This window comes from Coptis chinensis, chromosome 1, assembly GCF_015680905.1.
Source record: "Coptis chinensis isolate HL-2020 chromosome 1, ASM1568090v1, whole genome shotgun sequence".
NCBI lineage: Eukaryota > Viridiplantae > Streptophyta > Magnoliopsida > Ranunculales > Ranunculaceae > Coptis > Coptis chinensis.
Genome location: NC_141456.1, coordinates 83,784,339 through 83,928,517, shown reverse-complemented (window position 1 = coordinate 83,928,517; position 144,179 = coordinate 83,784,339). Strand labels below are relative to the sequence as shown.

The 144,179-nt window shown below is 38.1% G+C and overlaps 3 protein-coding genes and 2 pseudogenes across 7 annotated transcripts; 2 read left to right on the top strand and 3 right to left on the bottom strand.

The window, feature by feature from the left end:
* Positions 1 to 13, top strand: part of LOC147525520 (uncharacterized) — a 1,614-nt pseudogene extending 1,601 nt beyond the window's left edge.
* A 19,663-nt stretch (positions 14 to 19,676) lies between these two features.
* On the bottom strand, positions 19,677 to 20,039 carry LOC147525519 (uncharacterized). Its single transcript, XM_086579604.1, has one exon. It carries the CDS (start codon positions 20,037 to 20,039, stop codon positions 19,677 to 19,679), a length of 363 nt encoding a protein of 120 aa, XP_086435730.1.
* A 7,747-nt stretch (positions 20,040 to 27,786) lies between these two features.
* LOC147525518 (Major facilitator superfamily protein) lies at positions 27,787 to 34,792 on the bottom strand. Its single transcript, XM_086607821.1, has 2 exons — positions 34,100 to 34,792; positions 27,787 to 29,197 (listed from the first exon to the last, which is right to left on the bottom strand). Exons 1-2 carry the CDS (start codon positions 34,353 to 34,355, stop codon positions 28,146 to 28,148), a joined length of 1,308 nt encoding a protein of 435 aa, XP_086463947.1. The 5' UTR covers positions 34,356 to 34,792; the 3' UTR covers positions 27,787 to 28,145.
* A 50,121-nt stretch (positions 34,793 to 84,913) lies between these two features.
* Positions 84,914 to 86,363, top strand: LOC147525517 (CBL-interacting protein kinase 23-like; annotated as a pseudogene). Its single transcript, XR_015205523.1, has 5 exons — positions 84,914 to 85,000; positions 85,631 to 85,684; positions 85,782 to 85,907; positions 85,996 to 86,085; positions 86,250 to 86,363. The product of XR_015205523.1 is annotated as a CBL-interacting protein kinase 23-like (transcript).
* A 4,183-nt stretch (positions 86,364 to 90,546) lies between these two features.
* On the bottom strand, positions 90,547 to 135,036 carry LOC147525516 (uncharacterized). Of its 4 annotated transcripts, none has more exons than XR_015221873.1 (26): positions 134,831 to 135,036; positions 134,560 to 134,640; positions 133,600 to 133,737; positions 129,947 to 130,057; positions 129,807 to 129,857; positions 129,626 to 129,726; positions 126,809 to 126,899; positions 125,682 to 125,819; positions 125,323 to 125,586; positions 125,135 to 125,213; positions 123,360 to 123,448; positions 123,195 to 123,278; positions 113,841 to 113,915; positions 113,712 to 113,759; positions 112,872 to 112,967; positions 111,176 to 111,405; positions 105,437 to 108,981; positions 105,166 to 105,237; positions 104,342 to 104,425; positions 99,962 to 100,033; positions 99,763 to 99,877; positions 99,589 to 99,643; positions 97,058 to 97,186; positions 96,838 to 96,955; positions 93,802 to 93,884; positions 90,547 to 91,566 (listed from the first exon to the last, which is right to left on the bottom strand). XR_015221873.1 is itself a non-coding variant. In XM_086607779.1 (26 exons), exons 1-26 carry the CDS (start codon positions 134,999 to 135,001, stop codon positions 91,125 to 91,127), a joined length of 6,567 nt encoding a protein of 2,188 aa, XP_086463905.1. In that variant the 5' UTR covers positions 135,002 to 135,035; the 3' UTR covers positions 90,547 to 91,124. The 4 variants fall into 4 exon arrangements, 3 of the variants coding, with proteins under 3 accessions (XP_086463905.1, XP_086463926.1, XP_086463915.1); XM_086607779.1 differs by having other exon boundaries at positions 105,166 to 105,242; positions 134,831 to 135,035; XM_086607800.1 differs by having other exon boundaries at positions 105,166 to 105,242; positions 129,807 to 129,864; positions 134,831 to 135,025.
* Between the last annotated feature and the right edge of the window lie 9,143 nt (positions 135,037 to 144,179).

Below are 144,179 nucleotides of genomic sequence, written 5' to 3'. Positions count from 1 at the left end.
TTTTATGTTGCAACACTATTGGAGAGGTTTCAGGTTGGCTTTATAAACATTAGATTTGTTGTTTGTTTAGTTGCCGCTCTAAAAGGTGACTGAAAATTCAAGTCCAATATACCGTTAGACAATTACAGTTGCAAATTGGACAGTTCAATTGCAAAAAGTTCACTAAATTTCACAGCACCCAGTCTTATTATTACCTGATCGTCCTATATAATAGTTCGAAATGATTCTTCTTACAGCGCAACGAGAAAAAAAAAATACATCCAACAAGATGAAGCATGATTTCTGTCATTAAAATTCCCTTTTCCCAAAACTTATGAAACTATTTGTCTATTTCAGTGCCTTTGATCATGCATGTCCACGCTTCCCATTGTATGATCTGTGTAATGATGCAGAACCACCACGTCTGTGATGCCTGTGATGCCATGAAGTATGACCGTGCTTATCAAGATTTGGTCTGCAAATTGATGAATGACCATGGTGACTTTTAGTAACTTTGCTTGTCCGGGGATGATGTTGATGAACTTGTGGTCTGCTTAACAAATGAGTTAGTGCAGTCATCTTGTTAGATTGGGCAGTAATGATGCCAGATATTGTATGGTTTTGAGAAAAAACAATTTCATAACCATCGTAATATGATTCCCATCCCCTCTGCCACTACCTCCCATACCATGCCACCTCCAAATATTCCCCCACTTCTAGCCTCATTGTAAATGTTGTTATAAGTTGTGGACTATGAACAATCAATTTTTTTTTTTTTTTTTTTTGGTGCAATTATGAACAATCATTAGGGGTATGAACAATGATTGTTCATAGTCGATCCACTAGGGGTATGAACAATGATTGTTCAGTGTGAACAATGATTGTTCATAGTCCAATAGGTATGAACAATCATTGTTCATAGTCCACTAGGGGTATGAACAATTATTGTTCAGTGAGAACAATGATTGTTCATAGTCCGCTAGGCGTATGAACAATAATTTTTTATAGTCCACTACGGGTATGAAATAATGATTGTTCACTGTAAACAATGATTGCTCATAGTCCACTAGGCTTATGAACAATGATTGTTCAGTGTCCATTAAGGGTATGAACAATAATTGTTCAGTGTCCACTAGCGGTATGAACAATGATTGTTCAGTGTCCACTAGCGGTGTGAACAATCATTGTTCATAGTCCAAATAGATGGTGAGCATATTACAAGGTTTTTAGAAATGTATTATGTTCAAATTGAAGTAAACAATGTGTATTCTTTTTTTTTCCCGCCTTAAGCGAGGAAACGCCACTAACTCCCTCCTCTATAGAAAAGAAAACATTTGCTCACACTATAAGATCATCTATACAACTGTAAAAAAAGCCTCCACTCAAATATAGAATTTTGGTTCCCCTAAAGCTGTGATGGTTGTGCTTGCAAATTGCAAATACGGCTCTAGCGAGTGATATAATAACGAAAAATCAACAAAAATTCTCAATTTTAGGAATTAATTGAATTCCTAGTGGTTAGCACAGCCACATGTGGCGATTTATTTGAATACTTTAGAATGATTAGTTGATTGTGCCTCAGTTTCTTTGGGGTTCTCAATATTTTGGGTTGTGTGCACGATTTTGGGGAGTTTCCAGTTTTTAGGGGTTTTGAAGAACAGACGAAGGATGGTGGGTGGTTAAGTTGGCTTTTTAAGTTTTAGTGGTAGACTGGAGATTTCATCTACCCCGTCCTTCTGGCTTATTATGAAAAAAAAAGTGGTTCTGCCCTGGTGATTATTTTGTCGGTTTTGTCCTTGAGACTCACTCACTGTTATTTTATTTGCATGTTCACGGTCGTTGTGTTTTATGTAAGAGAAATCACCATCGGGCCCTGCCATGCATTGTCAATGACAAAGTTTACTCGAAAAACACATTATGCAGGGTTCATTTAATAAGATTGCAAATTTCTATTGTTTTGCTATTCTGCTTAACTTGTATGTTACTGAAGATGTGGGGGGCGAATCGAGGAGGCAGAGCCAGGATTCTAAGCAGGGGGTGCGTCCCACCCCACCAAAAAAAAAAAAAAAAAAACTTATCCAATTTTTTTTTATTTGTTTTGGCAGAACGTCTAAATAATAAAGATCAACAAAATTATACATTTATTCCAATTCACAAAACTAAAGTGCATTGACTACTAAGAATTTATTATTGATTGATGAAGTTAAGTACTTAAACCATTAGTTGATACTACTATGTCTATATATCTATCTATATACTAAAGCAGAGACCTCTAAAAGAGATTTTTCTCTCTCCTATCTGACACTTTAATATGAAAGACAGTCTTTTCTAATAGCCTACAATCTCACGTACATGGAATCTCTTTGGAGACTTTGAGTATATTTCTAATTCTTATATTTGGAGAGTTTGAGTGTATTTCCAATTCTTATATATTTGTATTCTTATATATATCAAATAAAAAAATTGCTTAAAAATAGGTGATTTGTAGAAGGTAATTTCCTATTATGAAACAAACATTTTTAGTGTTCCAATTCTTATATATTTGATCAAATAAAAAAAATTGCTAAAAAATAGGTGATTTGTTGAAGCTAATTCTCTATTACAAATCATACACTTTTAATGTCTATGATAAAACACCGACTTATTTCGAATATATATATCCTTAACGCGGCTTCAAAAACATTACATATTCTTCAGTTAATAACTTATTATAGAGTGTAAAATCAGCTTCCGACGTTCCCCACATTCTCTAAGGATTATGTGAGATATACCGAATCAGAACACTCAAAATGTTATTCGTATAACCTTTTCATATACCTAGAATTTGCATTTGTTGTTGGTTATTAACTTCTTAAGAAATAGACCAATATACTTCCTGAGTAAGTGCTCGAATACCCATCACACGCTCTCACATTTTTAACATATGCACTTTTCTTCCTTTTCGTGTTTCTTTCTTGGATCTCATTCTGATTTTCAAATACATGCAGGCTACAATATGATAATACATATTGAAAGTCTAGACCTATAAAAAGAACATCGACTTATTATGAAGGGGTACTTTTATTTGCACATTTGATTTATGCTTCTTTGTATAGCATTGTTTCTTTAGACAATCTAATGATATATCTAATAATCATCCAAACACAACCTCTCACATACATACACTCGAACACTCGATTCAAAAAATGCCAAAGTTAACACAAGATCAAATGCCAAGGTGCAAACTCTCCCAAGTTCTTTCTCATTAATGTAGAGAACTGTGCTTCTATCAGTTTAAGAACACTAAGAAAGGATCGGATGATCATTGATAGTCATATTTGGAAGACAGGTAGATGTAATGCATGGTTATGCATGTGATGTTGTTTTTCTATTCAATGTAGATAGAGCAATATAGTACGTTTACATATGAATCCATAGAGCTTTTTCCATCACAATAAAAGCTGACTATATATAACAATCTAGATTTTGTATTCGGATATCATCGGGAAACACAAATGAACTCAAAAGTAAAATTGTATTTGGCACTTGGGACGGTTTCCTTTAGGGCCCAAATGGTAAGCAAAACTTTAAGTATATGTACTTAACAAATTTCATTTATAAACAATACATTGGCTTTCTTTAAACTGAATATATACAACCTTCTTACATTTCATTTCAGCTCCTGGAATAGAAATTGGAACTGACTCTTATAACAAATACAAGATACGATGAGTGAAATCACTTCATTTAGGAGTGAGCGAGGATTAAATTAACTGATCGAGGCGGTTGTCTTTGGTTTCCTAAGTTTTGTTATTTTTTTTCCCGAGTACAGGAAGATGGGATTGTTTCGACCAAATATGATCAAAACATCAAGTGTTGATAAAAGAGACGAAGAACGTAGAAAAGTAATTGGAAAAATGATGGCGATCGGGGGAATGATGAGACTGTACCTTGCGGTTGCCTACGTACCCAAATTATCAATGAGATCAAGTCTCAAGAACGTATTTCTGTATGAAAAATAGTTTGGTATTTATATAAGTAGAGTAGAGAATCATTGTAGCTCAAGTATTTTTGTAGCTTGAGTAATTGTGATAGAATATAAATCTAACTGATAATTATCTCTTTGATAAGGAACGAATCTGGACATAAATCAACGTACATTAGTGGCAAGCCATGTGGCTAAGGTTCAGCCTTTAGACACATGAATTAATGGGCCTGTACTTTGATCCATGATATTGCGAATTGGGCTTTAGTCCTGTCGATTAAATGAATAAAATAGAGACCCTACTAATGAGCGTTTGCCCGTAGGTGGGGTCGAACACCGCCTTTCTTTGTCATGCGAACAAAGTTCACATGGAAAAGAAGAGAAGAAAAATCAAGGAAAACTTGGAATAAGAAAAGAGTAGCGGAATGTATAACAAAGTGTCGTGTGAACGTAAACGATAGGAAAATGGGTAATTAGAAAAAATTCGTGAATTATCGGAAACGAAATAATGTCAAATTAACGTATACGAAAGTGTCGTGTGAACGTAAACGATAGGAAAATGGACAATCGGAAAAAATTCGTGAATTATCGGAAACGAAATAATGTCAAATTAACGTATACGAAAGTGTCGTGTGAACATAAACGATAGGAAAATGGACAATCGGAAAAAATTCGTGAATTTATCGGAAACGATATAATGTCAAATTAACGTATATAGGACGCAATGTAGTTAAAAAAATGGTTGAAAAATGCACCGAAAAAATAAAAGATGCACAGAAAAAATTTCAAAAGAAATTGAGTGCTGAAAATGTACCGAACGCATGACGTAACAATATGAAAGTTGATTTTGACGGCGCATGCCAGCGGAATAGCGATACTAGTATTAGACCGTTGAAAATATACGTAGGGGCAATATAGTAATAATAGTAATACAAGGAAGTTAAACACTAATCGGACTCAAAGTATTCGGAAGAGATAAGAATTGAGAGTAGAGATGAAGTTGGAGTTGGAGAAGAATTAGAGTTTGTGTCCAATATAAGATAAGTTGGAATTGAATAGCAAGTTTACGTGGACTAGAATATTTGACCCACAGTATAAGTCTGAACACTTATCTAGTTTTCCCTCTTCAGTATTAAATGCGGCTTCATCTCATCGATGAAGACATTGAAGAAAGACTATGAATTTTCACCACCAACGCCAAAGAACTTCCTGAATATATGCTTTATTACAACAACCTGCCCACTGGGAAGAATTCCTTTGTAGATGTGTCCAGTATTACCAGCGCCAAAGCTGACCTTGTGCCTACTAAAATTCATCGCATGCTCAATCTCAGCTTTAGAAAATCTACAGAGCCCCGACCATGTACAAATAACTTTCCCTTTAGCAGATTTTTAGGATTACGATTTCTCTCTCTTGGTTTCTTTTCATTTACCTTGGGAGAAGATGATGTTTATAGCGGTGGCGTTCAAAAGAACAAGTAAGCCTTTTGGATCTCCAGCCTCTTGCAGATGAGCAGAGCAATGTTTTATCTCATTCTCATCAAATAAGGTACCTGTTATTTTTGTTCCTTCTACATGTTCTAACTCTATAGTTAGCTTGTCACACCCCGAATTTCGACAGAATTCGGAAAAAACATTATTTGTCCACGACTCTTCGATTTCCGAGGTGTGACGCACTCTCCACTCCCAAAAACCCATAAACAGTTTTAAAATATGCGGATAATTAAAACCAATAAAAATTTTAACTTAAACAACAGTCATCTTCATTACCAAAAGCAATTTACAAATGAAAATGCAAATAACCTTATCTCAACTGAAAATCTATATCACCTCAAGGAAAAACAAAACTTATCCTGAGATGCAATGCTAACGCAAACCACAAGCAGCAACCAATCTTCTTCATCACTAAACCTGTCAAGACTTATCAACTATGTTCATTTAATGAACACACCCGATAAGCAAACATGCAAATCGGGTCAGCATTATAAAAATGCTGGTGTGAGTAGCTCTAAAAACAACATATACTTATACAAATATATCCATAATCCATACGGCAGTTAGTTCCTCCACCGAGGCGCCTTAACTTTCAACGACTAATACAACATCTTTAAGTACAATAATCTAGGCAGGTAGTTCCTTTCGGCCTTTTAACTTCCCACTAACCACACAACAAACTATCGCATCATAAATAAGGCATGTAGTTCCTCCATCGAGGCTTTTAGGTTTTAACTAAACAAATAACCAACTAAAGATATTACCATAATTAGATTATTTCGGGCTTTCTTTGCGTGTCCCTAAAATTCACGTCGTATCTATGTCTTACCTAGTTTCCCGGCTACTACCACAATCGCTTGGCCAACGAACATGTACATCCACATGCCTCCCTTACATAATGAAAGCCCTCGTGCGTAACCACCTGGCGGGATGCGCACACCGGTAAATCCTCACCACGGAAGCCAAATCTATGTAAGCACCGCCACTATTCGGCATAAAATATTTGCGCATCATCGTTCTATTTTTCGCGAGCGGAATAATCAAGCCACTATTCGATTTCGCCCGGGGAGGGCCATTCAAACTTAAGCGAACGCGGGGAGGGCACGCCGAAGGCCATTCACAATTTTAATGAAAACGGAAGGGGCCAATCACATGAGTTGTGGTAGTCGGGTTCTAGGATTTTCGTTCGTAATTTATTCGGTGTCATACATTAATGACTCATAAACATTTCTACTATATCACGTGCAGGTCAATTACCTTATTGCACTAAGCCATAATACATAGAAATATCTCGGTTACCTCATAACCATTTTCATTCTTTCACGCGTGCCAATATATTATTGCAGACTACACCACACTCAGGTGGGCAAATATTCACCGATCTTATACTAGCATCTCACATATAAAATAATGGAATGTATATACATTTCTCCAAGATATTGCATCAATATATTATAACGTATTATATCATGTCATGTCACAATGCTTCCGTGACGCGATACATTATTTATTATAGCATTATTAGGAATATAATGTTTCCTAACATCTCAATATCATCACGTGTCAAAAAATACACAACATCAAGGTTAAATCTTTCTTAGATAATGACCACCAAATATATACTAGCTTCCAAGCATTTTATTACTATATGTGTCCATATAATATACACATAAAAGCGTGAAGACAAATAAGCGATCCACGATCCACAATCAAAGCCCAATATATATATTTTACACACTACTCACGTCAAAGCTAAATTAGATAATGACCAACCAAGTTATACAATATCCCGACAATACATTATTACTATATTTGTCCATATAAACAAATATGTGAAAAGCTGGAAAAAGTCAACATTCGCGGTCAACGGTCAAAGTCAACGGTCAAAGGTCAAAGGTCAACACATCATGGTGAAGGTCAAACTCAACATGTCATGGTCAAAGTCAAAGTCAACATGCCATGGTCAAAGGTCAAAGTCAACCGTCAAAGTCAACGGTCGATGGTCAAAGTCAAACCGTCCTAGTCAAAGTCAAAATTAAAAAAGTCAAATGCGTTTTAGGTGTTCGACGGGTTCATGGTCATAGCCATGGTTCATGGCTAAGGTCAAAGGTGCATGGCTCATGGGCTCATGACCACAGTCCTGGTTTGGACCCAACTGGCCAAGCCCAAACCTTATTACCCGGAAGTCTAAAAGTCCACTTATTTATTTTACCTGACCCAATTAGATCTATTTTAAGTCCAATGGACTGGTCCATGCAATATTAGAAAACTGGCCCAAAACAGTTAAGTGGTTCAGTCCAAAAATTTCAAAACAAAAAGAAAAGGGCCCAACCACTTAAATTAGATTTCGGCCCACCTAAAACTAAAACTGAAATTTCGGCCAACCACCATCGAAATTTCGGCCAAGCCACTAATAGAATTTGGGCCCAAACCAAACACTTAAACATTTCGGCCCAACAATCTAAAACAAAACAAAGGTCGGCCCAACCAAAACTAAACCGGCCCAAAACAAAAACTTAAGGTTTTGGCCCAAGGCCCAAACCGAAATTGAAATTACTGTTCATCATCCCCTCCACCAACAGCAGCCCAAATCCGGCCACCACCATCCTCCACACAACCACCCAATCAAACCAACCGAAAGTGAAGAGGGTGTAAACCCCCACCACTTTAACAAACACAAAAACTCTAATTCAATCAATCTAAACATCACCAAAACCGGATCTAGAAATCATTTCAGCCACCATTAATGGTTCTTCCCAAGCTCCCAACAGCCCGATAAAACCAACCAATCGATCCCCTCCCACCTAGTACACTACTCCATCACCAACAACTTAGAAAACCCCACAACAACGAGTTGATATAAAAAACGGCACCTGCGGCGCCATTGATGCCGGATTTCCAACTTTCAACCCCCTGACAACACAAGCTTAAACCAATATCCCGACCACATCAACCAACCACATAAAAAAAACCATCCACACAACAACAGTATAGCAGTAAATCAACACCACCCCAGAAGAGTTCCCCCAAAATGTAGGACGATCTCTTGAGGTTGGACTCGCGATGCCACTGGCGACTCCTTCCGAGTCCCAACAGCTTAATCCAGAGTTTCCAGGATTTAGTAAATACTACTACTATCTAACCTAACCAGTCCAATAAAATTGACCGTATGAGTAGAATAACAACGTAGGAAAAAAACAGAAAGCTAAACTGAGCGAGAACTAAAAACTCTGACAGTAAAGCTTTTGGTGAAATCGATAAAAAAATAATATAATTACTCACAAAACAGTTTATATGGGCAGAAAATTCGTAAATTCTAAACCGATGAAAATCATAGTTCTAGTAGTGGTGAGAGTTAACTCTACTCACCTGTATAAACAGAAACACCACGAATCCCTCGTAGTCCGAACCGTCGCGCTCCACCGCTCTAGAAATCCAACTTCTAGCTCTGCCTCCATTTTTAATATATTATATTCTCCAGGAACCCTATTTTCTAGAAAAAGTGTTTATATACTTGGGTCCGAAACCCAAGCCCAACACAGACTCGGGCCCAAAACCAGGCCCACGTATCCGAGTCGGTCCAGCCGAATTTTGAAAATAAATAATTTAATTAATTAATAAATAAATAAAAATCGTTATTTAAAAATACGATTTACAGCCTATACACATCTCAAAAGAATCTCGTCGAGATTCGGAGTAAAAACTATCTGAACAAATAAGCGTAGGTTATTAACTTAGAACATACCCAAGAATGCACGTTGATTAAACTTAAGCAAGATAACATTGGTATTGATTATTATTAAATAATACCGAATATATATCCTCATGTCATTACAAAACTTATCATAGTTTAAGCTGTCTATATTAAAACAACTTTTCTTGTCACTTAAATACAAGATAAATATATCATTACTCATAAGCATGCAGTTTCTTGACACGTAGCAAACTCTACGGAAAAATAATATTCTACTTAACTAATCAATAATATGGAGAAAGTTCATCCTTGCATAAAACATAATGAAGTTTTCATTATCATGCATAAAAGAACATTAGTGTCCTAGCACACTTAAAACAAAAATTACTCATGTCATTGATACTAAAATAAAACTTCATATTTAATTTAGTCATGCTCTCAGAAATATTAAATTTTAAAACAACCCCCCTTGAATCCTAATTCATGCTTGCAACTGGATCAAATATAGCACGTATTCAAAAAATCATTTTTCATATTCCTCTATCAAAATCATATAGACTGAAACAAAACAATTAAGAGTAAATACTCGAATATGCCAAAATCATGTGAAACTAATTTAACGATATTAATCAATCATATACGCACGGTAATAGTTCACCTATATATAATAATATAAAAAATGTGTATACGCAAGTATACACATCTCAAAAGAATACTGCGTGTATCGCAAGTATACACATCTCAAAAGAACACTGCGTGTATACCAAGATACACATCTCAAAAGAATAAGCGTGTATCGCAAGTATACACATCTCAAAAAAGAATACACGTGTATACACAAGTATACACGTCTCAAAAAGAATACACGCATTATATTTTATTATATTATTCAGTCTATTTCTAACTAATCACCTCTAACAGATTAATCTCTTATACTTCAAAATACTATTCATCCATTAAAGTGTAATGCGAGTGAGGTGAGATAGTTCCTCCAACACCGAGGCAATTAGTTCCTTACTTAGTACGTCCACAAAGCCATCGGATAATACAACTCATTCAATATAGATTAAATATCTTATTATTTATTGAAAAATAACATAACACTCAAATACAAAGTTCACAAACATGTTATTGCACTTAATCCATAATCCATGTGAAAATGAACACAAACAATAAATCAATATTACAACAAAGCCATGACTCATTTTGATCAAATCCGTTAATAATTAACATATTACACATATAGCCACTCCTCATATGATAAGGAAAATAAAAGCATTTCATATGCACTCCACAAGTAACTAATATAAATATACACATTACACATACAAACAAATCAAGAAAAATATTGACTCTCTTTTATTTCTATATCTCTTTCATTCTTTTCTTTGTAAAACAAAGCGACTAGCGGAAATAGTTTTGAAAATATTACTTCTTAAACACTACCCATAAACCACGATCCGAGAATCACCTAGACTCACCTAAGTCTAAGCTAACCAAATGCTCGATACCAAATTGTCACAATTCGAATTTATTGAGTCGGAAAAACATTATTTGTCCACGACTCTTGATTTCAGGGTGTGGCGACTCTCCACTCCCAAAACCCATAAACGGTTTTAAAATATGCGGATAATTAAAACCAATAAAAATTTTAACTTAAACAACAGTCATCTTCATTACCAAAAGCAATTTACAAATGAAAATGCAAATAACCTTATCTCTAACTGAAAATCTATATCACCTCGAGGAAAAACAAAACTTATCACGAGATGCAATGCTACGCTTATGAAACCCAAGCGAAAGACCAATCTTCTTCATCACTAAACTGTCCAAGACTTATCAACTATGTTCATTTAATGAACACACCCGATAAACAAACATGCAAATCGGTTGACATTATAAAAAATTTGGTGTGAGTAGCTCTAAAACAACATATACTTATACAAATATATCCATAATCCATAATGGCAGTTAGTTCCTCCACCCGCGCTTTAACTTTCAACGACTAATACAACATCTTTAAGTACAATAATCTAGGCAGGTAGTTCCTTCACTGAGGCGCCTTAACTTCCCACTAACCACACAACAAACTATACGCATCATAAATAAGGCATGTAGTTCCTCCATCGAGGCGCCTTAGGTTTTAACTAAACAAATAACCAACTAAAGATATTACCATAATTAGATTATTTCAGGCTTTCTTTGCGTGTCCCTAAAATTCACGTCGTATCTATGTCTTACCTAGTTTCCACGGCTACCACAATGTCGGCCAACGCCCGAACATGTACATCCACATGCCTCCCTTACATAATGAGCCACTCCGTGCGTAACCACCCTGGCGGGATGCGCGACAGGTAAATCCTCACGCGGAAGCCAAATCTATGTAAGCAGCGCCACTATTCGGCATAAAATATTATGCATCATCGTTCTATTTTGCGAGCGGAATAATCAAGCCACTATTCGCTCGCGCCGGGAGGGCCATTCCTTTAGCGAAGCGCCGGAAAAGGCCGAAGGCCATTCAAATTTTAAGCTGAAGCGCCCGGAAGGGCCAATCACATGAGTTGTGGTAGTCGGGGTTCTAGGATTTTTCGTTCACGTAATTTATTCGGTGTCATACATTAATGACTCATAAACATTTCTACTATATCGTGCGGGTCAATTACCTTATTGCACTAAGCCATAATACATAGAAATATCTCGTTACCTCATAACCATTTTCATTCTTTTCACGTGCCAATATATTATTGCCACTACACCACACTCAGTGGGCAAATATTCACCCGATGCTATATACTAGCATCTCACATATAAAATAATGGAATGTATATACATTTCTCCAAGATATTGCATCAATATATTATAACGTATTATATCATGTCATGTCACAATGCTTCCACGTATCGCGATACATTATTTATTATAGCATTATTAGGAATATAATGTTTCCTAACATCTCAATATCATCCGTGTCAAAATACACAACATCAAGGTCAAATCTTTCTTAGATAATGACCACCAAATATATCTTAGCTTTCCACAACATTTTATTACTATATGTGTCCATATAATATACACATAAAGCGTAGCACAAATAAGCGATCCGCGTCCACAATCAAAGCCCAATATATATATTTTACACACTACTCACGTCAAAGCTAAATTAGATAATGACCAACCAAGTTATACAATATCCGACAATACATTATTACTATATTTGTCCATATAAACAAATATGTGAAAAACTGGAAAAAGTCAACATTCACAGTCAACGGTCAAAGTCAACGGTCAAAGGTCAAAGGTCAACACATCATGGTGAAGGTCAAACTCAACATGTCATGGTCAAAGTCAAAGTCAACATGCCATGGTCAAAGGTCAAAGTCAACCGTCAAAGTCAACGGTCGATGGTCAAAGTCAAACTGTCCTAGTCAAAGTCAAACTGTCAAAGTCAAACTGTCGTTTTCGTGTTCGACAGGTTCATGGTCATAGCCATGGTTCATGGCTAAGGTCAAAGGTGCATGGCTCATGGGCTCATGACCCCCCGATCTGGTTTGGACCCATTTGCCAAGCCCAAACCTTATTACCCGGAAGTCTAAAAGTCCACTTATTTATTTTACCTGACCCAATTAGATCTATTTTAAGTCCAATGGGGTTGGTCCATTACAATATTAAAACCCGCCCAAAACGGTTAAGTGGTTCGGTCCAAAAATTTCAAAACAAAAGAAAAGGGCCCAACCACTTAAATTAGATTTCGGCCCACCTAAAACTAAAACTGAAATTTCGGCCAACCACCATCGAAATTTCGGCCAAGCCACTAATAGAATTTGGGCCCAAACCAAACACTTAAACATTTCGGCCCAACAATCTAAAACAAAACAAAGGTCGGCCCAACCAAAACTAAACCGGCCCAAAACAAAAACTTAAGGTTTTGGCCCAAGGCCCAAACCGAAATTGAAATTACTGTTCATCATCCCCTCCACCAACAGCAGCCCAAATCCGGCCACCACCATCCTCCACACAACCACCCAATCAAACCAACCGAAAGTGAAGAGGGTGTAAACCCCCACCACTTTAACAAACACAAAAACTCTAATTCAATCAATCTAAACATCACCAAAACCGGATCTAGAAATCATTTCAGCCACCATTAATGGTTCTTCCCAAGCTCCCAACAGCCCAGTAAACCAACCAATCGATCCCCCTCCCACCTAGTACACTACTCCATCACCAACAACTTAGAAAACCCCACAACAACGAGTTCAATAAAAAAAACAGCACCTGCGGCGCCATTGATGCCGGATTTCCAACTTCAACAGCCCCGACAACACAAGCTTAAACCAATATCCCGACCACATCAACCAACCACATAAAAAAAACCATCCACACAACAACAGTATAGCAGTAAATCAACACCACCCCAGAAGAGTTCCCCCAAAATGTAGGACGATCTCTTGAGGTTGGACTCGCGACGCCACTGGCGACTCCTTCCGAGTCCCAACAGCTTAATCCAGAGTTTCCAGGATTTAGTAAATACTACTACTATCTAACCTAACCAGTCCAATAAAATTGACCGTATGAGTAGAATAACAACGTAGGAAAAAACAGAAAGCTAAACTGAGCGAGAACTAAAAACTCTGACAGTAAAGCTTTTGGTGAAATCGATAAAAAAATAATATAATTACTCACAAAACAGTTTATATGGGCAGAAAATTCGTAAATTCTAAACCGATGAAAATCATAGTTCTAGTAGTGGTGAGAGTTAACTCTACTCACCTGTATAAACAGAAACACCACGAATCCCTCGTAGTCCGAACCGTCGCGCTCCACCGCTCTAGAAATCCAACTTCTAGCTCTGCCTCCATTTTTAATATATTATATTCTCTAGGAACCCTATTTTCTAGAAAAAGTGTTTATATACTTGGGTCCGAAACCCAAGCCAAAACCTGAACTTCGAGCCCAAAACCGGCCCACGTATCCCGAAAGTCGGTCAGGCCGAATTTTGAAAATAAATAATTTAATTAATTAATAAATAAATAAAAATACGTATTTAAAAATACGGGCGTTACATAGCTACTCCCACCTCTGATTCAAATTTTTGTATTTTATCGAAGTGAATTCATTGACCTGTGACGCAGCACGCAAGAAGTTCTTCTTTTCCATTATGAAGGGGTCCTCAAATGGTGACCCACCTCTCTCAACTAAAAGCACTGTGTATCTTTTGGACAATGTTGCTGCGAGGGGGCCACCACTAGTGCCTCCACCCACAATAATATAGTCAAAAAATATAGACTGCACTTGTTGGACGTCAGAAATAATGTTGAGGATTCCATGACCTTGGTACTCCTTGCAATCCTAGACGCCTTCAAAAACTTTTTCAACCAAACATATAAGACACCACTATCCATCAGGCTCAAGTCCTTCGCTTCACACTTGTTACTTGAATGCTGTAAAAAAAACGTTTTGCATCTTGCCTGAAACAGCAAGATGTGACAGGCGTGCATACACAAGTTTCTCGACAAAAGAATACTAACTTTGGTTTGTTTGCAATGATCGGCTGGTGGAGAAGATGGTGAGGTGGCGATACTGATGGCGCCAGTATGCAGAAGTTCATGTTACAACCAAACAAGATACGGTGCAGCGCCCGGGGAAGGGGGCATCGTTACTGTTTTTGCCTTAAACTAACCGGTTTCGAAGTTAATAAATCCGGTTTTGAACAATCGACTGTTTTTTTTTTTTTTTTTTTTTTTTTTTTTTGCAGGTAGAAACGACCGTACTATACGGGCGAAATATAATTGAGAAGAAGAAGACGCGATGACGATCATAGATTTGGTGAGGTGGAAAGAATGTGACAAATACAATGAACGCACGACGCCACGACGATGGTCACTTAAAGAACTACGAAAAATACTAGTACTCGAGAGATTTGAGATGGACGAAGTGTATGCATTTGAAACGAAAGTCGAAGAAGATGAAGTAGTAACGGCTTACTCACAATTAAGTTGCGGGAGTGCAATTCGTTAAACAAAGAAATTGCGCAATTATTGAGTTATTTTGGGCTGAAGAAGAAGGCGGAGAAAAGTTAGGAGGAGAATATGACAAAGCGGTGGCAAAAATTCGACAACATGAAACGGTATGTCGATTTTTTTTTTTTCCATTTAACTTCAAATTTTGGTCAACTCTGAAAGACTAACGAAAAGATTTGTATTTTCTTCGCAGGTTGAAGCGGCGGAATTACGAGCAAAAGATATTGACGAAAAATTTGAGCGGAAAGATCACAATGCAGTAGAAATAAATAAATAAAATTTGAATAAAGTTTTAAACTTACAAAGTTAACGTAAAACAAATTTTTGCCGCACAGAGAAACGACGGTTGTACGAGCCTCGGAAAGTTTTGCTCAGAAAGTTCGGCTTAATGCCTTAGAAAAAATAATGAAGCTGTCAAAAAATTTCACTTGGTAAATTTATAGTAGAAAGATCGGCAGAATGCTTTAGAAAAAATAATAACGCTGACGAAAATTTTTGTTCGGAAATTTTTTCGTAGAAAGATCGGCATAATTCCTTAGAAAAAAGAATGACTGCGGAAAATAGTTAACCGAAAGCGCTAAGCGGAGCGAATGCAGATTTCGAAGAAGAAAATGAAGATTTAATCGAACAACCGTAAGATAATTGACAGAGACAATTGATTAGGTAATTGTGTGAATGTAATACCATAGAGCTAAAACTTCTTTTGATGAAAAATAAAAATAAAGTATGTTTTGGCAATTGAATATAGTTGCGATGTCTGATAACATACTTGTGTAAAACTGACAATGTTATTGATTTATATAGATGACACGAAATAGAATGAAACGCCCCCAATACTAAATTTAAGCTTGCAAAATTAGATTGAGCGAAAAAATGCTCCGACGCAGAACTGAAGAAATGAAACGGGGTAACTTCATCAGATGTTGATATAGCGCGAGTAACCGACTAAGCGAGCGTAAAATCGTTCAATTTAAACTGACGAAATTAAATGTGGTAAGTTCGTCAGATTTTGTCGTAACGATAATACGACTAAGCGAGCGTAACAGCGTTCAACTTAGACTGCCGAAATTAAACGTGGTAAATTCGCCAAATTTTGTTGTAGTGATAATAACGACTAAGCGAGCGTAAAAGCGTTCAACTTAAACCGTTAAATTAAGCGTGGTAATTTCGCCGATTTTGTTGTAGCGATAGTAACGACTAAGCGAGCGTAAAAGCGTTCAACTTAGACTGACGAAATTAAACGTGGTAATTTTGCCAGATTTTGTTGTAGCGATAGTAACGACTAAGCGAGCGAAAAAGCGTTCAACTTAGACTGACAAAATTAAACGTGGTAATTTCCTCAGATTTTGTCGGAGCGATAGTAACGACTAAGCGAGCGTAAAAGCGTTCAACTTAGACTGACGAAATTAAACGTGGTAATTTCGTTAGATTTTGTTGGAGCGATAGTAACGACTAAGCGAGCGTAAAAGCGTTCAACTTAGACTGACGAAATTAAACGTGGTAATTTCGCTAGATTTTGTTGTAGTGATAGTAACGACTAAGCGAGCGTAAAAGCGTTCAACTTAGAATGACGAAATTAAACGTGGTGATTTCTCCAGATTTTGTTGTAGTGATAGTAACAACTAAACGAGCGTAACAGCGTTCATCTTAGATCACGCCGAAATTAAACGCGTGGTAATTTAAAACAGATTTTTGTAGCGATAATAACGACTAAGCGAGCGTAAAAGCGTTTAACTTAGACTGACGAAATTAAACGTGGTAATTTCGTCAAATTTTGTAGGAGCGATAGTAACGTTGCGATGGAAATAAAATTATAACATTAGAACTCAGGTTTTTCATTCAACTTGTTAATTTTGTCCGCTCATTTAGTAAAATAATTTGTTGCGGACGAGCGTTTAAAGCGAATCTTGATCGGGCCGGAAATAAACCAACAATGTCAAGGCCCCATTTCGCAAATGACCAAGGTTTATGGATTGGATGACGCTTCGTCGCGGGAAGTTGACCCATATCATATATCATGTGTTTCACAAGGCACACACTTCTCGGACAAACGCTTAACATCCTTTGGCATGTATGGCCATCAATACCATTGGGTCATTGCTATGTGAGCGAGACTTCGCCCCTGGGAGTGGTGTTCACATAGTCCTGAATGAATTCCTTCGAGGCCTAGTAAATTGTTCGTTCTTCCCAAACAACGAAGGATAGGATTGAGAATTGTGCTCCTGTGATAGAGTTTTTTAGTCATCAGGAATTCCTGAGCATCGTCAGCTGCATGATCGTTGTCGGTAGATACCGAGACATTATCAGTGCCAAGCTCGTTGGAATCATCTTACAGCATAAGTGGTTAATCCAGTGTTGTCATAACAGTGACGACTTGATTTTCTACGGATAAATATGCGATAGAATCAGGATGCCTTACATCATAACGCGGCGGATCTTTATCGCATACGGTAATGATAGATGTAAAATTTCATGCAATTCGTTGAACGAAGTCTAAATAAACGTCCATTCTATCATTACGAGCCGCATATTATCATTCAAATTGGCTAACGACTAGGTTAGAATAATTAATCGTAACTTAGTCGCCCCCAGCTGAAGAGTTGTGCGTATACCACAAATGACAGTTTCGGACTCGGCCATATTATTTGACGTGTCAAATCCCCAATGTAGAGACCTCTCAATTATGTCTTCATTCAGCTTCAAGATGACACAAACAAGATCGGAGGCAGACTTATTGTGCGAACTATCGGTGTAAATCTAGCAAGTAGCTGATATATCCGATAAATATTTCAAGTTATCGCCCCCGGGAGGTAATGACAATTAGAGATCGACGTTTTCCTCATCGAGTAATACTTTCGACATAGGAATATCATCAATAAGAAAATCAGTCATTAGTGAAACAAAAGTTTGTCTCTGTTTAATTGTATGAGTGTCAGAGACAATGTTGTAAACGCTAAGGTAACTTTTCCATTCTGCGACTCGATCCGTAGACGTTCTAAAAAAAACTGGCGCTAAATGGATATTCGACAAGTATAAACTTCGACTATTCCTTCTTTGAAATAAGCTTAAGACGCGTCGACAAAGATGAAACAAGGCCGGTGTAATATTTTCAATACAAGAATGCCTCGAGACATATGACGGACATTATCCGGCAACAGATGACGAAGAATCGCCGAGGCAATAACCGTCTTTGAATAATTTGGCGATCGGTGGAACGGTAGCCGGGTCGTATGCAATCGGATGTTGAAAAGGAATAGGAGGGAGTAGTTCGATACCGCCAGGTTGACCTGGAACCGCACATTCGAGATGATCGTCAGTAAGTGCATCGAGAACTTAGGCTCGTCGAGTATTCGTCATAACTTTTGTAGAACGTGATCGTCGATTTTGCATAAGAACCGCAGACGGCGCCAATTATGTTTCGACCATATATGATCAAAACATCAAGTGTTGATAAAAGAGACGAAGAACGTAGAAAAGTAATTGGAAAAATGATGGCGATCGGGGGAATGATGAGACTGTACCTTGCGGTTGCCTACGTACCCAAATTATCAATATGATCAAGTCTCAAGAACGTAGTTCTGTATGAAAAATAGTTTGGTATTTATATAGGTAGAGTAGAGAATCCTTGTAGCTCAAGTATTCTTGTAGCTTGAGTAATTGTGATAGAATATAAATCTAACTGATAATTATCTCTTTGATAAGGAACGAATCTGGACATAAATCAACGTACATTAGTGGCAAGCCATGTGGCTAAGGTTCAGCCTTTAGACACATGAGTTAATGGGCCTGTACTTTGATCCATGATATTGCGAATTGGGCTTTAGCCCTGTCGATTAAATGAATAAAATAGAGACCCCTACTAATGAACGTTTGCCACGTAGGTGGGGGTCGAAACAGGGATAGTGCTAAAAGTAAATTTTCAAAATTTGTGCTCATTCTGAGTGTAAGAAGATGTGATAATGCTAAAGATATGGGTCATGATACTTATAGAATGTCCATATCATGGAGTAGGATCCTGCCAAGTATGTTTCACCTCTCTAACTTTGTAAATGGGTGTGGATGCTTATAGAATGTCCATATCATTATGGAGTAAGATCTTACCAAGTTGTATAATAATATGATGTCCTATATGAACTACTCTTGGTATTGCATAAGAAAGCTATTATTGAATTTGTATTGTGATGAACATTTCAAAGTGATGTGGAAGTACAGTTGAACTTGCAATAGCTCAACAACCTTTATTCGATACGCAACAAACTTTGGCAGCAAAGAGAGCCACAACTAAACATTTTTTGGTTGTAGGAATTTTAATAATTTTGGAGTAAAATATATCGAAGCTTAAAAATTCTTACGAGTGTTCTACTGATAATTGATGGATGATAATTCTTTGGTCCAAAAGAGTGAAAAGTGTTTGTGTGAATTATTGTTATACTTATTTTTGTGGTACTTTATTGACACCATCAAACTTTTTTTTTTTTTTTTTTTGAAAATAAGATAAAAGGGTTAGGCTGACCCTTGGACCTGCATTAGATTCTAACATAAACCGTTCCTCTGACATCTGTAGTAGTAATCTCTGCTAATACATAATCAAGAGGTGGACAATTACAGACATACTGATCATCAGTTGAGTGTGACAAACTTGCTAGATAGTCTGCACTCCTATTAACTTCTCTATATACATGACAAAGTTTAATATCAACAAGATTGGCAACTATCTTAGTTATGGCTTCTACTAGGTTCATACAGTACCATGGTGCGGTTTCTTTTCCCTTTAGAATCTGGATGGCTCGAAGAGAGTCTGAGCATACTTGAATGTACTTAAGATCATTCTCTAGACATAAGGTTAGACCCACCTCAATAGCTTTAAGTTCTTGAAACAGAACTGACATCCTAGACCCACCTCCTGAGTACGTAAATAGAACATTTCCTTCCTGGTCTATTGTTAAGCCTCCAAAACCAACTCTTTGAACAGCACAGACCCATCCGTGTTAAGTTTAAAAAATCCACTAGGTGGTAGTTTCCATCTGCATAAAATAGGTTTTCGAGCCTTGTATTGAACCTGTATATCAAGCCTTGTGAGTAAGGCCTTGATGTCAGCAGTATCAAGTACAAAAATCAATTTTGATGCTGATGTATAGTTTCATGTCCTTCAAGATTGAGTTGGCAAGGTGCTGCCAAGTTGTAGATCGATTTTTGAACCTCCTCCCATTTCTTTCAGACCATATATAACCAATTGTGGCACAGACATAGGCTTTATAAACTTCAGCAGAGGGGGAATTTTCTCTACAACGATTGATGATGTTGCACCATTCTTCATTTGAGTTTTTCACTTCGTGCCCCAGTCTTAAAGCCTGCTTTACTCTTGACCAAACATTTGCGGAGTATTGGCAATCAAAATACAGATGCTTAGAGTTCTCCCGTGAGCAATTACAGAAGCAGCAAATGGAGGTGCTTAAAACTTTCTTGAGTAGGTAGGCTATCTAAAAATAACTGCCATCCATTAAAAGAATGCTTTGGTAGAACTAGTTTCCCCCAAACCATTCTACACCAATTTTGAGTTTCTCTTTTCGGTCTAAGGTCATGATAGGCTACTTTAGAACAGAAAACACCCGAGGGAGAAGACAACCAAACCACTCTGTCCTCTGAAATGTGTGTGTTTATTTCAGTGGTCATAATATGGTTCTTAACCTCACCATCAGGAAGATTATTAACCAACATATTCCATTTACCATCTATAATAAGAGAGTTGATGACCTTTGCATCTAAAGGAAGAGGCAAGAGGTTGGCATCTTGGCAGTGAATTAATGAGCCAGGAAAACACCAAGGATCATGTCATAGGAAAGTTTGTTCTCCTGTAGATATGTTGTACTTGAGAAACTTTATGGCTGTTTTTCTATGCTTCAATACACACCTCCATGTCCATGAGCAATCCCTTGGAGTCGGCATAGTCCAAAAGAAATGGTTTTTAATGTGCTCAGACCATGTCCATGCAACCCAAAGGCTAGGATCTTTGCATGCAATTTTGTAGATAAGACCACAATAAGAGGCTTTGTTCCATATAACAGGGTCTTGTATACCTAGCCATCCCTCATGCTTCGGAAAAAGAAGGTTTTCCCTGCTTGAATGATGCATCTTATTTCCCATTTCTGGTCCACTCCAAAGGGAATTTAACACATGTCTTAGAGATCATTGTAAGTACACCTTTTGGGAGTATGAAGGTCTTGGCCTAATAAATGTGAAATGTTGTCAAGATAGAAATAATAAGCTGCAGTATCAGTTATCAAACTTAACCCTTGCAATATCAATTTTCTAGCTTTACCCCCCCCCCCCCCCCAAGAACTTAGGCCAATTAGTTTTATCCCCCCAGTTCTTTAATCTAGAGGTTTACCCCAAGATCACACCACATCCAAGTCAACTATTATCTTTTTGGTCAATACATGTAAAAAGACTTTATTGCCTTTTGCCCTTTTAATAGTTTTCTAGTTTTTACCCCCCCTCGAACTTAGGCCAATTAGCTTTATCCCCGGTTCTTTCATCTTGAGGTTTAAGAGACCACAATACATCCAAGTCAACTGAGTTTGACCGTGATGTTTTTTGTCAAGACAAATGAAAAGATTCTAATGCCCTTTTCTAGGTATAATTACACAAATACCCTGTGACTTTGGCAAATACAAAATTGGAATTCAAATCATCTATGACACATGTCATGATTTTGTGAACTCTATCCGATGGCTACCACCAATCCTTATCAAATGACATCCACACCCTTAACATTATGAAATTACATAATTAACCTCACGGTTGTTAAAAGCTACATGTATGCTAGGAGAAAACCAACCGTGAAAGGGCAATGAAGTCTTTTTATGTGGTAGTGGTGTATGGCTTGGAGAAGATAATGCTACAGTGATGGTAGTGATGGTGTATGGCCATTGGATAGAGTTCACAAGATCATGACATGTGTCCTAGCTGATTTGAATTCTAATTTTGTCTTTGCCAAAGTCACAGAGTATTTATGTAATTATACCTAGAAAAGGGCATTATAGTATTTTCATTTATCTTGACCAAAAACATTACGGTCAAACTCGATTGACTTGATGATGTTGATGTGTTGGGTCTGGGGGTAAAACTAGGAGGGATGAAAAACCGCTAAAGATGAAATAAACTCTAGATGAAAGAAGGGGGATAAAGCTAATTGGCCTAAGTTCCGGAGGGGTAACCTCTAGATGAAAGAACTGGGGGATAAAGCTAATTGGCCCTAAGTTCCGGAGGGTAAAACTAGAAAACTATTAAAAGGGCAAATGGCAATGAAGTCTTTTTACATACATTGACCAAAAAGATAACAGGTTGACTTGGATGTGGTGTGATCTTTGGGGGTAACCTCTAGATGAAAAGAACTGGGGGATAAAGCTAATTGGCCTAAGTTTGGGAAGCTAGAAAACTGTTGCAATACTAGTGCAATATTGGAAGAACTTGTAGTACTATTTCTTCAAAATGTGGAATAAGATGAAATATTTAAGCATTTTATTATAAGTTCAAAGTGTGTGTTAGAAGCTTCAAGTTTGTTTGGAAAGGGAATGTTATTTGAAAGGCACACTCTTTTTCCATCCATTTGATTATTAGATCGTTCAAATCTGAAAATTAATGGTCATTACTCATTTTACCCACTCAATCTTACGTTAACACTTTGACATGTTCACATTGTCGAAAAATATAGAACGACACGATCTTCTCTGTTATTCATGTTGGAATTGAATAAAGATATTTTGCATGCATACAAATAATCACCTAGAAAAAGAGAAAATACTTGGGGGAGTATTCTAAGTAGGTAAACGCATTTTCTTGGAAGAGAATTTTTTTTTGTATTCATTAATTCATCGTAGAACACGTTCATGTGATAAATCTTTTCAAGTGGGAATAGTGTATTCTTTGAGGATATGGAAACAATCAATTTGTTTTAGCAATTTGATAGATATTTTAGTGATTTATACACATTAGTACGTAAGCCGAGCGGTGATGATTTACCGCTAAATCACTATAAATCTAAGAAAACTATTATACAAGCTAAATCGAGTTTAAGATAATTCTATTTGAAAATTACGGATTAATATCCTAAACCACGAAGTGAAGAGCCTATCTCAATTTGATCCCTTAGTTTTCAAGTACTTATACACCATAATCGCTGCTCATTAACGTATTTCGGTTTATTTTCAATAAAAATATATTCTGATTCGAAAATTTGCTACTAAATCACCATAAATCTAAGAAAACTATTATACAAGCTAGATCTAGTTTAAGATAATTCCATTTGAAAATTATAGATTAATATTCTAAACCACAAAGTGAAAATGTTATCTCAATTTGATCCCTTAGTTTCCAAGTACTTATGCACCATAATCGCTGCTTATTAACGTATTCAATTGATTTTCAATAAAAATATATTCTGATTCGAAAATTTGTGTGAGACATTTTGTAAAGCTTTTTCAGCACACAAACTATATAATAGATCCCAGGCGTATGCTCGGGTCCAAAATCTAGTGTCTACATAATCTAGTCCACAAGTCTATAACAATTCAACAAATTATTAACTTCCTATAATGTTATAAGTCTATATAACTTTACTATTATGTGGAGAAAACTATAAAACATTAACATTGAACGTTAAATAATTACCTTGTTTTTGTTTTTGTTTTTTTAAGTGAAAAATGTTATTGATAATGATAACGAGTTTTACAAATAATTATGACAAACGTGCAATAAGTTGCGCCGCAAGCCCTTTATGAATTTGTTTTTTGTTTTTTGTTTTTTTTGGGTTGAGATCTGACGTTTGTTTAAGAATTGAGAGTGGATTTGATGCCCAACATAAATCACTCGAAAACGATATCTCATGATTCTAAAATGGTGAAGGGATGAAATTGGAAAACAAGTGGTGGTATGTTATCGTGAAGATTAACAATTTATGTTCTCTTTCAGCAACCGTCTTCGTCTACTTCTCTTTCGTAAAACTTGTGAGCCTAATTGCAATGTCAATCTATAAGCCGAGAAACGAGAGTGTTTTGGTGAGTGGGAGAAAAAGAAAGATAGAGATAAGAGAATGATTAGAGTGGAAATTTTAATATACCCTACGGTTTAACATTGTTTTGTTTCTTGAGGTGAGAAATTTGGTGATAAACAATGCAAGCAAGAAGAGTGCCGTTTTAGACACTAAGTGAATGAAATGACTAATATAACCCTGCCTAACTAATATTTTGGAACATGTATTTAAATATACAACCCTATGTTACAATAATTGTCCAGAAATTAAAAAAAAATTAGTTAGGGTAAAATTGAAATTGAAAAAGGAATAACCAAAATTGAACTGCTCGTTAAAGACACTAAATAAGCGAAATGAAATGACGAATACATTTAGTTTTTTTTTTTTTTTTAACATTCTTCACCAAAAAAAAAACGAAAGAAAAGAGCGAGCTCTCGAAGAAGAAGAAATGGGTAGGGCTGGCAATGGGTTGGATCGGTCCGGATATAGGCAAATCCAAAACCGATCCGCTTTTCAACAATACAGACCCAGAACCGGACCCGACCCGAACGGATATTTGAGTTAGAGAACTAAAACCGAACCGAAAACTTTTTTTTTTTATTTCGGATCCGATCCGTTTCGAACCAATAAGCTCAATTTCAACCCGATGAACCGAGTTTTTAATAATTGGATCCTAATTTTCGTTATATAAATATTAAATAATTTTTTTTTTGCTAAACACAAAAACAAGGTACACAAATCAAAAAGGCATAATGAATGATTTGAAATCCAAATTTGTAAAAGAGGATTTTTCTTTAGATAGAAACCATCTTTTTATTATGTAAAAAAATATTGTAATATTACATATATATTTTGCATATCTTATTTTAGAACTTTAAATATTTCAATGTTGTATAAGGTAATAGAAATATATGGTGGAGGAAAATTAGGAAGAATAAGACTAATAATTTTAATTGGATTAGGCTCATAACGGTTCGGTACATACTTAATCCAGAACCAATCCAATAAGAGTCCGGTTCTGATTTTCAAGACCCAGAACCGGTCCAATATGATAACTATCTGTTCCAGACCCGCTTTTATTGGTTCGGACCGGATCGGGTATCGGTTCTTACCCGACCCATTGCCAGCCCTAGAAATGGGGGCGGGCGAATTGAAGAAATTATTGAATCCTTTAATGGTTCCTTGCAATTTAAAATGGTTTGCAGGGAAAAAGATTGCAATTGATGCATTTAGTTTGATTTACGTTGCTTCTCACAAATCAGAAAAAGACAGGGACGGAGCCAGGATTCTAAGCAAGGGGTGTGCCCCACCCCAAAAAAAAAAAAAAAACTTGTACAATTTTTTTTTTTTGTCAGAACGTCTAAACAATAAAGATCAACAAAATTATGCATTTATTCCAATTCACAAAACTAGAGTGCGTTGACTACTAAGAATTTAATATGGGCTGATGAAGTTAACTACTTAAGCACTTAGGCCATTAGTTGATACTATTATGTCTATATATATCTACATAATCTAGTCCGTAAGTCTATAACAATTCAATAAATTGTTAACTTCCTATAATGTTATAAGTCTATATAACCCTACTATTATGTGGATAAAACTATAAAATATTAACATTAAAAGTAATAAAATTATCTTGGTTTTTTTTAGTGAAAATTTTATTGATAATGATAATAAATTTTACAAATAATTAAGACAAACGTGCAACAACCTGCGCCGCAAGTCCTTTATGAATTTGTTTTTTGTTTTTTGTTACTCTTTTTAGGTTGAGGTCTGACGTTTGTTTAAGAATTGAGAGTGAAAGAAAAGAGACAGAGCTTACGAGTTTGTTATAGGTGATTAGAATTATACAAACTGATCGGTTGGACTTTGGCTATTTGTTTTAGTCCATCAATCCATCAAACATTCAAATACACATTTGTCCATCTTTAATGGTTTTGGACTGAAAATAAATGATAATTTTGTATTAGAAAAAAGAAAAGTAAAAAAAAAAAAAATTTTTTTTTTCATGGATTTTTTTATTTTTATTTCATTATAGTTATAGTTGTGAAAATTTTGGAATTGCGGTAGTGGAATTTTCAGTCCTTATTAGGGGTGGGAATTTGGCCCTAAATACACATAAAAACCCACGACAACTAAATTAGGGGGAGGGCTAAGATTCTAAAACATAGGCCGACCACAACAAGCCCCTAACCAAGCCCTAACCGCCCTGTTTCATTTTCACTATAAATACACATACCATAATTGTTTAAATATTTTCAATTAAAATAACACGTTTTTCGTAATTAATCAAAGGGTACTTCCAATAACTTGTTTTATATAACAAAACTTGGTTTTTGGATAAAAATAAGACTTTATTCCTTTGATCATCAAGTCAAAGTCCATAACTTATTATTCTCAATTTCTTTTCTCACTTATTTCTTATAAATTATATTTTTATTCACGCGGCCAAGTCTAAAACTAAAGATTTTCTCCACACACCATTAAAGCAAAAATAGCGGACATTTGTAACATAGAAACAAAAACAACCTTTGTCGAGGAAAAATGACATTTGTAATCTCAAACCTTTTCCATCACTTGTTCAAAAGCCAATATTTTCATTTCCATATACAAAGCTTGAATCACTTTTAAATTAGAAGAAAGGTAATATTATATTTGTTTGAATCTATTATAAAAATAATTTATGATTTTAAAATGATAATAATGTATTTCAATGTTAAATGTAATTTTAGTGAGGTTTGAGTCAAGGAAGAACAAATTCGAACTTCTCGATGTCTTGATTCATTAGATTGTGGATGTGCATTTTAAATTTTTGGACTTATCACGAGGATTATTCTAGATTGGTTGGACTTTAGTTTGTAGATTATTGTGAATTTTTGTAATATAAATGAGTTTTAAAAGTTTAAAATGTAGTAAAAAAAAAAATATATAGGCCCGACCCTAAAGCCGGCCCTAAAGCCCGGCCTAAAGCCCGACCCTAAAGCCCGACCCTAAAGCCTTTAAAGAGGGCTAGGGTCGTGGTCGAGGCATTAGGTTCGACTTGTGGCGAGTGGAGTTTTTATAATCTTCTTTAAATGGAGACCGCCCGGCCGCCCACCCACATCCCCTTATATCCATCTATTGAGTGGTGGGTCTGACCATTCTATGAGTGGAGGTCTGACCATTCTCTATAAGAACAATCTGAAAAGGCTTTTCAGTGATTGTTGCTAACAACAATGCTATTACTGTTATCAAGATGGGAGAGTGGTGGACGCTGTCGATACAAATAGAGCCAGCAAAAACTCTATGGAAGTCAGCATCCCTGCATAAGAGTTAGCCAAAAAAAAAAAAAAAAAAAAGCATTTAACAAGTAGTGAGACAGAAGCAGCTGCAGCGGAACGGAGTTCCAGACCCCTGGTGGACAATGACTGTAATTTCAAACTTACTCCTAGATTAGCACACTAAGGACCACAATCTCTGTGAGGAGTTAACAGCCGGATGTGTAAAAGAAGTTAAAATAACATACCTAATGAAATACGCCAAATGATGCAAATGAAATATTGACAAATTGAATTCATCAGTAATTCATAAGTTCACTTGCAACAGGAAACTGAGCCTATGTATAAGCAATTTGTATCGATTTCTCCCTTACGTTAATAAACATTACATTCGTTCTACCACCATTAATGTAATGAGTTATCCTGTTCAGTTCACAAGTGTTCCTGTCAACTCAAACATTGATTTATTTACATAAGCCCTCCAAGATTCGAAAACTGCTAACGATATAAAAAAAAATAAAACGTTTGAATCAACCTCCCCCAGCCATTGATCTTTGAATTCAGTCTATCATTGCTCCAACAAAAGTAAAAAGAAAAAAACTTGTTCTTTCGGTGGCTGCTTTACACATAGTTTTTCACCATCCCCAAAGTATTCTGGAATTTCTTTTCCGGGAGAAATATGGGAAGACTTCATTCACTCCATCCTAGTCCTTCTTCTTGAGTTTAATATCACCAGGAATCCACGAGGACCAAAAGAGTGGAAGGACTGTGCACACAGCCTGTATTATAATGCCAGACGGAAGCCAAGAGAAATTCTTTCCTGAGATTCCTAGAAATGATGCAAGTGCAACACCTAGGTAACCACTCATGATGTTGGCGAGGGCTAGAGTTGACATGAGGAATGCCATCAGAGACCCTTCACAGCCTTGTGGGCAAAGCTGTGCGAAGAGCACACTGAAGGGAAGCACCTTGAATAGAGACAGTACTTCCAAGGTACCCGAGAAGATAATGACATACACTGAATCAGGTATACCAAACTTCAAATAGATCCTCTTCACGAATAAGGCATCAGATACCATGAAAATGGCCGTTACTGCCTGAATGGCAGATATTAACTTCCTCTGCGGAATTGACTTCAAATGTTTATTATATATCACACTCCATGTAAGTAAAGCTACCTGCCCAAACACCTTAGAGATTCCTACCACTGAAGAATCAAGATTCAAGTGCTCTGTTTGGTAAAAAAACATTGTGCCAGTCAAGATAGGAATTACAGCATAAGATGCAGCCAGCCATGCGATTGAATAAGCAATATCTGGTTTCCTTAAGACTACTACCAGCTCAGACAACTGCTTTCGGATGCCATTACTAGATGAAGTTACAGGGAGACTGAGGGAGTTCTCACGAACTGTGATAGTTGTGAGGAGTTGAATGACAAGAAGCAGACCAAACACAAGAAATATTGTTTGAGAGGAGAATCGGTCAATGGCAACTCCACCAATGAGGTTCCCTAGGACTCCACCAATTGAACCACACATCCACACAAATGACTGGAGCTCACCAGATGGTGATTTTGTCGGATTTCTGGAAGATGAACCGGGTTCTTTTCCTGCCTCAGCAACAAGGGCATCATTCACAACTTCAACAATTGAAGCACCAAGGTTACTTAGGAGTAGAAGAATTGTGACCGAGAATATGGATATTATTGATGGCGGAAGAAGGGCTATTGCTATCCATGACACTGCTTGCAAGAACACTGCATAAGCAAAACAATTAGATTAGAAAGGGAGGAGAACTACAGTAGTTCGGAAAAGGTTTATCAATAGCTGAAGTAATTCTTCCATAGTTTTTGGTGCTTTTTCAAGTGATAAGTCAAGATATTAAATGTCTATTCTATTTTACATGTAAATGCATATACCACATCTGGAGTTTTTCACCAAATACTCACTCAATAGAAAAACAACAATTTGGACCAAATTGGTCTATGATAATATGATAATATGAAATACTCAATAGTTGTAGTAAATAGAATTGCTCTATAATCCATCTCCTTTTTTTTTTTCCGTAAACTTGCCCAACAGACGTTTAATTACTCCGTCAGTATGAGGCATTATTCTTAGTTATATCAACTAAAGAGCAAGTCCAATGCACCAGCTAAAGCAGGTGAAACCTGTTGGCCCCAAATCACATTCAAATGCAGCTGCTAACAACCATGCCATTTTATCGTGTGCTATATACAGAAGAAAATTTAGCACGGGGGATAGCAGGTGCTAAAAGATACAGGCACCAAAAGATTCTGCCATCGATCCACTTATTCCCCTGAACAAATTTTATATGTTGCATAATAATGGACGGGTGGCAGAGATTGCCTGTCCATAACTCATTTGGCCCCCAAATATAGCAGGAGCATTGTGTTGAAACTTGGAGTGATATTTTAGCATATGCTAACATAGATGTCATATTGCTTATTTGGCACCTATTTGACATTTCACAATAACATGTTACTCTGACTAGCACCCTAACTGTAAATTACAACCAGGGACATTTAAAAAGTATCTTATATTTGAAACAAACATAAATTGTCACTAACAGGGGCTGAATAGCCAATTCTTCATAAGAAGTTACTCAATTTGGTATTGTACTCACCAACTTGTTCACATTTAATTAATGATATAGAAAATTGAAACAAACAACCTTAAGAATTTTATAAATTGCTTAAGTAGATCCAAAATGATGACACTGTAATTTCCTTACTAATCAAGGGTTTGCTAAGATGAGGTGAGGCGTGTCCCTCAAGGTGACACATTGGGTAAGCCTCAAACCACGTCACAAGAAATGTACAAAGAAAGATTTAAAAGTCATAAAGCAATCTAAAAAATAGAAGCATTAGAGAACCTTAAGAACTAAACTGGACAAACGAATTGATCACTGTTTAAGGCTTTAAGCACATGTGGCTTGATCGAACAGCCTGACAAGATAAACATAAGATCTCAGTGTGTGGACCCCAAATAAAATTGGGCATGCCACAACCCACCAACATCACTATCGAGGGACCATGCAAACCGTTTATCTTCATGAGCTCAAGATGAGTCGCCCCACATGGCCTGACCCACCAGAAATATGATTCATGGTGGGTGGAGAGTGAGTGCATGGACTCAGTTGAGCTTCTTAAAGGTCCAGTCCACGGACTAGAGATGATCCTTCTCAATTGAAATTCAAATCTGCCTCAACTAACGCAATCTTGTTCAACTTTTACTGGGGGATCGGCTATATCCTTCCATTAGAGGAAGTTTAGATCAATTAAGAAATGAAGAATAATGAAGGAAGTATTCATGGAGCTAAGTTATCTCCCTCACTCGGTCACTTTGCAGAATCTATTGATTTAGTCAAAAGCGCGTCCAAGCTCAATACTTAGGAGGCTAGGATCTAGGCTCACCCCTAGCACATTGCACATCAGGCCGTCCAGGATCGTCTCTAAAGGTTCCATCACCCAGGCCCAGTGCTTAGCCCCTAAGCTCACCCTCCGCAGCACCCAACATGCATCTGTGACTTTAACTAAGGAATCTAACTTGGGAGAGTAGTCCATTCCTCCATAAATACATGCTTTGTTGGGTAAGGAGGCAGTCTCCCATTGGTGCAGACCCACCTCCTAATTTAACACCATTTTCCATCCTCGGATTCATTTTCTAGCCTTCCTTACTGCAAAGAGTTGTCGTGGATCCTCACCCCTTTTGGGGTTGTCCGTGAGGAGAGTAATACCTTCCCCACGTCTTCTGATGCAATCGCAATTGCAAAGAAACGAATTCTACGAATTCTCAGCTAAAATCAATTCAATTCAATCCAAAAACTAACTTGGCCAAAGGCCTACAACTCCTTATATAGAAATACAACTTCTAAAACAAATAAGACACCCTAAATTCGGAATTAATAATATCCCAAAATACCCTTATTCTAAATAACCTCAAAATACTAACTACACCCAATTCTAGTACTCCCTAATGACATAGAAACTAATATAGGACTCAATTATCAATGTGAAACCCTAATTCATATCATCTTCTCTCTCCCACATCAGACTTGCAAATCTAAACTTTTGCTATTTTTTGCAGGCACGAATTCAGTCATAGCTGTAGTTCCAGACTCAAACCGTTTCTGCAGTTCTTCTCCATGTAGTTACACCATAACAGATTCTGCAACATAGCCATGGCAGGAATACTAAGAGAGTTGATTTCTATAAGCACCAGTCCAGCGGCTGAGAATGGTACCGGCACAGAAACCACAAATAGTCCGTGAAATCTGTTCGAGATTAACCTTCAGCTAGACGGAATCGAAGTTGTTGAAAACCTTTTTGCGGTCATCCCTGCATCAGAAACCCGAACTGCAAGACCAGTACAAGAGTTGTTTCGACTCATTCCAACCACTCAGGTTATCCACTAAGATCTGGACCTTTACTTTGGCCAAGGGATAACCTCTACAATGACGAGACACTCCTAACCATGCTGGGCAGATTGATTAGTAATAATAATCTAAGGAAATATATTGACAAGAGGAAACCCGAGTTCCAGAGGAATATTACTTATTAGTTCTGCCAAGCACTATCAGTTCTGAGAAACATCTACCAGAGAGGAGACCAGCTGTGCACAGCCACTTTTTTATCCACTCTACTGGAGTCGAGGTCGATGAACAGTGTCACACAGAGCTGCACTATCACATTCACAACCAAAGATTTAAGGCTGGCTGCCCCCAGGATCTAGCCAGCACTGACAAGGTAGGGGCAGCGTCAATTTCAAACTCAGAGGGCCGGGAGCATGGGAGAAGGCTTACTCGGAACTTACCAACACTAGGGGGGATGAACCCGACTAGACAAGGTCAATCTGGAGCACAAAATGTCTTATCAGCCCAAGGGCATGTACACAACACGATACCCGGACTAGGCAACACAAGCATGACACATGCTGGTTAGTTATAAGCTAATACCACAGTTGGAGGGATCCACAGTTCGTCCCACCAGGGATATGACTCGTGGTACGCTTGAATTGAGATCATGGGCCCGGCAGAGGCTCTCAAAGGTTCGGTCCTAAGACTAGAACTCATAGCATGGTAACTTGAAATTCAAATCTCACTCCATAAGCTTAACCACCACATGCAGCTATTACTTTGAGATTAAGTCACATCTTTCCATAAAAACATAAATGAGCTCAATCAAGATAAACTAAAAGATACATAGCTGAATCATTTTTTAATTTTTTGTTATCGTTATGGAAATGAGTTACCTCAAATGGTGAAGTTTTATGACCATCTCCAAGTCTCCAACACCATCCCCCTTTGTGGTCTTCATTTTCTAAGTCGAAACTAGAATGCATCAATTATCGACTATGACATCCCTTATAGAAAGCATAACAATATACATACTATCCTTTCTTGGAAAAAGTACGGATATAAAACAGTTCCGCTCTCCTGAAAATACACATTGGAAGGTCGAGAAAACCTCCCAGTAGTCATGAGGTCGGGGTTTTATTTCCTAACTCTTGAACCCACATCTATCGCAATCAAAGTTGTATGGCAGTCCATCACTCCATCAGATCAAGGAGCAAACCACATTCTTTTTGCCTCTCGAACTGACAAATCTCGTAATCCAGGTTTGTTTCCTTGTAAGCTGAACTTCTTGTGAAATAGAGTCAGCATCTTCTATCCATATGCATTCAATACTCAAGTTGTGACACCTCCTAGAATACCTACAATACGAGTATACGACCTTCCTCATAGAATACACAGTACAATACTCATATTTCCTGTACAAAGTGCCCTAGGGGTCATAGAAATATCTTAGTTGTAAAATGAGCATTTAACCCAATTGGTACCACCCCAAAGTGTAATTGAATTTGAGGTGAAGTCATTTGTGTCTTAGGATAGTAGAATCACATTTCTTGATATATTTATTCTTCCAATCATACTGATCTCACATTTTAAGTTGAGTGTGAATCAAATCAAAGCAGCATATAAAAATTAGATGGTCCCAATTCTGGTAACGAATAAATGTATCAGTGCCGGCCCTGATGCAAAGCCACCCAAGCGGTCGCTTTGGGCCACCAACTCCTAATATATAAGATAGGGCCACATTATTGTTAATAGGAAACCTTTCCAATATAGACTTTCCACTTCATTAAGACAAAAATGCCTACCAAAATTCAGGAAAAACACACACGATCATCTCTTAATCAATTAATCTGAGAACTCAACTCCATACAAACTCGTTTTGCAATCCTTACCCCCACTAGTTACAGACAAACAAAAAGAAAATCTACTTGACCTCATTCTTATATTAAAAAAAATAAAAGAAAAACCCAAACTTTCATTTAAAAAAATAAAAAAATATTCTTCAAAGAACAAAGTCACTCGGCTCTTTCTTGGACTATTGGTCTATTGTCTTATTCAGTTCATTGTTTGAAAAATGTATGCATTTAGTATTACCGCATATAAGGCCACATTCTATTGTGACGTTTTGGGCCACCAAAAGGTCAGGACCGGCACTGAAATGTATAAATGTATAAATGTAACACCTACATGAGATATCTATCCTAGTAACTTACAGGCCACTACTACTCTTTCCCTTTGGGGACCAGCTGAAAAGAAAAAAGAAGAATAGTAGTTTGTTTACCTCCGATGGCGATGTACGGAATGCGGTGCTGGCCAGAGATATAAACAGCATCAGAAAGAAGACCATAGAGAGGTTTGGCAACCATGGGAAGATTGGAAGAATTCTGAAGTAGTTGGAGAGTGGAAGGATGGAGTTTGAGTTGGTCTTTCAAGAAAAAGTTGACTGCCATCCATGGGAGGCATCGAACTCCTTGTACTAAACATCCCAATCCTACTAGTGTCTTTAGTACTACTCCTCCTTCCACGCTTGATACCATTGATCACTTGCCTGCCTGGGCTTTGTTCAGTGTGGAACTTAAAACATTGTTTTTTCAAGTTTAAAAAGAAACAAGAGGGGCTGTGGTTTCTTGACACGCACTTAATTTGGTTTTGGACGTTTGTGGTGTGGAATAGCTTTCGGTCGACAGCTTTGGGCTAATTTTCCTTTTTACTTTTGGGGCGGTAACAACGTGTTTGGAGGTGGATCAATTCAGAGTTACACTTAGCTGAAAAGGAACCAATTTATCTTGGGGAGTTAGATCAGTCTCATATCACATTAATATCTCTTTGTTTGATCAATGTAATTTCTTTTACATTTGCAGAGCCTCGAATCTTATTTCTCATGTACTTGCGGTACGGAGACAAACCCGACAAACCCTACGTCAAAAGGTCGCTGATTATTTTATGTATGGATGTAAGGAATGTAGAAAGCTCTTCTAAGTTACAGAAGTGTATTCCTTTTATCTAAAAAAAAATTAGAAAGTGCATATACATATATATATATATGGGGCTGGCTACCTTGACAGCCCCAATTGACAGCTTATCTTGCCATCTTGTCATGTCCGTTCGATTACATCTAATCCAATGGACAGATCACACACCCCAAACAACTAAAGAATAAAACGGGGGTAAACTAGTCATTTAACTTTCTTGTTGAATAAATCCAAAAAAAAACACACAAACTTCTTCCTTTCTCGCTGTCTCTCTCCTCACCAACAGTGAACAGTGAAGATGACGAAGTGGCTTCTTCCCCCTCAACAACGAAAATGAAATCCACTACCACTACAGAGAAATGACCAGAGAGAAAAAGTTTGCTCTATAAAATGAAGATCCCACCAAATGATAAAACCTCATCACTCTAATGACTCGATTGCTATCCGCTTGGTGTCTTTAGAAAGAGCGAAGAAGCAAGTTGCAACTCCTCCCTCATTCAAGAGCTCCATCGCTTATTATTATTAATAATAGGCTTGAGACTTATTATTACCAGTAAACACCGTCGTCCCCGCCTCTTCTTCTTCATTTGGCACACCACTACTCGACCCAACCGGGGACTATACCATTTCTTCAAACCAAGGTTTCATCTTTTTTTTTCTTCCGTGTTTCTATTAGGTTGTTATTATTATTATTAACTAATGGCATTGTCTGATTGATTCTCAGAGGCTTAATGGAAAAGAAAATGAAGTACATATTGGTGACCGGAGGTGTGGTCAGTGGTCTTGGTAAAGGCGTCACTGCCAGTAGCATCGGTGTTCTTCTCAAGGCTTGGTAAAACCTATAATGCACGAAATTGCCTATTAAGAAATAAGAAGTTGTATTACTTCTTAATTTTATGGGAATTAAGAAAAAGCAATGTTTGATTAAGAAAATCTAGCCATTTTTTGGTTTGTATTTTGTTACCTGTTTTGTGTAGCTTCAAGTATTTGATCAAGGTGTGTTAGTGTATACATTGAAAGCTTTGTAAACTTAAAGCTTTGTTATCAGCAATGTAAAAAATAATTCAATGCTATGCTATTGTTTATATGGGTTCATTCATTATTATTGTATTTGAATGCCAATTGGATACAGAAACAGTTCTTTGTGGACTATGAACAATTTGTGGACTATGAACAAAGAATGTTCATAGCTCATGACTATGAACAATCAATGTTCATAGTCCAATTGTTCATAGTCACAAAGCCCACAATCTACTCACCGAAAATAACAACTGAAAAGTAAAACCCAAATAGGCGCCCGCCCTCTTATAGTGCTTGGGATATAGGCTCACGCCCCTAAACCCAATTAGGCGCCCGCCCTCTTATAGTGTTTGGGATATAGGCGCACCCCTAAACCTAAATAGGCTCCCGCCCTCTTATAGTGTCTGGGCTATAGGCGTACGCCCCTAAGCCCAAATAGGCGCCCGCCCTCTTATAGTGCCTGGGATATAGGCGCATGCTGACAATATTGCACCAACTCATTTTTTGAATGATATGAACAAAGAATGTTTATAGCTCATGACTATGAACAATCATTGTTCATTGTTCATAGTCCAATTGTGATATGAACAAAGAATGTTCATTGCTCATGACTATGAACATAAATTGTTCATTGCTCATGACTATGAACATTGATTGTTCATAGTACAGTATGGACTATGAACAATCACTGTTCATAGTCCAATTGTGATAAAAACAAAGAATGTTCATAACTCATGACTATGAACATTGATTGTTCATAGTACAGTATGGACTATGAAAACTCATTGTTCATAGTCCAATTGTTCATAGCTCATACAATTGGGACAACAATTTTACTAATATACTGAAAGGAAATAACTAAACCAGAGAAAGAACTCTTACAATTGGGACATCTTTTGGTTTCTTCTCTGAAAACAAAGTATGGACAAACATGTTCAATGAACGATTATTCTGCACCAATTTAATTTGCAGATATTTTAACTTTTGAACTCACTACATAACATGGAAAACTCTAAGCACAAACCGAAAAATAATTATAGTCTACAAACCATATTAGTATCATGGGCAAGATCAACATTTGAATTCAGTTCCACACCAAATGATTTGGATGCGTTCCTTGACAAGGAATTCGTAAAAGGTTCTTAATTTTTCCTTGTGAAATATTTTCCGGAATTGCTAGGTTTTAGACTCCCACCAAATCTTGACATACCACATCCGCCTGTCCAAATTCAGCTACCTAAGCAACAATGTACATCCTTAAAAACCGAAATTTCTCAAAATTGTGTCTACCCGTTCTAGATCAGATGTTTCAAAATTGGGAAGTCCCATTTCTTCCACAGCTATAAGGAAATTCCTCACATTCTCAAAATACTGATATGCAGACAAAGCTGCTCCATCAGGAACAACAATCGAATCACTCGGACTTTCTACAACCTAGGATCACCGCCTCTCATACCATTTTTCTAGTATCAATTATCCGACATAAAAAAAAAACCGAAATCATTGGTGTAAGCTCCCAAAAAATTGGATAGTTTTATAATTCTTACAATTAGAAAAAAAAACACCCAAAAAAACAAGACAGTAAGAACATAACCAACGGTCCTTCCACACTCAACAAGCATGTCATTCCACACTCTTGTTTTTTAATTTTTCTGGACAATTTCTGGAGTCGTGCTTAGCAATCTTATTACAAGATTTACACATTCTTCCTGGATTCTCTAAGGCTTCCTCCCTGGGGCCTTTCATTCTCTCCGTTTTCTTCTTCCTCCCCTTCGTTTGAGAAATGTTGGGATTTAAAACCAAGAGCTGAAAAGAAGATTTAAGAGTTAAAATCAAATAGGATTTTTATCATTGCAAAGATAAAAAAAACAAACTAAATAAATTACCTGTGAGGTATCAACTATAGGCTCTTCAACTGGAGGTGCTTCATTATTCATTGCATCCGTTTTGTTGATAGTTTCCTTGAGCTCCGAAACTCCAATAAACATTTCACTCATCTTCTGAATAAAATATGCATATGTCTCAACACTAGTTGATGCATCATAAGCCAATTGAGTAGCAACCTTGATACAATGGGCAACTCTTAATGGCTCATGGTCTTCATGACCGGCCACTAGTCCACCATCAAACACCGCTCTGTATGTGTTTGCCTTTTCCGTCCACCGTTTCAAAATAAAATGATCTGGAATCTCTTCGATGTCATAACACTGAAAAAGCTTTAAAATGTGAGCACAAAGTAATCCTTCGAACTAAAAATTCTTACATTCACAGTCACCCTCCAAAGTTCCTCTATTAAAAGTCACTTTCCAAATTGAAGTTTGCTTAATGTCTCTTGTCTTCACCGTATAAATTCCTGTTCCATGTATGTCTATCTCTTTTCCAACAATTCTATACTTCATCTTAGCCTTTTCTAAATGTTTCTTGAATTTATTGAAAGCACTAATGGTATAAACTTTACCTGCATGCTTGAGGAGGAAAGCATCCTTAGCCACAATGCGAGAAGTATGTTCGGTACGGTAATCAGATTCCCTTTCATTCCTGGCTATCGATTCCAAAGACCTCTCATTACCATGGACAAATTCCATAAGTGTAGTCGTCGAACTAACGAATTGATCATAATGAGAATTCATTGATTCACTTCTCCCAGTCGTATGCATACCAGCAAAAAATATGTCATTGTGATAAGCCGAAACCCAAGACGTACGGTTTTTATATATTTCTGTCAACCAAGTATTTTCAATCAAGTTATACTTCAACAGTAGTGCAGACCACCTGCTTTCAAAATCAACAATCCTATATGACTTCCAAATAATATATGTAAGCTCTGAACACAAAGCATCGAGCCTATGGTAAACAAATGACAACTTCTCTGAAAATTTCTGAATAATGTGCCAAAGACAAAATCGATGTTGAATAGTAGGGAAAACTCTTCTAACTGCTGCAGTCATCGCTAAATCTTGGTCAGTAAGTATTGAAGTTGGTGGACGACCACCCATAGCTGCAAGCCATGTCTGAAACAACCACACAAATGTCTCTTCTGTCTCATCAAGTAGTAGGGCACAACCAAACTGAATGGACTGCATGTGGTGGTTGACTCCAGTAAAAGGGGCAAACGGAATACCGTAAACATTAGTTCTATATGTTGTATCAAAAGATACGACATCCCCAAAGTACTCATATTGGACACGGGACCTTCCATCAACCCAAAAGAAATTTACTACTACACCTTTTGTATCTAATTGAGCGGCATAGTAGAACTGAGGATTTTCAGACTTTTCTTACGCCTAAAATAGTGAAGCACGGCTGTTGCATCATTATCTTTAGGCATTTTTTCTCGTCAAACCATAATGGTGGTTCCAACAATGCTTTCTCCGAAACCCAATCTCATCCCCATGGAAAACGCGTCGCCACTTTCCCTACTGGGTATACCGTTGTCATGAAAAACCTCTGTCACAAACTCTTTGCAGCCTTTCGGGCATATTTTTGTTACCTTTCATATATTGTCTCTTTGATGGAGTGATCTAAAACCATGGCTATGGCGATTTTCAGCCAAACTCACATCATATATATCTTCAAGTTTTCTTTTTGTAACTCGCATTCTAGCTTGGCAACCACATCTAATAGTCGAAGTACTTCTAGAAGCTACACCTTCAATTTCTTCTTTCTTGTTATGGACCCCCTCGCGTGAGCAAACCAATAGACAACTAGAAGGCAATTCCACACCTGTTTGTTTTTTATCCGTAGTCCGAACACGAATCTCAAATCCCTCCTTACACCTTCAATTTCTTCTTTCTTGTTATGGACCCCCTCGCGTGAGCAAACCAATAGACAACTAGAAGGCAATTCCACGCCTGTTTGTTTTTTATCCGTAGTCCGAACACGAATCTCAAATCCCTCCTGTTTACCAAACTCTCTGTAGTAAGTATTTGCTTCATCAACACTATTAAATTTCATACCTAAGTGTGGAGCAACTAATTTATTAACGTCATTACTTTGAGAATCAGTACAACAAGAAGAAGTGCCAACAAAAGCTCTAACATTTTCTTCCATTTCTAGCAAAAAAAGAAACAGAGAAAATATCAAATGACGCAAAATAGATATTAATGACTCCCATATATTAAATTGACAATTTTAACGTCTATTCTAATTAGCAAAAAACGATTATGGTATAAAAGAGGGCTATAGAGCAATTCTTCGAGAACAAACAACTAAGAATTCTAATTCAAAAAGAAAGCACTTAAGTTCAAAAGGACAATATCAAAGCAAAGAATATTAACTTCTTACAAATCGGAAAAACCAAAAGAACGATAAAATAAGATTAACTTACCTTGGTTTACAGAGATGGCTAATTCCAAAAAAATAGTATAGTGATTTTTTGTGAAAAAGAAAGATAATGGGCTCCAATTGAATAGTCGGGTGATCTTTTGTGAAGAAGAAACCGGTGTGGGTTTCTCTGTAGAGAGTGAGTGAGGAAGAGAGAGGAAGAAAAAGTCTCAGGGTGTTTTGTTGGGTTTTTTGTTTTTTTTATGAATAGAAAATCAAAATGACCATTATACCCACCCTGAATTCTTTGTTTGATAAGGAATAGTTCTTGGACGTTGGATGGGTTGTGATCAAACGGACGTGACGAGCTGTCAAGATAAGCTGTCAAGGTAGCCAGCCCCTATATATATATGTATATATATATATATGTATATATATATATATGGATGGAGCCACTCCATCGACTTACAAATTGAATTAAGACCTCATATTTTGTAGATACGATCTTCTCACAATGGATAAGATGCTCACAATTTTTATCATATTTGGATATGTCCAACCTTGCGAAAACTAGTGTTCAATTTTGAACATTTATCTATCGGTCTAGAATTTTCCAATTTCATAATAATATTTGATTATATTAGACATATTTGACTTAGCCAAAATTTGGTGGCCATGTTATTCATGGTGGAGAGATCATATCTACAAAATATCAACTCTTAATTCAACTTGTAGGTTTTATACATTTTAGGAGTGGCAGAGTGGCTCTATCCGTCCCCTATATTGGCTATATATATAGTGATAATAAATGTTTTAACTACCTACTTGTTAGGTGGAGACGTGGAGTCTCCTCTCTTACTAATTAGAAATGGAGTGCGTTATTTGTTACTTTGTTAAGTGGTACTGCTTTCTAAGAAATGGAACCCAGATCACCATCCCTAAAGGCCTGTGAGGGAGTCATATTCTCATTCAGAATATCAAGCACGTGTCCAGCATAACGGAAATACCAGACCGACCTCATGCCCTCGTCCTCCGAGCTGGCTTCAGAGCGACTCACATCATCAGCTCGCGCATCCGATCTACTAGATCGCTCCAGAGTGGCTCAGCTCGCGCATCCTCACATAGAATGTTCCATCTAATGACATCATCCATCTTCTAGATGCAATCATTACCAAGCCATATTTACATAATCCATTACCACAAAATACGAACCACTGTAACTACTCTCCATCATTACATAATTCCTACCAACACCATCCATACACTCTTTCTCAATCTCAACCATACATCCATGCTTGTCAGTACACGTGTTGTGTGGATCCTCACGTTCAACAACTATAAATACCACCTGTATGAATTACGCCAGACCTGATTCTACTCTCCCCCCATAAGTGAGAGATAGATACGTAGGTAGTTCGCTCAGAACGAACTCGGTCTTTCCAATCTATTATCCCCATCTCCTCCTCCTTAATCACATATTGTAAAGCCCAAACTAAATAACACCTTTACATTGGCGCCGTCTGTGGTCTCGATTTCTTGAGAAACTTTTGCAACTTTCACAAATCACTCAATAAAAAAACTCCTCAAGCCCACGAAGCATGGCAAGCCTCGAAGTTCAAATCCAGAGTTTAGCAAGTCAACTAGGTACAATGAACGAGCACATCATCCTGCTCAGGCAGGAGAATATTGCATTATGAGCACAAGTGGACGCGCAAAATCCACCTGGTGCCATAGCAGAAGACAGTATCAACGAAGTTAATCAGCAGATTAACGAACTGTTGCAAAGAATCGATCAGAGTGCAGTCAAGAAGGACGCCACTCAGATCATTCAGAAGATGCTAAAGACGTACCGGGCGTCTCCTTTCACTGCTGAGGTACTTGATAAACCCTCTCCTCCAGATTTCATCTAGCCATATTTTGCAATGTATGATGGCAACACATGTCCCGGTCAGCACATGGCTCACTACATTCAGAGCCTCGCACTCTATAGTTCCCAGGAGTTCGACCATCTCCACTGTCGTTTGTTTCCTGCCAGCCTAAAAGAAGGCACTCTCGATTGGTTCTTTTCACTCGAGCCAGACTCGATAAAGAACTTCGAGAATCTCACCGATCTATTCGCTAGCCAGTACGTTTACAACAGGCGTAAAAAAGCAGATCTAGATTCACTTTTCCATCTCTCACTAAGCGAAGATGAAACCATCCGCGCCTTCTTAGGTCGGTTCAAAACTGAACTGCTATGCATGGAGAGCGGCCTCAAAGAGTCATTTGCCACATTGGCATTCACCAACGCTTGCCCCGTGCGTAACACAGCGCTCTCCAGATCGCTCTTTAAAGAACGTCCAGAAACTTTGTCTGAGTTGTATGCTCGAGTAGACAAATATATCAAGTTGCAAGAAGGCCTGAAATGTCAAGGCCTCACCGAAGACCAACAAGTGGCAGCGATCTTTGATGATGCCCCACCTACAAAAAAATGACCTAGACAACAAGGACAGAAGTCTGGAAACAGAACGCCCAACAGCTGTGAGTTCACTGTACTCACCGATCTCCCAGTTACATACTGCAAAAGATCAAGAAAGCTGCATATTACCGACCTGAGGTGCGGCAGCCAGAGGATCGACCAGGCAAGCCTTATTGTGCCTTCCATATAGCAAAATGTCATGACACCAACGAGTGCTGGGGGCTCAAGCACTACCTCCAAGACCTCGTCGAATTGGGACATATCAAGCATTACACCAATATCGCTGATGGCGACCTGTGCCATAAACTAATGGCTCGCAGAGAGCGTAGCAGATCTCTAGCTCGCCATAATGTTCAAACTCGCTCTCGTAGCAGAGGACGTCCCAACGACCGCTCCCGTCATGACCACCGTCAGCACTTATCAGACAGACATAACGACAGGACGATCAACATGATCACGTTCTAGGATGATTCTGTTACATCCAACAGAGAAAAAAGGAGACGCGTAGGCGCTCTCCAGGAAGTCTACTAGTTCTCCTCCCAGGTAGCACCTGCCCCACGCAGTTCAGGTCGCAGTTCAGGCAGCATAACCTTCACGGAGGCCAACCTCTTTGCCTCCCCCATAATGAAGCCCTAGTTATCCATGTCAAAATCAGCGATTGGACAGTCAAACATGTCCTGGTAGACCCAGGTAGTTCATGTGATATTTTGTTCTATCAGACCATCAAAGAGATGAACCTGCCCAGATCGGTCTTCATAGATCCAATAGCCCCTTTATATGGATTCAATGGTTCTCGAGCTAATCCAATTGGTGACATCATACTCCCCGTCTCCATTGGATCTCGAGATGACAAGGTCAGCAACACCACACGATTCAGCATTCTAGACGTCCACTCGTCCTACAATGCCATCATAGGATGTCGCTGGATCCATCAAATGCAAGCAATACCATCAACACTCCGTCAGGTACTCCACTTTCTCGGCCTAGAGGTATAATGGAGCTTCGTAGCAACCAGTTTCAGGCTTACCACTGCAATTAGATCCTCTCAGCGAACAAACCTGATGGGGCTTCCATCCGAACCAAGTGCGCGCTCACCAGCACCATGATGGCCAAAGACTTAATTACTGAGGTCAAACCTAAAGCGCCAAAGGAGAGAGCTGGGGGCTGCGTCAAAATAGTCACTCCACCAGTCCGGACCCCAGAGGTCGCCCCAACCCCTATTACTCCACCAGTTAGGACCCCAGAGGTCGCACCAACCCCTGTTGTCATGACCACAGAGGTCGCATCAACCCCTGTTGTCATAACTACAGAGGTCGCACCAACTCTGGTTGCCAAGACCTCCATTCCTCAGATCGACAAAGCACCACCCACAACCAACTCCACTGAGGTCGCTTCAGATTCTAAAGCTGCAATCTAAACTGAAGAAAAGGAATGAGTGAACTTAGGGACTGAAGACAATCCCAAGTTTGTTTATGTGGGGGCTAACCTTGACCCTACTCTCAAGGCACAACTTGTAAACTTTTTATCATTGAATAAACACGTTTTCGCTTGGTCGTACATCGATGTACATGGTATAGATCATAGTATTGCACGTCATAATTTAAATGTCAACCCCAATGCTAGGCCAGTCCGTCAATGACCTAGGAAGCTATCCCTGAGATTTCAAAAAACAATTAATGATGAGGTCGATAAACTCAAAAAAGTAGGCTTCATCAGAAAGGTAGACTACCCAGAGTGGATCACTAACATAGTAGCAGTCCCAAAAAAGAACGGTATAGTTCGCCTTTGCGTAAACTTCACCAATCTCAACCAAGAAACACCTAAGGATAGTTTTCCCTTGCCAATAATCGACCAACTCATGGACCAGACCTGCGGCCACGAGCTCCTGTCATTTATGGATGCATACAGTGGATACAACCAGATCCCACTCACAGAAGAAGATCAAGAGAAAACTTCATTCATCACAGAGCAATGGATCTACTGCTACAACGTCCTCCCGCTCAGCCTCAAGAACGCTGGCGCGACCTACTAACGGCTCTTCACTGACATGTTCCAGGACATGTTAGGGGACACTATGGAAGTCTATATAGACGACATGGTGGTCAAGAGCAAGAAAGCGGTTGATCACCTCAGTCACCTTGAGCAGGCGTTCTCCAGATTATGTTGAACTCAGATGAAGCTGAATCCCGAAAAATGTCTTTTTGGAGCGTCCTCTAGAAAATTCCTTGGGTATCAGGTATCACAACGAGGAATTGAGGCCAATCCAGACCAAATCCGAGCGTTCTTGGAAATGCCCAATTCAAAAACAAAGAATCAAATTTATAAACTATCAGGAATGGTGGCAGCTCTCAACCGATTCATATCGAGGGCATCAGACAAATGCCAACCTTTCCTGCAGCTTCTCAAAAAAGGGAAACAATTCTCATGGAGCGACCAATGCCAGAAAGCGTTCTCTACTCTAAAACAGTACCTGACAACACCACCTGCCTTGGCAAAACCAACAGATGGTGAAACATTGGGGCTCTACCTCGCGGTCTCTGACTTTGCTATCAGTTCGGTTCTCTTCAAAGAGGATACCGACTCAGAAAAGCTGATCTACTTCACAAGCAAGACGCTAACACCAGCTGAAAAGAACTACTCCTACATTGAAAAAGCAGTATTCGCATTGTTGTACTCTGCATGGAAGTTCAGGCATTACTTTCAAGCATATCCACTAAAAGTACTCACCGACCTCCCACTAAAGAAGATCCTTCTTAAAGACAACAAGATAACTCGCATGGCAGTATGGGCAGAAGAACTTGGAGAACATCTGATAAGAGCCCAAAACTGTAGTTTTAACCCCTTAACAATATTACTTTTAGACCAATTATGTGATTAATAAGTAAGAGTTAGTATTGTTATCGTGTTCTTATGTATTTCAGGCATTGGAGTCGAATACGTGCAGAAATGCGTCCCTTTTGCGAGATAAAGAAGCAAAGGTTGGTTGCTAAGAAATTCTATAATTAAAGGCCAAGATTCAAGAAGAAAAAACCCTTTTAAAGCCCGGTCAAAGTTGAAAAGTCAAAGTCAACGTAGGTAGAAATAGCGCACAAAAGTCAGTTCAACTTTCAAAGGTCATATCTTTGGACTCAGACCTCAGAATTAGGCCTACTTTACGTCAAAACGACTGGATCGGAAAGAGCTTTCTAATGGTTTAAGCCTTGACCCAATCAGAGTAGCAGAAGTGGAAGAAAAGGCTATTGAAGTCATTTCATGCTGAAAACCCCTTTGTGGACTGAAATAATGAGGTTCTGGGATCGATTTTCCGGCCCAAAACATGGCTCCTCAGCCCATGCACGAATTTGTGGATCTTGTCTCCTCTATTTGAAGAGAGAAAGACTTAGCTCTTAAGATACTTAGTTTTTAGTTAGTCAAGAATCTAATAGTTAGTTTTTTACTAAGCTTTACTTAGTCTAGATCCAATAGTTAGTTTAGATCTAGTTAATTAGCATCAAATTAGTGTTTAGAACAAGATTTAGTTTATTGAATCAATAATTAGTTTATATTTCAATCTTCAAATTCGAATTCAAGTTTAGTTTAATTTAATTATGTCTTATTATTATTGTGTATTGCTAATGAACCTAATGAAACTAGGCTAAAAACTCCATTAGAGGAGTTTTATGAAGTCTATGTGAGGGTTATGATTGTTCTTCTTTAGTTTTCTTATTGTCTTATGTTCTTCAAATTCAAGTTTTATAGTTGTCTAGAGATAAAGATTATAGAAGTTGAACTAGAGAAAGGAAACTCCACAAAGAGATTTGTGGAAGAGAATTTCTCTTATGCTAATAATATCTTAGTATAGAGATTGCTAGGATTGGTTAGGGATCAATAATAAATTGTTGCTTTTGTTGTTTTACCTTGTGTAGATTAATAAAGGTTAAGATTAAAACATGAGAAACTAGTTAGAATAGTCATAGCTTCACATAGATGGATTAATCCTTCCTCTATGTTCTTCCAATTCATTAAATTCACCTTTTAATTGCTTAGTTAAATTAGTTTAATTTATAATTAATTGTAGTTTAAATAAATCACAACACTACTCTCATTGTTCTTACTATTGTTTCCTTGTGTTTGATTAATTGAATTCGTTTAGTCTTAATGGATTAAGAGTGGAACGAATCTTGCCTCTATATTGTATAATGAATTGAGAGTAGGAATATTGATAAAGAACTTGTTTATGTGATTGATTATTTGTGTTTACGCATAGATAGTTAGTTAACGTAAATTTGCTATTATCAACATCACATCGAGTTCGTCCCACGCACTTCTCAGAAAGGATAGGTCATCGCAGACTTTCTAGCAGACTTTCCTATCGATGACCTGAATTGGGAACTAGAAACAGACATCCCATCCATTAAAAAACATGACAAGTTCATTTGGTTACTGATAATTGCTCAAAAAGTGCAATTTAACCCTAAATTATGCCTCTTGTTTAGCCATCTTAGTGGACTAATAGTGTTTGTAAGTTATGTTTTAAGATTCTACAGGTGAGAAAGAGAGTTTTGTAGAATATTAGAGAAAAAGGGATAAAATGGAGCAATTCGGAGCATTAAGGATCACATAGGAAGCCCATGGACAATCATGGAGAAGGCCAAGGAATTGAAGCTATTAAAGATGCGACTTGGACCTATTTTAAAGCCTATTTGGAAGCCCAAGGCCAAAGGATTCGTTGCTTGGACCAAAGCCCCAAAAAAGAGGATAAAAGGATAGAGAAAGAAGAGACAAAATAGGCTTATCGTGCCGGGACGCATGGATCGAAGCGATCCGCACACATTGATCAAGCCAGGGGACGATGAATAGTGCGCGGCGAGGACGCATGAATCGACACTGTAGCCAATTCCTTCTCAGTTTTGGAGATGAAGTTGGACTCTGAAAGAAGTCTATTTGTATTAGGAAACAAATGATGGTTTGGAATGCTTCTAGAGCTCATTGTAACCCCTATAAATAGAGGACCTAAGTGCCTCATGTAAATGGCCAATTCACTTATAATCTTGTCTCCATAACTTGAGGCAGAGAGAGATTAATAATAAAAGATTGGTTTTAACTAGTTGAGTCTTAATAAATTAGTCTTTCTAGTCTTATGTTCTTCGACTCTTCTTCTCGTTCTTCGTGTTCTTCCTTCTTTATGGAAGGCTAATCTTCTCCTTCAAGGGAGGAGATGAAGCCGGTACTTAAGGTTTAATGATTCTTCTGGTTCATGGTGTTCTTCAATCAGGTTAGTTCTTTATGTTTTTAGTTATTAGTTCCATTGCCCACACCAGGGGATGGAAGTATAGAATAGGGTTTATGTTTTGCAATATTAATATCATGCTAGTGTTCTTTACTTTTCTTCTAGTAGTGTAATTCTTTAGAGTTAGGGAAGTACTCTTTGTGTTGCCTTAGAAGGGGTAGCTCAGGGAGTGGCTGCCTAGGGGAAGTATTGTTTGTGCTTGCCTTAAGTGGTGATTCATTGAATGGCCACCCTATTAGGAAGTACTCCTTGATGTTGCTCTTGGTAATACATTGAATGGCTGCCCGAGCTTACATAAAAGGAAAGAAGATATTAATAGCATAAACATAGGAACAACCTTAAGTAGAGTTAATTGTTAACGATGTTTCGTCCAAGAGGGCATCGGCACTTGCTCGATTGCCTAATTGTAGTCTACTTGTAAGAACAACCATGAAGCAGAAGGTCATAGATTAAAAGTATTGGTGGATTCTAATCTCTTGAATTCCCTCTCTTATAAATTCCCAATAGTTTAGTTAATTTAGTTTAGTATTAGAATCTAAATCTCTATAATCATAGTTTTTAATCCCTTAAACCCCCTTTCCAATCCTGTTCTTCACATAACATACACTTAAAAGTGGAACGATACCCTACTCATCCTTTACTTATTGAGGGATAATTAGGTTTTGATACGCTTCTATTTGTTTAACGACCATCATCTATCTACATCATCCATACACCATCTACACACAAAAAGGAGTGAGTGTCAAATGGCGCCGCTGTCGGGGATATAATTAATTGTAGCCCTGGAAGGAGTGTCAAATGGCGCTGCTGCCATTTTAAGTTGTTTATGTTTAACATTTTCTTTCAAAATTAGAAGTTTGGATCTTGAGGTAATTTTTAGCCGCATCATCCATTATTTTAAGAAAGAGAGAAGCTTGAAGGACATCTCGAAGACAATATCTACCATCCAGGTTAGTCGAATCTTCATTCTTTTTATTTCATTCTTAGTATAGTTGCATCATAGTTTAGTTTTATTGCTTTCTAGTATAATTGCATTTAGGATCTTTTCAACAATTGAAGTTGTAAGCCAACACAGCAAAATATCAAACTCTAGTGTTTCTTGTCTAAATCTTGACAAACGGACTATCGTCTGTGGGCCGTGGTACTTAAGCAATCCAAGCGATTCACCATAACCCTAGAAGAGACAGCTTTAGACAACGGGCGAGATACTAGTTGTAAAGCCCAACCCAGTTGAAGGAAAGTAGTTTTATATTTTAGTATAATTTAGAATAGTTGCATATTATTCAAGCATTGTAGGATAGATTTTCGTCATTTTCGCATAGCATTTTCTAGTGTATGCCCCGTCGTCCATATCATCGTTCGGTAAGAACACAACAGTGGACAAGGTTTAACAACCGACTCACAAGAATACTAGACGAGATTGAAACAATGGCCGCAAGCAATGATGGAGGTGTTATGAACCCAAATAATCCTGAAGCTATCCCACCCATGCAAGCACAACAGAGGAAGAAGCTGAGTGATTTCTATTCACCGATCATTGGAAACCCACCCAGCAGTATTGTTTTTCCAAAGGCAGAAGCTAATCAGTTTGAACTTAGAGCATCAGTAATCTCTATGCTTCCAAAGTTTAATGGTTCAGACAATGTTCAGCCTTATGTTTACATGAACAAATTTCTATCAGTCCTCAGAACTTTCAAGAACCAGAATATCAGGGATGAAAGTATCAAGTTAATTCTTTTCTCACTCTCACTCGAAGGTAAAGCATCCGAATGGTTAACTGCACATCCGATCAATTCAATCAACAACTGGGAGAAGTTGAGAACAAAGTTTATGAACAAATTTTACCCACCACAGAAGACGGATGCCATGCAGCAAGCCCAAAGGGAAGGTGACTGAAGAATATCATCAAAGCTGGGAGAAATTCAATAATCTGCTAGTCTCATGTCCACATCATGGTTATGATAAGAGCACATTGGCTCATTTTTTCTTTCAAGGACTTTCTACTATGAACAAGCAGATGATATAGTCAATGCATCAAGGTAAGTTTACATCATTGGATGGAGAGGAAGCCTACAACTTTCTCGAGAATTTATTTGAAGACACTCAACAATAGAGTACTAGCAACGAGGACGTAGCTAGAGTGGAGGGGGTGCCGAAGCAATTTGGCAACCAAATTCAAGAAGACCCAAATCAAGCGATGCTATCAATTATGGCAAGCCTACAACAGGACTTGAAAATTTGAACAAGAAGTTTGATCAGTTCTCCATGAATCCTCCAAAAGCAAACAATTTCCAAGCTAAACCTCAGCCATCCAAGCCTTGTTATGCAATTTGTGAGCTATGTTCTGATGAAGGGCACACCACTGAAGAGTGTTCGTACTATCTAGATACTAATGCAGAGGCATGTAGTATCAACTCTTTAGGAAGAAATAACTAGTTCAATCAGGGACATAATTATTGGAAGCCACAAAATACAAATAAGAGGAATTTTCCTCCAGGATTCCAAAATAAGTCAAATTAGTTCCAGAATAACCAGTATCAGTTTCAAAACCGCCAGCAACCATACAGAAATCAACAGTCATACCAGAACCAGCAATACCAAGCCAACACAAACAGAGAGTTAGTACCAGATCTTATGAGTGGATATATTGCCCCTACGCCTCGGTCGAAGCAAAGCGGTTATCCCACATCCGGAAGAAGCTATCACCACCATTGTCGATGGTAAAACGGAGACAAATCAAAGAACCCGAAGTTGGAGAATAACTTTAGTGTCATTCAAGGCCGATAGGGCAAATTGTCGCCGCCTTTGAAAGAGAGATCAAAAGGAGCATTACCAAGCCGGCCCGAGCAAACTGAAAGGAAGAGGTGTGTCCCCGCAGGTGGATAACCTGGAGATTACTCAGTCGAATGCCCAAGTTAATTCTGTCACCACTCTGAGGTCAGGCAAGAAAGTTGATAACAAGATTGTCTATGAACTAGGAAAAGATTCTGTGGAGCCTAAGGTAACTTATGTCCCACCATCCTACCTAGTTCTAACATTCCAGATATATCTAGTGTTGTGCCACCTGCTGAAGAAACTGTTGCAAAAGAAGTTGAAGGAACTACTGTGGAAGTAAGTAAGAAGAAGCCATCACGAGTGACTCCACCTGTCACTTTACTATTTATTACCGAGCCTTGTTTTCGAAAAGAAGAGAACCGACATGAAGAATCCAAAGACCGTTTCCTTCAAACTAGTGAATACGAGAAAAAGATGAGCAAGATACAAGGAGATTTGCGATGTATTTCAGAATTTACTGATTAATATCCCATTTCGATCGCCATCAAGCAAGTTCCCTCGTATGCCAAGTCCCCGAAAGATCTAGTGAAGAAGAAGACCAACATTCGAAAGAAGCTTTTATCGCTCAACGATGTTCATCGTACCTACAAAATCTATCGGTTGTGAAAATGAAAGATCCTGGAAGTCCAACTGTTACATGCAGAATTGGAGACTCTTTAGAGGAACAAGCTTTATTAGATTTGGGTGCCGTGTGAATCTTCTACCATATTTCGCCTCTCGAGAAGTTGGACTTGAAGGATCTAAAACCGAACCGATGTTACTTTACGGTTGGCGGATAAATCGATTGAAGATACCTAGAGGACTAATTGAAGATGTCATAGTCAAGATCGAAGATTTCTATTATCCGGTTGATTTCATAGTACTTTCGACTACGTAACCTACATCCGGTAGGCGATACCAATCATTCTAGGCAGACCATTCTTGGCCACTGCAAATGCACTCATCAACTGTCGAAACGGTAATATGACGTTATCCTTTGGTAATATGAAAGTCGAGACCAATGTTTTCCATATGTTACAGCAACCACAGGAGGTATGTGCTGTGAACGAGGTATGCATGATTGAAGCATTAGCACAGGATTATCTAACTCATTCATATCCTGCTGACGAGTTATTGAAAGCTCTGACAGACTCAGATTGTGAGGAACTTAGTGTTGAGGCAATCAATGCAATTTTGGATTCATCACCTGTCATGGATGACAACAAGTTCAAAGAAAAGTTTGAATCGCCTATGCCTGATGGACCACCTAAAGAGCTTAAGAAGGAGCCGCCTAAGCTAGAATTGAAAACTTTACCGTCTACACTCAAGTATGTTTTCTTGGGAGATTTGGGAACCTACCCAGTAGTCATTGCATCAGATTTGATCGGAGCAGAATCCAAAGTTAGTAGCACTTTTAAAAAAACACAAGTCAGCTATAGGTTGGACAATTGATGATATCAAGGGGATCAGCCCTATGATAGTTCAACATAGGATTCATCTGGAAGAGGATTCCAAGACTTCTAAGCAACCACAAAGGAGGCTTAATCCGAAAATGAAGGAAGTATTTAGAGAAGAGGTCATCAAACTCCTTGACGCCGGCATTATCTACACTATTTCTGATAGTCAATGGGTTAGTCCAGTTCAAGTTGTGTCGAAGAAGTCCGGAACCACAGTAATCGAGAATGAGAACAATGAGTTGATTCCAACCGTGATTCAAATTTGGATGGAGAGTTTGCATCGACATGTGAATTTGAATAGCGATCAAGGAAAGACCATTTTCCATTGTCATTCATCGATCAGATGTTAGAAAGATTAGCTGGACAAGCTTACTACTGCTTTCTTGATGGTTACTCAGGATAGTTTCAAATCCATATTCACCCTGAGGACCAAGAGAAGACCACATTCACATGTCCGTTCGGAACATTCGCCTACCGTCGTATGCCTTTTGGTCTATGCAATGCACCGACCACTTTTCAGCGATGCATGATGAGTATTTTTGACGACATGGTGGAGAAATACATAGAAGATTTTATGGATGATTTTTCAGTTTTTGGATCATCTTTTGAGGATTGCCTACACCATCTCTCCTTAGTCCTTAAACGTTGTTGCGATACCAACTTAGTTCTGAATTGGGAAAAATGTCACTTCATGGTAAAGGAAGGGATAGTGCTAGGTCACCAAGTTTCAAAGGAAGGAATTCTAGTAGATCGAAAGCGATTTTTAAGATTGATATTATAAAGGATCTACCCAAACCGAACTGTTCGATCAAAGATATCCGTGCCTTCCTAGGTCACACGGGATTCTACCGTCGATTTATCAAGGATTTATTGCAGAATTGCAAGACTTATGAAATTTGTCCACATCTGTTAGGGAAAGATATTGTCTTTGCTTTTGATACATCATGTGTTGAAGCTTTTATGAAGTTAAAGGAAGCACTCACTTCATCACCAATCATTCGTGCGCCCGATTGGAGCCAGCCATTTGAAATCATGTGTGATGCATTTGATTATGCTATAGGAGCCGTTCTAGGACAAAGAGACAAGAAAGTGCCGTATGCAATCTACTATGCTAGCAAGACTCTAAATGGAGCTCAGATTAATTATTCTACCACTGAGAAGGAACTCTTAGCCGTCGTCTATTCTCTTGACAAATTCCGACAATATCTGATAGGTTCAAAGGTGATTGTCTATATCGACCACCATCTTTGCCTTGCGTCATTTACTCGCTAAGCGAGGATGCCAAGCCCTAGGTTGATCCGATGGATACTACTTTTACAAGAATTTGATTTGGAGATACGTGATAAGAAAGGAACAGAGAATGTCGTTCTTTGATCACCTTTCTAGATTGCTAGTGGAGAATATGGAAGACAATTTACAAATATGTGAGACTTTTCGATGAGCGGTTGTTCAAGATATCGAAGTGCCATGAATGCGAGCCACATTGCAAATTATCTTGTGACCGACAAGGTACCATCACATTGGAGCAAGCAATAAAAAGATTTATTCTACTCAAAGGCCGGATATTATTTTTGGGATGATCCATACTTATTCAATAAGTGTTGGATCGATTATTCAAGATGCATCCCGAATTGGAACATGAATCCATTCTATCATTTCATTCGTCATGATCAGCCTTGAGGAGGAGGACACTTTGGCCCGCAACATACTGCAGAACAAAAAGGTATTACAAGCTGGATTCTATTGGCCTACCCTTTTCAAAGATGCAAATCTTTATTGCAAAGCATGTTCGAGATGCCAATTTTTGGGCAAGACCTCGAAAAGGTTCGAGTGGCCTCAACAACCAATCCTTATCTCGAAATCTTTGATGTATGGGGTATAGACTTCATGGGACCATTTCCCTTCTTTTGGTTACACTTACATTCTACCGGGTTGTGGACTATGTTTCAAAGTGGATTGAAGCAGTTCCTACAAAAAGCCCGATCATAAAGTCGTCGGGGACTTTCGAAGAAGAACATTCTACCAAGATTTGGGAACACCGAGCCATCATCGGTGATAACGGTTCTCACTTCAGAATCTGTGTATTTGGGAATCTTATGGCAAAGTATGGAGTAATTCACAAGCTAGCTTTACCATATCATCCTCAGACTAATGGTCAAGCAGAAGTTTGAATAGGGAAATCAAGAGTATTCTAGAGAAGACAGTAAATCCATCTAGGAAAGACTGGTCTCTTAGACTCCAAGATGCACTATGGGCATACAGAACAACATTCAAAACACCCATAGGGATGTCGCCCTATCGCTTGGTATATGGAAAAGGGTGTCATCTACGTTGAAGTTAGAACATAAAGCCTATTGGCAGTGAAAGAGATGAATTTCAACCTAGATCAAGCGGGGAGAAAGGAGGAAGCTAGGGTCGATTGAATTAGAGGAATTAAGAAGTGATGCTTATGATAAGTCGAGGATTTACAAGGATAAGACTAAAGCATTACATGACGTAAGAATTTAAGAGAGAATTTGAACACGATGAGAAGGTTCGGTCTACAACTTTTAATCTAGAAATTTTCCCTGGAAAGCTGAGATCTAGATGGACGGGACCGTTTATAGTAAGACATGTCACACCTTTTAGAGTTATTGAAGTAGAAGACATAAAGAGAAGGACTCGTTTCAAAGTAAATGCTCATTGACTGAAGCCTTTTCTGGAGTTACCTACTGGAGACGTGGAGGCCGTTTTTCTCAAGGATCCGGTTTATCAGACCACTGTTGAAGCGGAAAATTAGGGTAAGTTACCTACACACCTTAAAGATTACATTCTATGTCTTGCTGAACCTGTTACTCTATCTAGTTTAAGTTTTTTGCATGAAGAAGCCAAGCGTCTTAAGCTTGACTCCTTAGGATCTCATTAGTATAAGTGCCACCTATAGCCGGGCCTCAGATTTTCATAACTTTATCCTTTACTGAGAGGAGTTGCAAGTGTCGGAGTCAAAGTCTCATAACTCTAGTAGACCGAGTATAAAATGTCTACAGGAAGTAAGCATGTTGTTGAGAGATCAGTTTTGAGGTGGGAATACTAGTCTTGAGGATCTGACTATAAAAGACTCAAAAGTCTTGAGAATCTGACTTTAAAAGACTCACATTACGTCTTGGGGATCTGACGTAAAAAGACCTACCTCCTGATCATTTTTTTGAACAACTTTCGTTTTAATTATTCCGATCATTTCATTTCGTATCCGAAATTTTGATTAGGAACCCATGCTTTAAGGTCCATTAGTTTTCAAAACTAATGTTAAAATTTCCTTTTCTGTTGAATGTTATTTCTAGTCTTAAAAAAAAAAAAAAAAAAAAAAAAAAAAAATTTGTTTATATGGGTTTGGGCCAAATCAGTTCACATTTCGGCCCAACAACTCATTCTCTTCCCCACACCACCTCAAAACCCTAACCTAGATTCGCCACCACCACCACCACCACCCATTGCCAGAAATCAGTTGAGGAATCATCCTCCAAGAATTCCAAATTCAACCACTCAAATGTGCGTCTGGGACACATCAATTTTGCCTACCCCTTGCGTCCAGACGCAACCAAACCAAATTTTTGATTTTTTGCATTTTAGCACCACCACTTCATCCCATTTTCATATATATCATTCACAACACAGCATAAGCTACCCACCATTGCCATTTTTCGAAAGATACCATCAAATTTCACACCCCGCCAAAATCAAAATTTTGAACTTGACGCGTCGGGACGATAGGAGGATTACTTGAAAATCTGCGTCCAAACGCATCAGCTCGATCAGTGAACAGTAATTACAGTTTTTCCATTTTGGTTGTCGTTGTTCATTTTCCTTTGTTTGATTATTATGGAAGTCTTAAAAGGGATACATCCGGAGTTGAAGTTTGGGAATTTGTTCGAGAAAGAGGGTCTCTCGACACACTTTGGAAATGCCATCTCAACGTTGAGTTGGGATGTGTTTTTGTATGACGAGAGTGACTCGTATGATGAGGGTCTAGTTAGACAGTTTTTCGGTGCTATAGACCATTTCATACTAGAGACGAGTGAGCTTGTGTTGAAATTTGAGACAGACGAGTTTAAGTTGATGAGGGAGATGCTCCAGGAGTTCACACAGATTCCGATGTACGAGGGGGATGAGACACCTGTACTAGGAGGATTGAAGGATTACCATGAACGTCTTGGCCCACATGCAGAGGTTAATCAAGCAGGCCAGACGAAGACCACGTCACTATAGAAGAACCAGCAGCTAGCATACAGATGGCTTTGTCACAACGTAGTAGGCACGGTGAGTGAGAACACTTTATACCAGCCCGGTCTACACTTGCTTTGGATGTTGATGACTAGGGACGTTAGGATCTGTATGTGTAGATTTATTCTTAGAAGACTGGGGAATATGAAAACAAAGGTGGAGCATTCTAAGATAGCGCTCCCGGTCATAGCCACAAAGATGATGGAAGGCTTAGGATTTAGATCCGCTGCTCGAATGAGACTCGAGAGCTATGATCCTAAGAGTATTTTAGAAGCCACGAGGACCACGGAGAGTGGAACTCCGAAGTACTTTAGATGCGAGGGGACAGCCGACGTACCCTGTAGCTGCACCACACCCTGCTGAGTATGATTTTGGAAACATAGCACCCTATCAGGCTATAGAGGATCAGAACATGAAGGCTGCTATGATACATATGCAGAGGGGGATGCAGGTGTTGTTTGAACATCAAAGGACTACCGAAGCAAAGACCACACATATACACTTCGGACCGACGAGGTCGGTCAGTAGATACCCTGGCTGGTAGTGTTGACGAGATTAAAGAGCGGGTAGTTAGGCTGGAGAGTCGACCGAGAGGCGGATGAGCAGATAGAGGACGTCGTAACGTCAGAGGCTGCCACGAGTAGTTTTGAGCACTGTTTGCGCAGTAGGATTAGTTTCTTTAATAATCCTGTATTTATTTTTGTTTCTTGAACTAATTGTATTTGATTTTCTCTATTTTGTGAGCTTAACCTTTATATGACAGAGAAAGATCAAAATTCAGCATCAATGGTAATATCCTACCTTTTTCTCATCCATTTCATTTACTTCTTTATACATTGAGGTTAATGCATGCATAAGTAGGGGGAGGGTGTACTTGAGAAATGAATTTCAAAAATTAGTTTTCAAAAAACAAAAATATTTTTGGTTTCTATATCAGTAGCATGAGAAAAATGAATTTTAATGATAAGTCTGGAATATATATTCTATACTGCTTAGTGTTGAGTTTGATAGATAGTTAATATTATTGATTTCATTACCGCTTAGATTATTTATTATGCTCGGACATAGTTCTTATTGATAGAATTCTTTATCAAGGCACCACCATAGTACTTGGTCAGTTTTGTGTACGTTTGCTAGAAGAGAGATTTAAACCCCTAGTAAACTAGAAGTAGAATTTTTAGACTTAGCCCGTAAGACTTGAGCTTTATACCCATTCTTTGGAGAGTTCTTATGAAAAATCCGAGTTTTAGTGACTCAACATCTTTCAGTTCTTTATGTCGTTGTAATATAGTCTCATTATTCGTTGATTTGGTTAATCACGAAGTGACATCAACTGGGGAGATAGCCATTAGGCCGGTCTTGTAGTCTATTCGAAAATGAGTATTATACTGATAAGTCAAGTAGTGAACCCATTCAGCCTTTATCCCACCTAGTAGGACCATCATGTTATACCCTTTTGAGCCTTACAATAAGCCATTTTTCTTCCAAAACCCTTTATCCTTTACCTAACTCCAGACAAGGAGTATAGCCAATATCTTTATCAGCCATACCCATATGTTTCTGAGAATACGAGGGGCACAAGGAGGAAGAAAGACCACAAAAAGAAGATTACAAGGATATACCACTGAGTTTAACTAAAAAAAAAAAAAAGTTGAACAGAATGGATGGAAAAGTTAAGACAAAGGAAGAATTTTCTCTGCAATACAGAATTTGAAGAAATCTTCCAAAGAAAGAAGCAAAACCCTTAGTGTTTTTTAGAAACAACCTTATAATCCTTTTTACCTTTCCTTCATAAACCAATACCCAAGACAAGTTACAACCCATGACTTATCACTACAGTATGGTACAAAGTCTAGAATAGGTGAGAGGATGCTAAAGTGAAGGACCCGACACTTCATATGTGATTGATATTCTTTCCATGAGACTACTTTTATTCAGAAGTCTGTTTTTCAAGGTAGTGTGTGGGATGTTCGTATGCATTATTCTTTTCCCCACATACATGAGGTAAAATAGTAGACCATCTTCTGAGAGTATGACCGGTGAGGATTGAAAGTCAAGATTATCTACCTATGGTAAACTAGGGATTCTGTTTCTTGGATAGGAGAGTATAGGAGATTGACTAAGTACACACATAAGCCTTGATTGAGAATTTTGTCAATTTTTACTATCTCCCATCATAATCTATGAGTCTTTGCAACAATGTAGTTAGCAATGGAGACTGTCTATTGGAGTAAGCACTAAGTGGGTAAGGAATTTCTCTCTCTGAAAAATACTATCATTCTTGAACATGCTATTGATTGATTTTGTGGGTATATCACCGAAAACCCTCAACGAGACTATAACTCATCCTTTTGGGGAACTTAAAGGTTTAAAGCCTTGTTGCATATGGTAAATGCAATCACGATGCCTCTTGAAAGTGAGTTAGGATTTTATTTTTGTTATTAGGATGTGATTTTGATCACTTATCTATTTTATCTTATTTGCTAAGAGACTAGCAAAAGGCTAGTTGGGAGTTGTGATAAGTGCTCAAAAGTGCAATTTAACCCTCGATTATGCCTCTTGTTTAGCCATCTTAGTGGACTAATAGTGTTTGTAAGTTATGTTTTAAGATTCTACAAGTGAGAAAGAGAGTTTTGTAGAATATTAGAGAAAAAGGGATAAAATGGAGCAATTCAGAGCATTAAGGATCACATGGGAAGCCCGTGGACAATCATGGAGAAGGCCAAGGAATTGAAGCTATTAAAGATGCGACTTGGACCTATTTTAAAGCCTATTTGGAAGCCCAAGGCCAAAGGATTCGTTGCTTGGACCAAAGCCCGCAAAAGAGGATAAAAGGATAGAGCAGAAGAGACAAAATAGGCTTATGCGTCTGGGACGCATGGATCGAGCGTCCAGACGCATTGATCAAGTCTGGGACGCATGAATAGTGCGTCTAGACACATGAATCGACACTGTAGCCAATTCCTTCTCAGTTTTGGAGATGAAGTTGAACTCTGAAAGAAGTCTATTTGTATTAGGAAACAAATGACGTTTTGGAATGCTTCTAGAGCTTATTGTAACCCCTATAAATAGAGGACCTAAGTGCCTCATGTAAATGGCCAATTCACTTATAATCTTGTCTCCATAACTTGAGGCAGAGAGAGATTAATAATAAAAGATCGGTTTTAACTAGCTGAGTCTTAATAAATTAGTCTTTCTAGTCTTATGTTCTTCGACTTTTCTTCTCGTTCTTCGTGTTCTTCCTTCTTTATGGAAGGCTAATCTTCTCCTTCAAGGGAGGAGATGAAGTCGGTACTTAAGGCTTAATGATTCTTCTGGTTCATGGTGTTCTTCAATCAGGTTAGTTCTTTATGTTTTTAGTTATTAGTTCAATTGCCTACACCAGGGGATGGAAGTATAGAATAGGGTTTATGTTTTACAATATTAATATCATGCTAGTGTTCTTTACTTTTCTTCTAGTAGTGTAATTCTTTAGAGTTAGGGAAGTACTCTTTGTGTTGCCTTAGAAGGGGTAGCTCAGGGAGTGGCTGCCTAGGGGAAGTATTGTTTGTGTTTGCCTTAAGTGGTGATTCATTGAATGGCCGCCCTATTAGGAAGTACTCCTTGATGTTGCTCTTGGTAATACATTGAATGGCTGCCCGAGCTTACATAAAAGGAAAGAAGATATTAATAGCATAAACATAGGAACAACCTTAAGTAGAGTTAATTGTTAACGATGTTTCGTCCAAGAGGGCATCGGTACTTGCTCGATTGCCTAATTGTAGTCTACTTGTAAGAACAACCATGAAGCAGAAGGTTATAGATTAAAAGTATTGGTGGATTCTAATCTCTTGAATTCCCTCTCTTATAAATTCCCAATAGTTTAGTTTAGCATTAGAATCTAAATCTCTATAATCATAGTTTTTAATCCCTTAAACCCCCTTTCCAGTCCTGTCCTTCATATAACATACACTTAAAAGTGGAACGATACCCTACTCATCATTTACTTATTGAGGGATAATTAGGTTTTGATACGCTTCTATTTGTTTAACGACCATCATCTATCTACACCATCCATACACCATCTACACACAAAAAGGAGTGAGTGTTAGTTACTCTTTGTGGATGGTTCTAGCAACCCAGAGAAAGCGGAATCGGAGTCATCTCCAGATGGCACGATGGTTGAGAAATTAGTTCGCATCAACTTCGCGACCTCTAACAACATGGCGGAGTACGAGGCTCTAATCATGGGACTCAGAATGGCACTATAGCTCGGTGTCCAGGAGCTAAAAGTCTTTAGTGACTTGCAATTGGTTGTTCGCCAGATTGCTAAAGAGTACATTACCTATGAAGGTAACTTTTCTAAATACCTTCAAGTTGTTTATCAGTTACTTTCTTCTTTTAAGACAACCACTATACACCACTTCTTGCGTGACGAAAATCACCACGCGGATAGTTTAGCCTATCTGGCTACTCAAACACCGAAGCGCACCCTAGACAATTACTCATCGAAGTAATTGACCGACCTGCTTACCAAACTGAGCACATCTTGGAAATCAACGACCTATACCCACTTTCTGACATTTAGATGAGTCAAACATGGATGCAGCCCATCATAGAGTACATCCAACATGGTACAATCCCAGAAGACCGTACCAAAGCCAGACAAGTTCAATATCAGGCACGTCGCTACTGCCTGGTCAACAGCAAACTATTCAGAAAGTCTGCTGGTGGACCTCACTTGAGGTGCATAAGCCTAGACCAAGGGCAGTTGATTTTTGCAGAAATCCATGAGGGCGAATGCAGGAACGATGCTGGAGGTCGCTCCTTGGCTCACAAAGCGATCTCGATCCCAAGGGTACTTCTGGCCACGAATGCAAGTCGATGCCAAGAAGTAGGTACTTAAATGCATCAAATGACAAACTTTTGGCCGCAATATCATCCAGCCAGCTCATAAGTTAATCAACATCGCTGGCCCTTGGCCATTTCACATGTAGGGCTTAGATATCATGGGACCATTCATCCCGCAAAAAAGTACTGGCTTTCGGTTCGTCTTGGCAACAACTAATTACTTCACTAAGTGGGTCAAAGCGATCCCCTTAGCTCATGTCAAAGAGTCACACATCAGAAACTTCATCTGGACACACATCATCACCAGATTTGGTCTACCCCACACATTAATGATGGACAATGGCTCCCAGTTCAAGGGAAAAACAATCAAGGAGTTTCTGGCAAAGTGGAAGATCGTTCATGCATTTTCCACTCCCCAGTACGCCCAAAGTAATGGCCAAGCAGAGGCCAGCAACAAAGCAATTCTAGAAAATTTGAAGAAAAAGATTAAAAAGAACAAAAGCCAATGGACGAATTAGTTGGAAAACATCTTATAGGCTCACCGAACTACAGCTCGCTCTAGCACAGGCGAGTCACCATTTTCACTATGATATGGTACGGATGCAGTTATTCCTACTGAATTGACAGTCACAACAACTCAGTTTGAGATCGTCGAATCAGGATAGAACGACTCCGTTCTCGCTAGAGAGGTCGACTCACTTGAAGAATGCCGCGACCTAGCAGCCACCAGAGTGGCAGCTTATCATCAGACTCTAAAGAAGTCATATAATAAATGAGTCAATCCTCGATTTTTTCAACCTGGCGACCTAGTACTGAAAAAGACTCAAGAGGGCTCTAAACTGGCACCAACATGGGAGGGCCCTTACATAGTGGAACGAGTCATCGGCAATGGAGCATACTGGATCAAGACCCAAGAAGGGAAAACATTACCACGTCCTTGAAACGCTTATTTATTAAAGAAATTTTATTAATAAAAGTGTAATGTATTGGAGCCCATACTTTTATTTACTGCAAATCTATGTATACTTTACTTATGGATATTATTACAACCTGCTCTGTTTAAGTTCACCAACAACGCAGAGCTCGCTCTGAAAGAGCCACCAGCGTATGCGAAACAAAAACACTCTCACAAGTTCAAACATTCCCAAACACGCTTTCTTAAGCTAACATGCTCACTTGAGCTACCAGGCTCCTTAGCCTCTCCAGTTCTTACTAGTTGATGACCTACAACTCTAGGCTCAACTCAACAAGCAACACACTTTCTTAAGCTAACACGCTCACTTGAGCTACCATGCTCCTTAGCCTCTACAGTCCTTACTAGTTAATGACTTATAACTCTAGGCTCAACTCAGTGAGAACGCTCTTTGCGAGCAACACACTTTCTTAAGCTAACACACTCACATGAGCTACCAAGCTCCTTAGCCTCTCCAGTTCTTACTAGTTGATGACCTACAACTCTAGGATAAACTCAGCGAGAATGCTCTTCGTGAGTAGCATGCTTTCTTAAGCTAACACGCTCACTTGAGCTACCAGGCTCCTTAGCCTCTCCAGTTCTTACTAGTTGATAACCTACTACAACTCTAGGCTCAACTTAGCGAGAACGCTCTCCGCGAGCAACACGCTTTCATAAGCTAACATGCTCACTTGAGCTACCAGGCTCCTTAGCCTCTACAGTTCTTACTAGTTGATAACCTACAACTCTAGGCTCAACTTAGCGAGAATGCTCTCCACGAGCAACATGCTTTCGTAAGCTAACACGCTCACTCGAGCTCATATGCTTTTTAGTCTCTACAGTTCTTTCTAGTGATGACCTACAACTCCAGGCTCAACTCAGCGATAACGCTCTCTGCGAGCAGCATGCTTTAGTAAGCTAACACGCTCACTCAAGCTCCTACGCTTCTTAGCCCCTACATTTCGTATTTGTTGTAGACCTACAACCTTAGGCTGCAACGATGAAATGACAAAACAATATGTAAAAGCACTGAGACATAAGCAAAATAAGTGCATTTCATAACATCCACAATTCGAATTGCCTGAACAAACTCAGGAAACCAATTCATAAATCCACTGATCTGTTGGGTCTATCTAGAAATCCAGATTGGTCTGATTACAAGTTTTTGAAACTATCAAACTGCTACTTATGTGGAAACCAGTTCGTTTTGTATCTTTGTAACAATAAAGAAAGGCGAACTACCCAGGCAAGCCTAGGACACCAGTTATATTGTTATGCAATCTCTTACAAAACTGAAAATAGACAAAGTAGTCAAAATGCTTCACAACTTACACCAAAGAAGAAGAAAATCCAGCAACCATAGTCAAGCACCAGGAGTAATGTGTTTATCCTCAGTAAGCATAGTAGAAGCAGCACTGGTCGAAGGAGCGTGCCTCGCATCTCTGGGTATGACAAGCACACTTATACCCAGAGCCCCATGATTACACTACTCTTTCAGCTGCAAGTACGTCTCCTCTAGCATTGTATATTCACCGCACACTCGGTCATATATGCCCTGCGCCTTTCGTGCAACGGCCTTCTCCCGCAAGTCAATCATCGAGCTAACCATCACCGATCTCTCATCTAAAGCGTCTTGATGTTTTTTCGTCACAGCCTTCAGTTTCTTCTTATCAGTCTCCCATGCAGCCCGCATGCTCACCAGCTTTTCCTTGACCTTGCTCCCATCACTTTCGCCATTGTTAGCACGTTGGACAGTATGCTTCAACTTATCATACATAGCAAGAAACTACAAATAGAACATCAATGTTATATTCACCAACAAAACAACAAGAAACCAGACCAGATGAAGAGCTTACCAAACAACATGCCATTTCCATGGTCCCTAGAGTCGTCCTCAAATCTTCATCTCCAAGCCCTTCTTTATCACCATCTAACACAATCCCTTCCAGAAGACAGGTCGCTATGGGGGCTGAGTGGAATCTACAGTCAGAACATTTCACCATACATTTCTTACCTGTCTTCCCAGTATAGAAGAACTCACTCCCCAGGTTGCCAGCACGCTTCCCCAAAGACCCAGTCGTAACGTTCTCACCAGCAATACCTTTTCCTTTGCCCAGTGCACCACGATCCTCCGTGTTCAGGTCATTTCTACCTATACAACTGGGAGACCTGAGCACTATACCTCCAGTTTGTTCGCGTGAACCTTCAGCTTTGGATCGCTTGCTGCTCCTCAAGCCAGACGCAATCGCCTTCTGCTTACTGCGATCACACCGCCGACGTGGCACAAAGTCAATATCCTCCATCACAAGGGGAGAGGCTTCCCTCGCCCCTCCTTCGTCATGCGCATCTCCACGACGGCGCGGGCATCAGGTATTCTAAGGACAACCCAACGTTCAGTAAGTTAACAAGAAAGAAAGAACAAACAATGAAAGACACCAACCTGGAATGATCAAGGAGCTTGCACAAGAACCTTGGAGAAGCAGCTTGAAGAAAGTGCAGAACCAACACCTTTGAACTTCTCACAAAAATTCGTTTTATGTTCCATTGCTTCCTTTCCCAAGATATGCTGTAAATATATCGAAACGCCAAACAACATGCCACCTGGTGACTTCCTTGTTTGAATCTCCAACTGTTCATATTCCCACACGTGCCACGCACGTGCTAAGGTCCTCTTTCAGTAGAACGCTCTGACATGGGAAACACTTCATATACACAAGACGTTCCCTCGACCTCCCAGGTTATATGGCCTCAATACCTAAACCTATTTGGACCTACAACACTAGGACCGACTAAAAAGCAGTACGCTCAATCAAGATCACAGGCTAATTAGCCTCACCAACTCTTACCAAAGAAAACCTACAACGCTAAACATGTACAATAACATCAAGGAGATCGCATTCACAACATCATAGAAATAAGCAAGAAGCAGAAGCATGCATTTCATCAAGGAAAAACAACGAACTGGATTAACAAACTCATACACCAGTTCGTCTACTAACTGAGCTTCTGGGACATCCCAGAAAACCCAACTCAGTTAGCCAACATTCAACGTACAGCAAAGACAAACCATTATCTAAAACGAGCTGCCCAAGTTCCCCAGGAAACCAGCTCTAATGTATCATAGCCTACACAATCAGAACAACCAAAAAACTCTCACAACTCCCCAATTCAATTCATGAAACAACATACAAATTTTCAGTAGACAAGGGATCCTGGTCGACATCCACGGCATTCCCATCACCAGCAACAGTTGAGGTATCAGCAACATTTACTTTAACAGACACACCAAGAGCGACCTCATCAGTACGGGACTCAATGACCTCTAGAGCAGGTGTAGAGAAGATAGGAGCATCACTTGCATCTCCCAGTACGTGTACCACTGGTGTACTGGAAGCCCCGCGTTCATGCTTCTCTTTGAAAGCTTTGTACTCAGCCTCCAGCTCAGCATAATCAACATCCAGATCCTTGTAAGCTTCAGTAGCCTTCTGAGCGACGTATTTACAATGCTGGGTGTAACCAGTCACCCTGTCAAGCTCCGTCCTCGTAGCATTAAGCTCCATATTTGTTCCTTCCAACTCGGTGCTCATCAGGATCTTCTCCAAGCAAACGTTCTGGTGCTGTTTCTTTAGGTCCTCGAGCTCGTTGAGGTCGATGGCATGCACGTCCTGGACATTCCTCAACTGATCCTTCAGCTTTGCTACAGACTCCTTATCTGAGTCAGCAATCTGAGCGATCTCTTTCAACTTCTGGTATCCGCTCACAAGCTGTACACGTAAAAATACCACAAAAGTAAACTCCTGAAATCCAAATACGGCACTAATGAGTATGCCCCATAGAGCGGACGACTTACCAAACAATGAGCCAGATCCATTAGCCTCAAGTTTTTAGCAAGGTCCTTGGAATCCAGTTTTTTGTGGTTGCTATCCAGAGCCATATAATCAATCATACAAGTTGCAATCTTACTCGACTTGTAGCTGACATCAGTTCGCTTCACTGTTCGCTGCACCCCTTGGTCATCCACATACACCACTTGGCGGTCCAAGTCGTCATTAGCATGACAGACTTCCCACTTGCCTTGCTAGGGACCTTAAACCTCACCATCGAGCTGTGTTCTCGAGGCACTGGTGGCTGGCTCTGCCCGACCCCAAAGGTTTCCAGATCCAAGATGTTTAGGTCGGGCACAACCTTCGACCTAGAACTACGAGAGGATTTACCCCCAACTCGTTCACCACCAGCACCGGAGCTACCACTAATGATAAGCTCCGCAGCCCTTGCAACCTTAGCATCCTTGGGCTCAGTTGCAGCAGCTTTCCTCTTTAACGAACTACTTCGCTCACAAGAATTGAACTCGATCTCCTCCAAGTCAAAGGGAGCACTACCAGACCCTTTCCCCCCTTCAGGTCGCCTAATCAACCCACCAGCTCTAGAGACTCCAGCACCACCTACGGGTCGCTTCTGACCAGAACAGTTTCGGTTCCTTTCTTCCCTAGTCACAAGCTCATTCACGTTCCTCTCCATTACTGATTCATTGGAAGCTTCACAAATCACTTGATCTCGAGCCCTTTTCTTCTGAATTTTTCTCTTCTCCCTAATCGCACGACCTCCTATTTCTGCAAAGTAGCTTACTACTTCGGGTAGCTTCTCTTGCTTCTGAGTTTGGGTGAGCTTTGCAAATGATTCTATCACCCCACGTTTGGTTCGTTTTTTGATAATGACCTCTGCAAAAATAGCAAAGAAGCAGTTCAAATACAAAGTCAACAGACATAACATCAAACCAATAAGACAATACATTAATACCCACCCGAAAAGTTACACAACCTAGTGTTCACACTGAACCCTTTGACACAATAATTCCAAGTTACCAACAGCGGCCTTCTCTCCCAAGCCTCGTTACTCACACCATCCAACACGCTAGATTTTCTCGTTCGTGTTTGCAAGCTAAATTTATGAGCCCTAGATCACTTCACAGAGAAGTTCTCGGCAATATCAGCGAGCTCTATGAGATATTCACCACTCACATTCAACAGGTCAAACACCCTAAGTAGCTGCCAGGTATTACCCACGAACTGGCAGGGAGCTTTCCCACAAAAGTTCAAAAATTCGCAAGCCAGCTTCGAGAACGGTATCCTCATACCAGCTCTCAGCTGCCCTTCGCAGACTACTACCCTGTAGTTCGCCAGCGTGTACCTCTCACTGAACACGTTGGCGTTCTCTCCCAGGTCGTGTATCTCCAAGTCACTTACATTTATCCCATAAGCTTCTCTCAGATCGGCGAAAGCTTTCACCACGTGTTTATCTACAACCCTAGGGGGCAACCCACTAGAAGACAACCCCTCGTCGTGACCTGACGTGCTAGCTACAGCAACCATAGAATCAGATCGTGCATCATCCTTATCCTCATCCCCATCCTCACTCTCACACCTCATTGACTTCTCTCTCTCCTCAAAGACACTAATTCTCGAATCTCCTCAGATCGAGTATCATCAGAGTCAGACATCTCCTTTTTCTTAGCAAATACCAAACCCAAACAAGAACAGCTAAAGCTGACCTAGCTACTGGACACACAACGCTAGCATAGAAGAAAAATGAAGAGCAACAATGGCAGAAGCACTAACTTGAGAAACTCTAGCTTGCGTTTTTGCTGGAGGAGAAACAAAAAATGACTTTCCAGATTTGGTTTTATACAGCCGACCATTCAGTTCCCGATACATATCATGATTACACCCTATACTCTATACGACACCCCCCCCCTATAGAGCTGTCTTTTCAAAATCCTGGAAAACGAGGCGGTGATTTTGTAATGCCCGTATTTAAAATATGTATTTATTAATTTTAATTAATTTATTAATTTATTTATTTAAAATTTGTTCGACTGGATTTGGGATATGTGGGCCTGATTTCTGGGCCCGAGTCTGTGTTGGGCTTAGGTTTCAAACCCAAGTATATATTCATATTTTTTCTAAAGAATAGGGTTTTGAGATAAAAATAAAGTAAAAATGGAACCGGAGAAAAAAAAAAAAAAGCTTGATTGCTAGAGCGTAGGAGCGCAACGATTTGGACGATGAGGGATTCGTCGAGTTTTTAATACAGGCGAGTAGTTATATATTTAAATTTATTTTATTGAATCTACGGAAAAAGCTTTACTGTCAGAGTTTTGTTTCGGCTCAGTATACATTTTTGTTGTTCTGCTTAATGTCGATATTTTTCATCCTGCCGAATTGTAGTAAATGTTGTTAACATATTGTTTTGCAACTGTGAACTGGGGAACTCTGAGAAATAGAGTGCGGAAGCTTAATGGGCTCGTTAATGGCGTCGCGAGCCCGAGATAAAGAAATCGCCCAGTAAGTTTCGTGAACTGTTATTGTTGTGGTTTTTAGTTGATTCCTAAAAGCGGATTGATGTCGGGGGGAGTAAGGGTTTTATGTTTGGCTATTGAGGTTTGATTGGGTGGGCTGTTGAAGTTGTGTCAAAGCTTTAAGAAATCGTCAATGGCAGCCGACAGGAAATCGCCCAGTTTTATTCAAACTTTGTTGTTGGGGTTTTGGTTGTGTATTTGAATGGATTGTTGGTGATGGGGTTATGAGGTTTGATTAAAGGGATGAGAGATGTCGAATGATGGCTGTGGGGGAGCTTGAACAGCCGGCAATGGCAGTCGAGATCTGTTGGAGAGTGATCTTGACAGTTGCCAAAACCGGTGTTGGTGTGAATTAAAGATGTCGGGTTTTCTTTAGGAGTCCAACCGCTTGGTTGAAAAGGGGTGATGAGTGGAGGTTGTGGTGGCCGAATTGGCGGCTGGTGGAGCTGCTGGAGTTGAGGGAGATGACCGGTTGGGCCTTGGGCCGAAACCTATTAGTGGGCTTGGGTCGGAACCAAGTGGGTTGGTTTTGTTTGGGCCAAAAATCTATTGGCCGAAATCTAATTTTGTTGTTGGGCCGGCTCACATTAGCTTTCTTTGGATCGGTTTTTTCTGTTTTTGTTTTAGGCTTGGTCCATATGTTTTAATGTGGGTCAGGTTGATTCACTAGGCCAGTTTAGACTTTTGGGGCCGGGTTCTAAGGTTTGGGTTTGGGCTTGGCTAGTTGGGTCCGAACTATTTCCTTAGTCATGAGCCCATGAGCCATGCACCTTTGACCTTAGCCCTGGACCATGGCTATGACCCTGAACCTGTTGAACATGGAAATGACAGTTTGACTTTGACAATGATAGGTTGACTTTGACATTGACCGTTGACCGTTGACTGTGGAATGTTGACTTTTTCCAGATTTTCACATATTTAAGAATATGGACAAATGTAGTAATAAAATATTGTCGAAAATTGTATAACCTTGTTTGTCATTATCTAATTAAGATTTGACGTAAGTAGTGTGTAAAACATATAAATATTGGCACGTAACAAGAGGGGAATTCTTATAATAAGACTTAGATATATACATTTTTATGAGAATTAAACTACATACGGACTCAGATTCATGGACTTTAGTATTGGGCTTTTGACGGTTGATCAGTTTGACTTGACTTATGATTTGGACTCGAATAATTATGCATGATGGTTGGACTTGAGTTGTTCTTTCTTTTTAAAGTTGTTCCATTTTGACATTGGTAGAATGGACACATATTTTGATTATTTATTTAATATTTGTATGGTGCACAAATAAAAATAATGCGTGCCTTTGATGGGGAATTGAGTTCACATAAATATATTGAACGAATACATTACATGATTGATTACTATTATGAGTTGCTACTTAAATGAATTGTAGTATTTATGAAAGCTTGATATATTCCATATGGTGTAGTGCAATCTATGATTGGCACGTGAAATAATAAGTTTTGAGATTTGATATAAAGATGTTTGGATATCGTGCAATGAATAGTATTGGCACGTGATATTGTGGATTTTTATTATAACGAGAAACGTTGAGCTTCAGTACAATTAAGTATACTGGCATGAGATAGAACCAGAATTATTATTGAGATTTTCCAAATATGGTGGCTTAGTGAAATAATTTATTTGGCACGTGATAGAGTGAAATGGTTATGTGATATAAATGTATGACACCTGAATAAATTACGTAACGAAAATCCTAGAACCTAGCTACCACAACTCATGTGATTTGGCCCTAGTGATGGGCGTATGTGATATGATTGGCCCTTCTGGCGTTTCAGTGAACTTGAATGGCCCTTCGGGTGTAAGTAATTTGATTAGCCCTTCTGGCGTTTCAATAAATCTGAATGGCCCTTCTGGCGTAGCCGAATAGTGGCTTGATTATTCAGTTCGCAAAATTTGAACGAGTCGTACGATATTTTATGCCGAATAGTGGCAGTACTTACATAATGGCTTTCGTGTGAGGGTTACTTGGTATGCGGCATCCTGTTCAGGGTAGCTACGCACGGAGTGGTTCATTATGTGAGGGGAGGCATGTGGATGTACATGTTCGGCGTTGGGTAGCGATTGTGGTAGCCAGGGAAACTAGGTAAGACATATATACGACATGATTTTAGGGACACGCAAAGAAAGCCTTAAATAATATAATTATAGTAATATGTTGGTTAATGATATATCTTTAAATATATGATTGGATAGAGTTTGGCAGAAGGGTGGGTCAAACTAATTACTTGTGCAGAGACGACCCACTCTATAATTGAGCATGAAATGCGGTAAGTATAGAATATGCTTGGCTGGTTAGTAGTTTAGTTAGAACCTAAGGTGCCTCGGTGGAGGAACTAAATGCCTTTGTATTATTGTTGGGAAGCTAAGGCGCCTCAGTGGAGGAACTACTGCCTTAATTATTGTACTTAAGGATGTTGTATTATTCGTTGGATGTTAAGGTGCCTCGGTGGAGGAACTAGCTGCTTTATTTATTGGGTATATATATGTATTAGTATGATTTGTATTTTAGGGCTACTCACACCAGCATTGTTTATAATGCTGACCCGATTTACATGTTTGCTTATCGGGTGTGCTCATTAAATGAACATAGTTAATAAGTCTTGACAAGTTTAGTGTTGAAGAAGGTTGGTTGCTGCTTGTGGTTTGCGTTAGCGTTGCATTTCAGGATATGTTTTGTTTTCCCTTGAGGTGATACAGATTTGCAGTCTAGACAATGTTTTTGTATTTTCATTTGTAATTTTAATTAAAGTGTTATTGAAAGGAGATTTGTGACCTAATCTTATTTGTGAATTTTTGTAATGAAGATGACTTTTGTTTAATGTGAAATTCTTTTTGGTTTTAAATTATCCGCATATTTAAACTGTTTATGGGTTTTTGGGAGTTGAGAGTACATCACGCCTCGAAAATCGAAGAGTCGAGAACAAATATTGTTTTTCCAAATTATGTCGAAATTCGGGGTGTGACAGATTTTCTCTTAACAATTACTCAGATTCTCCCACGTGCCAGCCACGTGCCAACTACCGTTTCACATCAGTTCATCATATAACACAAGCTGACTTCAGAAGCACGGTTGGTATTTTCATTCATGTCGGTTCGCTTCCTCACCCATGCTCAACACGCGCCACCATTTTCTCTCAGCAGATCACTTAAGTGAACAACACGACCTACTGAGAGGGGGCTGTGTGAGGGAGTGATATTCTCATTCAGGAATATCAAGCACGTGTCTAGCATAACGGAAATACCAGACCGACCTCATGCTCTCGTCCTCCGAGCTGGCTTCAGAGCGACTCACATCATCAGCTCGCGCATCCGATCTACTAGATCGCTCCAGAGTTGCTCAGCTCGCGCATCCTCACGCAGAACGTTCCATCTAATGACATCATCCATCTTCTAGATGCAATCATTACCAAGCCATACTTACACAATACATTACCGCAAAATACGAACCACTGTAACCACTCCCCATCATTACATAATTCCTACAAATACCATCTATACACTCTTTCTCAATCTCAACCATACATCTATGCTTGTCAGTACACGTGTTGTGTGGATCCTCACATTTAGCAACTATAAATACCACATATATGAACTACGCCAGACCTGATTCTACTCTCCCCTAGAAGTGAGAGATAGATACGTAGGCAGTTCGCTCAGAACGAACTCGGTCTTTTCAATCTATTATCCCCATCTCCTCCTCCTTAATCACATATTGTAAAGCCCAAACTAAATAACAGCTTTATAAGGCCCATCCGCCAGATCGTGAGCCTCCCCTAGAAAAATCCTACTGAACTTAAAAGTTTCTAAGACAGATCTAAATTGTCAACAGCAAGAATCAGGATTCAGGAGTCATTCATTCCAAGTTTTGATAACAAATCGTTATCACAAATAAATTTTTTTGTTATATGTGATAACCCCAGTTCTTTGGTTTTTAGACTCCCCCCCCCCCTCTCGTTCACCACCAATGATAAGCTCCACCGCCCTTGCAACCTTAGCAGTCCTGGGCTCAGTCGTAGCAGCTTTCCTCTTTAACGAACTACTTCGCTCACGAGGATTGAACTCGATCTCCTCCAAGTCAAAGGGAGCACTACCAGACCCTCTCCCCCATTCAGGTCGCCTACTCGACCCACCAGCTCCAGAAACTCCAGCACCACCTGCGGATCGCTTCTGACCATAACGGTTTTGGTTCCTTTCTTCCTTAGTCACCATCTCATTCGCGTTCCTCTCCATTACTGATTCACTGGAAGCTTCGCAAATCACTTGACCTTGAGCCCTTTTCTTCTGACTTTTTCTCTTCTCCCTAATCGCACGACCTCCTCTTTCTACAAAGTAGCTCGCTACTTTGGGTAGCTTCTCTTGTTTCTGAGTTCGGGTGAGCTTTGCAAATGATTCTATCACCCCACGTTTGGTTCGATTTTTGATAACGACCTCTGCAAAAATAGCAAAGAAGCAGTTCAAATACAAAGTCAATAGACACAACATCAAACCAATAAGACAATACATTAATACCCACCCGAAAAGTTACACACCCTAGTGTTCACACCGAACCCTTTGACACAATAATTCCCAGCTACCAACAGCGGCCTTCTCTTACAAGTCTCGTTACTCACACCATCCAGCACACTAGACTTTCTCGTTCGTGTTTGCAAACTAAATTTATGAGCCCTAGATCGCTTCACAGAGAAGTGCTCGGCAATATCAGCGAGCTCTATGCGATATTCACCACTTGCATTCAACAGGTCGAACACAATAAGTAGCTGCCAAGTATTACCCACGAACTGGCAGGGCGCTTTCCCACAAAAGTTCAAAAATTCGCAAGCCGGCTTCGAGAACGGTATCCTCATACCAGCTCCAGTTGCCCTTCGCAGACTACTACCCTGTAGTTCGCCGGCGTGTACCTCTCACTGAACACGTTGGCGTTCTCTCCCAGGTCGTGTATCTCCAAGTCACTTACATTTATCCCATAAGCTTCTCTTAGATCGGCGAAAGCTTTCACCGCACGTTTATCTACAACCTTAGTGGGTAGCCCACTAGAAGACGACCCCTCGTCGCGACCTGACGTGCTAGCTACAGCAACCACAGAATCAGATCGTGCATCATCCTTATCTTCACTCTCATACCTCACTGACTTCTCTGTCTCTTCCTCATATTCACCACAACTCAAAGACACTAATTCTCGAATCTCCTCAGATCGAGTATCATCAGAGTCAGACATCTCCTTTTTCTTAGCAAATACCAAACCCAAACAAGAACAGCTAAAGCAGACCTAGCTACTGGACACACAACGCTAGCATAGAAGAAAAATGAAGAGCAACAATCACTACACCAGAATGGTCAATTCCTAACAGACCATTTTTTTCATTTCTAACGGATATAACTGTTACCAATTTACTTACGGATATATCCGTTACTCCTTAAGTTTTTTGTTAGTATATATCCCAATTTATTTTTTTGACCCAACTTTTAATATATTTTACCGAGAAAAAAAGAAAAAATCGAAAAAAAAAGAAAATAAAACAAAAGCCAAAAAGCCAAAAATCAAAAGAAAGTATAAGTCTAACTATCTCGCCTCTTCACTCTCCCTTCCCATTACCCATTTCAACTCCACCAAACTCAGAAACAATCTCCATTACCCATTTCAACTCCACAGCAGTTCAACAACTACTCTGGGTTTTCAGGTACGTTTTTTTTTTTCCTTTACTTATATGAACATTGGGTGGTGAATATTGGGCTTGTTCTTTTTTTGGTATTTGGAAGATTAACATCTGGCCCGATTCGATATATGTCCTGTGATTTCACTAAGCGATTCCTTTGTTGTTGGATTCGATTTCGATCTTTCAGTGGAGACTTGTTCTCGGGTGTTCTTGAGGTGAGTTTTATTTTATTGCTTTTTAATAAAGATTTCATTTTTATTGTTTTATTTGATTTTTATTGTAATTAGTTATTATTTAGCTTTGATTCTTGAATACAATCGATTAATTGCCTCCCAGCATTGTTACAATAGTGAAAAATAATTAAGAAACACACAAGCTATTGAATTTTATCTGCAATGCCCAATATATTTTTATTTTTCGATTTGTTATTGGTGCATTTTGGATTGAAGGGAAACAATAATGTTAACACAGAGACATTCAGCTTTTGCTGTTATCTCACCATCTGTTGGCTAAAAATTATTTTTTGTAGATTGTTGTTTTGGGTGCATTTTCCAGCTTGATTATATTTCTTTTTCTAATGATAATAATAGTAACAATAGTAGGGGAAAAGGACTCAAACATCAAAAGAAGAAGCTCCATAGTTTTTTTTTAAGAAAGGCGATAGTTTTCTTCTTAAGTTTGGTCAATTCAATCGAAATTCGTATGGTGTTGAGCTTTTTTTTCATATGGTATTTGCACATTATGTGGAATTGTGGCCCATAAATGTGAAGACGTGATTTTGAATTTGATTGGGGTGAGTCCACTATTGTATCCAGTGAAGGATATTTTGGTTGCTGATTTCCAAACTTTTTGAGTTGCTAATAAAAGTAAGTGAATATTTTTGAGTTGTATCACAAGGCGTCAAAATAAAACTGAAGAACCGAAACGCAGTCATCAGAAAGAGAAAGAAGTAAAGGTAATACAAAAATTAGATGATGACGTCTTTATTATACAGTTTGTAAAGGGTGTATGGTGTATAATGTATAGTTCAGAGGATACATCATTTGAGGTTTTGAACTTTGGAAAAACCAGTACTTCAAATTAACTTGAACTGCTTCTGTGTTTTCGTTAACGGCGACTTCAATTTCGCACTCGGGTTTACTTGCTTTCTACGGAAAATGGTGACCTATTTTTTAGAATGTTTAAACTTACCACAATTACTCTGTTTCGATCAGCTGGTCGGCTGGTCTTGGGTAATTCAGTTTGTTCAGTGAAAGAATTCACTGCTCGATTAGTTTAGCCCTGTCTCTACTCGAAGTCTTGAGCAGAAATTTGTGACTTGTTGGCCCATATTTCACTGCCTTGACAAAACACCATAACAATTTAATTGGGAGACAAGCTTCAAGTGGTGGGTACTTAGCACTTCCACTGTTTTTGGATACGCAGATTCTCAATGATTCCCTATCAAGTCAAGAAAAAGAAAATGACTGCTGCCTTTTGCAACGATGTGGCCTATTTTAAGATATTTTATACACATGGTTTAGAGCCTTCCAATCATTCCTTGGGAATTTGGTCAGTCGATTTGCATGATATTTGTTTGTTGAAATGCTTCGTAAAGTTTGGTCAATCTCGTTGCAAAAGATGACATTTATTAGACTAAAAAATGAGATGGGTATATTAGTGAACAGCTTGTGCATGTCTAGAAGATGGAATCATGTGGCTACTGCTGTTCCTGCGCCATTGGGTACTTCAATGACGAGTCATGGGAATGTATTTTTATTGCCTGAGAATGATAAAAATTTGGAAATGCCCAGTTTTGAGTTAGGTAATAATATTGGATCTATGGAACTCATGGCTGTTCCTAAAAGAAAGGTAATCTTGTTTTTGAGTAAAAAAAGTTGGTTTCTTTTCCTGGATTTTGGGTGTGTATAAATGGGTGATGGTTGTTTGTGCTTTTGGTGATTTATGTTCATACATTAATTAGTATTGCTTTGCTAGGATTTCCGTTTCGATAATGTCTTTGAATACTTTTTCGCGTTGTAGTTCAAACGGAAATGATTTGAAGACTGGATGACCTTTACCTGATTTGAAATGATTGCCTGATTCGTGTTTTTGCATAATTATTCATCTTTTACTGCTTTATGTTTGATCAATAATATGTGCCAAATGTTATAGATAAACATTGTTTGGTATGAAAGCTATAGTTACCTTGTTAAAGGCATGAAGAGTTTTCATTTGATCAAAGCAGTTCTAAATATCTTAGAATGCACGATTTGATTGAGAATTCACTGGAAAATACTAATTGATTGTATGTTAATCTATTCATGGCATCCTCAATTTGTTGTTGTCTGTGATTTGTAAGTGGGAGTAGTGCATACTAGGCAGTTGGCTTAGAAAAACAACTGTAAGATAGAATTTTCTGAAAATGTTGGTGTATGACACTTATCCATTGTGTAGCTGTTTTTTCTCATACTTGATATGTTTCCTTTTTGAAGGGTTGACTGATTTTCTCAAAAGTTTCACTTGTTGCAGCTAAGTCTAATTTTGAGGTAAAATATTAATCTTTATTGGTTTAATAGATGTGGTTATAAAAGTTTGCTTCTTTGTTGGTTATGTACATAGCTCCTGGATTACATACTACTTGAAATGCGATAATTAGTTGTTGAGGATATAAGAGTATAACTAGGCTAGACTTTTTCTTTTAGGTTGGTGCATATTTAATTTCATTAGTTGCCTTGCACTAGAATAAATCAAATCAATAGGTAGTGTTAAAGTAGCATCTGTACTCACAAATACAATTTCCTAGTGGCTCTTTCATTCTGAAAAAATATGGGCGCATGACATATATTCATTGTATTTGTTAGTTTTGAGTTGTAGATATGGTGGAAATTATATGTTGCATTAAGCAACGAGCTATACACCTGCAAAATTTAGTGTTCTAACTGTTGCTACCCTTATGGATTGAAAACAATGTTACCTGCATTTGAATCTTATGATGCCGTTTATTTCTTGCTTTTTGGTTGTACTTGGATAGCTAGTTGTCTGTTATTTATACTGATAATTATTTCCCTTGGTGTCTAAATATAGTATAGAATGTCTGAACCAATAAATAAAGAATGGATGAGTGAAAAGGAAAGAGACCTGATCTATTCTATGGGAGTAGAGGTTTTTCTTAAATTTGCAAAGTGGAAGTTGGGTGGGAAGAAGTGTCCTTGCCGTGCAAGAAGTGTCGAAATAGGTATTGGTTGACTTATAAAGATGTTGAGCACCATTTAGTCTCAAGCGGTATAGAGAAGTCCTATTGTGTATGGACTTTACATGGTGAGGACTTATCTAACATTGCCGTTCATCCTCCGTTGGTTGCAAATATTGGAGAAACAACCATTGGTGATGTTGCTATTGAGATGGAAGACACCGAGGAAGAAACTATTGGGGAGGTCGGGATTGGGATGGGAAACTTTGTTGACTCTTCTTTTGGATTGCATGAAAGAGTTGTGGGTGATGGCAGTCTGGGACTAGAGTTTGATGAGCCTTATGTTCCTGAACCGGACTTAGGAAAGAGATATTATGAATATAAGAAAAAAGGCAACTGAAAAATTGTATCCTGCGTGATGTGAAGGTCCCGGAGACAACTCTGCACTTGACTTGTAGAACTTCACAATGTAAAGAAGCAATTTGGTTGGTCTGGAACTAGTATGACAGTACTCTTATCCTTGTTGAGGCGATGGTTGCCTAAAGGTAACACACTCCCAGAGAAGTATCCGGTAATGAAGGAGATGTTAAAAGACTTAGGGATGAAGGCTACGTGCATTCATCGTCGTCACGAGAACAATCTGTATCTTATATTGGAAGACAGAGAAAGATTTGATGAGAATGTCCCGAAAGTGCCAAGCTCCAAGATATAAAGTTAAGGAGGGGGTAAAGGGAAAAAGAATTCTAAGGAGCCTAACAAAAATCTTGAGACATTTTCCTTTAATTCCAAGACTTAAGCGGTTGTATAGTATACCGTGGATAGCACATGAGATGACATGGCATGCACGGCGAGACTTCAGACTTGGCTTATATCGTCATCCAATTGATTCGGTCGATGGAAAATTTGTAAAGAAAAGTGGCCGGACTTTGCTAATGAGCAGCGTATAATGTTTGGCTTGCAATTGCAACCGATGGGTTTAATCAGCGTGGCATTCAGTCTACTAGTTATAGCTGTTGGCTGTCATCATCGCGGTGTGCCTTTACAATCTCCCCTTCCATGTGCATGAAATCAGAGTTTCAGATGTTGTCTTTGCTTATACCGGGTCCCAAGGCACCAAAAGGAGACATTGATGTTTTTCTTGAACCTTTGTATGACGAGTTGAAAAAGAGTTGTGGGAAGGAGTGCCACTTATGACATGAACAAAAAAGAAGACTTCACTTTGAAAGCTATACTAATGTGGGGGATCCATGATTTGCCCGCATATGGAAACTTAGCGGGCTGCGTAACACATGGTTACAAAGCTTGTCCTATTTGTGGTGACAACACTTCTTCCATATATTTGAAGTCTAGTAGGAAGAATGTATACCTTGATTACCGTATATTCCTTAAAGGTAATCACCCATTCAGGAGCGGCAAGTACTTGGGACTAGTGGGTAGCAAGAAAGAGGAGCATAAAATTCCTCCACAACGATTAAATGGTGATGCACTTTTGCAAACGTTGAGTTATGTGAAGTATAAACCTGGTAAGAAGCGGAAGAGAGGCGGTCAAAATGTGGTTAACGACAATGAGGGTAATGTAGTTACATTGGCATGGTACGAGAAAGTCCATATTGTTTTTCCTTGTTTTATTGGATTCACCATAAAGTTCGTCATGTTATTGATGTGATGCACATAATTGAAAAGAATGTTACTGAGCACATACCGACCACGATCCTTAGTAAGAAAGACAAATCAAAGGATCTCGACCCGTGCACGAGAGGATATGAGGGAACTTGGCATACACGAAATCAGTGGATGCAAAACTGACCCCGCAAGTGGGAAACAAGTTAAACCCTACAAAGACCGTTCATTCTAGATAAAGCGGAGAAGATGAATTTTCTTAAAACTTTAAAAATTTTGAAGCTCCCATCAGTTTTTTCATCTAATCGAAAGTAACATCGTCAGTCTTGATCCACCTTGTTTGTTTCAGTAATGAAATCACATGACTATCATGTGATTATGCAATATCTTTTGCCCGTGCTACTTCAACATGCTTTTCCATCTCATCCCGATTTGGCGGAGCTCTCACCCGGATAAGCTTATTTTTTAACATATTGTGTTCGAAAGTTGTAATTCGAAAAGAAATCCAAGATGCCAAATACATGGTTGCAGAGGCATTGTGCGTGTTGGAAAAGTACTTTCCACCATCATTTTTTGATATTAGCATCCACCTTGTTGTGCATCTAGCTGACGAGGCATTGATGTGTGGACCAGCTAGAGATCGTTGGATGTATCCGTTTGAGAGGTAAATTATGCTTCTTTCAATCCCCATTGTTTTTGTCTCGGTTTTAAATAAAATTAATAAATGCATTCATGGGTTTATCGCTTAAATAGGTCGATGAAGGAGTGCAAAGATATACCTAGTAACAAACGATTTGTTGAAGGATCGATTGCAGAGTCGTATCTTGTTTTCGGAGTCTGTTAGGTATGCAATGGAGTACATTCCAAATCCACGGAGCAAAAATCACAAAAGCACTACTGGTGAAGTGTTTCTAGATGAAAATGATGAATATATTGATGAGGGGCCTGTGCTTGGAGGTAAAGATGTGATTTTGTCTTCGGAGCAATTTGTACAAATCCGTAGATGGCTACTTTTTAGGTTGGAAGTCGATGGACTTGGACGATCACTACAGGGTGTTAGTTCTTCGCATGTGTGTCTATTTTCCGTAATAAATTGACAGATATATATACTAACTTTTGGTTAAATTTTAGTGATTATCGTGAGTCTTTGCAATCTAATTCGAGGCAATAGGAAAGGGATAGCAAAAGAGTAGTAGAGATACAAACAGATTTTATCGATTTGGTTATATAATAAGGTATTAGTTAATGGAGATAGGAAGATCACGATTTTTATGTTATTATTTACACTTTTTGAATTGTGTTATGTTTTCTTTGTGTAGTTGCTGGAGAATGATGACACTTCATCTGAATTGTGGTTCTTTGCTAGAGGGCCATTGTTCAAAGCTAAAAGTTTTCGAAAGTATCACGTTAATGGTTATTTATTTTCTACTAAGTCTCACGATGAGACCGTTCTTACTCAAGACAGTGGTGTTTGCATGAGTGCAATTACTACATTCACATCAAGTAGGAAAGATAAAAATCCTATCGATGCATCTGCTATGTGGTATGGGGTCATCAAACAAATACTAGAGGTGGATTACACAAATTTCAAGGAAGTGGTGTTTTATTGTGACTGGGTTAGAGTGGAAGATAAGACCAATGGCTGTAAGCTATGCCCAGACTCTAACTTGTTGATGGTAAATTTTAATCGGCTCAAGAGCTCTGACAAAATGTTAGATGAGCCGGCCATTTGCGCCAAAGAAGCCCATTAAGTGTTCTATTCGAGAGATCTAAAAAATCTTGATTGGTGGGTGGTCATACATTCACCAAGGCGAATGACTAGTCAAGTGGACCAGCTAGAAGTACCATAAGACTTTCAATCTACTCTTGCACAGCAACCTAATTTGAGATCATTGTTAGAACCACGTCGATGATTGTTGTGTGTGTACTTGTAATTTTGAAAACATGTTCAAAATACTAGTTTTCTCTTTTGATGATTATGTACTAGATTTGGATGCTAATATTTTGATATCCTGGTTAATTTGATAGTACGTGCTCTTCCTTTATTTTTTCTTATTTTCTTTTTACTTGATCTATTCTACATTTTTAAGATCTTAATAATTGTTTGTTATATGTCATATTTGAAGTGTTATGAAATCCTTGATAATATGTTTTCAATTGTTGGGAATTGTTAGGTTGTTTTTGAATAATGGAGTCAGGTAATAGAAATACACACCGCTTGGCAAGATCGGATGCATCTTCTCCCACAGTGAATGTAGTTCTCGGTCATCCAAAACGGCACAATTAAGAGGTCCTTCTGGGAAGTTGCTTGTTGAGGTGTGGTCTAATGGCCAAATTGTTGGACCAAATGCAAGCAACTTCAAGACTGCAATAGGGAATGAAGTGAGGCTTCATATCCCGATCAACACTAAAGATTGGCGACTAGTGAAAGATGGCTTTAAGGATGCTATTTGGAAAGCCTTGACGGTATTTTTTTTGTATTGTTTTTGGTCAACTCTACCTTTCTTTAATCTATATCTCACCATATTGTTTCTTATCAATCACTTTACTCATGACGAGAAGGAATATGAATTTAATGTATCCAATTTTCTTTGCTTTCGTTCATGGGTTGAGACAAATTATCCTCAAAAACTTAGGAATTTGTGGAAAGCGACGTATCGGTCAAAGTTCTTGGCAAACACTGAAAGCATTGAAGCAGCTAAGGCAAACTGCCCACCTGGTGTTAATCCAACTCTTTGGGTTGATTTTGTTGACTATGAGCTTCAACCTAAAGTAAAGGACAGAAATGCAAAAATGCAAACAATAGGGCAATGAATGATATTGGTACTACTAATGGGAGGAAAACCTTCTCCCAAATACATAGGAGCTGGTAATGCATTATCACTTTTGAAATAAAAATATCGTTTGATCATGTATAAAATTTGCAAAACAATTAACTATGCTAGCTGACTAATATATTTTCTTTTAGTTGTCTTTCTTTAGCACTATTACTAAGCATTGATTATTTGCTTGTAGCAAGAACAAAACCCTCAAGCAAAAGGACTCGGGTAGATGATCGGGTGCAAAGGGCCGTGAACGCCGTGATGGTTCAATTTTGGCAAGTGCTCGGGAAAAATATGTGAGTAGAAATTTTGTTTCTTTCTATTAACTAAATGTAGTTTTTGATTGCTATCGGATATATTTTTAGATATTTGATTTGATTTTAAAAAAATATATATATTGCAGGATCAAGTGAAAGCAGTTCAGGAAAGAAGACTAGCGAGTGGAGAGACTAACATTGAAGACATCGACTCCGATGCGTTGACTGAAGTACTTGGCAAGGAAAAGAAGAACCGTGTCCGTGGAGTTGGTTCTAATATTACCAGAAAGCAGCTACAACATGTTGCTGTGGCAAATGATTTAATCAACCAAATGGCCACTACATCAGTTGCAAAGGTCGAGGCCGACATGGCTTCATTGAAATCAAAGGTCGATGGAGACATGTCTGAGGTCAAATCAATGCTCAAGGTCAATTTTTTCTTTGCAATTAGTGGTAATGGTTAGAGTTGTTAATTCTTGATCCACACATAAAAAATATCCTTGCATCATCTACTCCATCGCAGGTTCTCATTCAACAACAACTATGCAATAATGTGACAATGCCCAATGCCGAAGCACATATGGGTGTGACTACACCTAGAACTGAACTTGGTTCAAATTCTGCTCAACGGCATTCTTCAAAGAACTCCTCAGAACTTGACCCCCGCTTTTGGGTCGCTTGAACGACCTAGAGTCACATTACTAGATAAGTTTGGTGCGAGAAGTTGCTAAAGGGGTCCGTTGATGTTGGTGCAACAATTTGTCATGGCAGAATTCTGGTTGGTGGAGAGAGAAGAGTGTATATTGATGAAGTATTGGTTCCCGATGCTGTTGTTTATGACAGTCCACAAGATGGTAATGCAACTTTGAACGCGTGGGTTGAAGGAGGGTATATAGCTTGGCTTGATGGGCGATTGAAGTATGATTGCTGTTTGTAGGTTTTAGATCTTTTTTGGATTGCTCTACTTTTTGGTTTTTGTGCTTTAGTTTGGAAACTTAAGAAACAAATATGGCGTTAAACTTTGATGTAGTTGTGGTTGCCATGACTTGGAACTGTTAGTGTTATCATGACTTAGAATCTTAATTGTACATAGATGTCAATTCTTTTTATTAGTTTTATGTCTTGACTTGCCTTGTTGTAAAGAAATCAAGGCCTTCCGTGTATTTAAGTTTAAGTGCAGATGGCAACATGGATAGAGATGATGAGATGCTTGGAGCAATTAGTAGTCACCGGGGGATCGTAAGCCCCTAGTTAGTTTTTTTTCCCTTCTTCTTTCCATTAGCTATTTTAATTTGAAGTTTTTACTTTTATTTGCCACTAATGATTGTGTAATTGTTTGATGCATGCGAGGTTCATAATGTTGGAACTCCATTGTTGCTACTTGTGATTATCGCAACATATCTTGGTACATACTATCCTTCTATCTGTTTTCTTTTTATTATTATTTTGGCTTTTCTAGTATATGAAAACAGTACGTAACTAGTACATACCTTCCTTCTGGTTTCGGTATCGCGAGACTGCACTGCACAATGAACCAATGAACACGCGATGATCCTTTCACTCGCTTTCTTGAGCCAGAAAAGTTTAAGAGAAGTTCCTTTAGTTACTACGAGTTCCTTTAGCAGTAGAAAATTCTTTTTGATCTCAACTCTGGTGTGATAAGCCCAAGCTAATTCTCACAACTTGTAAAATGTAAGATCTCTGTTTTGTCATTTTTGAGAATTTGATTTTATGGGGATGGGTGGATTGTGGGTTCCTGGTCTTTCATCTTATCTGTTAAGGAATTCTCATACTTGGATTCAATTCATGGTCTATTGAGTATTAATCTCTCTTCACATCCCGGCAAAAGTTGCCGAATCTTTGTAAATCTGTGTGGGTTTCTCTTTCCAACTTATGGACGTTGAAATTTTATTTTCCAAATTTACTTGCATGTGGTGGGAATATGTGTGCATGAGTAAATGGAGTAATTGGGTGTCATCTGAGATCTTCAATGGGCTTCTACTTGTAGTGGAATCTATATAATATTCTTTTTTATCAAGTGAAGGCATTTTCTTTTAGAGAGAATTGTTGTTAGTTATGCATTTCTTTCTCCTTAGTATCACCATAAGTTGGAGCACATTTCTTTCTCCTTTGTTTCAATGCTTTTTATGATTGGAATTATGGTCAGCTGTAATGTGACAAGCACATTATCATCTTGTCTGTTTGATCATTTTAGTTGAGGGTTTGCTGAATTAATGATCTGTCTTTCAATTTTGTAGACTGTGAATGCGTCTTTGAAGGCTGGTTCTACGTTCGTGTTGAATCATTATATGGTATATGTTTGTAAGATATGGTGATACAGAAAAGGCTAGATTATGGATATAATGGCTTTCAGGTGCCTACAATACCCAAAGCTTCTAGATCAGCTCGGGTAAATACTCCTACCATTTTTGTATGTCTTCCTAATTTTACCAAATATGAAAATGGTTCAACTTCTAATTTGTATTTTTACGGTTTCGGAGAAAACGTTCTTATAAAAAGAAAGTTGAAGACAATAGTATGTGTGCATTTGATTTGCTTGCTTGTGAAAGCTGGAAACTTATTGCAAGAGAGAGAAAGTACTCCTATTTCTAGTAATGTATCCCCGAAAAGTTATTGCAAGAGAGGGAAAGTACTCTGCTTCAAGTAATGTATCTTCGGTAGAGTTCAACCCACAATTGTCAAAGATACCATTAAGAAGGAATTGCTAGATGAAGAGAAACCACTAAAACTAGAACCCCGTGATCAAGGAAGCTCGATGAGAGTGTTTTTGCTTCGAATTTGGCTTGCAAGGTAGCAATAAGGATCGCGTTCGGATAATGGTATTTGCTTCAAGATTAGGTGTTTGTGAAAAGCGTAAAAAGAAATGGGAAGGTTACCACAAAACAAAGAGATGTTAGGGATGTCTTTGAATCCTACAAACGGGAAGTTGGAGTTGAGGCGCAAAAGATTGGTACCTTTCTGCCCTCAAGACCCTCCCTTTCTGCTCCATTGTGAGGCACAACCACTAACTAGGTAAGTGATCTGCTCAAAAAATTTCAAATGATGACACTGTTCTTGTTAAGTACCAGAGACCTTTTGATGTGTCAATCTAATGCTTTCTTGAGCCAGAACAATAGTTACTACGAGTTCATTTAGTATCGATTCGTTTTTGTTACTACTTGGCATTATTTATTGATAGGGACGTAAAACAGTTTGATGGGTTAGTCATTAGTAGGTTATATGCTTGTATAGGAGGTGAAATAGTATTACAAACATTAATGCTTTGAAAATGCGAAACCGCCCGAGGTTTTAGGATTCGGTTTTCTCTCAATGGGGTTGCAAAAGTTCGATTCGAAAAATGAAAGGATTATATAATTTATTTACCGATCAACTTTTCAAAATTAGTTTATTGTAGCACTATTTTTTATTAGAGATGGCCCCAAGATCTTGGGGCCACTCCACCCCTTGCCTATTGGTTTTGACTTTTGAGTTGGAGGCTCCAAAGTTAATCCATTCTCCTCCTTTCTTCCTTCATAAATACTTGTTTTGTGCTTATTGGTAGATAATGATAAACTAAGAGCAAACCTCTTTAATTTATCAGGCAGATGGCCTACTTCACACTGCTTGTGGGACACTAAATTATGTTGCTCAAGAGGTATTTTTCTGGTTCTATGCTGTTTAATCATGAATTGGTTTTCACTATTGCATCTTATGACAGTTTGTATTTTTCCTGGGTGTTTTTCTTATATTAGGTTCTTAATGATTAAGGTTATGATGGAACAACAGCGGATATATGGTCCTGTGGAGTGATTCTTTTTGTTCTTATGGCTCGCTACTTGCCTTTTGACGAGTCAAATCTAATATCTCTGTACAGAAAGGTGACTACTTAAATATGATTTCCTTCCTAATTCAATATTAATATTTGATCAGAGAAGTGTTGCATGATCTAGTTCACTGAAACTACAGATCAACAAGGCTGATTTTACGTGTCCTTCATGGTTTTCGTCCAGCGCAAAGAACCTAATTAAGCGCATCCTTGACCCCAATCCTCTTACTGTAAGTTGTCTCCACTCTCGAGAAAGCTTCTTCCACGCTAGTGGTTTTATAGTTAAACTTCGACCCCAAGCCCAATCTTTTGAGCTCGTTTTGTCTTGAAATCAAGATCGTAGATTTGATGTGTTTGGCTTTTCTATAATGTTACACCTTTTTATGTTCCCCAGAGAATTACAATCCCTGACATACTAGAAAATGAATGGTTTAAGAAAGGGTATAGACCACCAGACTTTGAACAAGGAGAAGACGTAAGCCTCGATGATGTTGTTCTTTGTATTTAACGACTCAAAGGTATGATCACTAATTTCGATGAATTGAGCCCTTATGCTTTGTTTTTTTTTTATTTCTCGTGCTCAGTGGTGTTATTGTAACTGTAAGAGTATGATTATGTTCACCAGCCACTGGTCAAAACAACCAGCAGCATAACTGTTTCCCTTTGCAATTTATCTCCTAAAAATTTCATTTTTGGATCGACTAATGAATGCTCCTTTGTAATCGTTTGTTTACACCTTCCAACTATAGGTCTCGTCAGCCGAGAAACACGTTTTACTTCTTCAAATACCGCAAATGAAATAATGTCTAAAATAGAGGAAGCGCCAAACCTCTTGGTTTTAATGTGCACAAGAATAATTACAAGGTAAAACGCTGCATCTTAATATGGTATATTGATAAGGACGCTCCACAAGTTATATGATTAAGCATTTTTAGCAAAATTATTTGATTAACTTGGCAATATGCCAACCATATTGCAGATGAAGTTGAAAGGTGACAAGACCGGAAGAAAGGGCCATCTTTACGCCACGAGGTACAAAATGATTCCTTGAGCAATATGAACTCTGTTCTTATCTGTGGGCTGTTGCTATAACATGGTATTTACTACCTTTTCTTTTCTAGGTTTCAGTTACAATTGATGGTTGTCAAGAAAAGATTCTGCCCTTTTCTGGTCGATCGGGATTGTATATCGAGGGTTTCAGTTTCTTCACCGATTTTCTGGTGTTGATATAAGAGTTGTAATCGCAGATAATAGTGGCGACGGCTCCTCTGCGAAAGGTGAATTAGTCTTTGGAAACGATAACCGAACCGGATGGTTTCTTTATTGGTGGGCCTCTATATGATGATCTTGATTACGAGATTGAGGCTTCAAAGGTTTGAAATCTAAATGATTTGATTTTCTTGATAATATATTACTTGGGCTGCTTGCAAATCTTTTTCCAAACCTTGAGAACCTTTTGTATTGCATTGACAACCCATATGTTTGGATACCTCATATTTAAATTGGACACATGATATCTAAGCCGAGTCCTAGTAGTGTTGATGTAGTATGGGGACTTGGAAGTATGCATCCTGTTCATCTCTTGCCTTGATTTTATCTATGATGTTGATGATTGACATGCTATTTTCGGATAGCAGTATTTGTACACTTGTAGGTGACTAGGTGCAAGTGTCTTTGTAAATTAGCTAGTTTCAGTTTTTGCCTTTCACTTTCCATTTTATATTGTTTAAAGTGATAATCGATGCATTTTGTCTTTCAATGAGGTGATGTTAAATAGTTATTGTGGTGGGCCTCTAGATAAAGAACGTTGTTCTAATTTTGTGCTTAATTGTTTGCAGCTCGGTTATCATTTAAAATCAATTGGATCAAGTTCCTTTTCTTGTCAGAAGCTTAGTCAAATTGCCATATGTATATACCCTAGAGAAGAATCTTCAGAGTTATTTCCTTCTATTCTACTGTCACTAAGTGGTGAAGATGGCTATAGATGAGAACTTGTGCTTTGGGTTCTCTATCTTTTGGTGCCCTCTTTCTTATATCTGTATTCTTGGGGTCCAAAGATTTTCTATTGTTAAGATTGTGTTGTGTTAGACCTTGGTCATACATGGGCCCCTGATACACGCTGGTACCTATAGCATCAGTAAAGAATCACCACTCTTGAAGCTTTTCAGATCTCAGAGAATTAGGAAGAAGCGTCGATGCATAAGGAGAGGGTCCAAGAATCAATTTGCTTCTCCATAGTCTCGACTTAGTACATTCATGTCCACCACGGAAGGCTTTGGGAGCTCCTTTCTCTGCCCTTGACCCTCGGTGAAAATTTTGTACTCACCATATCATTGTATATAAGTATGAGAAGTCGACCACATAGTTTACGCTTCTACTCATCCGACATTATTTGACCAAATTTGTATTGGATATTATTTGACCCAGGATTTTTTTTTTATTTAGTGGCTACAGTTTACTAACGGATATATCCGTTACAAATAATAGTTAGTAAACAAGTGACCACATCCATTACTAACGGTTATATCCGTGAGAAACAAATTATTTTCCCGCTAGAAACTGAAGCGCGCCAAACTTGACTAACACTTATATCCGTTACAAATGACAAATTTAATCGGGTCACGAGTTGTTGGCTATCCGTTACAAATAATTTTAGTAACGGATATAACCGTTACTAATATTATTAATCAGTAACGGTTATATCCGTTACTAAAGTTGGCCTAAGTGAGAGTGACGCCCCAGAACTAACGGATATAACCGTTAGTAAATGTCTTTTCTGGTGTAGTGAATGGCAGAAGCACTAACCTGAGAAACTCTAGCTTGGGTTTTTGCTGGAGGAGAAACAAAAAATGACTTTCCAGATTTCCAGATTTGGTTTTATACAGCCAACCATTCAGTTCCCGATACATATCATGATTACACCCTATACTCTATACGACACCCCCTATAGAGCTGTCTTTTCAAAATCCTGGAAAATGAGGCGGTGATTTTCTCTTAACAATTGCTTAGATTCTCCCACGTGCCAACTACCGTTTCACATCAGTTCGTCATACAACACAAGCTGACTTCAGAAGCACGGTTGGTATTTTCATTCATGTCGGTTCGCTTCCTCACCCATGCTCAATACGCGCCACCATTTTCTCTCAGCAGATCGCTTAAATGAACAACCCGACCTACTGAGAGGGGGCTGTGTGAGGGAGTGATATTTTCATTCAAGAATATCAAGCATGTGTCCTGCATAACGGAAATACCAGACCAACCTCATGCCCTCGTCCTCCGAGCTGGCTTCAAAGCGACTCACATCATCAGCTCGCGTATCCGATCTACTAGATCGCTCCAGAGTTGCTTAGCTCGCGCATCCTCACGCAAAACGTTCCATCTAATGACATCATCCATCTTCTAGATGCAATCATTACCAAGCCATACTTATACAATACATTACCGCAAAATACAAACCACTGTAACCACTCCCCATCATTACATAATTTCTACCAATACCATCTATACACTCTTTCTCAATCTCAACCATACATCTATGCTTGTCAGTACACGTGTTGTGTGGATCCTCACATTTAGCAACTATAAATACCACCTGTATGAACTACGCCAGACCTGATTCTACTCTCCCCTAGAAGTGAGAGATAGATAAGTAGGCAGTTCGCTCAGAATGAATTCGATCTTTCCAATCTATTATCCTCATCTCCTCCTCCTTAATCACATACTGTAAACCCCAAACTAAATAACAGCTTTACAAGGCCCATCCGCCAGATCGTGAGTCTCCCCTAGAAAAATCCACTGAAACTTAAAAGTTTCTAAGACAGATCTAAATTGTCAACAGCAAGCATCAGGATTCAGGAGTCATTCATTCCAAGTTTTGATAACAAATCGTTATCACAAATAAATTTTTTTGTTGTATGTGATAACCCCAGTTCTTTGGTTTTAGACTCCAAAAAAAAAAAAAAAAAAAAAAAAAAAAAAAAAAAAAAAAAAAAACTCTTCTATGGATAAAATAGAAAAAACGTACTTCGGCTGTTGTTCTTGTGAGTTACTAAAAAACAAAACGGTGTCTTCTAGAGTTGCTTGGCCCGAAATTGGTCCTCTAGAGTATTTTCTTGGTGATTGTTTAGCTATAAAAGCCTTCCATGTGAATTTTCAAAATGGAGACATACTTTCACCACTACAGCCTACAGCGTACAGACCTAACAAAAAAGTTGCATGCTGGCTGAAACTATTGCTGCCATTTCAAAAGTTTGAAATCTTAATCCACTTGCAGCATCTTTTGAGATGAGAGGGATTTTTGACAAGAAACAACTACCCATTTCATACAACACTACTTAACGTCAAAATCATCCTCTCCTTCATGTTTACCTAAATCCATTTACAGTCAACAAGCACTCCAAACTTCTACTTCTTTTGACTTTAATTTGGTGACAGAGGAATGCCGAAGTGGAAGTTTTTCTTTCTTTTTTCTTATTAAATTTTCACATTACCAAACCAGTGACTTCTCCAAGTTAACAATCAAGCATATGAGAAACAACTGCCTCTTCCAACACTGTTTTATCCCATATCCCATTTGCTTTTGACACTTTCGGTTATATGAATATATAAGTGATATAAGCTAATATCACTTATATTGCACCATAATCTGATAAGTTGCTCAAACGATAGCTAAAAAGTTCTGGACAACAATATGATGACTGTTGAGGATCATTGATGTTAATCAAGGACATACCAAAAGTCCAAAATACATTACAACATACTATTGATTATACATTAACCACAAAACATTTACATTGAAAGGGACCATACCTATATTGAATACTTACAGTTACAAAAGGCGACCTGGCACCTTCAAACCTAAGTACATGCGCGGGCCTCCCTTCGAAAACAAATGCCTTCACTATTCCTTTCTATTTCTAAATACAAATTCAGGTCTTTCTGAGATTCCAAAAATACCCTGCATTGCTTTGTGGATCGCTTCCTATCCAATTTTCCTTCATGTCTCCCATCCTGCTACCTCCACTCCATGATCTGCCTTGGCCTACTACTTGAGATCCCTGCCTCAGTGGAGACACATAACTACCAATTCCATAATAGGAAGAAACCAATCACCAGTCCTCGCTTCCATCGTACAGAGATTAAAACCACAATTTGAACAAATTAGAACAGAGGACAACGCACCTTTCAACCTCTCTGTCTTCATACATGCGCACATCCCCTGAAAGTAAAGTGTCCACTTTAATTTATGCCAAGGACACTAGATCACTAATTAGGAGTGCTTCCTTTCCCATTTTCCTTCACGTCTCCCATCCCGCTCCCTCCGCTCCATGATCTGCCTGGACTTACTACCTCGAGATCCCTGCCTTTGTGAAGACCCATAACTACCAAGTCCGTCAAATGCAGATGCCAAGTCTGGATCCCCAGCACTACCAGTATCACCAGAGTCTTTGCTTCCCTCATAATTGTCTTCATAACTGCTGCCACGTTCATGAGAACGATCTCGTGATTGTAGAATGGTTGGAAGCTGGCCTAAGTATGGTCGGGATCCGCCCAACACAACTGTTGGCATAGATACTGGCAAGCCTGCTGGAGCAGTTGAACTAGAAGTTGTTGGCTGAGACGCACCACTCTCTCGATCACTGCTGCTTGGCCTTAAGCTCCCTTCTTGCCCTGACCTTCCATTTTCTCTCTCGCGAAACCTGTCCCTAGACCTACAGACATGGGAAAACCAAGAAGTGTAAATTAGCGTTGGTAGGTTAACTTTGTAATTGATATTAATTAATGGTATAAAACAAACAACAAACTAATATGTAAAACAAGAAAATTAATATTCTCCCTGACAAGTTAATATCATTGGCTCCTCCGCAATGGTTATTTTTCTTCTTACCTGGGGACTCAAAACTCTGTTTACGCTCATAGTGATTCATAGTTGCTATTTAAATAGCAACTCATAGTTGCTATTTAAAAGGCAAGAAAGAAACCAGGGATTCAGATTATGGTTGCAATGAGACTTTTAATACGCATTGTGATTTATAGGTTCACTAAATATGCTACTGATTTCGATGGATTTCCATTTCTCCCACTTATCAGGAATGAACAAGTGTTGTGATGCATACTTTGGCAAGTAACGATGTTAGAACTCCTATTTCGTTCAAGGGAGATTATTCCAGTCTTCATTTCAAGGGAGATTATTCATAATATGAAGTCTTTCAAGATAACACTTTGGGAAGTTTAAGTACCTTCCCTAGGATGCATGATTCTTTACAGTTTTTCATGTACCTTCATGTTTATTTAGTTAATGATTATTCATAATATGAAGTCTTTCAAGATAACACTTTAGGAAGTTTAAGTACCTTCCCTAGGATGCATGATTCTTTACAGTTTTTCATGTACCTTCATGTTTATTTAGTTAATAAACTGATAGGGCTACTGGATGTTTGCTTTTCAAAAAAAAAAGAAACATAAATATTGACTGTAAGCCAAGGCTTGAGCTTAAACTGCTTAACAAGTTAACTACCAAAGCTTAACATGCTTGAATTTCAAATATATGGTGGCACGAAAGATTAAAGATTAAGTTAATGGTATATCCAAACCCATGTTTCATTTATCACAAAATGCAGACCTGTTTTTCTTCTTTCAGGGAGATTAAGGACCATACTGACCATAAAAGTGATAGGCCCCTCACAATTGAGCTTAATGTTAACTGCACCTAGTGGTGCAATAAAATTTTATTATTCATGGATCCAAAAGTTCAACCTCAAAGCACATTTAGGATGTGTTTCACTCATACCCAGTCAAACAAACAAGTAGGTGATAATCATTAGAATTCAATCGGGAGGATTAGGACAGCCCCAGTACAATTAGGCTGGTCACTACGCCTTAATAATGATGATATACATGGGTTTACTTGACAACAACCAACCCCTGGCCCACCCCAGGATCCAGCCACCCACACCCCAAAAGAAAAGGAATTCTCCGTTATTTATTTTGAGTTATGAGGTAACGAAGATGTGGCTCATAAGTTGGGAGTGGATGCTTCTAACTAGTTAGTCTGGTAACATAGCTGATGGAAGGAACTTTTAAATAGGAATGAAGAGAGTCTAGTCAAAGATCGAAGTTGAGTTCAAGGCGAGTCAGGGACTGGAGCATAAGAAACTCAATTATCTGTCCTTCCATACATCTTTGGACCTTCAATTTATACCCTTGGCTAGTTCAAGAAAAATATCAAAGCAACTTCCATTAATTGTTTGGGAGATTCTCATGCCCTCGCTGAGCTAGGTCCTATAGCAGACTTCAGCTCTCCATCCCTGACAATAATGGCGTATCAAATGCCTAATCGCCTTGACCATTAAATGAAATCCACTCCTGGAATTGTAGGCCTATCATCTATTGTGCAGTTGACCTGACTGGCAACCAAACTGAAGTCTCAATTATCCCATCGAGAACCATGCACATTTTTTTTTTTTGTTTAAAATGTTGCCCGAGTTCATCTTGAATCAAATTTTACAGTGACCATGGAATCAGCCTGAAATGCAACTTGTACAAATATCTGCAGCAATCTGTAAGTACGCAGCCAAAGAACCAACTCTTGATAACCCACTTAATGAAATATATACACCCGCTTGATTTTTGCAATAACTTTGAAATGTCAATGCAAAGATATCCTTTCCATTTCACTTACATTCAGATATAGGAGAAGCATGCCTTGGCAATCAAGATAAATATAACAAAATGCCATTGCAGCAACAACCAATGGATCAGCAGGGAAGCCTTTTACAAAAAATCTACCTGTTTCCTCTTTTTTCTTTCCTGTAATATCTCAAACGGACTATTACTCATTCAATGGAAACTATATGTCTATATTTGTTGCTTGAAGCAATAAAGGTAAAGAGAGCTTGTATAGCCTTCCAGTAACCTTTTGCATACTTATGGTATAAGAAACATACCTATTAGTAGTAGACGAAGAAAATTCCCTTCGTGATGATCGTAATCCAGATTCGGCCAGCTCCAGTTCTCGTTGAAGTTCTCTCTACACAAACATGGTCCTTTTAGCAATCTCATTTACATTCTCAAAGAGAATAACTAAGAAGCAAAGAATCAGGCTGACCCATATGCTAGATAATAGAGAGATGGACCAAACAAAATAATACATGTGCCCAATTACGACTTACCACTAAATTTGCATTATATGTTATCCTGAAATATACAAGAGAACATCTGAGTAAAGTCAACTTCTAAGTTACGCGTTCCCCATAATTTTTGAGTACTTTCAAACAGTAAATTAAAATATTTCGGGAATATGTCTTTCTTACCAACATTATCAACATTCTGAAAATAATAACACTAGAAAAACTGCATTAAGAATGTTGGTAACGAAATTACAATAATGAACCCCACTGAGTCATACATGATTCTCCACAATTCTGTAGGGAGCTGAAATTAAGGTACACACTGTACTACTTATAAGTTGACTTCGGTAGAGAGTGCAACAGCTCAAAACCATTATCACAAGGATATAAGAACAATGTATCCACTGACAGCAAAAAGTACATCTCCTCCTCTACATTAGTATTATTGCGTTCTGTATTTTAAAACTACATTTTTATGTGAGATTTGTTGGTGAAATAATGTAAATCAACCCAATTTTTTCTTTTTTCCCCCAATATCTTACGGATGATTGATGCATTAATAACAGATCTGAGATTTCATGGCTAAACTAAAACATACGTATTCAAAGATTTTACTCGAAATTTGTAAAGTACGTTTTCAAAATAACAACGAAATGCCAATATATATATATTTCTGGCATAAGCAAGAATCTACCTTGACATGTGCCAGAATCCACTGTCCGTTGCCCAATCTACCAAAGATAATCAAGTATGCCTCTCTTTCAATCTGCATGGTTATGTTATACCTGCTTTTACAGACTGGGACTCCTTTATTTTGTGGATCATGTCGAGATAGTCTCTATCTCATCCACCTGCACGGACCTCCCACATACCCAATTAACATTACATGAATCCTCCTTTGTGACACAACCGCCTTGGGCACCCTTCTGCTAAGGAATTATCTTGGATCAAACATGATGTTGTCTCCTACATTCTGCAATGGATGTGCTTTAGGAAAATCCACATGTTTACCCTTAGCCCATGATGCTGAGTGTCCAACTGCACCCTTCCACGACATTCAATCTGATGTATGGATCTCTCCTGTTAAATCAGTTTATGGCTACCGTTATTATGTCCTTTATACAGATGACTTAGCTCGTAATTCTTGGATTCATCTTATGCGCCGTAATCTGAGGTTATGACTCACTTTTGCACTTTTATTGCCTTTGTTAAATGATGCTAGAATAGAATACATGAATCATGCATCCTCCACTTTGCCAGACTAAAGGAATTCAACATCAACAAAATGGTTTGGCTGAGTGCAATCACCTCCACATTGCAGACATGGCTCGCACTTTGTTGACTACATCTCATGCTCCTCTTACTTTACAGCTGAAGCAGCTTATACCTTATCAACCGCCATCCTACCACTATTATCCAATGGTCATCCACATTTTCCCTCCTCTGGGACCGGACCACCTCATACGATGATTTTGTGTACCTTTGGTTGTGCATGTTACCGTCCTCTTGGTGAATATATTGGTCACAGGATACTTCCACATTTTGTTTAGTGTTTCCTTGGGTTACAGTTTGCAGCACAAAGGGCACAAGTGCCATAATCCAGTTACCAAGAGTGTTCATGTCCACCAAAATGTGAGGTTTGGATGAGTTGTGTTTTCCTCTTACCACTTCTCAGCACGGTTCATCTCCCCAATGTCACACTGAGTAATGTTGAGTTAGAACTTGTACGGATGTACCAGTGGTAGCAGATCTGTTTCAACTGTCAAGTTTACATTTCATGTTCACTACCACCTAATACATATTCACATTATGGTATGACGTATCAGCGCTGTTCGTGTCAGCTGTCTACTGTTGATGCTCCAGTTATAGTTGCTCGTACTACAACTACCTTTACTACGGGTGCTTCTATTGATGCTCAAGCTACATTTGCTCCTACTGTTGTTCCTCCAGCTACCTATGCTCTTTCTACCCTGCCTATGGAATTTCTCCATCTTAAAATATTTTATCCTCAATATCATCCTCTGCTAGTACCGACGGCCCTTTCTACTTCTGCTTCTTCCCCACAACCAGTTCTTCCCAGATCCCACTCATCCCATGGTGAGATGGATTTTAGATGGTACCTTTTAGAGGAATTGTTAAACCCGTCACACTACTAAGTATCCATCACTCAGGCAATCAGGCTTATCACGTTCGGACTTCGTCATCAGATATTGAATGCACCTGCTACTCTCAGGCAGTTAAGTTTCCAGAATGGTGTACTTCCATGATTGATGAATTCATTGCTTTGTTGAAAACTCAAACTTGGCCAGTAGAACCTCCTCACTCTTGGCGCTCTTTTTTTTTTTCTCATTTTTTCCCAATTACACAAATCAAATCCAGGTGGAAGCGGATAAAATATCTCACATCTCCTTACATTTCACTATAACAATGGGGTCCTGTTCTCTCTCCTCAGCTCTTGATATATTTTCATAGGGTTTTGTTCTCTCGTCAGATCTGGAAATGTTTTCATAATTTTGATTTCACGGGGAACTTTTTCACCCGAGAAGTCGAGAACTATTTAAAGCCATATCTTCACGAGTCCACAGTCCACACAATCTGTGTCGACAGCAATTTTTGCCTAAAGTTCTGTCCCGCTGCTACTTATATTTAATTTGATAATTTGAACTCTGAGAGAAGATCTACTTTTTAACTTTCTTTTTGAGCAAGAGAGAACATCTACTAAGATTACTCAAGACTGATAGAAGTTAAAGAGTTTATTTGAATGTTACTTTGTCTATGTAACAACCCCAAAAAGTAAAAGTGTTTCCAAAGATCGCAATCTAAGCATGCGATAAGTGAGGCAGAAAAAATTACCTGTGTTTGTCTCTCCTTCTCCATATCTAGATTGTAGCGAAGTTCCCTCGTTCTGGCACGCTCAAGCTCCAACATCCGTTGTCTCTCAATTTCACGTTCTACTTCACTTGTTTTCTCCCTAATCATGCACATATAGGAAGTCAAATATAGCCCTAACTTTATTTTACTATTGAGCAAATAAAAATAGGAATTGAAGAGCCTCTTAGTTTGCAGTGACAACCTATCAACTTCTTGGAGAAGTTCTGCTTCTCGTAAAGCTGCCTCTTCCAAATATTTCTGTCGAGCGCGTCTTAAAAGAAGTTTCTTTTGCCGGCGAGCAACTATATCTTCTCTAAGTCTGGACTTCTCACTGAAAATGAAAGGCCGATTTGTCACTTATCAGTTCAGATTACTAGATCCAAAAAACAATTTACAAATACAAGAAATAAGCCAAAAGGCCCAATTTTAATCACAGTCTAGGCCAGCTGGGTTTTGAAACCATTGATAAGGACATTTTTTGACTTATAACTACTAGAAAAACCAGATTTCAGGTTTTAATTATTAATAAAAACAGACTTGACTTTTTTATTTTTTACTCTTTCCAATTTTACCCTTCTATGTTTGGTATGCACTGACGTCTGTGCATACTCCGCATACCAAGAGGTGGTATGCATTGACACTTGTGCATACCATTTTCTTTGTGATATTTGGTATGCACAGACGTATGTGCATACCTTGCAGACCAAGAGGTGGTATGCACTGACACTTGTGCATACCATTTTCTTTTGTGATGCTTGGTATGCACTGACGTTTGTGCACGTCGTGCATACCTCGCATACCAAAAGGTGGCATGCACTGACACTTGTGCATACCATTTTCTTGTGTGATGCTTGGTATTTACTGACGTCTGTGCATACCTTGCATACCAAGAGGTGGTATGCACTGACACTTGTGCATACCATTTTTTTTGTGATGCTTGGTATGCACTGATGTCTACGCATATCTCGCATACCAAGATGTGGTATGCACTGACACTTGTGCATATAATTTTCTTTGTGATGTTTAGTATGCACTGACGTCTGTTCATACCTAAGGTGGTATGCACCGACACCTGTGCATACCAGGGTACTATTGTCTTTTTCGGACAAAAGTCAACTATTGTCCTTGAGAGTGTTTTTGAAATGAAGGTGGGTTTTTTGGTTCGTTATTTCGGAATTTTGTCCTTTTCAGTTTTGTCCCCTTACAAATATATAGCTCAAAAAAAAAGAAGAAAAAGGAAAATGCAAATTAGGAAATAATTGCCAAACTGCACTGACGTCAGTGCATACCTTGCATACCAAGAGGTGGTATGCACTGACACTTGTGCATACCATTTTTTTTGTGATGCTTGGTATGCACTGATGTCTACGCATATCTCGCATACCAAGATGTGGTATGCACTGACACTTCTGCATACCATTTTCTTTGTGATGTTTAGTATGCACTGACATCTGTTCATACCTAAGGTGGTATGCACCGACACCTGTGCATACCAGGGTACTATTGTCTTTTTCGGACAAAAGTCAACTATTGTCCTTGAGAGTGTTTTTGAAATGAAGGTGGGTTTTTTGGTTCGTTATTTCGGAATTTTGTCCTTTTCAGTTTTGTCCCCTTACAAATATATAGCTAAAAAAAAAAGAAGAAAAATGAAAATGCAAATTAGGAAATAATTGCCAAACACAGTACAGCTGATGTAACTACTTTGATATGATTATATGAAGTACAGCTGTATCAGAGTAGTCGCAACACTGAGCCCAGATTTTGAGTTAGATGCTCCAGATTTAATATAGTACGAGGGTACGCTATTGTGTCTAGCCCAACGGTGCAAGTAAATTTACGTGTTGGCTCAAGTTATCCAAACGTAAGGTGGCATCTTAATATATATAATATTGTCCCACATCAGGCATTTAAAGCCTTGCATTAAAAGATACAATATTCTGGGGCCATTCCACTCGTCGCTAATTGGTTTTGAGTGTGATGTTCAAAATTCAATGAGTTCTAGATTTCACTACAATATAATCATTTTCTTGTTATAGGTCAAAGGTCTGGCAATGCCAATATAATAAGGTTTCCATAGTTGACACCCCAAAATCACACCCTGAATTGACACCCCTACTGAAAAGTGTACTTCCAGAACGAGTTAATTGCTGATTATTGTGGTATGATCTCCCCACCATGGATATGATCTCCAAAAACAAAAATTAGCTCATTTTATTATGTGCAACTGTTTTGCAATTTTTTTTACGTGTCTACATTTTTTCAATTTTATAAACACATTTGACAAGGCTAGAGACATTGAGATGAGCTGATTTTTTGTGGACATGGACCACATGGTAAGGGGGTTGTCTCCACAAAAATCAACAATTAACTCATTGTGGAAGTACAACTTTTCCCCATACATATAAGGTGGTCATACAATTTTTTTCAAAAATTCACATAGGTCTATTGAATTTCATTTTATGACCGGTATTGCAAGAGTAAACAAAGGCTTAGTTACAACTTAAAAGAAGCACAAAAATGAGTACTTAGAATCCAGAAAAAGCATATCAGGCCCATCCAGGTAGAGGGTTGAACAGCTCGCCACATAGTGCAAATGAATTACCAATTCTCAGGTCAGGCAGCTTCTTGGCACAAATTACTACCTACTATTATGGATTTTTTTTTCCCTCTGCCTCATTCAAAATTATAACGGTCTTTAAATATCCGAAACTTAGATTGTGAGTCAATACTTACAGAGCATGGATGTTGTCCTTAATTTGCTGAAGATGATTATGATCTTTTGTTTGATCTGACAATTTAAAGAAGTAATGATATCAGCAAAGAGAACCAAAGGTGATAAGGCAACCCAGATGGTCTAGAGATGTCTATGAACAATTGACAAAAGAATGGAAGTATGAATAACGCAACTAATTCTGGATAAAATGGGCAACTGCTGTGTTTCTTCATTGAAATCTCCAGATAATTCAGGCATCGCTTGTTCTTTCTGAAGAATGTCCATTTCTATTTCAGCTTCTTCTACTTCCTAAGGAGTGCAATGCTTCACACATTAGACATCATGAATGTAAGATGAGAGAAAGCCAAAGTGGCACACATCCTTCAAACATACCGTATCGTCTATATCAATTCTCTTTGAGAACATATCAAAGTATGTCTGGACAGTGGACAAGTTCGCAAGGACCTAATATAATGAGAAATAAAGTTGTTAACAAGACCTTCACCAAAATGAGTATAGTACGGTACTTAACTAATGAAACAAAATAATTTGGATAGGCAGAAATTTTAGCAGAAGTGCAGCTAGAATACAATATCTACAAGACCAATTCTTCATCTGAGTGTATGGTAAGGGAACGAGCAATCCATGTACTCTCTCTAACATATGAAATTCTATAAAACTGGTAAAAAGGATACATGTAATGTTCAACAAGTTCAATGGTGTCCTTCAACCGTAAAAAGTCTAAGTATCTCAGAAGTCAGTTATGAGCCAAGCAAAATGTATGTGGTTCACAGGAGCTTCGGGCAAGTGATGAATGAGAGGAAGCGCAAAAAATAAAAAAAAAGAGAGGCTGAGAGCTCCACAGCCGCTAGCCTGCTAGCCTTAAAGTTCAACATGTAACCACATCCCACAGCCACATGTTGAAGACATTCCAACAACCCAGAGTTTGTGGATCAGGTTTAAAGGGTCACAAGGTCTGACAAATTTTATCAAATGTTTGAAATGGACTTCAGTCCATATTTTTGTACCGCATTATCTCAGATATCCGAAAGACCAATAGTTTGTGCATGAATTTTATGGGATCAAGAAAGTTTGGTACTATGCCCTCTCCATTAGCACGCCCTTGTTGTTGTCTTTTATTTTATTTTACGGTTCTTAGTAGGATATCTCATCCTATTTTGTAATTATCTTTTATATAGTTTATATATATATTGATCGTTTACCTCTTCAAAAAAATAAAAATAAAAATAAAAATTAGCACGCCCTTTGCTTCTACGAGTCGAAATGTCTTCGGCATGCCCTTATTCTTTTGTTCTTTCTTTAAAATTTAGTACAGTTCACTAATGTCATTTAAAAAAAAAGCTCCAAGAGCTACCCTTAAAGTTCAACATGCCGCCACATGTTGAAGGCATTCCAACAACCGGGGTTTGTGGATCGAGTTTAAAGCACGGATACTTCTATATAAAGTTCAACATGTAACCACAGCCATCATTTTGATCGTGGGGGATTCCAACAACCCGCTGAATAGTAATCTCACAAATTTTTTGGAAGGGAAATTTAAGAAGAGATGGATGAAGTGAATTAAGATGGAAAATTTAAAGTTGGACAACTTGATTGACAAATCCATTGTATTGTTTTGAACTTTTTGTTGGCATTTCTGCGGTGTTATACACTTATACAAAAATGTTTGAATTGGTCACCAGAATTGCCATTTTAATGAAATATATATATATATATATATATATATATATATATATATATATATATATATTATTCAGTATAATGTTTGAAGTGGACTTCAGTCCATATTTTTGTACATTATCTCAGATATCCGAAAGACCAATAGTTTGTGCATGAATTTTATGGGATCAAGAAAGTTTGGTACTATGCCCTCTCCATTAGCACACCCTTTGCTTCTACGAGTCGAAATGTCTTCGGCATGCCCTTATTCTTTTGTTCTTTCTTTAAAATTTAGTACAGTTCACTAATGTCATTAAAAAAAAAAAGCTAAAAGCTCCACAGCCGCTAGCCCGCTACCCTTAAAGTTCAACATGTAACCACAGCCACATGTTGAAGGCATTCCAACAACCCAGGGTTTGTGGATCAGGTTTAAAGGGTCACAAGGTCTGACAAATTTTACCAAATGTTTGAAGTGGACTTCAGTTCATATTTTTGTACATTATCTCAGATATCCGAAAGACCAATAGTTTGTGCATAAATTTTACGGGATCAGGAAAGTTTGGTACTATGCCCTCTCTATTGGCACACCCTTTGCTTCTACGAGTCGAAATGTCTCCGGCATGCCCTTATTCTTTTGTTCTTTCTTTAAAATTTAGTACAGTTCACTGATCTCATTATAAAGATCTTGACTATAGCTTTCAAAAGATACAAATAAACAAAAACCTATTTGAAAAGTTAGCTGTTCTGGCATTTCGAAAATTGAAAAGATGGGCACGCGCACAAACAAGGATTCGCTCGCGTCCATCATATCTTTCAACATATTCATCCTATGTTTCAGCTTTCATTTCTTATTTGATATGTTACATGGACACGCCATATTTAAAAAATAATCCGTGTCAGACACATATTGTATGTTATATACGTCTACTTTTGACATTCCCCTGAGTCAGACACTTCGTATCCGTGTCGTATACGGACACACGTGTCTGTGTCAATGTAACTTAGCTTATTTGCCAGCCACAACTTGTGCAAAATTAAAAAGCATTTAGTGGATATAACTTGAAGAAAAATACATCAATAATAGAGGATTAGCCAGAATTCCAGCAGCTAACTCCCAGGACCACGATACATACAAAATAAAAATGCCCACATCCCTAACACAGGACTCGCTACTCCACCAACAAACTAAGAACACAGCAAACCCAAAAACAACAAAAATCAACAAAGAGAAACAGAATAAAAATGGCCAAAATTTGATGGCATCTCAACTCCGCTTAAGAAGACAATTCACTCGATAAAAGCTTTGTTATTTTGGTGATCTAAAGTCTTCAAAGAGTTTGGAAGATGTTTCTTTGAGTCCTTCGTAGCTAGAAGGGATCATCTTATGTTCTCAAACATGGGGTGAGGGTGCATGTCTTGGGGGTTTTTTCTTATGTTTATGTTGTTTCATCTCTTGTAAAATATTTTTATTTCATTTTTCTTTTGTAATGTAGGTCTTCTAAGCCTACTTTTCCTTTATTAATGAAATTCCACTTTATCGAGCAAAAAAACAAGAAAATGGCCAAAATTTCAAAAAACAAAAAACATGGGTTCAGCCCCCCATGCTGGAACCCATAACCAACAGAAAAGATCAACCCCCATCGAACCGCAATCAATCCTCACCCAACAACCACTCCATGAACCCACTGCTCCATCGACTAGCTTCCTTCACCCTTCAGTATCCGAGTTACTGATCTCATTTATTTAAAACAGGCTTGCCAATGAAAATAAAAAAATAAATAAATAAAAAAAAAAAAAAAAAAAAAAAATTGAGAGAAATGCAACTAAAAAAAACAAAAAATGGAGTTGCCATCATGCATGGCCAGGCATCCAAGTGTCCACTAATCCCAAAACTTTGACCTAAATGAATCCCTTGATCAATATTATCATGTCCCTCATAGAAGTCACACAACCGTAAAAGTGCCTTTGATTTCTCTCCAACCACAAAGTTCACATGATAGCAAAAGGTATGATACTCCACACTTCACATCCCTCAAGGCCCCAAAAATTCTTTTACTGTTCGAGGAACAACCCTACACAACCCAGATGATACACAAGTGACTCAAGCAGGGACGGCAGGAGTCCAACGACCAAAAATTTCTTTAGGGTTATTTGAAAAAAAAAAAAAAAAAAACAACGAATAATTTTGTAAAATCTAGTGGACACTAAAAATAGAAGGTTCAGTAGAAACATATGATTTCAAAAGGTAAAATGATACCCGCAAGAAATTGAATCGAGAATTCGAGATGGTTTGAGAAATGAATCCGAGAAAAGGTCCAAATAATAGAGGAGGTGATTGAGAAATTGAGAAAGTTTGGGAAGTTTATTGGAAAAAAAACAAAATGAATTACTCATTGGAGTAAAAGTGTGGACTTGACCTACGTTACAGAGTCCATGATCCAAAATGTTAAAAATAACTTGTGAACTAATGGGCCAAGTTAAATATTATGCATTTAAGCCTACTACTTTTTCTTTTGGGCAAACTTGAGGGTATTCACTTGAATACCCTGTTTATACACTGGGTCTGTCCCTGGACTCAAGACCTATAGTTATTGTTTATGGTAAGCCTATAGTAAGTTATTATAATCAAGTGGATTTAAACATTATATTATGGGTATAAAAGAGCCAACAAGAACAGTCCAATACTATAGAAATGGTTTATTCTGATATCTCTTCTTCTTCATCATGGAGAGTGAGGTATACATATACGACCAGTATATTACCAGTACCGGTACCAGTGTTGTATCATGTCAACAAGGAACAAGAGTCTAGGAGAAGTATATTGGTGTCACAGCAGTTCCAGAGTATGGGGGGAAAACATGTTGAACTGTGGGACCATCCATTTGTTTTTCAGGAGTTTCTAATCGACCTTTATTACTCTACTATTTAGATTCTCTTTCCACCCTCCCTCTCCCTCAAAGGTATGCAATAATGAAACATGTTTATAATTTGTTTAAAAAGCAAATGAAGTAGTGGACTCAAATCATCACACCATGAAATACGTTGGCAATAACCCATTCACATTTGTGTAAGCATTTTTGCAGTGCTTCTCACCTGAAGTATAGATTCACGGGTACTTTCAAAGTCCGTGTCACCTCGTTCTGATGCAGAAGTTGATGCAAGCGCTTCCTTCAGGACCTAGAGTTAGGTGAATCATTATATTAAAAACCAGAACTCAAGTATATATGTGTGTGTTGGGGGGGAGTTTTGCATGTGGGAGAGGTTTTCCCTCTGATAAATGTGTAGTCTTACTTCTGAGTCCCAAAAAATTTGAATGTTGAAGCTATCAAAGGCAAAAAAAATCATTTAAATGTTTTTTGGTGAACCTTTCGCTGAATCAGAGATACCAAGTGTAGAATGTCTATTTTCTTTTATTTTAGAAAGGTAGAACAATTGCATTATAAAATAATATAGCAGAAGACTGGAGGATAAAAGGAGTAAAGCTATTTTTCAGTTATTTAATATGAGAAGAAGAAAGTCTGAGAAATGGAGAGAAAACTATACAGCCTTAATTAGTTCAGACTTTTCTCACACAACTATATAAGAAACTATACAAACATCAAAATAGCAATAAACATCAAAATAGCAATCAAACATGCTTCTAAAAATCCCTAATAACACAGACCAATACGGGACTAAAATCAAGGGTTTAGAACCCTAGAAGCATCACTCTTACTCAACTTTAGACGCCCTTGGGAAATGTCCCTTAGAACTCTAACAAAACGAAAATATAGTAAGATAAGAGGTAGAAAGAACATAGACTTGATTGCTGAACAGAGTGATTATGAGATATTCAGCGGGGATAATCTCACTAGATTGAGGATGTTAATAGGAATGGGCAAAAATAGTGTATATATGCAAGATCATAAACCACATACCACTTTAGCATCATCCTCTTCTGTTCTTAGTTTACACAAGGCAGCACAAGCCTTCTTCTCCACATCTCCAAGCTGTCCTACACCAAACACAAACACAAAAATAATACTAATAAGAACAACAATAATACTAACAATGGTATAAAAATGCAAGAAAAAAGTAAAATAATAGAGAAAACAGAAAATTGTTGAGAAGATATCTCTGAAGATTGTTTAAACTTCAAATTCCCTAAAACCTTAGTTTATAACAAGATATTAAGAATAAGTAAAATACCAGAATGTGACATTCCTAATGTCTCCAAATTATTCCAAACATTTTGAGGGATTAAAGTAACATCCTCAGCAGGGGAATATAGGCAGGCTGCTGCAAGAAGAGTTAATGAAAGCTTTGTTAGTGGGCTCTCACACACTGAATATGCAAACTTTCCCAACCCATGTAGGACACTGTCTGCTGCCCCCAGAAGAGACTGCAAGTTTTCACGCTCAGCAAATGGTATGTAGTTTACTAGAAGTGCCATTGCGTGAATTCTTAAAAACATTGACGGATCAGATGATGACAGTAGAACCACTCTATCCCATGTTCTTGAAACCAGAAGAGAAAGCACAGTCTCAGGAACAGAAAACACCAAATCAGTGAGAACAAACTTATATAGAAACCTATTAGGGATCTTCGATGCTTCATCATTAGCATCGTGGCCCACAACTCTGCCGAGGTGCTGCAATGCAATAGACCGCTGTTCAGGTTCTGGATGGCCCAACATCATGCAAAACAGGTCAACTAAGGAATCTGCATCTTCTTGATGGCCACCTACACCTCTAGTAAATATTATTGATAGCCATTTATCAGTCTGAAGGCGCCATGAAAGTCTTGGTGCATGAGAACAGAAGTACTTAATTGCAGAACAAATAGGCCCAAGCATATCATCCATACAAAAGCACTGAGGCAGACCAAGTAGATAATCAAGCATAACGGACGCCACTTCCCAGCAACGGTTTTCTTGAAGTGTCATGACAGCTCCAGCAAGACCTTGAAGACCACTTCTCCAATGAATTGAGTTATGAACATTTGAGTTGGTTACAGAAATATTTTCGGTGAAAGCATCAGAGTTAGTAGAAACGTTCTGCAAAACGGATGACAAGCACCTTGAGCGCATATAACACCTGGATGATACAATAGTTAGCTTTTTTGTCAATTGATGATGTAGTTTCCAACAGAGATCAATTGTTGGATTAAGTTTAAAAACTAAATCCTCTAAACATTTAGAGAACTCGTCAAATTCCTCAGCAGATATGGCATGACACTCTTTATTTGGGAGACTAACGCGATGATTAGTAACTTCCAGCTGATCTGAAAGCTTCGCAGAAGAATCATGGCAGAGAACATCCAGAAAACAAGAGTAAAATTGTGAATTATCATCCAAACCTTGAGTCCTACTAATTGAAGATATATGAGGCTTTTGCACAGCGACAGGAACACCAAAGTCTCGTAAAGTTTGCATCAATACAAAGTCACAACTCTCCAGAATTTCCAGAAACGCACTTAAATAGTCATAGAAAGAAGATGCTGGCTCAAAAGTAGTGAAATCAGCCCAAAACGTTAAGGACTGTAAAATTTCCCTCCTCCTTCGAAAAGATAAGTCGGTGAACACAGCGCCCAAAATAAAAATTGTCAGTGCTCCCGAATATAGATTTTCTGATGTATCAATCAGAGTCTCATCTCTGCACCTCAAAATACTAATCAGCTCATCAAAACACAACGACTCAAAATTAAGACAAGAAGACTCATCTGTCAACAGTTTTTCATCGTTGGATATCTTTCTTAAAGCATATGAGATGAGTGGCTTCAGCAAACGCAAAACAGATTCAAGAAAAGCCACATCACAATATGAGGTTCTACACAAGGATAGCAACACTTGCACCACCCTAGGTATTTCGGGCACCATCGCTTCCATATGCTCTACCATAATAGCTTCAAGAACATACAATATGATTGCTTTGGCATTCTTAGCAGCATAACCTTTCAAATGATAAGAAGTACTTCCAGTACAAAGTTGGTTTTTTCCTTTTTTCGAGAAAGGCCATAGACAGAGATCAGAAAACCAACATAGGACATCTGGAAGGGCATGTGAAGGAAGAGATTTCAACTGCAAGCCAACAGCCTCCAAAATAATCTCCCCAAAACCATCAAATTGCTTTTTCATATTCGGAAAGAACTTGTGTAGGTCAGGGTAAATCACATGATAATATGTCTCACCATCTGATTGATCGTTAAGTTCAAAATCTTTCTTGACCTGAGAAACTTTCTGGCCATCTGTCTCTCTCAACTGCATAATTTTTTCTTTCACTATAACATCTGCCAGAGCAAGCTCGTCTGCAAATATGGACAGCAGACGTGTAAGTTCTTCTAGATTAGAGCAAAGGAAGACCCGCTCCTTTAGATACTGTTTTGCATAACGGGATACTGCCATCCACCCTAAAAACCTAACAAGAGCGCATGAATGCGAAGAAAAAGAAGGTATTTTCTGCATCCAGGATGTGGGTGAAATCAAACTCTTGTATGGAAATCTATTCTGGAAGTTAATTGTAAACTCTGGCCCTTCATCACCACCACATGAAGCAATAACTAATCTTTGAAGAAGAACCCACCGTCTTTGTACTCCATATACTTTCTCTGGATCTAATTGAAGATTGCCTTCTTTAAGTTGATAATAGAAAGAAGATAGGAGCTCATTCAGATACTCAGCAGATCCTAATATGATGTCAATTACATGATCAGGAGAACAGAATAACTCAGTACCAGAATGCAACAGGAACAATAAGCTTTGCATTAGAATTTCATGCATTGAGTGCTGTTCCCTTCGTAACCGGTGAACCAGAAAACGGCAAAGCAAAGCTTGATTCTGTCTAACCAAGGTGACTGCATCTGCAGTTTGTTTATCAGCAACTGATATTTGTAAGCCTTCATCATCTCCTTCAGTATCATAGGGGCAATGATCTCCACAAGAGATCCTCCTGTGATATTCTCTATCTAACTCAGCAGCTTCCAGGAGTATCTGAAGAACAGTTACATCTCTTTTCCTTTCAAGATGAGATATCACTTCCAAGTCGGTGCCCTTCTTTCCACAAGCCTTTTTTAGCTCCACAATATTGAAATTTTGACGGATCCTTGTTCCACAGACATTCCTCTGGTTGATAGCCTTAGGATTATCCCTGAAGGCCATCATAAAGAATGGATTGACATAGCACTCCGCAGCTAAGAGGAAAGCATCAATAGAAGCATCATGGCCCTCTGGAGTAATATCAGCTTGCAAATGCAACTCTAAAGCTAAACGCTGGAACTCAGAAGCTCTAAGCTCACAATCTCGATGATTTATAAGTTGCAAAAAGTCCGCCTGCAAGTTAAAGTATTCAACAGCAAAACCAACATCCAAAACTAAGTCATTCTTAGATTCATCCGGTGTATCTCTTTCAACTAGATATTTCCCTTCTGTGGTGACACCAATAGGATTAGATTGTGTACTATTTTCATCAGGACTGTGTCCTTCAAAAAAATTAGAACGGCTCCTGAGAGGGGTGCTTTTCAATTCTGGAGGGGCAAACAAAAGACCAGCATCTTCAAAAAGATCCACCTTCACTGCTGCTTCAGAAAACTCTGTTTTCCCATCAGGCTCTTCTTGGCAATTGGGTTTTAAAGAGGACCTCCCATGGCGAAGGACAGAAGTGGTTAAAATTATCGCAACTTCTTCATTGGCATGACATTTGCAATGGTCAATTTCAGGAGGCAACGGCATGTTTGGTCCCAGAATTGACAAAAGCACGCTGCAAGAAAAATCCACAACATAAACACCAATATGGAAAGAAAAGACAATACGCCATCAAAATAACATGAGATTTTGTATTGAGTAATTTAGTTTAAGAAGTTCAAAAAAATATATGGAAGCATGCAATTGTGCATGGGCCTGCCTAAGTATTGGGATACATTTTCATAATGAAAAAGCATATTTTTTGTAAACTATCTCAGTTATCACGAGCTTAAAAGTTTCATATATGTCATCAATTATATAAGAGATAGACGAGAGTAACCAGAAAATGATTGACAGTGTAAGGATTGCTCGGACACCTCAAGTTGTAGAGAGTGGGCCCAATTAGACATCCCAGAAAAAATACATAACCCTCTAGCTCAGGCATTAAGACTCAAACAGGTCCAGAATGAGAAAAAGAGGAGGCTGGCCTGGGAGTATATAACAAGGTCGGAGACACCTTGAGTGGGATGGAAATCTCACACATAAAAAAAGACTTGTCAAACCAAAACCTTGTAGGATGCAAAAACATCCTAATTGGCATTCTTCACACATCAGAACGTGTCTAAACAAAGAGGCTGCTCAACATACTCTACGAAATCTCTGCCTAAGGAAGCCTTTTTTAACATCTAATTGATACAAACGACTTTGATAAACAAAAACTGATTGAATAATCTACGCAGATACAGTGTTTAACTTTGGAAACGTGTCAAAGTGATCCACTCCAACAAGATTAGGTAACAAGTTCGTCTACCAAACACTGCGTACGGTGTTTCAAATCATCTGAGCACGATAACGTGGGCAGAAGAGGAAGAAACCATCGGACACGCATCTCCTTCCTCTGCGCATCTCGAGACAGATATTTAGATGTGTGCATCGTCAAGTGGCATATTGGGACTATGCATTGTGTTCTTAGTCTTTTAGGGTTTATTAGGAACCCTCAATTCAAATCTCATGCATAATGTGTCTGTATCCAAACGAGTGATCGACACGGATCATACTTATTTTTATCCCTATAGACAAGGAGCACTCTTATAACTATCAGCGATTTTTTATTTCCAAGAATACACCTTTCATAACATGTAACTCAATTATTTCAGTTTTATATACTTTGGACATGTAAGTAATTTAGGCTTTCCTTGATATTCGACCAACTTAAATTGTGGAGAGACACATCTCTAAACGACTTCCTTTCCTTTTCCTTTTCCTTTTCCTTGTTCCGTTAACAACAAATTATGTTCTTCCGTTCCTTCTTTTCCTCATTACTGGGAAAAAAATATAAATAATACTTCTTCTCAATTCATGCGTTTTTTCATCCGTTGCCTTTTGTCCATTATCTGTTGCTTTCCTCCATTATTAGGTTGCTCCTGTTAGGTTTAGAGATTAAATTAATATTAAAAAAATTATGGATAAAGATTAGTTATGAACTCAAGCAAATTAAGATTTATCTTTTCCCTCTTCAATTTCTAAACAAGAAATTTTGTTCTTATTCTAGACAGAGTTATCCATCCATCGATATGTTGATGAGTTACAACCATTGATACCTAATGGGGTGAATGAAGAAAAAAAAAAACTGCACATTGGAAGTATATCGATCGAGATGGATGCCATGGCAAAAGTCTTGTCTTATTGGATGGCATGATGGGGACACATTATCTATTGTTGTGGTCAAGGATTTTTTATTAATCTTTTTTTATATGGAGTAAATCTTCCTAACATTGTGGTCTCGGAATTTTAATTAATTTTTTCTTATATGGAGTAAATCTTCCTAATATTGTTTGACGACTTACAATGAGACATTAGCTACTGCACATTTAATGAAATGCCATACACAATCATCTCATCCGTAGCGATTTAGCAAAAGAACAAAGGAAGGGTGGAACATGTAATGCAATTGCATAATCATATAATTGAATATCATACATTTTACTAAAAACTATATCCTCTAATCTGATTGCATGTTTCTCACTGAAACTTGGATACATGGTTAAAGATTTACTCTCATTGAAGACCACACAAAGGCAACAATGTGCAAATTCCTCTAGTACGTATAAAGCTGAAGAGAATATTTAACTAAAATTCTAAGGTTACATCAGTCTCTCGTTAATATGCTATAGCTTTCCTAACAAAACTGAAAAAAGATCATATCATTAGCAAGGAAAACTATTTTTACCCCGTCATTTAGAACTTAAATTAAGACAATAAAGAATTACCTAGGAGCAACAGATCCGCGCCTCCATTCAGATTCCAATGATGGAAGAACAGCAGGCTTCTTCACAGCTGTACGGATGACATTAAGTGCAAGGGCACATGTCTGCTCCTGCTTCTCCAAGAAAATGGTCGAAACATCTCCAAAAGCTATTGTATTCTTCACAATAGTTATTGCAGGATCAAGAAACGGTTCTAGCATTTCCACTAGAAAAAGTATTTTATGCTTAACTTCCTGTAAGTTTTGCAAAAAAAACCTCAATTGGATACAAGAACTGTAATAGCTACAACGTGAAATTTGCATTTGGGAAATTCTAACACCTAAAAACATGCTTGATGAGTACCTAGAAGTGAAACCTTTATGATAACAGAGCAACTACTATCTTACTTTTACAGTTCTACTTATGATGAGTCTTTACAACCATAAAGACTAGAAGAGAGCAACCATTTCTTGAAAAAGCAAAGACAAAAAACACAGGGGGGGGGGGGAGAGATTTGGTCCTACTATTAGTGCGGTAATTAGATTTTGGTCCACAAAAGCTTAAATATTAGACTAGACTTTAGTCCTAGTTCGTCAGTGCCAAGTTGACCATGGTCAATCTGTTTGCCTTTTGAATATGGCGAGAATATCCCTATACAAGATCTGTCCTTCGATCTTGATCTTTGACAATTAGAATCTCGACGAATAGAGAGAAAATAATTAAGTTCATAGTGTTTGGTTTGCCATGTGCCCACCCGCAATTGGGTTATTGAGATCTTACAACATCCAATAGTTGATATTTCATTTTACAGATCTCAAGTTTGGTCCAATAACATAAAGAAGCCCAACAACGTATCGAAGCCCAATAATTACAAGTGGGTTGAGACAAACCCATTTACTATCCACTTTCACCCGTTTCCATCAACCAAATACTAGAGCAACACATCCAAACAGTCCGCATACGTACCCACCAATCAACTCACCCTCCTACTATTAAACATCAAATCTCTCATAAACCAGTGGGTTTCAATGCTTTATGTTTTTGGGCAGTTGTCTTGGAAATTGGAACTAAGCTTAGTTCATCAGTTTGTTATCGAAACTAAAGTTCAAATAACCAAAATCAAAAACCAAATAACTTGCATTCCCTGATCACCAAAACCAAAATTCAAATAACCAAAATAAAAAACAGGTTGAACTCTGAAGTTCAAATAAAAACCCAACCAATCTAATGGTGATGAGATACATGAAACTAAAGCAGTTATGAACATAACCAATCATGAAACTAGATCGGTGATGAGAGAACTTGAGTTGTTGGGTTTTGAGTGTTGAAGCATGCGCTCTGAGTTCTGATGAACAGAGAAGGTGTGTGAAATCAAACAACATTGTCGAGTTGAGTAAAAGGATACCAAAATCAAATAACATTATCGAGATGCGCGAAATCAAACAAATCTAAGGGTCACATGTTTAAGATTCTAAGAACTATGCATATAGTGACACGTGTCTAATAAATTATTCAACTAGTAAAACACGTGAAAGGCACACTCGGGTATTCTGGCCATATCAAAACAACAAGCAGCTTGACCATAGTCAACTGAGTGGACTGATGGTCAACTAGCAGAACTAGGACTAAAGTCTAATATTTAAGCTTTCGTGGACCAAATTCTAATTACCACACTATTAGTATGACCAAAACCTAAAATATCCGAATAAGAATACCAAACCTTATATCGCGGTAATACATCATCCATATGCCCAGACAAAGCCAAAATGATGTATTTTAGAGCAGCTTGAGCACGATTGACAGAATAGCGAGCACCCTGAAACATGCACGCAAACAACAAGATGACACAGAAAAATATCAACAAGTAGTAAGATAACTTACGTGTAGACACGACATTTTTTACCCAAAGGACAGAATCATCACAAAGATGTAATTAGTCTCAACGTTTCAAAGTGATAAATCATCTAAACATCAATTGGTTAATTAAGTCTTTCAGAAAGGATCTAGTAGCTTCTTGCTACCTACGATCACTTATGTAATTGTAATATGCAGATGTACATTGGTTCAAATTTGAATGGATAAAATTGAATTTTACCGATCAAAAAAAAAGAAAAAGAAAAAACAGCTACTTTCATTGGCGTTGAATTCTTGCATTACCAGATCAACCTTTTTCAATCCGATTATCCAAATAGCCCTAAAACTAGAAAATTCGTAATTCAAAGTTTGCCAACATGCAGACGTCGACGAAGAAAAGTAACTTATGCATCCTAACAGGAGGTTAAAAGGACAAAAACTGGACATTATATGAAACTTGTAGTCTATGTTGTTAAGGTGAGACGAGGCACAAGGCACTACTTTTCAGAAGTAGCCCCACGGGCCACCTCGGCAATGCATTTGACAACAACCTGGGACGTTTTTCACAAAAAAATGCAGTCTTGGGCAGTTGGGCACTGCGGCACTTGGCGTGCCTTTCACAACAAAGGTTGAAGTGTGAAACAAAAAAACAAAATCAATTTAATTGAATAAATAAAATTTAGCAACAGGAGAACAGTAAACACACTTGGATAGTGCCCAAAAGTTCCTCCAAAAGCTCAATTGTTAGGTCAACCTGTATTAGAGTCAGTAGTGAGTCAATAGTAAAACTAGAATAGTATTAAAAAACATTTACAGGCACAAAGATGAGACAAACCTTTGCAATCACAGTAGATATCCATGGTGCCAGAGGCCCAGAGCACAAATCAATCAGAACACAGGCTGCCTTTGCCTGACAATGCATTTTAGATAAGAGTTATTTATTTTCCAAGTCCAAATGAAAATAATTTGAGGTGGATAATTTTTCATTAACCTACTACGGATTGCCTTTGGGGCTAAAAGAAATTCTTAGACAATATCGATGGAGATGTTTGAGAAGGTGTCAAACCAGTGGAACGTTGGTTGACGGTATAAACTGAAAGGGGAAGATAAACTTGCTAAAGTCCACTTTAAACCAAATTCCCAACTATACTCTTTCTTTCTTCCCAATGTTGTGGTTGATCAATTAGAAATGGTATTTGGAAGAATTATTTGGGGGGAGTAGTGACATCCAACTGGGCGAGATGGGATAGACTGACTCACCAAGGAGGAGGGGAGATTCAGGGTACTAATAGTTAGTTTCCATGAATGAAGCACTTTTTTTTTACCGCTTAAGTATAGTGTTTGGATATATATTGAAAAGAAATTGGATGAGATATCCTATAGTAATTGTACAATGGAAAACGAGAAGATAAAACATAGAAAAATCTGCCATCAGCTCATAATGGACTCCCATCTGCACACGAAAGCCTCAAAAGGGATGTCTCGAAACTCGTTGTGCACTTCAACCAGAAAAACAGCAGCTCTTTGGTGGCCAAAACCACCTTCCCCATAGACATCATAGTAGCTTCCAAAAGTTTATTATTCCTTTCCAACCATAGACCATAGTAATGATAGTATTGCAAAAGGAAGCATGCTCCAAAGACAGCATCCCTTCTGAGAATGGACCCTCAAGTTCCATGAGGCTAATACCTTCTTCGCCGAACCAGGAAACACCTAAGAGATACCAGAATCGAACAAAAAAGAGCACCAGATTTTCCAAGAGAAAGGACACAACAAGAGAATATGATTCACAGACTCCCCATCTCTCATGCACAGAGGACAAAAATTGCCAATCACCTCAGAAAAATGAAGCACTTTTATGAGAAAGGCTGTGGAGGTAAGTCAAAAGTAAGGCTAGGGAGAACTATACGAACTCCAAAAGAACTCCATCAAGAAAAACAATGAATTGGTGACCGATTTTTGGTGGAGATGTTCTCTCCACAATAAAGATCATTTGAAGAACATAGTCAAAAGTTGAAAAAGTTGATTAGCATGTATGGGAACACTAACTTCATATGTTACATGGACACGCCCACATTTCAATATAATCCGTTGGATACATATCCATGTGCCCGTGTCGGACACACGGACACGTATGGTATGTAATATACCTCAATTTTTTATATTTCGCTGTGTCAGACACTTCATATCTGTGTCGGATGTAGACACACGTATCTATGTCAATATTACTTAGCTAACTTCACCAAAAATCAGATATCAATTCATCAAATAAGTCCACTTTTGGTTGTGGAGGTCAATTGGAGTCACTCTAAAGTACAGTTCATATAACAAGGGATAGAGCCACTCCCATCACACACACAATCTAAGCCACTAGATGACTAAAAAGACAAAATAGAGGTAAAATTGGAATGAGAAATCATGCCAACCCCCCCACCCATCTCTTCTCTTTCTCTTTCCTGCTATCACGTATCACCAGACCGAATTTCTCCATGCCCAAGTTAACCAACTTAGCAAGCTATGCTTGTCTCCTTCCCTTCTTCACCAATTTTTATGTTGTCTCTTATTCTTACGAATTCGCACGAGGGAGTCAACCCAGCAAACAGCCCACCACTTTGTGTTCAGCAAAGAAGAAGAAAAAATCTCTATCTCACGCTTTTCCCGAAGAATTGTTTGAATTCCCCCAAGTCCAGTAATTTGGAAGCTAATTCAAAAAATCTGTTGATAAAAAACAGTTCCCTTATATACATAGAGCAAGAGAGAGAAAGAAAGGGGAGCCTCTCCCTTATTTACAATCCCACTTACAATCCCATCAAAAAAATTGACCTACCTCACAAATTAAGGGCTGATTTTTTGTGGAGATAACCTCCTTCCCATGAATATCACACTCCCAAGAAATCAGCTCGTTTGAATAGTTTTAGCCATATCAAAAGAGTTAAGAGAATTGTGGACTGTTAGATTAATCATAAAAACCTGAGCACAAATTTTGATGATGTTATACATTTTCAAATGAGCTGATTATTTTCGTGAGGATGATCTTCATGGTGAGAAGGTTATCTCCGCAAAAAAACACAGCCCTTAATACATTAATACGTAATGTAGGTCCAATTTTTCAATGGAGTGGGCCGAGTGGCTCTATCCAGATTTTCTCTCCCAAAAATCAGCCCTTAATTCGTGGAGTAGGTCCAATATATATAGCAAGAAATTGGTCCAGAGGACCAATTCCAGGCCAAAATCACTCTCAAGGACACATTTTTTTCGAAATAACCCGGAAACCCAATTTCAAGTGAAAATAACCCTTAAGGACAAATAACCCAAATTTGAAATTAATATCTTCTGATTGTACCCTTTCTGTCGTTTTGCTATGAATAGTGAATGTTCATATCTCCTCATGTATGAACAGTGTTTGTTCATACTCCAAATAAGTGAGCATACCTCATACATTAAGTTGAGGTATTGAATAGAGATTGTTCATAGCTCATGTAGGTCCAATATATATAGCAAGAAATTGGTCCTCTGGACCAATTCCAGGCCAAAATCACTCTCAAGGACACCTTTTTTTCGAAATAACCCGGAAACCCAATTTTGGGTGAAAATAACCTTTAAGGACAAATAAGCCAGATTTGAAATTAATATCTTCCAATTTTACCCTTTCTGTCATTTTGGTATGAACAGTGAATGTTCATATCTCCTCACGTATGAATAGTGTTTGTTCATACCCCAAATAAGTGAACATACCTCATATATTATGTTGAGGTATGAATAGAGATTGTTCATAGCTCATGTTGAGGTATGAACAATAATTGTTTAAGTATGAACAATCTATAAACAATGATTGTTTATACTCCAATAGGTGTTTTTATTGATTATACATTATGTTAAGGAATGAACAATGATTGTTCATAACTCATGTTGTTCATACCTCAAATATGTACAAACAATGAGTGTTCATACTCCAATAGGTGTTCTTACTGATCATATATTATGTTGATGGAACAAACTGTTTGTTCATACCCCAAATAGATAAAAACAATGATTGTTCATACTCCAACAGGTGTTCTTACTGACCATACATTATGTTGAAGTATAAACAATGATTGTTCATACCCCAAATAGTTCATACTCGAATAGGTGTTCTCACTAATCATACACTATGTTGAGGTATGAACAAAGATTTTTCATAGCTCATGTTGAGGTATGAACAACGATTGTTCATACTATATACGCCGGGTCGTTTTGGTTGAGTCGGGCTATTTTTTTATTTCGTGTCAAAAGTATACTTGTCCTAAAATCTACCAGGTCCTTGTGAGTGATAATAAAAAAAAAAGGTGAGTTTGAGAGTGATTTTTTCTTCCTTTTTGTCCTTGAGAGTTACTCCCTGTATATATAGAGCATTTACGGCATTGGAGTCCAGAGTCCAAGTCCCACACAAACAGAAAAATCTCTATCCAGATTTTCAATTCCAAAATATTTGAAACCACTCGCCACTCACAATCAGGTTCTTAACCCACTTGTTCTTTTCGGGGTTTTTTTTTAAACCAAGTTTTCTCGCGGGTTTGGGGGTGTTACAAGTTATAAAAAAATCACGATGCAACTAATCATCCCATCGAAAATCAAACAAGAGTGCCTCCATCACATATAAAAACATAATAACACGCTGAAAGCTTAAACAAGCGTCAGCCTAATCAAAATACACATCTTTGACCAATTTTATTATCTTGTGATTCCTTCTCTTTATGCTCGAAAATCCTTCTCCTTATGCTTGAAGATCCTGAGGATTCTCTTCGCCATAGAGTCCCCACAACTGCAGTTGGGATAGTATCAATTAACCACTCAACCATACTAGACAATGGACCCAAAATCAATTCCTTTGACCAAAGCCACTCTTATGTTTTATAGGGTTTCAAGGTTTACGAAATGAATAGGAGAGTCAATAGCTAGAGAACAATTCACAAGAAGATGACCAATACTTCCCTCCACCCCTTACACAATAGGAAAACTTTAGAAGATTCATGCCCCTTCGATTAAGGATATTAATTTGTTAGATCATTCTCAATTCCCAAGAAATGAAGTAAGCCAACAAAAGAATGGTACTTAAAATGGAATAAAACTTTTCCCAAGTTCTTTTATATAAAAATTCAATAATTCTCTTTGTAGCCCTAAGATTTCGAAAAACATATTTCTTGGCTGAGATCAAGTAAGAAGGTTTCATTGTGATTCCATTTTTCTCCTCCGATATCAACTTTTTTGAGCTCACCTCCCCAAGACTATTTCTCATTTGGTAAATGGAATCCAAAAAGTTCTCAAAGTTCTTCAGCCACCAATCATCGAGACCTCTTCTAAGGGAGACAGTCCACCCTAACCCTCCATCATCCCTCTCCATATAATCAACACCAAAGCGTTAATCTTGCAAGCAACGTTGTAGATGTCACTTAACTACACTTTTAGTGCGTCTACCCCACCCAAACATCCTTCCAAAAGGAAATGGTCTCACCAGAAAGATACGAAGTCACACTTTAATTAAATTTGTCCCAACCACTTGCTATTGCCCTCAAGAAAGTCCTCTCAAAGGGATTTCTTGGGATTTTCAAAGACCACTTGTTTTCCCCTCCTTGTACTCATCCACCGCCATTCTCTACCACAAATGTCCCTCTTTTATCCTGTATCTCGACTTTGCTAACAAGGCTCGATTCATCCGCCCCAAGCAATCTTCTTCCTTTACATCTTTATCTTCCTAACTGTATCGATACCCACCTTCGTGGCAAACGTCCATCGGTAGGGATCCCCACTTTATTTGCTTAATTTTTTTTTTATTTATTTATGGATAAGCAAGGTTGCTAGAAAGGTCCCCCCTTACCCCTTTCCATTACGAGAAAAGCTTGATTACATTCTCAAGATACTTTGTGCCAATTATATCCTCATAGACTATTTTTCTTGCACTTTATTTGCTTAAACAATAGGGCTAAGGCCCAAATTTGCAATATTATCAGGCTGAACGATTCAAATACCAATTCACTCATGTGTATAGGGTTGAACCTAGCCACATGGCTTGCCATTCATTTCTTTAATCTATGTCCCGATTCGTTTCTGTATAGACCCCTACTTTGTGGCTCATTAAGCCCACGAATCCAGCCCAATACTAGGCCTAGTCTAGCAGTTAAGCCACCCTAGCCCATCCAATAATTGGTTTATTCTTTCATATGTCCAGGTTCATTATTCAATTAGATAAAGACAAATCTATAAGAAATCAAATCTTTAATCATTTAACAAGACAAGTCCTCCATAGACTCTACTTTCTCTACCAATTCAATTCATAAAAAAAAAACATTCTCTCTCACAACAAGGAACTACGTTGAAACTTGATTCTGAGAAAAATAGATCTTGGGTATGTAGGCAACCAATCTCTTGGTTCAGTTTTATCACTCCTAACCTATAAATTTCTTCTGTTTTAGTGCAATCATCATTATACTACTCTCGTTCTATGATGCACGGATACGGCACTACGGCACTTTTGTTGTAATACCGGGTTGACACCAGTACGACACCGATACAGGTACGGAATACGGCACTGATACAGCTTAGTTAACACGAATCTTTAAAAAAAAAGGCGGATGGGGGAAAGAAGATAAGGAAGATTGAAAGAAGAAAAGGAAGAGATCTAGATCTGTTTCTTACCTTTTTTGTTTCTTTCAGCCCGATAATGGTGGAGAGAGAGTGAGAGACTATTGAATGTTTTATGGTGGTCAACCAAAAGACAACCTGTACACATGCGTGTTGCACGCAGCCACACATTAAGGAACACGTGACCACATTAATGGGTATATGAGCCCTTTGTTTAAGTCAGCCCATTGAAGCCCATTATAAGAAACTAAAGCCTGTACAACAAATCTAACCCATTACAATGAACTAAAGCCTGTACCACAAATCTGGCCCATTACAAAGATCTAAGGCTTGTAAAACATATCTTACCCATTTAATACCGACTTTCAGGCCCCTTTTATGTCTTTTTATAACAACAGAAGGTCCATTATGAAAAAAGAATTTATTGTAAAATAATATTAATAACAGAAAATAGCCATACCCGACTGCCGTACCCGTATCCTAAAATTTTAAAAATCCCGTATCGGTTCCCGAACCAGTATCCATGCATCATAGCTCTCGTTGTGTTAGAGACAAATTAGTGCTGAAACAGTTTCTTAATAAGGATATAAACCTGAATTAAGAGTCGTGTACAATTACAATTCAGCTCAAGAAATCTCTACCCTACAATATAAACACTGTTATTTCTTACAAAAAACAACGTTCTTGAGACTTGATTTCATCTAGGCAACCGTAAAGGTATGGTCTCACCATCAACATCACTTTCTCATTACTTTTATACATTAGCCATCTTTTTCGTCACCACTTTGTGTTTTGATCTTATTTGGTATAAACACTAACCTCGACACCCCACATGAATGCATATCCCTAGAAAGCTTTACAAAGTGTCTAGCCACACCCATAGGTATCATAAACAAAGAAAGGTAAACATCTATCTAATAAGATAGGGTTTTTTTTTTTCTCACTAAAGACAAAATAACACACAAAGGACGGTCCAGATCTGTTTGAGGAAAATCTAATGGTTGTTGTGCGCTGTATGCAAAATTTTATTCATGCCAAGTCGCGGTTCAATTCACCGTATGCGATTAACTCACCGTATGCGAATTTTTTTTGGGGAATTAACTCTACACCCTAACTTTCGTCACTTCTAAAGAAATGGTTTTAAACCATCGGTTCTTCCCAAATCGACGCTGCCCCAAATCTCCTCTCTCGAAAATTAAACCCTATAATCTCATCTCTCGAAAATCAAAAAGAAAGGCTTGAAACCATTACTTTAATTTTGACTTTAACCTTGGTCAGTTTCAAGTTGAATATTGAAGCAATCAAGGTATATATAACTTTATTTTCATTGTTTAAGAAATGGTGTCAAATTATGATTTTTATATGTCTTTTGTGTAGTGGTTGCTGTCGACTAAAGAAGGTGTTGTGCTTGTTGTCGAAAAGCGCATTACTTTGCCATTACTGGTAGTTTATTCGTTGGAATGGTTTTCCTTCCTCATTGAGCTATAGGCTAAATTATATAATTTTAAGTGAGATCGGGGATCTCTGTGTATGCATGATATGGTTAAAGACTAATAAGTTTGGAAAGTTTTTGGGCATAAAAATAAGTTGATTACATTGTTACTAGGTTGATTGATTCATTAAAAAAGCACGGAGGATTCCAGGAGGTATTGTTGTTTGCCGCTCCCTTTAATAGTGAAGAAATAGTCGAGTGGGACTTGGGATGTAACCAGGGGTTGGGAGCTTGCGGTCCAAAATTCTTTTGCTGAGATTTCCGTTAAAATTTCTGATGAAATATGACTTATTATTTGCATAAGTTGATTTATAGTCTTCAGATCATTGGTGTTGAATATATTGTATTTTATCCCAAGCGCTAGCATAAGTTGATTTATATTCTTCTCTATATCGTTGGTGTTGAATATATTGTGTTGATTATATTGAGTTTTATCCCAAGTGATTGATGTCATTGAATGTTTTCTTTTCTACCTTTTCGTTGGGGTTTTATACCCATCTTCTCACCTCATCGTCAAGCACTCGAACTCCCCTTATCAACTCGATTCCAAAATCCCCAAATCCCAAAAACTTTTGATTTTATCGGTCACATATTCTTAGTTATATATTTACCAGGCTTAGGTTCGTACTTCGTAGCTGGCTTGATTCTCTCAGTACACTTCTCACTATCTACCATTACTTTATATATTTGTTTATTGCTTTGGACTGCTTTATATTGGTGCTGTTTTCGTTAGATATTTGTCAATTATATATCAAACCTGAATAGAAAAAAGAAAAACATAGATTTGGCAAACTGTTTTACTTCATGTTATTAGTCAACACCATTTTTTTAGGCAGTATTTGAATTTTATTTTTTACTTCCAAGTGAGAGGATTGGAGTCAATAGCTTACAATAAGGCCTGTAGTTGTGTGGTTTTGTTCAGGAGAATATTCATGAGCTTTTTGAGTTTCACAGAAGTTGGTTAGAGCTCCCTTAAACCAATATTCCAAATATAATATTTCACCCGTTTTTGTTCTTAGGACTCCCCTTATTAAACCGTCATTTCAGTTATGATACCATTTAACTTTATGCATAATTTCCTTCCTAGGCAATCATGGTGAAAGAGCGAATTTGGGCTGTGAAAGAGCAAATTGCAACAGTATGAAATACTATTATGTGATTTCACTGTGTCATAACAGTATGAAATACTATTTGTCATAACAGTATGAAATATTATTATGTGATTTCACTTTGTATCACTTGAACATAGTCCCGAGTAACGAAATTGTTTTTTTTTACACACACCCACACATATATATATTTATCCAGTTACATATCTATCATTATATTGATTGTTTATGAGTACAACTATATCAACATATTAACGGGCGTATCTTAGGTCGCGACTTCTTAGTTAAAGTCTTTGAAATGTTGATAGGTTTTTGAAACTATACCCAATTGGATGTTATGACAGGATTTAGGTTTTTGAAATGTTGAAAATACAAAAGAGACTGCTGGATTTTTTTATTTTTGATACTCTTAATTGAAGACTCTCTCCCCTTATTTTCCTCATTCTGATATGTATTGAATTAATGAATGTGTAAGGGTATATGTAATGAGTTGGTTTGTGAGAAATGAAATGTATAGAATTGCAATAATTAAGCTCACTTGAGTATGCGTATGAAATGATTATGAAGTATAAAACTATTGGAAATGGTTATATTATCGATCCAATGCTACTATAGAGATGGTCTTTTGGGGTGTTGTTCAAAAGCAATGTGTCTAGGGTGCCGACTGGCACGGGCATTCACTAGTATGGAATAATACATAGTTGTACCCAAAGCTTTACCAAACTTAAATTTTATCGGAAAAAAAAAAAGAATACAAAAAAATAAAAAAGAATAATAATAATAATAATAATTGATTCAATGGAGTCATCAATGTACTTCATGTTGAATCCGAGGTGTAAAAGACTTGTACCGTTGACAGTTGTACCCAAAGAGCTTTTGTAAACCAACATATATGAAGTGCAAATAATACAAAAGACAAATGATATAATGAATACACATGGTAGGGAATTAGGGATCAAAAGTAACATACATGTGACGGCGAAAACGAAGATAAGTAGCCAGCACAAGCATGAAGTAGAGGACAATACACTGATGAAGATGAGGCCGCAACAATCTGAAATAGAAATCTAATGTTCGCTCTTAAGTTTAACATAAAAGTGGTGGAATGAAAATTACAAATAAGATTTGTAATTGCCTGAGATACAGCCTGCTGCACAAAGGGCTGTTGCCAGTGTGAGAAACCATTGTCAACAAGGTTTGAAGGAAAAACTGGAGGACGGAGTGCTACAAAATCCAAATTCAGTGTATTCAATACAATTATCAAATAAAGAAACCAAAAAGAAAATTGTACCACAACTACGTAGACCTTATAGAAATCTAAAATACTGATGTAATGTGATTGGCTAAAGCAACAATTCGCAAAACACAAGTTATTTACTATAAACCTTATAGAAATCTAAAATGCTGATGTAATGTGATTGGCTAAAGCAGCAATCCGCAAAACACCAGTTAGTTAGTATAAACCCCAAAACAACACATATGGCATCTAAGCTGGTTTCATTTTCAGACCAAGCACATTAACCATGGCTATCACTTCAATCAATTCGTAATCCAGCACTCATCGTATTTAATTTGTTCCTTCTGTAGATCAACTTATTTATTTCTTCACTAGAACACTAAACATGTCACCTTCATCTCTAGTGCTCCAAACTCCTTCCCAAATTGTTGACATTTTAGGGGTGTGCTAAACCAGTGTCCCTTTAATGTCACATATCAGACACATGCCAACAATTCTAAATTTCTATATGTACTTATTGTTAGAGCACCCCTTTACTGTATACATCTACTTTTTATTGTTTATTATACATGGTGTATACTCAGCAGATGTGACATGCCATACACGTCTCTTATGTACACGCCTGTAAATATCTCATCGAGAGGAGGGTAAAGCAAGCATTCATATTCTCTAAAACTTCTTGTGCTACAGTTATTTTAATATATAAACCGGTTTCTCCAGTTGTGCACCTGTATCGCACATTACAATCTACTGTGAAATCTCAACACTACATACATGGCATTTTTTTAATTTTATTTTTAATAGATATGATGTATTTGTTGATAAAACCAAAAGTATTACATCAACCTTAAGACATTAGCAAGAGAGTAAGAGACAAAAAGCCTAAGCCCCTATGAACCCCAAAGTCCCACCTAAAGTAGAACAAGTGCACCAACACCCTGACCCTCATTGTGTTAGCCCAACTGCCCAAGTACAGTTACCCGAAGGAACCTCAATTGTAGCTTCCTTCCTCCTGGGTTCCATCCCTGTCCTCATCAGCCTACCCATAGTCCTTCTGCCGTTTTGTTCCCCGCAACCTCACTAAAGGTCCTCCTATCACACCCCTCAGCATCATCTACTGCCTTGGTTCAGCCAAGTCACTCATTCACAGATAGAGAAGACCAAATAAAAGCCACTGACATCCTACCCGCTACATATATGGCATCAAACACGGTTTTTAATGCTCGCACCAAGCATATTGATCTTGACTATCATTTCCTTCGCAAACATGATACTACTGGCACTTAATGGGTTCAGTTTGCCCCTATTTTCACTAAATGGACTACACTAGCATCACTTTCAGCTCGGCGCTGTAAAGACCTACACAGACTACAAAGTTTGCAGTGGAGCATTCAGCCACTGTCCATTTAATCTCACAGGTTCGGCAACATGAGAAAATTTTCACTTACTTATTTCCATATTTGTACATTGCTAAACATTTGCAAGTTTTAGCCATAGACTTGGGGAAGTACTATCAAGTATCACGGAGACAAGCAGCATAATGTATAAATTCTTTTTATCCCTTCTTAAGTTCTAGAGACAACTTGAAATATAAATGAACTCTATAGCTTCATTTTAATCTCCGGGATGTATCTCAGGGAAAGTACCAAGACAAACTGAAAATGAAAATATACCTGGCAACAGTGCTTGTACCAGCGGCAGTAAAGACCAAAATTCAGCACTATTATCAGCCAACTTTCGGCAAAGAATGGGCTGAAATTCATCAAAGCAACATGAGAAGAAAATATACCAGAAATATGAATGCATAAGATGACAAGCGGGCTTTATCTGTTGCCAAGAATATTCCAATAAATTAACTAACCTGTGACGCACAAGCATAGAGAACATGTAAAATGCCTTCTTCCACTGCTCCAACATCCAAAACATTAAGATAGTTGGAATCCCACTGATCATCAGGAACCCTATATTCATCTCCAAACAAGCTTGAGTAATCTGCTAGAAGGATAGGATTAGATGCTTCAACTTTGGTTGTCTCAGCAGAATCAGATGATGTCAAATCACCATATGAGATTGGTGCTTCCAGTGATAAGCCTGGATCTATGAGTTTCTCTAGGACTCTGGAAGCCTATAAAACAGCACAGAACAGTAATTAGTCAGAACAACCTGATGGTTAGTAGATGCAAATTAGCAGTCAATGACCAAGTATATCTTCCAACACACCGTTCGACAAATAATTCCAAAGTGAGAATCTGTATATGCCCTTCGTAGTAGAATGAACACAGCATCTGGATGAAACACTATGGAACTCGCAGCAGGCTGAACAAAAGGTGATGGGCTGCGCGATCTCCTTGGCAGGGCCTGAACGCAATCAAAACAGTTACTAAGTTCCATCTACTAAACATTATTACCACATTCCACACTTTAACATACACATCCAACTATTGACATTTTATCAGTCACAATAAAGAAGTAAAAACAGAAATAAATTTCTATATCTCTTACCTTGAAAGATCAACCTCCTCCCCCTGTATGGGATAAACTCGGAAGAGGACAAAACATTTGTGTTTATTATGTTTGTAAGTGGGTGGCATTTTTAGTTATGGCCATTGACCTCTTCTTTGAGCAAAGATTCGCTCTATGCAATCTGAGGGTTGATGAGTCCTCTTCTAAGATAGAAGAATAAGCTCAGGATGCAAGGCACATGAGATGAGACTACTGTAACTGATCTCTTGATAAAGATTATATATCCTGGTATTTGAATAACGGGCTTTAACAATAAGAGATGTGGTACCTGTTAAACAGATTGCAGCTGCTTGTAATATGTAATACTATCTTGTTTCAGCCATGTTTTTTATTCTCAAACTTGTTGCCTTTTTGGTCAAATTCTATGGGGTTCAATCCCCTTTCATTCTAAAGGTGCAAACCACATTCATTCTAGCGGACAAGGGACTCGTCTTTCTATGTTCGAAATTTATGGAGCGGTCAGATACATCGTCCGGGGACTTTACGTTCCGATGGGGCTGCTTGCTTGGCCATGCATGATCGCAATGTTTTGCTTTAGTTTTTCTCAGTTGTAGCTTTTTCTTGTTTTGCTTTAGTTTTTCTCAATTGTAGCTTTTTCTTGTTTTGCTCTTGTATTTGTCTTTGCCTTTCTTGTATCTGAGCGGTCATCTTGACTTTATGATTATAAATATACACATTTCATTTTACCGATAAAAAAAAAAAAGGTATAAACCCAACTGTAGTTTTGTATAAGTACAATCTAGGGTCTTCATGCAGCAATTTGCATGGAAACTTGTTTATTAAAAGAATTACACAGAAAAGATCAGCAGATGCAGCACGCTTACCTCAAAATTAGACGAAACAGTTAAAGTTGCTACTTGGGTGCTCCTTGAAGCATCTGCATCAGGGACGTTTCCCGAGGCACGTGCAATTTGCCTACATTTCAACAAAAATAGCTTATTATACAACAGGTATAAGATGAGTATATGAAGCTCAAATAAAGATCACCCCTAACCAAGCATTCTGGTCATGTTCTGGCAATGTTCTTGTTGTTGAGAACCACTTGCCCTAAAAGCTTGAACTTGTAGAGGGAGGCTTCGACATTGTATACAAGGGGGTCCAACACATGGTAGGCACATACCATACCACAAACATGGAGTGGAAATTTGCTAACACTCCAACAATGGGATCACGGGTCAAACACATACAAGAACACTTGTCTTAAGACAAACATTAATATTTTCTTTAGACGGATGTCACCTATTGATAACACAGGGAAGCGATTAAAACTCAACAACTAGGTGACAGAAGAACTAGTCACAAAACTTTCGAGCAAAACTAGAAGCAAGAGGCATGAACATAATTAACCGATAATGAGGTGTCCAACTATTACAGTATTGAAGGAGTTGTTAGGTAGATTTAAGGTTGCTTGTAAAGCAATGAAAATGAACCTACACTAACACATAAATCCCATAAACTACTTGGAAACAATCTTAAACCTAAGTCACGTTCACGGATAAGGTTGTCAATGTCCAACATGGTGACCTATATGAAGTAGGACACGGGGACACAACTAACTGAAAAGAGAACTATTACTATTCTTTAGCAACACAACTAATTCTTAGGCTCAAGACCTTACAAAGCGCCTCCTCACAAACTGGGCTATTAAATCGTTGAGTACTCGCCGAGTAATCGGTGAGTACTCGCTACTCGCTACTTAGCCGACTCGACTAACAATTTAATCTCCGATCACAATCGGCCTCGAAAACTCCCCGAGTACTCGGCCGATTAGGCCCGATTAGCTAATTAGCCAAGTAATTGTATTCATTATTTCAACTATTTCAATGTTAAACATTGAACTCGACATTTCGCCGATTCGACCAACCCTTGATTCTGTAAAGTTCTACACTTTAATCATATTTATTTTAGTTGATTGAGTGTTTTAATTGTTTATTGATTGATTGGGTTCTTAATTGGCTTCATTATGTTGGTATTTCAAAGTTAAATATATTTAATAATTATTTGTAAAAAAAATATAATGTTATGAAAAATCGTCCGATTAATCCTGATTAATCCCCGACCGATTACACCTACTCACTACTCGCTCTTCAAACGAGTAGTGACTGAGTAGTGATTTAACTGCATAGCTCACAAATAAAAAACTATGAAAGTGGCATGGAGTTGTAATTATGTTAAAAGATTATTTTCTTAGTCTTTTAGGGTATAAAAGAAACCCTAGTTTGAGATCGGATGCATAATGTGTCCATGTGTCTGACACAGATTTTTTGAAGAATATGAAGTGTCCATGTTACTTAGTCTTAAACTAATTTGGACTAAAAGATACGAGATTAAAAACTAAATTGAAAAGGAACTCCAAAATTGAGTTGAATAGTTCAAATAATTGTTACCATGGTTAGAGACTTAGAGCTACTGCTGCAGAAAAATTCAAAAAATCGCATATGATGAGCTAGATCAGTCTTCCCTTTACTTCGTCCACAAATTTGACTTGGCACACTTGTACAAAAGGGAGGTCTGACTTGATGTCGGTCCATTCCATAGACAAATGTATTTCAAATATAATCTAATTTGGCGAACCTTTTGAATCCAGTTAGCAATGTTTCACTACCATATTCTTGACATGTGGAGACCCAATTTATTTATAAAAAGTCCTGTCATAACTTGTGAGTCACGCAGAGAGGCGAAAGGATGTACGGAAGTATGCTTGCTCTCACTCCTATGCAAAGCTCAGCTGGTTCAAACATTTTACCTTTATAATAAAACTTCAAATCTGCCTGAATCACTTTCTTTATCAGTTACAATATCATTCGTTCACTATCAAACAAGACACTGTGACAATGTGCATAAGGGAGACATTTGCAGACTAATAATACCAATAGCAGAAGTATATCTTCCTCTAAGAAAGGTGAAGCACCAACAATTGGGGCATCGGCTATAGATACTGTTGAACAGAAACTGAAATTATAGATATATCTCTCTATCACTATCCTAAAACTTCAGTAAACCAGTTCAGAGCATTCAATTGGGGAAGTTTTCAACACTTGAAAATCACATTGAAAATCCTTCAACGCATCCAGATAAACCTTCTAATACCTGATAAAACGTTGCCTTCTAATGGATAAAACAGGTGATGCAGGGAGCATAGAATTAAATTAATTTTATTTACTTTGTTTATTTTAAAAAAGTAATATCTTGTTTTATTTAGAAATAGAATGGTTACTACTATAGTTTCCTAGTTAAATTAGGATTAGGAGTTGTTTTTAGGAATTGAAGACTTCGTTTGTTTCGAACCCCAAAATTGGGTTTTGTTTAATTAAAACTCATTGGTATTTATCATCTAAGTTTGCTCCGCCTTCCATATACGTCAAGGTGTCCACAAAAGTTTGTTAGATATGCGGGAGCTACAATTTTCAGCAGTGACAGGGACAAAATTTTGTGTAGTGATGTTAGCGTGAATATTTTTGTCATGTCTTGAAGAGGACAAGGAGGCCTTCTTTATAAAAAAAAAACACACACACACATTGTGCTACAATATCTAAATAACTATGTAAACCCCCTATGGATAAACAAAATAACACAACATTCACGGGACAAAACAAGAAGTGAGCGAACGACAGCAATAACGAGACAAAACAAGAAGTGACCTTTCGCTCACAATATGAAGGATTGGATACAATGGGCCAGCGATCATGGCAAGAAAATGAATATGAGATTCTGCAGCCTCTGAAAAACAGGTGAGATCGGCCTGTACAGTAACACAACAATAAGAACAAAGATACCGCAGGATCATTGAAAAAAGTCCAGTAAAAACATTTATAAATATACCTCAAGTTGGGGGAGGAACACCAGCAATCTTTTTGTAATGTCTTGAAGCAACTAAACACTATTGAGGATTAGAAGTCATGGACATATGATGATAGGGAAATAAAGAAAACTGAAAGGAAAGAAAATGTTAAAAAAACCACCTGAAGATGCATATTTTGAGCATCTTGTTTGTGTGCAACGATATGTGGCAAAAGATGATTTACAACTGGTTGAAATTCTGGCTCCAGACCAGTTATCGAAACACCAATCAGCTGCCATGGCAGGACACTCTTAAATAAATTTAATAATAGCTTATGGAAAAAGCACAAAGCAAATAAAAAATGCACAAACTCCGATGAGACCAACAATAATATAACGAATGGTGTACAAAATGCAAAAGATTTAACAAAACTATGAAGGCTGAACAACCATGTTGCATGGACACACCATATTTTTTAAAATAATCCCTGTTGGACACGACACAGACGCATATTGTATGTGAAATACCTCAGTTTTTTATATTTTTCCATGTTAGACACTTCGTATCCGTGTATGGACACACGTGTTTGTTCCAATGCAACTTAGATCTAAAACCATCTGCAAATTGACTGACCACCTTTAATATCCAAAACAAGCCTAGGCAAACCTAGAAAATAAGAAAAACCTCCTTGCGGGCCGAGAGCCTGACCAGGAGAGCATGTGATACCAAACTCTTTCATTTATTTTTTTGCTCACACACTGCCACCTTATTACCCCAAGCTTCCTTTAACCTCAAACATGCACTTAATCAATAAGCATCTCCCGTAAGACCATGCAACGCTATCAGAAAATGGATACTTGTCGTGGACACTTGTAATTTTTTGTTTGATGTTGAGATTTTGGAAAACTTTCTTTTTAGGATAATTAATGTACACATGTTTGGAATTTACGATTTTTAGTGTTATGAATTTTGAGTTGCTTTTTTAATAAATTGCATATCTCCGCCACTGCTTGGACTTGCTTTTAGCTCACAATGGAAAGCCCAAGTATAATGTAGGAAAGACATCTACCTCACAACCTAACACACTAGAAATATCACCCAACCTTTCCACCATCCCCACAACATAGATCTTCAACTTCGACAAATTGATTCTAATCCCAGAGGCCAACTCAAACCAACCAAGTAAGTTTTTAAGTGCTTTAGAATTTTTCATCGTCACACTTGTGAAGAACAAGGTATCATCTGCAAATTGGACATGTGAGATGGATATAGAACCAACATACTTGTCATCTTACTAAGTACCTTGATAATCAAGACAAATAGAAAGATGATAAAGGGTCACCTAGACTCATTCCTCTAGAATTCCGAAGAAACAATGTGGAACTCCATTGATGAGAGTGGAAAACCGCGCCATAGACCCATACACAAGCCCATCTTCTCCACCTAGCTCCAAACCACATCTTCTCCATATCAAAATCCAAGTCCACGTAGGCTTTCATGATATTCCCCTTGAGAATCATATCTACACCACCCAATTTTTCTTTCGAATCAATTATCTCATCTACAACTAAGGAACAATCACGTATTTGTCTTTTTCTAACAAATGCATTTTAGTGATGATTGGCTTTCATCCTTTGTAGCAAGAACTTTAGTGATGATTTTGTACAAAGATCCAAAAAGACTAATAGCTATAATAGTCTTTTAACTCCTCCGCTCTTTCTTTCTTTGGGATAAGGGTAATAAAGCCGTATTAAAGAGCCAATCTAGGTAGTTATCCCCATAAAACTCCTCTACCACCTTCATCACATGACGCTTTAATAAGTGCCCATACCTCTTGAAAAATGCAAGAAAAACCCATCCGGGCAAGTACTTTATCCCCACCAAGCATATCCAGTGCCTCTTTCACCTCTTGTTTAAGATTTGCCCTAAATGAGTACTTGTTCTATTGGAGTAATACAACTTTTCCTTGAGAATCGATGTTCTAAAAATTGGCATAGGCTTCTTTTCATTGAAAAAAATGGTTGGGTTGACAACCGGGATCAAAGAATAAAAAATTTTAAAAACAAGAAAACCATTAAAAGAAAAGAGCTCAACAAGACCACACAAACTACAAAATACGAAACAATAAAAGCTTATGAAAAATCAAACTTAAAAGTGAGCAAATTCATTTTATATAAACAGAATTTTCATTAGTGTATTTTAGAAAAAAAAAACTGCATAGACGACGCATTGCAACTAGCCTGGGCCTCTAATTGTTTAGGAAAGTTGGGCGATTAGAAAAAAAAAATAATGATAAAAAGCCCAACAAAAAAAGACTTGAAAAACGCATAAAAGGATATCCAATTGGCCCAAACCCCTTAATCTTTAAATCACTTTGTCTCGTCCCTCCTTCAATTCAACTATAGAGCATGCTCCTCACAAGCACCAGCCTACCCCTTCTGAAGAAAACCTGCAGCTTCAAATTTCTAGCTTTCTAATGAACCACTAAACCACGGATCCCAGATGGTCAATGATCTTTAGCGGAACTAAAGGAATACCCATGTATAAACATGGGTAGATTCACGTATAAACACTCATTCTTAGAATCTACACCTTAAAGTTAACCACATTATTATTCTAAAGACATTCTAATCATTTTAACTTGAAAAACGGAAGGTCTTTATACAACAATATAGCCCTCTTTTTTTTTTTTTTTGATCGGTAAATAGATATTTCATTGATATAAAAATATAAAAACATAGAAATAGCCCTCTTTGCATCCTAAGCTAGATAATATCAAATTATCATTACAAAGGAACGCAATTTTATCAACATAACCCTATCATCCAAACAAGTTTAACAAAACAAAAAGAGAAGAGACATAAAAGAACATAAACTTAAAGTTCACAGGAACCTTTCGCATTAAAGCCTGTGTTACATGGGTAAATCCATAAATGAACTCATACCAGGCGGCGAGTCAAAGAAGGATTTAGTAAACCCTTTTGTTTAGTGGGTGGTGCACTACAAACCGCAGGACTACATCAAAATTACATCATGTGATCCAAATTAAGATCCTCACAGCGTACACCTCTCATCCTAATATCAGAAAATGCTAAAACCCATATTATTTATTTCACAGTATAAAAGACTTTGTAAATGGTGGAAGGGGAGAAATCCTAAGACTTTTAAATACAAAGATTTAACAATGTCATATTTTACAGACCCACCCATGACAAGAAGGGAATAAGAAGTCCTAAGTTACCACCCCCTTGGGCCACTTTCACACCTCTCAAAAGAAAATGCCCCCATAGCAGAGCATTATAACTGAAATGTGACCAAATTTTATGCAGTAAAAGTAAAGCTCATGCCTATAGATTAAGAGAAAGGAGACGTTATTCTTAACATGCTCTCAAACCCCACACCAGTCGAGAAAAAATCTAAAATGTAATAAACACTAGACCATCTACCAAGATATCTTTAAGTCTACCGTACAATAAAAAGGACCAACATTTGTTCAGCTATTTTGATTTGGATCTGTCTTTTAAACCTCAAGGCCCATTATAGGGCTCGCTAAAAGAAGTGAAAATTAGTAAAAGATACCACGCCAGTTAGTCTCACCTAATGAAAAACGAGTCAAACTATCTACTTGTGCACACTCTTACAGGCTTTCGCATAAATCATACCATAATAAATGCCCTATTAGTTCCCTACATGGGATGATAAAATCATGGCATACCTCCAACATAAACCTACAATATTTCCAGCTCAGTACAATAATCCTTAAATAATCCATCAAATGCAAGTGAGCGAAAAAACTATTCTCAAAAGATGAGCCCAAAATAAAAACCAAATCACCTGGATGAAAAATATAGCTATAGGATTCCCCCTTAAACAAGATATTCTCACATAGCGGCATGGGGTATAGGTCATAGGGTACATCATGTCACGACGAGGTGCTTCACAACGAGGACGAACTTTCACAAATGCCTCAGGCTGCAAATAAAGCAAATACCAAATATGTGGATTAAAAATACCAATTTAAGCATGCTTGGAAAAATAAAAATATAAGTCAAGTTCAAAATTACAAGCATCTAAGCTCTGGTAGTAATGGTGGTGATGAAAACAGTTGTAGGAGTGGTCAAGTGGTGACTATGGTGGTAGTAGTGGTAGTAGTCGTAGAGTGGTCTTGTGGTGACTTTGGTTGTGATCTACGTTATCGAAGGGAACTGTTATATTTTCGTTTATGAGAAAATAAACATCAAAGTTGTGTTTGTCTAGTGTATTGGAAAATTCTCTCGTGCAAAATTCTTGGATTTTGGATTAAATCTTTGTACTTCTTCTTTAAAAGTGATTGTTGTTCTTTTTGATCCCTTGTGCCGGCTTTAATGATGCAATTAAAACTAAGAAGAATTAGTTTAGGTTCATTAATGCCATTTAAAAACTGAACGAAGGAATATTTGAAAATTAACATCTCGACTCCACGAGCATACTGAGAAATTGCTCTAGCACCGGAACTTGATCTAATCAATTTTCTTAAGAGCGGTGTTAATAATTTAAATAATTATTCAAAAAAAAATCCTAATTTAAAAGAGAAACATGTTGTAAAAGTTTCCTACACGACGGAAACACATAATCGTTAAAACCTGCCCTCACTTTATCTTCTTTCCCAAGGAAGATATGTTTTACATCATAGTCACAGCAAGAAGATACGCCTAAAAGATTACGTCATCCATCAAAGTCTATTGAATGCATTAGCAAAGCATGCAAGACAGTAATATTTCAAAGGCATTAAATCCGGCTGGCCAATCCGCTAACCTTGTAACGCAAACCAACTGCAATTTCCCATTCAAGAACAGATTTGTTATAAATTCGTATATGCGATAAAAGGCAAGGCTCCTGCAAAAGGTCAAACATAATAAAGAAAGCATCAACTATATATATAGCAACATAGCAGAATTTAACATTTAAAATTAGATTCCTCAGCTGGCACGTGAGTGGAGCATAGCATCCTCTGTAGTGTTCTGAAGAGTAAAAGTTTTACTTTTTGCATAGTTATAGGCATAGGCATAGATGAAGGAGTACGTACGTCGAGTTCTAGAAGAATCCACTCTTTGGTGTTGGTAGCAGTGGACCAGTGAGTACGAAGATCGGTGTCGAGTACGTGACTGGATTTCTGAGTTGGTGATTCACGTGACGTCCCTTTTATTTTGTATGTCAACGCCTTCACACGCGGCTCCAACTCCAACTCCATTTCCATTCTCACTTTCTTTTCTTTCACCTCATTTTTTTTATTTACTAGGGTTCAGTCTTCAGTGTCACGAACTGGTCGGGATGTCACGTGGGCCGGGCTTTGTCCAAAAGCCCCAAGTGCCTAGCTAACAACAACATTCAAGCTCCTAATACTAATTGTGAGTGGATCCAACTCATGAGATTATGCAACAGAAACACAATGGAGGCTGAGATCTATATAACGAGGGGTCTTTACATATATTGTACTATAAATTACCCGTGAGGCGTTTAATTTCATTCAATTACTAAGTGAGAAATAGAAAGTTAAAGCAATATACTTGCATTTCAGACTAAATCTCACCATCAAATACAATATAATTCATTCCATTTAGTATTACAATTGAGTGTAATTTAATTATTAGTACTTTGGTGTATTACTTGGTGCACCGTAATTATTTCATATGCCATACTTGATCTTATTGTTTAGCATGGATGAAGATTGAACTATTGATGGGGACTTCAGCAAATCAGCATACCACTAATTACATTGCAAAAAATCTATTTGGACTCTCTTAATAACTCTTTAAGGTCTCCATATCTTAAGTGGTATCCAAATTATATTTATCTCTTTCTAAAAATAAAAATAAAACAAAAATAGAAACAAATAAATAACTAAAAACTTATCTAATTAAATAGCTAAAACCCAATATAATAACAAAATAATTACCTATATTTCCACAAACAAAAAAAGAAATAAAATACCAATGCCTAAAAAAGTCAACTTCTTCATTATACCCTCTAGTTCTTGTTACAAAGTTCACTTTTTATCACTTTAGTTTATATTAATTTTGAATAGAGAAAAAAAAAATTGTATGTTCTCTATCTATTGACTACTTAAACAAATGTGTTGGAGAAAGATGAATTAGACATGGAAAATGAATGATCTAAATATGAAAATGGTGTGACTGAAGATGAAGATGTAGTAGAAAAGAAAATTAATTCAACTTTTTTTGGTATTAAGATTTTTTTTTTTCTTTATTTTTTTTGTTTGTGGAAATATTGGCAAGTTTACTGATTTATTTGTTACTATTTATGGTTTTAGTTATTTAATTAGATAAGTTATTTCTCTTTTTTGAAAGAGAAAGTGGGATTTGGATGCCACGTAGTAAATGGAGTCCCAAGGGAGTTATAGAGGGAGTCTGTGTAGAAGCGCTCCGCCTAATTACATTATTATATTTTTCATTTTTTTTAGTCATGTAGCTAGGTTTCCTTTTCAGCTTTTCCTTTAACAATGATGTTTCCTAATTCGATTAAACCTCACATGTTTAGTTAATTTTCCTTTTAACATTCGTTATGTACTCATTAAATCGTCTTATACTATTAGTTACGTTCTTTCCTTATTCAATTAAATATCAGACTCTTAGTTATCAAAACAATCGATTAAAGTAAGATATGTGACATGTAAAGTAAAGAATAATAAATTCCTAATAATTCGGTTATTTGTTGCACTGTTTCCTAATAATTCGAACATATCTTGAGGCAATATATTTGATCTCACTCGATCACAAATTAACTTCTCATATTAAATCTGAACCACCACTCAACAATAGAATACCTCGAGATCAGTCTTCTCTGTTATGTATTGTATATGATAAGAAAAGAATTGTAAACGAAGGTTTGGAAACGTTTCTCAATGTTGGCAAGTGGTGAGGAGCAGGGTAGTGAATGATATGGCAACCTATCTGCAGAGCCAACTATCAACTGTTAAAACTGTTAAGGAAGTGGGACAGATAAAAGTGTTAATGGAGAGGCTTGGCATCCCAGTAAACTGTTACTCGATGAGCTCTAAGGCAATGTGTATCGTCGAAACCTGAGGAAGGTATGGCTAAACTAAATGCCGATGGGGCTCTTTCTGACAACATGGTAGAGGTGGAGGTATTATAAGGGATCATAAATGAGAAGTGATGCTAGCATATACGGGTGTTAGTGGAATATAATGATCAGGCCAGTGGTGTTTCAGGAATTGAAGGTTATTTGCATGTATGGGGTTACAAGGGTGTTTGATTATTCTACATATGTGAGTGCTAGTAGCTTCTGACTCTTTGATGACCATAAAAATCCTTCAAAATTAGGAGAAGCCGCCATGGTACTATGTAGAAACTAAAGCTGTAATATTGAAGATGGTAGGAAGTTTTAACAAAGTAGTGTTTACTCATGTTTTTAAGTCAATAAGGTAGCATATCACCTAGATCCTTTTGCTAGAGAAAATGTAACTGAGTACTTTGTCCCTCCATTGAGCCATAAGCTTATGCAATTTGTTGAAGAGGATAAAATGAGGAAATTTATTTATGCTATTAATACAAGTAGAGGTCATCCATAACCTCAAAATTTATTAAAAAAAAAATATGCATGCGAGTATTAAGCTAGAATAATGGTGTTTCAACTTTCAAAACTTCAAAGAACAAAGTGAATGCCTACATTTATGCAAAACCCTTCCTCTTCTCAATAATCTCGATCAATATATATATAATCACTCATTCATTTCTCATTCACCAAACTATTCCAAGATAATAAACTCAACTTCAAATTAATTTCCCAATATCATCTATAATTTGTGAACACTTAGACTCTCAATCTATTTTCCAGTGCATGCAAAAAGCCCTCTATCAGGATATGGATGCTGGAAACTACTTTGCTAAAACTGGTTCAAAGACAGGCCGAACTAGTATTATTTGGTATAGAAAGACTTCAAGCATAAATGGAGCAAAGACATCGAGTATCTCTGATGATTCCCAAGATTCTAGAAATAATATAAATATTATATTTGAAAAATAAGCTAATGATTTTCGTACCACAAGTGATATTGGAAAACAATCAAATGGAGATTCTACACATGCACATTCATTTACTGGTTATTTTTCTTGGTAACTGTAAATGTCTAAATTTACACCAATGATTAGGACTTGATTCTTAGCTCTTAAATTAGGATAATAAAGAGGGGATGATTATGTTGTGTGTTAATGGCTACTCTTCATGAGTGAGAAGATGCCTACGTATCCAACATTATGTTAGTGAGACTGGAATCAAGCCACACGTAGCTTTGAAGGGTAGCTTTTATAGTCATTGAGAGTGAGCATCGGGTGTGATATGTGTACTAATGAGTACAGATGTGCGGTCGAGATGGATGACATGTGCTTGTGAGAAGCACTTGGATAGTAGGTCTATCTAAGTTAGCATATGATGTAATGATGGTGTTCTCCGTAATGATGGTGGATGGCTATAATGGTGCATGTATTACGGCGGGAAAGTGGCTTAAGGATAAGTTGGTAATGATGACAGTAGCAGGTGATGATGTCATGAGATGAAGTCGAGTGACGAGTCACTGAACTGCCAAATATGCGAGTGCTTTGATATAATGAGTGTGATGAGCGTTCGTATGTCGGGAGGTCATATTATGTTGAGGGAGTCGTTGTGCATGCACATCACGTGACTGATGGGATGTCCCTTACAGAGCCCTATCTTGTTAGCACGTTATTAAAAAGGGTGTGTTGATGAGAAAAAGAAAGAAAAGAAAATAGATACCTGAAGGCACGTGATGTGATGGTTACGAAAAGTGAGGTGGGCTAGCTGAAGTAATAACTACTACGGTTATGATTGTTTTGTGTATGAAGAGACAATTATAGAGTTCAAGATGGGTACGTGGCAGACGAAGCGTGGGGTAGGTGTTGTATCTGCAGTAATGATGGACGATCATTGGGTGAAAAACATGTGGGCTGTTGATTGGGCCGATGGTATGAAAAAATGATGCCCAAAAGAGGGTAAGCAAAAAGTCACATTTTGTGGAACGTTGATAAGGTTATAGCGGTTTTGGGAATTGAACGGTTGGGGAGTAACTGGGTGTGGTATATAAGTGGAAAGAGTTGGTGGAAAAAACCTTAGTTGATGTCTTGTGTAAAGTTGAAGATAGAACATCAAAATACCAGTATAGAGGATTACATTGAAGGTTGGCAGGAGTGGATTTGTGAGCATTGTGATCTTCACTGTATAAAGTACATTTTTGACTCCTTAGTTTTGTTTTATTTGTGTCTTTTGTTTCTATTGGGGAGGAAAAGAATTTATGTTGTTTTAACTAGTGATGAAAGGAGAAGTTCTTTGTGGTTGTAATTTTTTAAAGGGATTGTTAGAATGGTAGATAGATATGGGTAGATTTTCGGGTGTGATCTAAATAGTAATTAATAGTGATAGTTCTGATGATACTTATGTAGGGGAAGAATAGGTTGTGAGTGAGGAGGAAAGTGTTTGTTTGGAAGAGGTGTTGCTATTGGTGAAGTTTGGGGGTGGGTAGTGTTTGTACGAAAGAGTTGTTATATATGGAGGAGTCGTCGTCGAACCGAGAGGAGGGTAGTAGGAGTAGTGAGGAAAGAACCAAATCGGGCAGTTGTGCGAGTGGTAACCAGGGAGTCATGGGTACTTCGTTGGCTGGTCCGGTGCATCACGACTCGGGGAGTGTAGAGTCCCTGGAACAAACAACGAGGGAGATTATGGGCTTAGAAAAGTTGAAGTTTAGGGTGATTGCTGACTTGCATAGTGATTTTACAGCTTGTAGATGTCCTCGGTACGAGTTGCCTATGCAGACAGTAGTGGTGAGTACTGGACAAATGAGGGCTGGATTGAGGATTTCTTTCACGAAGTTGATAATTGAGTTTTTGAATTTTTGTAAGAAGAGTCCCTACCAGTTTATGAGTAACAGCTGGAAGTATATGAGGCTTTTTGATTTGTTGTGTAGGGGATTTTCCGTGTATCCTACAATCGTCTGCTGATGTCTTCACACCATGTTCTAGTTCAAAGCGTATCTCCCGAAACCAATAGAAGTGTTTGATAATATGGACTGAACCACGAAGTGGCTGCCTACATATCCTCTTTCAAGAATCAAGTCTGTCGTAGTTCTTTATGGGGCTGAATAGCATACTGAGTGGGGAAGAAGATATGACCAGAAGTCGGCCTCCAGAGAGCTACCTCTTTATCTTAGCCATTAGGAATCTGTCCCTTATTCCCATACTGCTGCCTCCTATATATAGTGACTTATGGAAAGCCCTAGAATAAGGTTTCCTTGGCTACCAAGAAACCATCCTTTCACTAGGGTTTCCTATTTCCTTGTCAAGATAGGATCAACATCATAATAGAAGTTATCACATATAGAAGGAGACATAGTTGGATTAGGTTTCCATAATAAGCCTTTAGACCTAGAAGTCTGCTATAAATGGAACACCTATTCTAAACACGTCCAAGAGTCTTTCTAATACTAAAATACAGCTGTACAAGGCCGTCATCCAGTTCTAGACCAATTTCGGAACTGACTTGCCCAATTCCCGAACTACTTCGCGGAATTGACTAGTCTAACTAAAGGAACTGTCCTGAACTCGTAGGAATTTACCAGAATTGACCAAATCAGTTCTAGAGCCATTATCTTATGCTCCATTCTCTTTCTAATAATGATCATTCGGTGTAATCTCACTCCACCACGTGTCTTTAGGACACTGACGGAAAATTACCCCTACAGATGCCCCCTCTCCTGTCAAGAGTCAGCTGACACCACTGAGGTGTGAATCTTGGTAGGAGATCTCCTATGAATTATGTGTTTCACCTCAGAACTTTACTTTGATTGGCTTAGATCCATGTTATCTTGATCGCCAACAATAACTAGTCTGAATTCTGAGTGAATAAGTGTTACTAACACCTCTAATGCTCATATGAGGTGAACTCCAATCCACTCGTGGATTGAGCTCAAACTCTAGCTTTGAGCGAGAAGTTCTTTGAAGTTACCCATAACCTAGTGTTTATGCTCAGATTAAACTGTTAAAAAGCTTATTCTAGGATACACTTGCGACTCCACATTTCAATCGGATATATCGGATTAAGCACTTAAGCTCACTTTAGCTCTGTGCTTATTTATGCATGCATTTAAACAATTCCGTTGTTATATGACATAACATGGACTAATATGCATATTCTACCTCTGATGCCCCCAAAGTTTATTTGGAACAATATAAGTAACCCTAAAAGGCTAAACTGGTAAAACAGAGGCATAACTAGAATCTGATTAGGACATCCTCGGAGCCATCATGTTTAACCATAGTGGTGTTTAACCATAGTGGAGATCACGATCGTAGGAGAGAAGCATCATCGGATAGGATCTCTATAGGATGGTATCTCGGTGCCTTGAGCACGACACTACGTTCAATAACGATAGGTCCTGTTTATTTAAAAAATAAATAGGTTATCGCTAGAACAATAGTGGGGGAGTCTTCCTCAGCATAATCATGCCGACAAAAGTCCAGGCCAGTGATCGTGTGCTAGGATTTGGATCCAACCCAAATCTTCCTAGCAACCCCGGTGGTGATGTTATGGGAACATAAGGAATTGGCATACAACTCAGGTCCCCAGGAACATTATCTCTAGTTCCAAGTCAAAATGGCATACAATTTATTGAACATATAGTGTGGTCATTTTCCTTAAAGGCTTAACCCATCGAGGATTCTATGTTCTAGGTCGATCTGGCATACAATTCACCGAACAAACGCTGATGATTGCCCTTCCTATAAGTGCAATCCATCAAGAGTTTGAGCATCTAGATCCAGGTGGAACTGGCATGCAGTTCACCGATCCAATGCTAGTGAGCATGTCAGATCAGGTGGAACTGGCATGCAGTTCACCGATCCAATGCTAGTGAGCATGTCAGATCTAGGTCGAACTGGCATGCAGTTCACCGATCCAATGCTAGTGAGCATGTCAGATCCAGGTCGAACTGGCATGCAGTTCACCGATCCAATGCTAGTGAGCATGTCAGATCTAGGTCGAACTGGCATGTAGTTCACCGATCCAATGCTAGTAAGCATGTCAGATCAAGGTCGAACTGGTATGCAGTTCACCGATCCAATGCTAGTGAGCATGTCAAATCCAGGTCGAACTGGCATGTAATTCACCAATCTAATGCTAATGAGCATGTCAGATCCAGGTCGAACTGGTATGCAGTTCACCAATCCAATGCTAGTGAGCATTGTCAGATCCAGGTCAAACTATCATGCAGTTCACCGATCTAATGCTAGTGAGCATGTCAGATCTAGGTCGAATTGGTATGCATTTCACCGATCTAATGCTATTGAGCATGTCAGATCCAGGTCGAACTGGTATGCATTTCACCGATCCAATGCTAATGAGCATGTCAGATCCAGGTCGAACTGACATGCAGTTTACCGATGCAATGCTAGTGAGCATGTCAGATCCAGGTCGAACTGGTATGCAGTTCACCGATCCAATTCTAGTGAGCATGCCAGATCCAGGTCGAACTGGCATGTAGTTCACCGATCCAATGCTAATGAGCATGTCAGATCCAGGTCGAACTGGTATGCAGTTCACCGATCTAATGATAGTGAGCATTGTTAGGTCCAGGTCGAACTGGCATGTAGTTCACCGGTCCAATGCTAGTGAGCATTGTCAGATCCAGGTCAAACTGGCATGTAGTTCACCGGTCCAATGCTAGTGAGCATGTCAGATCCAGGTTGAACTAGCATGTAGTTCACCAATCTAATGCTAATAAGCATGTCAGATCCAGGTCGAACTGGCATGCAGTTCACCGATCCAATGCTAGTAAGCATTGTCAGATCCAGGTCAAACTAGCATGCAGTTCACCGATCTAATGATAATGAGCATGTCAGATCCAAGTCGAACTGGTATGCATTTCATCGATCCAATGCTAGTGAGCATTGTCAGATCTAGGTCGGACTGGCATGCACTTCACCGATCCAATGCTAGTGAGCATGTCAGATCCAGGTCGAACTGACATGCAGTTTACCGATGCAATGCCAGTGAGCATGTCAGATCCAGGTCGAACTGGTATGCAGTTCACCGATCCAATTCTAGTGAGCATGCCAGATCCAGGTCGAACTGGCATGCAGTTCACCGATCCAATGCTAATGAGCATGTCAGATCCAGGTCGAACTGGTATGCAATTCACCGATCTAATGATAGTGAGCATTGTGAGATCCAGGTCGAACTGGCATGGAGTTCATCGGTCCAATGCTAGTGAGCATTGTCAGATCCAGGTCGAACTGGCATGCAGTTCACCGATCCAATGCTAGTGAGCATTGTTAGATCCAGGTCGAACTGGCATGCAGTTCACCGATCCAATGCTTATGAGCATGTCAGATCTAGGTTAAACTACCATGCAGTTCACTGATCCAATGCTAGTGAGCATGTCAGATCCAGGTCGAATTAGCATGCAATTCACGGATCCAATCCTAGTGAGCATTGTTAGATCCAGGTCGAACTGACATGCAGTTCACCGATCCAATGCTAGTGAACATGTCAGATCCTGGTCGAACTGGCATGTAGTTCATAGATCTAATGCTAGTGATTACCTTTCCTGGAGGCGCACTCCATTGAGGATCTTATCCATAACTTAATATAAACATTGGAGTCAATTTTTCATGTGACCAACCATGTTCAATTAATTCTTGATGTCATGCGTTGCGTGCTTTTAGAGTTAGAATCTTCACTGGTCGGTCGAAGGAAAACTTATGCAAAGTTGTAAGCGACGACGTTAAGAATCCTGTCAAAAACAAAGTTGTAAGCAACAATGATAAGATACACACTTACCCCCAGTTTTTCTTAGGCCGAGCGGAGGTGAAGTTGTCTATTATGCAGGTTAGGGGGATGGTATAGAAACTGCTCCCATTCCATAAGCAAGTCAAGAAGCCAAGACCAATAGTTCCATCATAATTCTCGACTCTTAAGAACATATATTAGAGTTGGTTCCAGCCTCAGTGCAATAGGTAGGCAACTATTCGCCTTTGTGAGCATTATAACCAGCTCCATACTAGAAACAAATGGCTTGCAGCTCTGATCTCAGTAGAAAAAGAGGTGCCCATATCCGTGAGATGTGTTAAAATTGGCTAGAATTCTAGGTTTCTTCACACTCATCTAAACATCTGGATTTCTGTACCAGCTACAAAAGAACAAGACATTTTCCCATATACCAATGGAAATGTTCTGAGTCTATCTTCTAAAACATTCAACATCTTGCATACTCGACCTGATGTATCACAAGGAGAACTTTTTGCAGTGCTATGAACCTTCAAAAAGGTATCTGACTCAGTTTCTAATGCAAGGAACAGCTCACAAAATGGACCTTAAGGGAGGACGTTATA

Excerpts from the sequence above, each read along its gene's own strand:
- LOC147525516 (XM_086607779.1), bottom strand. The coding sequence starts at position 135,001 with ATGGAAATGGAGTTGGAGTTGGAGCCGCGTGTGAAGGCGTTGACATAC. Across the intron at positions 133,738-134,559 it reads CAGTTGGTTTGCGTTACAAG|CCTGAGGCATTTGTGAAAGT; the intron begins GTTAGCGGATTG and ends CTTTATTTGCAG. Across the intron at positions 99,644-99,762 it reads GCCCATTTTATCCAGAATTA|ATCAAACAAAAGATCATAAT; the intron begins GTTGCGTTATTC and ends TTAAATTGTCAG.
- LOC147525518 (XM_086607821.1), bottom strand. The coding sequence starts at position 34,355 with ATGGTATCAAGCGTGGAAGGAGGAGTAGTACTAAAGACACTAGTAGGA. Across the intron at positions 29,198-34,099 it reads TCCGTACATCGCCATCGGAG|TGTTCTTGCAAGCAGTGTCA; the intron begins GTAAACAAACTA and ends TTGCTTATGCAG.
- LOC147525519 (XM_086579604.1), bottom strand. The coding sequence starts at position 20,039 with ATGTCAGTTCTGTTTCAAGAACTTAAAGCTATTGAGGTGGGTCTAACC.